The 134,296-nt window shown below is 44.5% G+C and overlaps 1 protein-coding gene and 4 long non-coding RNA genes across 10 annotated transcripts; 2 read left to right on the forward strand and 3 right to left on the reverse strand.

Annotated features, from left to right (window-relative positions):
- Nucleotides 1-12,647: 12,647 nt before the first annotated feature.
- LOC308482578 lies at nucleotides 12,648-27,397 on the reverse strand. 2 transcript variants are annotated; one of them, XR_013989331.1, is made up of 3 exons: nucleotides 27,250-27,397; nucleotides 25,915-26,170; nucleotides 12,648-12,919 (listed from the first exon to the last, which is right to left on the reverse strand). It is a non-coding gene; the product is annotated as an uncharacterized lncRNA (long non-coding RNA). The 2 variants fall into 2 exon arrangements; XR_013989332.1 differs by having other exon boundaries at nucleotides 12,670-12,919; nucleotides 26,027-26,170; nucleotides 27,250-27,358.
- Nucleotides 26,399-29,031, forward strand: LOC308482572. Of its 5 annotated transcripts, none has more exons than XR_013989317.1 (3): nucleotides 26,399-26,890; nucleotides 27,566-27,737; nucleotides 28,598-29,031. It is a non-coding gene; the product is annotated as an uncharacterized lncRNA (long non-coding RNA). The 5 variants fall into 5 exon arrangements; XR_013989318.1 differs by lacking the exon at nucleotides 26,399-26,890 and adding an exon at nucleotides 27,407-27,445 and having other exon boundaries at nucleotides 27,555-27,737; XR_013989319.1 differs by lacking the exon at nucleotides 26,399-26,890 and adding an exon at nucleotides 27,414-27,445.
- A 6,814-nt stretch (nucleotides 29,032-35,845) lies between these two features.
- LOC308482580 lies at nucleotides 35,846-60,949 on the reverse strand. The gene is made up of 3 exons (XR_013989334.1): nucleotides 60,765-60,949; nucleotides 60,347-60,411; nucleotides 35,846-36,703 (listed from the first exon to the last, which is right to left on the reverse strand). It is a non-coding gene; the product is annotated as an uncharacterized lncRNA (long non-coding RNA).
- A 150-nt stretch (nucleotides 60,950-61,099) lies between these two features.
- Nucleotides 61,100-76,966, forward strand: TENT5B (terminal nucleotidyltransferase 5B). Its single transcript, XM_081015778.1, has 2 exons — nucleotides 61,100-61,615; nucleotides 73,535-76,966. The coding sequence occupies exons 1-2, from the start codon at nucleotides 61,394-61,396 to the stop codon at nucleotides 74,552-74,554; spliced, it is 1,242 nt and encodes a 413-aa protein (XP_080871904.1). The 5' UTR covers nucleotides 61,100-61,393; the 3' UTR covers nucleotides 74,555-76,966.
- Nucleotides 76,257-83,741, reverse strand: LOC308482574. Its single transcript, XR_013989325.1, has 2 exons — nucleotides 77,246-83,741; nucleotides 76,257-77,211 (listed from the first exon to the last, which is right to left on the reverse strand). It is a non-coding gene; the product is annotated as an uncharacterized lncRNA (long non-coding RNA).
- Nucleotides 83,742-134,296: the final 50,555 nt, after the last annotated feature.

Genomic DNA, 134,296 nt, shown 5'->3' on the forward strand with positions numbered 1-134,296 from the left:
GTTGGCAGACCCCTGTTCCCCACACAGAACTATAATTCCCATAGCCCCCTAGAAAGAGGGATCGATTGTTAAACTTCATTGGGAATTGTCGCTCTGTGATAGGAACAGAGGTCTCCTAACAACTCTTGGGAAAGATTGAGGGCACAAGGAGAAGCGGACGACAGAGGACGAGATGGTTGGACAGTGTTCTCGAAGCTACCAGCACGAGTTTGACCAAACTGCGGGAGGCCGTGGAAGACAGGAGTGCCTGGCGTGCTCTGGTCCAGGGGGTCACGAAGAGGCGGACACGACTAAACAACAACAACTCTCAGCATGCTTAACAACTGATATCTCCCATGATTCTTTGGGGGAAAGCCATGGCTGTTTAAAGTAGCGTAATAGTGGAGGCAGAAACTCTCTCTTTACTCTGAAAAGGTCGATCCATGAAGGATAGGGTCACTTGTGCTGTTTGGCCACTGGGCACCAACCTTCGCATATTGTGACAAAGTGAGAATGGCCCCCTGGGAGCAGGGCTTGGCAGGAGCAGGGAGGCCCACTTGGGGTGATGAGAGCCTGGACAGGTTGAGGGATAATGAAGGGAGAGGCAAATTAGCAAGAGCAGTAGGGCTTGGGTGCTTCAAACAGCCACGTTGCTGTCCAAAGAAAAGGAAGGAAGGAATGGGAGAAGGGGGAGGAAGAGATGATGATGATGATGATGATGATGATGATGATAATAATAATAATAATAATAATAATAAATTTATTTATACCCCACCCTTCCTGGTTCAGAAAACCGGGCTCAGGGCGGCTAACAACAAATTTAAAACACTTAATTGTGATACAACAAAAAAACAGCATAAAATACAGTATAAAAGCGTGAACAACAAATTCAAAGTTCAAAAATCAATTTAGGGGGAAATCCATCCAATAAACATTAGATGATCACCAGGGCCAGCTGGCTAAATTAGTCCTATCTGGGCCAGCGAGGAGGCCAGGGGAGAATTAGCTGTGGGATCCCAGAGCAGGTAACCTTAATAAAAAGGGGAGGGGGAGGGAAGGAAGGGGAATAAAAGATCAGGCTAAATTCAAATTGAAAGCCAGGTGGAATAGATGATGACGGTGATGCAAGTGAAAGAGAAGTCCCACCTGCGTTGTCATGCCACCTCGATCAGCAATGGCTTCCCCTCACAAATCCTGAGAACTGTAGATTTGTTAACCATGTACAGTGGTACCTCGGGTTACATACGCTTCAGGTTACATACGCTTCAGGTTACAGACTCCGCTAACCCAGAAATAGTACCTCCGGCAGCAGGAGGCCCCATTAGCTAAAGTGGTGCTTCAGGTTAAGAACAGTTTCAGGTTAAGAACGGACATCTGGAATGAATTAAGTACTTAACCCGAGGTACCACTGTAGCTGCAACACGCTTAGGGAAAGTGCCACAAATCACTGGACCATTAGGTGGCAACCTTCCTCCTCCAAATGTTACCCCAGCAAGTGATATTTAAGAAGAGTGTTGCTTAATCAGACAAAAGGCCCAGCATCCTGTTTTCCACAGTGGCCAACCAGATACCTATGGGAAGCCCACAAGCAACAGCACCTTTCTCACTGCTGTTCCCCAGTAACTGGTAATTCTGAGGCATTTGACCCTGCAAGTTACATGTACTTGCCTTGCCTAGTCGTCATTGGTAGCCTTGTGCTCCATGATTTTGTCTAGTGGTAGTGTAGACAATCCATCATTAGCTCCTTGTTTCTGGTATATGAGATGACTGCAATTTCCATACATTCAGATTATAAGAAGTGATCAGCAAAGCTCCATTTCTTACTCAAGACATTAAGCTTTCCCAGGAAAATAAGCTGAACAGGTTGAGGCACTTCTGGATGAAATTAATGATCTGGATCCATTTCAGACTGGTTCCAGGCCAAGTTTCGGGACCAAGAATGCTTTGGTTGGCCCTGGCAAAGGAACTATGCCAGGGGAGGGGGCAAGCTGTGTTGGCACGCCCAACTCTCAATGCCTTTCGCTAGCATCAACTGTGGTATCCTTGTGGAGCATGACTCGGGGGATTAAAGGAACCAGACTATGGTGCCCCGGACTGCTTCTAACTTTGCCAGGTTATTCCATAAAAGGGTTCTGTGATATTAATCTTCTGTTTGGAAGTGTGTGTTTTGACGGGATAGCTCAGGAAGCAGAAGGTGGAAGGGAAGCAGTGGCTGAGACTGGAATTGCATAAGGCAATTCTCAAAATTGTTGGGAAATTCTGGGTTCTTTTTAAAATAGGAATTTATGCAGTGTATAGATATCTGAACAATGCATTGATGTTCGATCTAAAGTGGTGAAATGCCAGATTGTGTTGGCTCTGCCTTTGCTCTTCCTTCAGAGACAACAGCAAATTACTACAGAAAAACGATGGCTCCTGAACATTTCCCCCTACCTAATGCTCTAGATGTAGCATTTGCGGGTGCTGGTCACAATTTCCACAAACACACTCAGCACAATGTCCCCGTCCAACCTTCACTAACATGGTTGTGCAGCCCAGATATGGTTGGACTACAGCTTCCATCATCCTTAACCATTGGCTGTGCTGACTGGGGCTGATGGGATCAAGAGTCCAAAACATCTGGAGGACACCATGCTGGGAAAGGCATTGTGGGAGAAAAAAGAGCTCTGCTGATTTTTCTGTTGTCAGTATTACTGCTATTTTTATTATTACTTCAGCCTAAGATCACAGGAAGGGTCTGATGCTGAATTTTATATACCCCACTAAATCTCATATTTATTTGTGGTTTTCTTTTTTTTAAAAAAAAAACAATAATGGAAGATCCTCTGTAACACAATGTTACGTGTTCTAAGGGTAAAACAAAAATATGAGGTCCAGACAATCCATATTTGTGGCTGAGACAATGGAAATCTCCATCTCTCAGGCAGAAAAGTTTGCAAACCATAGAAATGACAAAATATTACAGAACAAAAAATCACACTTCAGTTCAATGAAAAGAAGCTGTTTTGAAAAAAATGTAGCTAGAAACAAAAAGAAAATTAATATTTAATGAAATGGGGAAGGAGGGAAAGTGAAATGAAAAGAAGTGGTCTATGGGCTCTTTCTGATCCTGTGTGAGAGAGCTTACAGGTCCTGTTCATGATTCCCATGTGCTCCCCATTCTGAGATCTGTTGTGACAAACTCTGAATCTGCCTTGTCCTCAAACCTGTGTTTAGGGCTGACTTTGCTGCTGTCAGCAGATGACTCACCAGTGCAGAGTGCTGTTCAGGCCTTTCCAGGTTGCTGTTCAAGGGCTAAAGAACAGCTACAGACAGCAGCACATGAAAGCCAATTCAAATATTAAGGAAAAACACACACCACAGTTGCCCTGGGACAGCACCACTTAGCAACGCCAGCTGGCAATTGTTTTGAATGCTTCTCTTATCTCGGAAGTGCCTTGCATGTGGAAAGCTAGCATGCCAAGGAGAAAGGTTGTGGGGAATCGAGATGTGCTAAGTTTCTACACGCAGGGAGTTTTTGGTGTAAGGGGCTATTAAAATTTGACATCCCTTGCTGCCAGGCCCAGCATTAGCATTATCCTAGGCTACAATGATGAGGCATTGATTATTTCTCAGCACAGTGCCCTCTGGTTAGACCCCTCAATAAACCTACCTAGTGGGAGCAGGAAACAGTATCTGTGTCTGGGGGCTGCCATCATTTATCGGGGAGTTGTGGGACTGGTGCAGGGCTGGTGCTACCATTAAACAGAAAGAGGCAGCTGCCTCAGGTGGTGGATGCTGAAGGATGTGGTACAGAGAGAGCTGTGTGTAGGGAGAGCTGTGTGAGAGATTCAATCCAGTTCACAATCCCTTTATGAAACAATGTGAAAACTAAAAGAGAGCCATCCTTTGATATTCACACTTCTCCAAATTTAGCAATGCAGTTCTGCAGCAAAGAAACATATACAAGAACGCACGCACCTGTTTAGAATGTGCATATATTGGTGAAAAGAACATGCAAAAATGCACTATACACATACAGTGGTACCTTGGTTCTTGAACTTAATCCATTCCAGGAGTCCGTTCAACTCCCGAAACCGTTCGAAAACCAAAGGGCGGCTTCTGATTGGCTGTAGGAGCTTCCTGCACTCAATCGGAAGCTGCATTGGATGTTTGGCTTCCAGAAAACGTTCACAAACCAGAACACTTCCGGGTTTGCAGTGTTCGGGAGCCGATTTGTTTGGAAGCCAAGCCATTCGTGTACCAAAGTACCACTGTATTGTGGAAGATGGCACACAAAAATGTGTACATGGGAAGAAATTTGCACTAAGATACTGATGAATTTTCCTTGAGGGCTTTATAGAAAACATGCACAAACTAACATGGAGAACTTAACTTATAACTGATATAAGTGAAATTGACAGATTAGCTCATCCTTAATGGTGGCATAAGCTTTCATATACTACAGTCTAAGTTGTTATGTGCATGATGTGTTATATAGATGTTGCCAGGGAGGGGAGGATTGTAAACAGTGAGGACAGAGGAAAATGAAATGCAGAGACCACAGACAGTGATAATCGCCTTACTAACAGCAGCCATTCATAAAACAGTTGCTGGAGACGATAGCAATGCAGAGACCACAGACAGTGATAATCGCCTTATTAACAGCAGCCATTCATAAAACAGTTGCTGGAGACGATAGCATAGACATCCTGGCTTCGCTCATTAACATCTATAGTGTGATAAACTCTTTACAGAAGTTAGAACTGCAGTGTGGTCTTCTTTGAGAGAAATTTGATTACCAGTTTCTCAAAGACTTGACTCTCCCCTCACCCCATTCAGGAGCTTTGTTAAGTATAAACCCCCAAATTTGGGATGTCCTCAACTGGTGCCAAATAATTTTACTCATTTTGTGCTGTTTTGTACAGAGAACTCTGTGTATTGTACCACCCCCCAACTGAGCAATTGTTTCTCAAACTGGGGTTCGTAGTTAACACCCCCAAATGCAGCATTGTCTGATTTACTCCAAACTGGTGCCAAACTTTTGCAATAGTTTTGTACTGCAAACCCCATGTTTTTTACCACTCCCCACTGAGTAACTGATACTCAGGCTAGGGGCCACAGGTATCCCTGCCAAACCCAGTATTGTCCAATTCACTCCAAACCGGTCCCAAACTTTTGCAAGAATTTCAAACCCTTCTGCACCACAAACCCCGCTCCAAAAATGAGGAAATTATACTAAAACCTGGGATCCTACTTAATGGCACTGTAGTTGGCAGCATCGATTGACTCCATTTGCACCATTTTGGAGCACAAACCCAATGTTTTGCCTTGCCCCGTAAAAATCACAATAAGTAACACGTCAAACCTGGTAAATACCCCTGTCCTTTCGAGAAACAGAACTTGCTAGTCTATAGTTTCAAATATGGAGTGTTTTTTTCTTTAAAGTACTTTGCATTGAGTTTTTTTTATAACAGATAAAAGTCTTCTAACTAACACAGGCGTTTAGGAGGGGCTTCGTAAATTTGCCTGAATGGCACAGTCTCCCAAATTTTGGGGTTTGTACTTAATGAAGCTCAATTGGCATGCAGTGCTAGCAAGCTTTTTTCGTTTTTAAGCAACCAGAGAGATGGGCACTGGCAAGAAGGAAATGGCATTCAGTTCACTATTCAACCTAAAAAGGTGGGCCATAAAGAGCTTTAGGGCTGCCAAGTTGGGGGCAGTTCCCATTTCACCTTGGGAGCAGAGACAGACCAGGCCACTCCTGCCTCTATGATATAGAGGAGGTGACAAGGACTATCAAAGGGGGGTGGCTTGGTTCTGGTCAGCCATAATCCCTTCAGCATACCAGCACATCCACAGGAGCCCTGCCCAGTTGCTATGTCAGCCCTGATAATCCCAGACAGAAGACAATCAAAATGACAAAGAACTTGCATATGTTAGTGGATTCAGCATGGACTGAAACAAAGCACAATGATCAGATCTTCCCTCTGGGGGCAGGAAACTGCAAACTCCCCTTTGTCTCCTGGAAGTGACTCATGGGCAGGGGGAAAGCCAGGTGACAGGACACTCAGGTTACCACCACAAGTCCTCCCTCAACCCCTCCTTTCTGTAATGTATGCATGATGTCAACCCCTCCTTTCTGTAATGTATGTATGATGTTTCTGGGGGTGGGCTTGAACTGGAGGAGGGGAATTTCAAAAGTTTTTATAAGGTCTTGCAGACCATCTTTCTGGGTCTTTCCTCTTTCCTCTCACCTGCAAGTGAGGGGAGCACCCTGTCGCGACAGTCTTTCTTCAATAAAGACCAAGCCTACAGGCTGCTGATTTGCTTCAATTTACTCTGGTTGGTGTCTTTACTTTTTGTCCAAGGGAGCCCTCAGATTTTTCCGTTAACAACTCTCAAGGTCCCCAACCTCGTTGGCCTTTGTTGGTGTTCAATCTTATTGGCTGTGGCAACCTCCTAGTTTTGCCAGCAGCATCCCATCTACAAAGCTACATCCAATACAGTGACGACGTGAGCACTTGCAAATATAATAGAACATATCATCGCTAGCCAACCAGGCTGAAGAGCAGGGCAGGCAAGTAAGTCCAAGAGCGTTAAGGGCAAAGAAGAGAAATCAAAATGGTGCTCAGAAGAAACCGTTGCCAGGGGGTCAAAGCAGTGCTGTGCATCACTGAAACAATGTGGATGATTGCCGAGGCCTCATTTCTAGACATTTGTTCAGCTGTGTGGAATGTGCTGATTTTGAGATTAATATCAAAATTGGAGGGCATTTCACACAACCCTTATTACTTCTGCACTGGATAGTAAATAATTTTCACAGACTTCAGCAGTGGGTATAATTGCAGTGCAATAAAGTAAATCACTGTGGAATTTAGTCGGGTGTTTGACAGCAAGTACCCTTCCAGTTCTTCTTCTTCTATTATTATTATTATTTTATTATTTCATTGAAGGATAAAAAGTACATAATTACCAGTGCACAGTAAGATAATATGCAAAGAAGAAAGAAGCAACACACATGTAAAAACAAAACAGAATGGGGGAGGCACCAAAAACTTGTATACCTTTCAAAAAATTGTCATTATATTTAACCAGACCTTAGCTTATTACTGTATTTATAAAAATGAATTCCAACTATCACTAAATTTGTCCATGGCAAGTCTACATTTGTATGCAACTTGTTCATGTGTAGTGAGTTTGTACATATCTTCCAACCAATCATGGAAGGAAGCTGCATTTAATTTTTCCAGTTCATGCACATTGTCCCTTTGTCAGACTCCAAGTGCCCTTCCAGTTCTTAATTCCTCTCCTTGCAATGTGTCCATTTCCTCCAGTTCATTTATATCCCCTTTGCAGGGGGTGTTCCCTGTTTTGTTTTGTTTTTGTAGTCCCCGTGCCTGCTGCTTCCCTTATCTCCCTTGCCCCGCCTTCCTTTTGAAGATGCCCTGACTCACTTGTTTTTCAGGTGGGGCCGAGGGAGAGGGAAGCCCTGGAATCTGCACAGAGTTGGGTCGCATTCAATGGTTGGCCTCCTAGATGGGTTGATGAATGGCAACTGGCTGGACCACATCTTGCTAGCAAAGCAGGAAGTCTGTTGGTGGTGTCAATATATATATATATATTGCGTAAGCCGGGTCCAGCAATTAGCTTCACAGCCAGCCAGCCAGTCCTGCCGCTGTGCCCTGCCCTGCACAAAGCAAGGCTTTCTGATTGATGCTGCAATTTTCTTGCTTTAGAAGCATTTAGTAATTAGGCTCACCAGCACCTCTTTGCGATGGCTTCCCTTTGCATCGCAACGAGGAAGCATGATAAGAGTCATTTGCACACTTTGGCTCAGATCAAAGCCAAGGGACTTCCAAAGATACAGTGGTACCTCAGGTTACAGATGCTTCAGGTTACAGAGTCCGCTAACCCAGAAATAGTGCTTCAGGTTTAGAACTTTGCTTCAGGATGAGAACAGCAGCAGCAGGAGGTCCCATTAGCTAAAGTGGTGCTTCAGGTTAAGAACAGTTTCAGGTTAAGAACGGACCTCCGGAACAAATTAAGTACTTAACCCGAGGTACCACTGTACAGGGAAATGCTATTGTATAAATGCACACAGTCCAGCACTCCCGGATTTGAAGCTCCATATTTCCGTGGAGGATAGGACGACACATGGGGACTGCTCTGCCTCCCTTTCACCTTGGTGTTTCTGAAGAGTTCTGGCCGATTTGCTTGGCACTCATTGCCCTGAACTAGGCCACACAAAACCAATAAGCACCCGGCCAGTTGTGTAGCGAGCTGTAACATAGAGGCAAGTAGTTCTGGTGCTTTTTTCCCACACCAGCAAGGATGCCTGTTATTGGAGCGAAGCTTACTAGAATTAGAAAACGGTGGGGTTGGAAAACAGGTTTGGCATGGCACATATAATCCCTTTGCTAGACAACGTAGAAAGCTCATTTGTATGGACTCTACTGCTCCCGGATGTGTCCAATCTCACTCCCTCTCGCCATGGTTTCCCCCCAAAATGGCTGCTGCCAAAACAAAGAACAAACAAACAAGGAAGTAAGTAAGGAAATGGGCTGTTTGGATGAGTGAATCCATGGTGCATATGGCAGGGTTGGGCATAAATCTTTGGGTGTGGATAAGTGAATTTTCCGATAGCAAGCAGGTGGATAGCAGTACCTGCAGGCACAATTTTTAAAATCCTGTACTCTGCCCTTGAAAATTTCACCATCTTTCCCTCTCAACTTCGATGATTATGAGTGCAATCCCCACCCCCCATCGATGGAGAATGGGTGGGTGAGGAAACGAACAAGAAGTTTTCAGCACAGCGCTAATACCCTTACACCGCCCTTTGACAGCTCACTGTTTTATTACCATTGGATGATCCTTATATATAAAGGATCAACACAGCTGCCTGCCTTTCTGGATGCTTCTTTAGGGTGTGATTATGGGCTGCCCTTATTATCCATAGTGACTGCAGCTTAAGGAATTAATGCAGAAAGCTGCATTGGAAGATCATCAGCTCAATTATCTGGGTTAACTGACTGATATATGATACCTTGGGCCTGCTTTGCAGAAGTGGGAGAAAATAAGTGCATACCCTCTAACATGCCACAGAGGAAAACTGGGATGCGCATCTTTCAGGGACGAGCTACCACAGGAGTCATGTGACTTGTGAGAGAGCATGGCCCTCCGAAACGGGTGTCTTTTGGGGCTACGCTCTTGCAGGAGCCAAAGCAATACATCCACTCAGAAGCCAAGATGGCGTCTATAATTCTAGGATGTCCTGCTTAAAGTGGGACAGTTGAGAGGTATGTGAGTGGGATATACGATTCTTGCCCCTCAGGTAATTTGTGTGTAAGGTCTGTATAGTGGACTTCAAAAGAGGCAATGGATCTAACAATTTTCTTTGTTTATTGTTCCAATGTAATTCTATCCCATGTTTCCGCACACAGCTCCTAAGGCAGGTAATAAATGGAAATAAATACAGTGGCACCTTGGTTTTAGAATGTCCTGGAAGTTGAATGTTTTGGTTTCCAAACGCCGAAAAACCGGAAGTAACTGCTTTAGTTTTCGAACGCTTTTTGGAAGTCGAACGTGCCACATGGCTTCCATATTGAGTTTTCCATAAGTAAATGCTTCAGTTTTTGAACGTTTCGGAAGTCGAACGGTCTTCTGGAATGGATTACGTTTGAAAACCGAGGCACCACTGTACAGTCCTATAAAAATAAAAACTATGATAGGAGAAGATAAAAAGAGCAGGAAAATCAACCAATAAACTACAGCCAGATAAAACCTTTCAAGAATGGGAAGCAAAGGCATGGAATTAGATCACAAGCCCAAGGTCTGTCTGAATAAAAAGCTCTTTCTCTATCTTTGGGTGGAAGGGCATCACAGAGAGAGAGAATGCTTTTCTTCTTTCTTAATCTTCTTAAGTATATTTTATATTTTTCCATAGAAGCTTGTAGCTCTCTGAAAACTTGACCCCCCCCCCCCCGGAGAATCATTTGGATGAAGCATGAATTGGACATAAACCAAACTAGCTTCTTCTTTTTTTTGTAAAGGAACCAATAGGAATGGGAATCAGTTCCGTATGGGTCGACTTGAAAGATAACTCTTTCGCTTTAAAATGAACTTTTCAAGCTGTGGATTAGGCTGTGCTGAAAAATTGACTCCCTGCAATCAGCAGTCTGAACTGGTAGAATCCAGACTCTATTCTGTACAACTGGTGGTTTGGTAAGTGGTTGGTGGGGTTGGGTGGGAGAGAGCCAAAATGAAGAGGAGAAAGATAAAGGCCTCCACCCAGACTCTGGGAAAATGGTCCTGAAAGAACTCTGCAACCTCAAATTCCAGCCCCTTAACAAGCTGCCCCAGGCAGCTCTCAGCTTCTTTGCTAAATTCACAGCACTGATGTGACTCCCTAATAGGACTCTGTAGTAATATTAGGGCTCAAAACAGCACTGGTTACTGAAAGAGCCAGGCAGGAGGTGCACAGGGAGTGGTATTAAGACACTGAACGAGGAGAGGACGTTACTTACATCATGTCCATGTCCCTTAATTAAAATAATTGTCTTTAATAGCCAAAGCAAGCAGCCTTGCTGCAGAGTCTCCCTTTGTAGGGCATTTTTTGCCCCCGGGGAGGTGGAGTGGCAGAGTTGGTTCTCTGGCTGTATGGCTTTAATGGGATCCTGTCCCTTGGCCCAGTTCCCAGGGCGATAGAGATCAGCAATCTGTGGTGGTGTTGAACTGGGGAAAACTGGCCTGGGATGGGGTGGGGGCAACCTAACTACTTGGATGTGCTTCTTCACTCAGTTGGCCTCCTCAAATATGACTCCACCTTCTCCAAAAACGAGCAACACAAACACATTCACTAAGGATGGGTGGAACTGTTCTTTTAAGTTTCTCTGTTTCTCGTTTTCCCCAATCCTAAATTCAATTCTCCAAAATTCCACATCAATTCACAGATTCTTTCTAAATCTTCACCAGCATTTTGGTGAGAATTTCTACTAATTTACACCTTTTTTTTTTTTTTTTTTACAACTTGGCCTAATATTCATGATTTTGCAAAACAATTTCCCCAGTATACTTATTTTTAATGTTATTTTCAATAAAATACATTTTTAATGCATTATTTACCATAGCACATGCATTTTTGCACACATTCCTTGGCTGGACAGCTGCATTGCAAAATTCAGAGAAGTGCAAATTTCCAAGAAGAAGAAGAAGACTACGACTGTGTTTTGGAATGTGTATTGTTTCAGAAAGTGAAAATTAGGTAGGTTCACCCTGTGGGGTGGGGCCAGTTAAGCCTATGTCCAGAAAACCAAAAAGATTCTCCACCCCTGAACCACACTGACTGGCAGCAGCTCTCCAGGGGTCTCCTAGCTAGAGCTGCCAAGAGTTGAACCCGGAACCTCCTGCATGCAGAACACATGCTCTAGTTCTGGCCTTTCTCCAAAAAGGTGTTTGCATGTGTTTTAAGACACACAGGTCTTTCAGGGGAATCTGCATATGACCAGAGGGCAATCTGATCATGGCTATCATAGTAAATCAACCCTTTCTCTTTTGGGGCGCATGTGTTGATCAGGGGTTCTGAATTTATTCTGTGTCTGCATCTAGGTGCCTGGCTAAAACATTCCTTTTAAACCAGGCCTTTGGTTGATCTAATTGACATCCTACACCCTCTTAAAATGTGGTTCTTTGGGAGGGGGATGTTATTGGGTTGTTGTTTTTATTTTGATTATATATATTTATTTTGTTGATCTTTTCTGCGAATCGCCCTGAGACCTCCGGGTATAGGGTGGTATATAAATTCAATAAATCACCATCATCATCATCTTACTTTCCTGTAGCTGCTCTTCAGTTGCCTTTTAGTCAGCTGAGAGACCACCATGCCCAGTTTGGGACCTTAGCTGAGAAGGAAAGTGTTTGGATAGAGAAGCTGTGGGGAGGTAGGGCAGGGCAGAGCAAGTCCCCTCACCCTTTGCTGTGAAAATCAGAGCCACTCTTTCCTCTGCTACTGCCATGTCACCTTTGGCCCTTTGCCACCTGCAATGGATGCACGGGTTGCGCCACCTGAAGTGGCAACCCCATCTCCATCCCTGTTAATGCTGCCTTTGAATTGCAGGCACCTTTTCTCTGCCGTGATGATCAGCAACCTCGTTAGCAAGCAGGGCTGTTCCTGTGCCAACTGCAGTAGGCGGAGTAATTTATTGAGTGCTGCGTGGGTGAATGAACTTGTGTAGCCTGGAAGAAACTTGCAGAGGAAAATGGGACAAGGACAACCTAACTATTTCTGGGTTAGTGGCATCTGTAAACTGAAGCGTATGTAACCCGAGGTACCACTGTATGTTTAAAAGCAAGCCCACTCCACGAAAGTTCTTGGATTTCATCCATGACTCCCCAGAATTGCAGCTATCACCTGCCCCCCTTCACTTTGATGGGAGAAAAATGGTTGCATGAAAGAGGAAATGGGCGCAGAGAGAGGTTCATCATCGCCTGAGTCTCTCCATAAAATATGAGAAAGAAAATGTGCATTTCATTTCTCTCTTTGATTTGTAAGAGGTGTAAGGGGCCTTAAACCCTTTTTGGCACTTTGGCACCGAAGTAGGAAAAGTAGGCTTGCCATATTTCAAAAAGTAAAATTTCTGACATCCCCAAATTTTTGAGCTTTTTTTTTTTTAAGGAAACCCACTAAAACAAAGAAAGAGGACACATCTTCAACTTCAACTTTATTTAGTTATTTTTCCTTCTCCCCCCCCTCCCAGGGCGAAGGGGATGGTGGCACAGCCTCCCCCCAAACAAACCTCAGCATCTCCAAGAGCTGGTTCTTCTTCTTCTTCTAGCGGGGAAGGGAAGGGAGATTCCTTTGGGAGGGTAGGACTGAGGAGGTAAGTTCCTTTTGATCTGTTCCCGAGTAGCCACAGATGCCCTGTTCCCTTTTAGCTGGGCTCCTCGCCTCCTGCTCTGCATCCTGGAAAGAGGAAAGATTGTCTTCCTTGAAGCAGCCGCTGCAGCAGCTTCGAAAAACTAACACAGCAGCTATCAAAAGGGGAGAAAAGCAGGGGCAGGATAACTGAGTTGTCTTTATTTTCCTCTCCGGACGGCTGGCGGGCACTTAGGGATGCTCTCACAAACTTTCCACTGTCCTCCACTCCCCCCTCTTCATTTGGGGCTGCTGCGCTTGGGGAGGCAGGGGGCATGAGCGCACTTGGGGTCTCCCACATAAGGGGGGGCATTCCTTCCGCGGCTCAGAGGGAGGAAAAAACCCAGAAAACTGAACAAAAAAATTGATTGCCATACGCACAGGAAATTCCGTACATCTCTTAAAATTCATTTTTCCCCCCAGGACGCCATTTTAGGTGTCCAATTTCCTGGCATGTCCGGAATTTTCCGGGCATATGGCAAGCCTAAGGAGAAGCAACAGCAGCTGAATGGCTTATCTGTGGGGATCTAATGTGCTACGTACCTTGTTGTTTCACCACACAAAAGAGGCAGGTACCAATTCCCCACTAAGAGAGCTCCCTGTCCTTTGCAATTCAGCTCTTTTATTTCCATCAAGCCCTGGTGTCCGAGCTCAAGGTGAGTTTGCTCTGTTTGTGGAACAAGCACCCCTCAAGGTTCCCACCTGCAAAAAGCTGCTGAGGCCACTGGAAAGCAATGCCCTCTTGCAGGTGTGCCACACTGTGGAAAGAAATGCCCCTGCTAGCCTTTGCCCTCGTTGTTTGCTCTCAGCCTGCCAAGGGGTAGTGCGTTTGCTTGCCTTTCGAATCACCCTGGCCGAAAAAGATCCATTCCATTCATCCCACATTATTAAAGAGCCAGCAGCATCCTAGCTCTGGCTCTGCTTCTGGTTACAGACACAGCAGTCAACAGTGAATTCGGTTGGGCTTCCTCAGATCCAAAACACACATCCTCCACCATCTGCTGTCAGTGCTTGTCAGATGAAACCAGGTGTGGTTGTTTTATATTATTTGGAGAAAATAATTCACGAGGCAGGCAGCAAAGACAAAGAAGTATGAGCCTAGAGCCAAGATTCTCAAACGATGTGCTTCTAGAGGTTTAAACAGATGCCTTGTAAAAGCCAGTATCTCAGAGACATCCATCATTCTGCAGGCCCTTCAGAGCGTGGAATCCTTTGCAGGACTGAGTGACCTCTCGCTCCTAAATTATAGGCATTAACAATATGCTGAGGCGATGGGGGAAGCTGCCAATGCCCACCATTAATGCCTGCCCACCCAGGTCCCTCCCCTACTTAAACATTTGTTTTGTTGGGGAGCTGGGTCTTGGAACCACCATTTTAATTTCCCACAAAGTGCTGATCTAATTTTTATTTCAGGGCACTTTTAGTAATTTAATAATGGCTCCCATAGTGTGGGCCTGGGAGCCACCATTTCAGGAACAGTCCAAGACATTTTGCTGCCTGGGGTGAAGGACAGGAAGGTGCCATTTCAACCTCATCCCTCATACAAACACCAAAAGTGAATCTTCAGCATTTGTGACAGGATTAGAGGATTACAGCTTCCATTGTACCTAAGGACAGGAGGCCAGTTTAGGGTGTGAGCCAAGTCACACACACAGCTAGCAATGGGTGAATGTTTTCGTTTTAGGTTCTCATAGGCCCCATCTGCACTATATATTTAAAGCAGTATCGTACCACTTTGAACAGTCATGGCTTGCCCAAAGAATCATGGGAACTGTGGTTTGCTAAGGGTGTTGTGAGTTGTCAGGAGACCCTGATTCCCCTCACAGAGCTGCAATTCTCAGCATTTCCTTTGAAGAGGGATTGACTGTTAAACCACACTGGGAATTGTAGGTCAGTGAGGGGAATAGGGGGCTCCTAGCAACTCTCACCTTTTACAGAATACAGTACCCAAGAGTTTTTGAGGAAAACCACGACTGTTTAAAGAGGTACGATACTGCTTTAAATGTATAGTGCAGATGGGACCTCTAGTTTTCATTTTCCTACTCTTAAGGTTAGTTCTCCACATCAATGAATGTGACTCTTATCTTTGTGTACTAGACTACATTCTAGGCTACACACCCTCCACCCAGGCAAGCAAGGGGCATTATATTCAAGGGTATATTTCAGCAACTCCAGGATGTGGAACAAGGCCAGTAAGTCATAGATCCTGGAGAGGGGCTGTCGCCTGGGGAGGGATTGTGGCCAGTACAGAGTCCCAAAACTAAGCTTACCAGATTTTTTTCAATGAATCTGGGGACACTTTTCAACTTCAATGGATTTTGTACGGAGGCTGATTTGTAAATCTGGGGACGTCTGGTAACCTTACCCAAAACAGCCCTGGAGAAATGCATCTGGCCCCGGCCCTCCTGAACACAAAAAGCATCAAGCTACATAAAATACGGGGGGGGGGGCGGGGAGGGAGAGAGATTCTCTTGGGCTGTGGAATCCACCATGAGGATATTGAAATGTGGGTGGGGTATATTGAAAACTCTTGCATCAAACAGGCGCAGACTTACCAAAGTATTCCCAGCCCACACATTCTGTGCAGGTTTGCCTTTCCTTCTGCTTTACCCGTCAACAGATTTGCGTACACAGAGAAAGTAATTTCCAATTCATGAAGGCTCCTTCCAGACAGTGTTGTGCCTTGTGGCTTATTGGAGCTGACTTGGTTCATCTGGAAGTGATTGCCATCTTGATGAGCAAGCAAGAAGCACTGAGCTCATGTGAGCACCCCATGCGCGTAAGCAATTCCCAAGTTAGTGCAAGGCAGTAGGTGTGGGATAGAACTAGAAACCGGGAAGTCCCTGCTTCCAATATCACCTCTGACATAAGAGCAGTTTTAGGTAAGCCACATTCTCTCAGCCTCAGTCCCCCATCTACAAAAAGGGGTCAATAATACTGACCTACCATAGAGGAGGGCTGTAAGAATTGCTTGGAATTTAGAAATACATGAAACTCCTGGACACTGGCGGAGGAAGAGGAGTGCTGGGGGAGCGCCCTGCCTCCGGCAGTGCGATCCCCAAGGTGCCATTGCGGCTGCCCCTGTTAAGTTGTGGGTGAACATATCAGACGACACAGCAATTCTTCAAACAGCTCTTGTTTATTCACAGGCCAGAACAGAACTGAACTGAAGGGTTCAGCCAGCCTGCTTATATAGAGCTCCACTACAATGCAACAGTAGCCACTTTCCGTAACTATCCAATCACTGAATGCCACTTTCAATCCCTTATTTGCATATGTGGACCTGAGTGAAAACTATCTACAGTATCCCCCTGCTGGTAGGGTGAGAACTTCAGTACAGAACAGCCCCCCCGTCTGCCCCCAGAACGTGTGCCAGCCCTGCCCCCGCCTGCTCTCTGCCCCCAGTGCCGGAGCATGAAGCGCTGCCACTGCTCCTGGAACACTGATCTATGATTGTTGTGCTTCCATGCAGCTATATTTCAAAACAAGTCCTTTGTTTATTTGAGTTCAGTCGCAGATTTTGAGCTTTAAAATTTCAGGAGCAGCCTGTGCAATGCCAAAATTTGCCCCCTGCTGCCTCTCGCCTCCCAATGTTTGTCATTATTGCAGTGCCCCCTGTGGCACCCTCTCGGCTTGGCGCCCAGTGCAGGCAAACAGGTTGCACTCCCCTAAATCTGCCTCTTTTTAGTGGCTTTCCAGATGATGTGATTTGAGTGAGAGTGATGTGTATGGGTAAATCTGGGTGTCTTTCAAATCACATTTCCACAGCAAGCTCACCCTCTGCGTGAGTGAGCGTGGCATTGAAACTCTGGGCATGATTGTTGCCAGCAACAATTGGCTAGTACTAGTGATGTCATGAATAATGAGCAGAAATACAAGATGTTGGCCTGTTAACACTTGATATTATCTAAACACTCTTATTACAGTGAAACAATTACTGTAGATCACTCACAATGCAGTGAATGAAATTGCCAGTCTATAGTTGTCATATTCTGCATATTAATGAAGCTAAGCGCTGGAATTTTAAATCAAGTTTGGCACTTTTAGTAATGTTAGGCTGATTTACTGCGTTAGGAGGTTTTTGGAACATTACTTTGGAGTTGTTTGATGTACCGTATGTAACAGCTGAAGGCCTGCTTACTAGGCAGTGAGCTCCATTGAACAGAAAGATGTTTATTCCTGAGTTAACATGAACATGATTGTTCTGACCGTTTATTAATTTCCTTGATGTACAGTGAATGATGTATATTAATACACTGTTTTGATTGTAGTAAAGGCATTTAGATAACATTAATTCTTATGAGCAAGTTCTTGATTTTCTGCTTCTATTTTGGCCTGTATTTAAGACTGCCTTTCCTGTGGCTTGCGGGGGGAGGGGGAGTTGATTTTTACTAATGACTAAATGTCCCTCCAGACATCCTTTCTTAACTGAGCATTCATCCTGAATTGTACTCATGATGGTATCTTGGCAGCTATATGTGATGGCACTTTCAGTACCAGTTGTTCTAATGCCACTTTGTTTTGTGGTTCTAATGCCACTTTGTTTACAATAGGTGCATGTCCCATAGTTTCCTGCTGAAATCCCATAACTTTTCATATTACAAATGTTCCAGATTTATTTATTTATTTTTGATCCCATTTTTACTTTGTGATAGTGCAATAGTTCTCCTTGGGGAAACAGTCTTAGTTGAGTTGGTTTTCTAAAAATATTTGCTTGTAATTAGTTTAAAAGAATAAAACAAGAATTCCCTGGATGTCTAGTTTCATACTTGAGGCAGATATTCTATTGGTGGGTGAGCACCAGCCACTGGCGGAGGAAGTGGAGCGCGGGGGGGGTGTCCCACCCCCGGCAGCGCAATCCCGGTGGGGTGCCATCACAGTTGCTCCCCGCCTGCGCTGGCCACCCCGCCCCCAGGATGCGCCCTGCCCCCGCCTGCTCTCTGCCCCCCGGTGCAGAGAGCAGGCTCCACCACTGGCTCCAGAAGAGATTTAAAATCAAAAAACATGCAGCAAAGTGAGGAAATGTAGGCTGTTGGGCCCTTACAATATCCCCATCTAAGTTTCTTTTCAAAGTTCTCTTTTCTTCCCCTTTAGCATAGAAACAGACCATACATTTGGTAAGTTAAAATGGTTTCCTTACAAACCCCTCAAAAGTCAGATTCATGGGCTTTTCCATACAGCAGCAAGAAAACACAGGCAGCAAAACTTAGTATCAAAGTCAATAAATGTTCTTAAATTAGTTGTACAGAAAAACAAAGATGACTTGCTAAAGCCACGTGGTCTGGGCGTCCTTTCTGTTTGGATTCACATGGTGGAAGAAAGTGAACAAAGGCTTTGATAACCCTTCATCCCAAGGTGAAGGGGCGTGACATAATTGAGTATGACAGTACAGCTAACTCTATGGTCTTAACCCCTTCATGCATTAACTAGAGCTAAGCATGCCGGTTATGTGTGGCTGGATTTATCCCACAAGTCCACCATGCTTTTCACTGCACCACTTGTTAAACGAATCGAGCCCTGTGCTACATATTTATATCTCATTTCAGCTATGGGTCATTGCTTGTAATAGAACATCATTCACATCTACGCTATGCTGTTTATGATTACTATCTTCCGGATTTTCCTTGTCCATTGTAATGAGAAGATGCTTAGGCAGGGGCAGACCAGCCTGCAGCATTAGCCTCATATTACAAATAGGATAACTGAGGCATAGAGAGGTAAGCTGAGGTGTCCAAAGACAGTTGCAAGACTGGAATTAGCAGATTTACCAGGGGAAGAGTACATCACTGCCAGCATCTTTCACTCAGTGTGCCTCCACAAGTGGTGTTATTGCAGCATGTGACTGGCTTATAAAATCATAGAGTTGGAAGGGGTCCCAAGGGTCATCAAGTCCAACCCACTGCAATGCAGGACTATCAACTAAAGGATCCATGACAGTTGGCCATCCAACCTCTGCTTAAAACCTGCAAGGAAGGAGAGGCCACCACCTCCGGAGGGAGTCCGTCCCACTGTCAAATGGCGCTTACCACCAGAAAGTTCTTCCTGCTCTTCAGTCTGAATCACCCCTTGCCCACCTCCATCCCTCCATGCCCACTCACCATCTGAATGAGGAGCAAGCGAGCACTAGCTGAGCAGCCATTCAGCGAGGGGGCAGAGGATGTGGTAGCAAGGCCAGGCTGGGCTCCAGGGCCCAGAGATCCCCAGTGGCAGACAGGGTGGGATGGAGATTCCTGTGTGGAGGCGCCTGGTTCATTGTGTGCCTGGGGTCACGGCCCCCACAGTCTCCCCCCCCCCCACTAAAAGGTAAATAAACCCTGACAATGAAGTCCATTCGCAGACGACTCTGGGGTTGCGGCGCTCATCTCGCTTTACAGGCTGAGGGAGCCGGTGTTTGTCTGCAGACAGTTTTTCCGGGTCATGTAGCCAGCACAACTAAGCTGCTTCTGGCGAAACCAGAGCAGCGCACGGAAACGCCATTTACCTTCCCGCCAGAGTGGTACCTATTTATCTACTTGCACTTTTTGGCGTGCTTTCAAACTGCCAGGTTGGCAGGAGCTGGGACAGAGCCCAGAGACCCCCAGTGGCAGACAGGGTGGGATGGGGATTCCTGCATGGAGGTGCCTGGTTCATTGTGTGCCTGGGGTCACGCACCCCCCCAGCCCCCCCCCACTACGCCCCTGCATTCATTATTCCTATATCCCTGTTTATAAAACCCAATAAAAAGTTATTAATGAACAGGGCACTCTTTTTTCTGCTCTATGCTGAGAAGCATAAAAAGAATGCTTTTAGAGGGTAATCCTCATTCATTTACCTGAGATTAGGGAAGGTGGAGAAAAGGTGGTTTCGTTTTGCACTACACGGTGAACCTACCTAATCCGCTCTTTCTGAAACAATACAGGAACCAAAACACAGCCCGCCTTCTTAGTTTTCAATTCTGTAACAAAAGTTCTTCAGCACACATATACTAGGGTAAAATATGTATTGAAAGGCATATTGTGAGATACATACACAACCTGAGCCAAAAGGATCTTGCTTCCTCTATAGCCACAGCTTTCAAACAGAAATCAATCATTTATCTGTCTCTCTGTCTTCTCCCTGCTTGGTGCTTTTCCTCTGGTCCACATCACTGACAGCTCTGCTCTCAACTCTGGCTTTTTCTGTTAAGGGAGGGGTCCCCACCCACCCATTTGCTGTCTCACACCAAGCCCCTTAAACCCGCATCATCAGGAAGCTGGTTTGGCTAGTCCAGGAATTAGAGGGCTTGATTGTCTTTTAACATTTGCTGGATCCAGGGATTAGAAGACTTGATTAGAGTTCAACACTTACTGGATCCAGGGACCCAAATATAAGCCACAGCTAAAAAATTGGAGAGGGGAAAAGAAAAAAAGAAAAAATACCCAAATATAAGCCACTTCCTTCCTCGCTGCTCCTGGCTGCATGCTGGAGGGCGGGGAGCCATGCTGCGCTGCTGGTGGCCTTTCCCCTTCCTCGCTCTCTCCCTTCCTGGCCTTGGGGGAGAGGATGGGGGACTACGCATGGGGCGGGTGACGCTTTGCCGCGCTCCTGGTGCTGTTTGCCCTGCGCTCCTGGCTGCATACCGTAAGGTCGTGAATATAAGCCACACTTTAACTTTTCACGGTCGGAAATTTGGGGGGGGGGGAGTGAGGCTTATATTCAGGCCAATACGGTATTAGTGCAAAAAGGCACCTCAAAATGCATTATAGAGTTGGCGGAAATTAGCACTAAAAAGCTGATGGATTTTCATGAGATCTTTACAAATAAGAAGAAGTATCAAAAACTGATGTGGAGAAGAACCAAATTTAAGAGTAGAAAAAAGAGAAACTGAAACTGGTACAGTGGTACCTCGGGTTAAGTACTTAATTCGTTCCGGAGGTCCGTTCTTAACCTGAAACTGTTCTTAACCTGAAGCACAACTTTAGCTAATGGGGCCTCCTGCTGCTGCCATGCCACTGGAGCACGATTTCTGTTCTCATCCTGAAGCAAAGTTCTTAATCTGAAGCACTATTTCTGGGTTAGCAGAGTCTGTAACCTGAAGCGTATGTAACCCGAGGTACCACTGTAGATATACCCATCCCTACCTGGGAGTAAGTCACATTTAATTCAATGGGGCTCACTTCTGAGAGCAGACATGTACAGTATAGGATTGCACTGTCAAGCGACCAAGGACTGAGCAACATACCATTTTCTCATTTTCATTCTTAATGTCAGTCACTTCCTCTTCCATAGCATTGCCTCTGCTCCAGGCAGCTGGTGCAGATTAAGGAGGCTCCTGATCATGCCCCCTGGAATGCTGACAACCTGCTAAGCTGCTTCTGCGCACCTCCTCCGAGTGCAAGCGTGCCTTCCAGGCCATTAGCATAGCTGAAGCGTAGAGTTTTGGCCACTGCCTGCACTACCTTTCTGAGACAGTCCGGATCGGCATGCTACTGTTGCCCATTTCCCCATTTATCTGTGATTTTCACTTTTTAAAAAAACCCATATAAAATTTGTATTTAAATATTCAGATACTTATTTTGTTGCAAAGTATGTATCTAGATACCTACAGTGGTACCTCGGGTTGAGAACTTAATACGTTCTGGAGGTTCGTTCTTAACCTGAAACCGTTTTTAACCTGAGGTACCACTTTAGCTAATGGGGCCTCCCGCTGCCACCGCACAATTTCTGTTCTCATCCTGAAGCAAAGTTCTTGACTCAAGGAACTATTTCTGGGTTAGTGGCATCTGTAACCTGAAGCGTCTGTAACCTGAGGTACCACTGTATTTTAGAAACATTTTTGAATGTATCGAGCGAAAGCCAACTAAGTTCTACTTAGTATGGACCCATTCGAATTAATGTTAATTAATTTCAGTGGGTCTGCTTTGAGCAGGACTAGCATTGGATACAAACTTATTTCATCCAAACTTATTTTATTATTTCTTTTAAGAAATGAATATGTTTTATCCTGATTTATATATTTGTGTGTGTGAGAGAGAGAGAGAGAGAGAGAGACAGAGAGAGGGGGGGAGATTGCAAAATTTAGAGAAATGTGGAATCCAAATAATAATTACATTCTGACCTATGTATTCATATGGGGAGGTCCAAATTTGGTTGGTTCACTTAAAATGTTGTCTGAACAAAATTCCCCTCAGTCCATAGTGTCAACCATATTCAGGCATACCATGAAAAGATGGGTGGTAGAAAGAGAAAGAGTTCTTCCTTTTGGGTGGAAATGGAATGTGTTTGCCTGTAATCTCCAGCCTTCACAAAAGGCTGTGTTCCCTTTCTGTGCTGCAAAGCTTTTTGGTGAAAGTACGAAGATGGACAAACAGCAAGTGTTGAGCAAGCTTTACCACTCCATTCTGTTCCTAAGGTTGAATAGCTCAGCCAAGAACCTTTCTAAACAAGCTGGTCCACCTGATCTCTTGCCTAAATGCCTCTAATTTTACCAAAGCTTTTGCCAGCTGGGTGGCGGTGGAGCTCTGACTTCCAGTTTTGCCTGGCTTTGCTAAGGATGGATGGGTGTTCCAAAAAAAAACATGTCCAAGTGCCAGACGCTCATATCTCTTGAACTCATTTCCACTCTCAACCTAAAAAGCCATTTGTTGGCTGTTTTGTTGACAAGCTCATCCTTTGCACTGGAGGAAAGCCAGAACTCACCCATGCTTACAAATAAATAATAGACAGTCATGGAATGGAAGCTGTCTCCATAGCTAGTTATAACTACTGTTGTCAAAGGAAGGCTTCACAAGTCCATTTCTTCTGGCAGAGCCTCAAACCTGAAACCCAACCAAGGCAGCCATTGTTGACTGTTTTTTGTCCATCCTGACTCTCTACACTGGATACTGTCCTGTCTCAATAGTCACTCATTCATGGCTTGCCCACTCAGGAGTCATGACAGAGGCTCTTTTAAAACTGATGTTGAGAAGAGAGCTCCCTCAGACCAGAATACCCAAAGGAGAGCCTTATCCTTTCTCTCTGTGCGTGTATGTGTGAGTGTCCACTCCTGCCCCAGCCTGGACAGACTTTGGAGTTTTACTCCAGGTTCCTTTGTTAAGTGTGAGACAATGAGTGACAAGGAGCAGACAGGGCTGGTTCAATACATTTTGCAGCCTGAGGCAAAGCATGGCTCCCCCTCTCATTCCAACTACAGAAACTGACTGGACTGGCAGCTGAACTTTACTCCAGTGCTGGCAAAGGGACAACATCTTTCACCATAACTAATGGCAGGAGGCTGGATAAGGGGAGGACAGGGCAGGCGGCACAGCACACATAATTCTGTCTACTAACACCTTGTTGCTGTTCCCCATCCCAGCTTCTGTTGCCCACAGCAGCTGCCTCGGTCTGCCTCATGATAGAGCTGGCACCAAAGAGCCAAGTCTTCTTCATTATGCCTCCCTCTCCCACTGAAACATTTTGATAGTTCTTTCAGGACTTTTTTTTTTAAGGCTGGCAAATGTTTCTTTATTTAGAAGTCTAAGCTGCCTTCCAGCATATACTGTTCTTACAGACATGGCAGCACACAACATACTATAACAAAAACATATTACTATATAAAACCATCCAATTAAAGCCTACATGATTAAAGCCGTCCAATAAAAAACAACGATTGTTGCCTTTAGGGTTGCCACTTACACATTGTCAAAACAGAGACAATGCATCACCAAGGCCTCGCCTGCATTATACATTTCAAGCATTACGGCTTCCACCAAAGAATCCTGGCAGCTGTAGTTTGTTAAAGGAGCCAAGAGTTGTTAGGAGACCCCTATCCTTCTCATAAAGCTACAACTGTCAGAGTGGCTTAACAATCAGTCCTGCTTCCCAGGGACTTCTGAGAACTGTATTTCTCTGAGTAGAATCAGGATCTCCTGACAACTCTTAGCACCCTTAACAAACTAGAGTTCCCAGGATTCTCTGGGGTGAAGCTATGACTATTTAGAGTGGTATGCTGCTGCTTTAGACATATAGTGCAGATGGGAACCAACAAAATAAAATAAAAATTGCCTTAAAATGTGCATATGCAGATTTTTATGGCTAGATGCAGATTTAGACATGATTACTGCAACTTCAGCAGAAATGCAGTGCATCTCTACATAACGAAGAAGATGACCAGGTGATTTCTGTGCATATTCAGTCTGTTATCCAGGTGCTAACTATTGCTGGGACAACCTCAGCTTTCCTCACTCTCCCGCCTTATTTATCTTTAATCCAGACAGCCCTTTAAAGAGAGAACTCCTTCAGAGGCTGGGCTCCAGCAGCTCTTCAAATAGAGGACCAGAGGCACCATGTTCTCTAGTTGATTGAGGGGGTCTGGTGTGACATCATGAGGAGCCAGGGGGTGGAGCCAAACACCCTGTGAACATTGAGGAAGTCCAGCCCCCTCAGAAAAAAATACTGGGGATCTGCAACTGCCGTAGCCCCTGGGAGCAGGCGCCTATGTAGAGGACTGACCTTTGTAAAATAGGAAACATGGCCAACGTAATTGCATTGTTCTTAGGCTGCTTGGAATATGATCTCTTTGGATATGCTTTTGATACCACTAGTGTATATTGTTGGCTGGTCTAGCATGAAACTCATATTAAATCGATAAAATAAATAGTAAACACATAAATCAATTTCTCTGGGCAGACACAAAAAGGCTGCTGGTCAATCACTTCAGCGGAGAATGAGAGACTCCAGCTGAGGCCAACAGCTCAAAACATGAAGTGCAAAAGAAGGGGGAAAAGCTTCCATTATTCATGACTGGTTCCACAGAAGTTTATTCCAAGTGAAAGGGTGCCTACTCCACAATGTTCGCGTTGAGAGCCCTAAAGAACTCCAAGCAAAGCTCAATTACTCATAAAGAGCAAGTAGGAAATAAATGGTCTACACAACAACTAGGTAACCCGAAAAGACACAAGCACAGCAGGAAATGACTGGGAAAACCAGAAGGCCAGCTTCACCGGAGGCAAACATCATATACTTAAACTTTTGGAAGTGCTCGGAAGAAGCTTGATCCTCCTCCCATCAGAATCAATTAGGACCACATCCCATAAACAAGTGCACACCCATTCCAAAGCTTGCTTAGAAGTCTAACCATTTCAGTCAGATGAAGAGTGAGGTTAATCATCCACGGGCATTGGGTTATCAGGAAAGCAAGCCCTGGGCAGTCCCTCCAAGCCAGGCTCAGCCTGGTGCTGACAATCTTGTTTTCCTCATCTAGGTTGAGGATGAGAGCAATAGGGGGAGCACCAGAGGCCACTTCTGAGCAGGCAGAGTCACAAATTGTAGGCACAAGAGCCCATTTGTTCAAGGGGTTGGAATCCTGGGGTCACTGGGATATTATATTGACTTTCCAAACACAAACTGGCTCATAAATGTGTAACTGGATGTGTACTGGGACCACTCAAGGCTAGTGCCTTTGATTGGCTGAGTGCCTCTTTCCAAAAATGTGATTGGCTCCCCAGACCTCACATATCACTGTGAGCGTCACTGCTGTGTGGTTGTAGTCATTCTGCCCTATTCTCCAGACCCTTACCAAAAAAATCTGACTAGCTACTCCAACCTTGTCCTCTGGGCTCTCCGCAGTCCATGACCTTGTCTGATCTCTAGACAGAAATCTATTAGACCTTTTTTCTGACTCCAGAACATCCCTTTCATCTTGGCACATGAACCAATGGTCCAATATGCCTAGGCTATAGCTTCTGGACACAGGAAAGCATGATCCTCTGCACTTCTGCCCAGGATACTGAATCAATAGTGAGAGGGGTATGAAATTTCCCAGATTCTGGTTTCATCCTGCCTACCCAAGCGAATCATTGGCACTGCCTGAGAGAGAAGTTTCCAGGTGAGACCAGGTGTATTCTTCCATTGTCACCTGAGACAGACAGATGCCAACTCACCAATTTGTGAAGAAGTACTTCATTTTTTCTGTCTTGAATCTCCCATCATTCAGATTCATTCAAGTGTCATAAGAGAGGAAGAAAAAAAACCCTTTCTCTGTCCACGTTTCTCTACACCATGCATCTCACACCTTACTTGACTTTTCTCTAGACCAAAAAAATTACCTTGGGTTGTGAAGGGGAAAGTGCACGAGGTCCATGAGAAAGGAAGTCAGATGTGAAGCCTCTGCAGACAGGCTAGGAATCCATCCTTTGTCCTCACCTGTCAAATTCTTACCTCTGCTGAATGCCAGAAAGCACCTCTTGAAGGTCTAGCCTTGGCACCATTCAGGGCAATTATAGACAAATTCTGAAGGAAGCACCTGTGCTAATTCCAGAAGACATGGATGGAGCAGTGTCTGGTGGCTCTGTTTACCTTTGACTGAAATGAACATTGGATGTGTTGGTGGATGAAACAACACACACAAAAACACAAACAAAACCAAGGAGTGCCTGGAAAATATGGGTCAATATTTGACCTGATGTTTAATTTAGACTCAGTTACAACATGTGCCTCTATATTTGAAAGGCAGGGTCAAACGAGCTAGCCAAGCACACTGGTTAACTCCGGGTGCATTTCAAAAAGCTGGTGCATCTCCTCTTGTTGGGTTTGCCTTCTCAAACAGCCACCCAGCACCTCTTCTAAGCTGTGCTCCTCAAACAGTGAACTCTGTGGTGCTGCTGAACACTTTCCCCAGACACTGAGGCCCAAGACCCCACCATATTGGCTTGATGAGCTCAGCACATGTGCTTAATGCTCCTAAAACACAACATGTGAAGACATAAATCTCAACGCCCACTCTGTCAGCACAAGTTGCAACCACGAGGCCTTGCTTCTAGGGGGGTTCCTCCCCCATCCAGAGAGCCACACGCAACCATATACTTATCTCTTCCCCTCAGGGCAGGCACAGAAAACATGAGTGGCTAAGCCACCCCCTCCCCGGTTGTTCAGACACACCCAGGGGTTGGGGCGATGCTATCTACCTCCTCATCTCCAGGCGGCTGGATCTGAAGAGATTTCTATCTCTGCCACTATACGTCTAAGCAGAAGCAATACACCCTGTGTGATTTGGCAACCATGATGTGGCTGCCACAGACAAAGGTAACGTGAAGCAAATGGCTGATCATTTTCGGGGTGGGGTGGGGTGGGGGCATTCCTCCATTTCACAGCCTTTGAAATGCTTGGCCATCTAATAATAACACCATGGAATGGAACGGATCGATTAGTTTAATTATCCTTCAGGAATCTGCTTGCTCGGCAGCTTGCTATCATTTTCTTAAGGTTGCTTTGCTATTCTGCATTAGATGCAGCCATTAATTTAAGCACGAGCCAAGTAGCCATAGGGGACAAGGAATCCAATGCAGGCTTGTGGGGGAGAGACAGAGGCTTCATCCCACCTTGCATTGGTTATGTTCCAGGAAGTGAAAGGTGGGTTAAGCCTTTTATCACTTAGCACTTACTCAAGAGAGCAGGGTTGAAAGTGTGCTATATTCTCAACAAACCAAGGTCAGACACAGGGAGGAGGAGTCAGGGCAACAGAGAGATTTCCCTTGCTCTGACAAGAGAATGGAGTAATAATGGGCCTTTCATGTCTATTTGTGACATAATAGCATAGTGGGGGGGGGCGTCACAGAACGAGGAAAAGAATCAAGCAGAGTAGGTACTTCTTTCTTTTTTCTTTTATGGGATCCCTACTTCATGCTTCCAGTTTAAATGGCAACACTTCCTGTTTAAATTGTTTACATTTCTAATTAAATGCTAAAAGTTGCATTGCAGCTGCATGAAGATCTGTTGTTGTTGTTGTTATAAGAAGAAGAAAAACACCTCAATGAGTTTTACACGTTGAACCATTGCAGTTAGAAAAGAAACACCATTCAGTTCAATGGCACTTACTTGAATACTTAGGACTACAGTCATGCCATATGGTTGGTCAGGGATGTGAACCCAGGTATGTCCAGCCAAATTCCAACATGCTGATTGTCACACCACATTCAGCCAGCTCACTTTTCCATTACTATTAGCTGTTCCTAATAAGCTGGGTATTATGGTATATATTGCTACTGTTAGTGGATATGTATCTTTGTATATAGCTATTTGTCTATCATGGCAACATAGATGCCTGCATTTTTGAATTATCCTTGGAGGTGTAGCTATGGAGGCTGTCATAATAAGGTCCTGAACTTCTAAATTTACCACTACAGTGCTGCGGAAGCGTGTGTTTGCCTCATTTCTGTGTAATCACAACCAGCACCTACACATCTGAGATTACATAATAGTTTTAATAATAATAATAATAATAATAATAATAATAAAGAACTGGGCTTTGGGAATAAGTCACCACTTGCTTACGCATTTTGAGCCTTTAGTGGAAACTGACTGCATATTCCCCACATTTTCCTCCTTGCCTCAGTGAGGGCTGGAAACTTTGCTTTCTTGTCATTTCCAAAAATGTGTTGACCCCAAGCAGTACAGTGGTACCTCTAGATGCGAACGGGATCTGTTCCGGAGCCCTGTTCGCATCTAGAAGCAAATGTAACCAGCGATGGCACGTCTGCGCACGCGCACGTCACTTTTCACCGCTTCTGCGCATGCGCATGATGTCATTTTGAGCGCCTGCGCATGCGCTAGTGGCGAAACCCAGAAGTAACGCACTCCATTACTTCCGGGTTGCCGCGGAGTGCAACTCGAACACGCTCATCCCAAAGCACATTCAACCCGAGGTATGACTGTACAAGGAAGCAAGACTGCATACACATATGTACACACAGAAGCCCTGAACTTTTGTATTCTTCATTTGATTTGTTCTAGGGTGGAGGCACATTGACAGTCCGGATTTCCAGCAGATGTCACTACCGTCATCCTTGCCTGTGGGGTTGTGTTGATTCCTAAACAGCTCACACAGAGGCATCAGCTGTTTGTTCACACAGACCTGCATCACTTGCCTCTCCTTCTGTAATGACAACCTGCCCAACTCCAGCTCCTTTCATCTCTGAATTTTAAAGTGTGTTTTAAGCCCTCATTAAATCTCACTACACCCAATGTGAAGGAGGTGTTAAGTGTTATTAACTGCATTGTACACAGAGGGAAACTGAGGCACAGAGCGGTCAGACAACTTGCCTGCAGTCACAGAGGAAGTATGTGACAAAGCCATTAATAGAACCTGCGACTGCTGGATCACCACCTCCCTTTTTAGCTTTGACCATTCCAATAAATACCAGAATGATGCACATCAAAGCAATAAACTGTGATGTCTCATGGTTTGCCCTAGCCTCGCCTCCTCATCTTTCTAATGCCATATAGGTGAATGGTACATTTGATGAACTTATCTTTCAGCGGGTGATGCTATCATTGTCTTGCTTGGGCAAAAATGTTTAGTTCGGGCATGGGGGACCTGTAGCCATCTGGAGGTTGCTAGACCACAGTTCCCTTTATCCCTGACTATTGGGCATGTTAGTTGGAGTCCAATAAGATCTGGGGCCTCACAGATTCCCCACACCTGCTTTATATTGCAGGGCATTTTGAACAAGAACGTCTGGAAATCATAGAATCATATAACTGCAGAGCTGGAAGAGACCATGAGGGTCATCTAGTCCAACTCCTTGCAATGCAGGAATCTTTTGCCCAACATGCGGCTTGAACCCACAACCCTGAGATTAAGTCACATGCTCTACTGAGAATATTGCAAATTTACAACCCACTCTATTTCAAGGGCTCAGGTCTGTGGCAGGCATTTTAGCAAAGAAAGGTTCAAGCAATATTATGCGTTTGTATCACGTTGATGGTAAATTATTATTATTAATTGAATTCATACCTTCCCTTCCTCTTCAAGGAGCCCAGGGTGCTTCTTGTTTATCATTACATGAATGAGCCTCATGAACATTTTTTCCTCTCTCTCCTTCTCCAGCACAGCTGTAAAAAGATTGGAACCTTTGACGTCTGTTGTTAGTTAACCGCAGTTTAGGGTTACATCTGAACCTGAAAAGGTGATTTATCTTAACTGTGGTTTACTGAAACAAGCCAACTTTATTAACCACACAGTGGTTTATGAATTCTCACACCCAGACAGAATGCTAACAGTGGTTAGTTTAAAAATGGAGTGAAATCTTCTAATATGCTAATGGCCACACCAGAGAAGCAGAAAAGAGGGAGGAAGTGGTAAGCCTAGGGCTTGTTCATGTAATGATAAACCATAGGAAACCAAATGCAGCCATTATCTTGAGGCAGACTCAGAATGCATATACCAGAGTATCTTCTTAGTTAGTCTGAGGTAACTATATTAGCCAAGCTGAATGGCTTAAAAGACACTTGAGAATACACTCGGTTCAGTGGGAGATTCTCTGATATCCACCCTTCTGCTGACATCATTTGGCATTATAAAACAGGTCACCAGTGCCAAATTGTAAATGCATGAGCCACATACGATTTATTTATAGAATTTACATCCCGCCTTTTGCTGCAAGCAGCTTTGAGGCAGATTTCATTTATCGTAGAATAATGAAATTAATTTTAAAAAACAAATACTAAACAGCAGTAAAACTACAAAGTAAAACCAACAGAGGCAGCAGCAGCTGAAAACCATTAAAAGGATCTCAAATTCCATTAAGTCCATATGAGAGAACGGAACTGGGATTTCAGCTGGTGCCTAAAAGATAACAAAGATGGCACCAGGTGAACCCATCTAGGAAAAGGGATCAAGAATTGGGGTGCCACCACAGAAAAGACACTTCTCTTTCGCTCCTTCTCAAAAACGAACAAATTAAACAAATTTAAATAAATAGTTATTTCCCCATGCAATTTTGCCTGTGTTTTTGGTAGGTAAATTTGTTTTAGAATTACTGGTTTCATTTAATAGTTTAAAATGCTTTTGTGACTTGTTTGCTTTTATTGGTATTCTGCAATGAATATTTTAGATTGCCTTTTGTGAACCACTTCCAGGTTTTTTGTTTGAGTAAGCGGTATATAAAATTTTGTTAAACTAGCACTTCTACCTTTTACTGGGGTGGTTTTTTTGGGGGGTGAGGGGGTAAACTTGTCTAGAAGCATTTGCTAAGGAGCAATATAGACACTATATGCACCCACCCACCCACACCTTAGCAAGTTATTCAAATCCAGTGCATTCCAACAACTGTGGAATATTCAACATGGTTCGCAAAGGATACAGGCTTCCTATGCACTATTTTAAAGCTCATGGAATCCTGTGAAGAGTAGTAAGTTCAGGATGCTGAGAACTAGAATTCTGTGAGGGGCAAACTACAGTTCCCAAGATTTGGAGGGGGAGGCATGTGCTTTAAATGTATGGTGTGTACACAGCCACATAAACCCCATTCATCTTAAGCACTAATGAAGAGCAAGTATCCTTCTCTTATCCCAGCTCAGCACGACATTTTAGGCATGAGCTTTGGCCTGCTTTGCAGAGGAGCTTGAAGCGAGATTCCTCAAGAGTTCAACACCCAAAAATAGAAGCAGAATTTCAAAAAGGGTTCTTAGAGGACAGCACAATCTGGGGCTGGGGCTGCAAGTCAGGCTTTTCCTGGCTTCCTGTCCCACCCCACCCCCCACCCCCTCCTGCTCCAACACTGTTTTTTTCTTGGCTTTCGCACTATGACTTCTCCCAGGTCTCCTGTCTGCATGGGTGTAGCCATGGGGGGTGGGGCAGCTGCCCCCCAAGATCAAGTAAAACAATAGAAATACTTAACTGACCAATCACATCGGTTCTGCCCCCCCCAATCCTGCCTACGCCCATACCAGTCTGTACTGTGACATAAATGCTGGTCTTTCTCACTGTGCTTGAAGTGGGTGTACAAACACAGCCGAAAGACATTGGGAAGTGCTAAAACTCTTATAGTGTTGTTCTTTAAATGTGACGTAAGAAACTAGCTGATTGGGCGACAAGGCTTCTAGTCCTTTTTGTTCCCTGCTGTACCAGTGTTGCCTGGGTTTATTTGGTTGTATTATTTTACCTGAAGTAGCTTTCATAGAATAGAATCATAGAATCATAGAATCATAGAGTTGGAAGAGACCACAAGGGCCATCGAGTCCAACCCCCTGCAAAGCAGGAAACACCATCAGAGCACTCCTGACATATGGTTGTCAAGCCTCTGCTTAAAGACCTCCAAAGAAGGAGACTCCACCACACTCCTTGGCAGCAAATTCCACTGTCGAACAGCTCTTACTGTCAGGAAGTTCTTCCTAATGTTTAGGTGGAATCTTCTTTCTTGTAGTTTGGATCCATTGCTCCGTGTCCGCTTCTCTGGAGCAGCAGAAAACAACCTTTCTCCCTCCTCTGTGTGACATCCTTTTATATATTTGAACATGGCTATCATATCACCCCTTAAAGGTTAGAAAGCTAACCTTTAGCTTTCTAAAGTAAATATTTTGGGGAGGGACTGTGGGTCAGGGGCAGAGCTCTGCATTGTCAGAAGAACAGAAGAAGAGCCTGTTGGATCAGATTTGCATTGTAAATCTGAAACCTGTCATCCAAGTCCTTTGAAGGAAGGTTGAAGGAGTTTGGTATGCTGGAGAAGAGATAATTAAGAGGCAATAGAAGATAAGGACATAAGGAGAGCCATAAGGATCAAGTCAAAGGCCCATCTAGTCCAGCATCTTGTGGTCACAGGAGCCAACAAAGGGGTTATGGGAAGCCCAAAAAGAGGACCTGTGCACACAATTGCTCTCCCCACTTGTGATTCCCCAGCAAATGGAATTCAGAGACATACTGCCTCCGACAGTGGTCTAGAGCAGTGGTTCCCAACCTTTTTTTGGCCATGCCCCACCTAAGCATCTCTAAAATCCTGATGCACTCCCCCGCCTTGACATATAATTCTTATTATTCAAAAAGTGAACTACTAACGTGGAGGAAGCCTAAAAGGCCATTCACTGCCAATAACTCATTCTCAAAGTGCCCCCCCTTAAAAATCAAATTGCTCCCCTGTGGGGCATGTGTCCCACGTTGGGAACCGTGGGTCTAGAGTAGCCATTAATAGCTTTATCTGATAGCCTTGCCCTCCATGTTTTTGTCTCATCCTCTTTTAAAGTCATCCCAACTGGGGGCTTTGGGTTGGGAGCAAATTCCATAGTTTTAACTCTGCGCTGTGTGAAGAAGTACTTCAAATCTTCCCATGTTCAGCTCCATTGGGTGCCCCCAACTTCTAGTGTCATAAGGAAGGGAGAGCAACAAAAGTCCTGTATAACTCGAGGAGAAATAAACAGAGGGGTTTTGTCCTTCTTGCATCATGTTCATAACAGGGAGACATACAACTAAACATACAAAACTCCCTTCAGGCCTACACAGGCATCTCAGTGTGGATCATGGAACTCCAACTGGTTGCTAGGCAACACCTCTACACACACACACACCCCCCTTGCCTGGCTGTCAACAGGGTTAACCCTTAAGTCACTGACGGAATGATCCCTGCTGTTGTACTTCCAACATCCGCCAGCCACCAGCTTTTGAGAGTTCGTTTCTCTGTCCCTTCTCCAGCACCATCCAACAAACAGTTAAAAAAAAGAAACGTTGAAATATATTCGGCACAGCTCTACTTCATTTGGCTGGATGTACACATAGATTTGCATTCCACTGACAACTTATTTCAAGATTTTATTTCCACTGAGAGAGATATCAAAGATCAAAGCGAACGAATCAACAGCAACTTGCCTCGGAGGCATTGCTGTTCCCAAGGGTAGAAAACATCTGCAGCAAAAGAGCCGCCACTTGTGGAAACATGCATGGCGGAAAGAGAGGAAGCTCTGAGCTCATAACACTTGCAAAGGTGGGAAGGTTGTTGTAGTGCAATTAAACCAATCACACATGTAAGGCTTCTAGAAGAAACTGGTCCGCTAGTGACCAGAATGTTGGGAAAGGACCTGGGAAGACCAGGGTTCAAATCTTCATTCAGCCTTGAAGCTTGGTGTGTGACCTTCAGCCAGTCACAGTACCTCACAGGATTGTTGTGAGGGTAAAATGAAGAGGTGGTTGGAGAGTCATGTTTGCCACCTTGAGCTCCATGGAGGAAAGTGGAATATAAATGTAATGATGATTAATAATAATAATTTGTCATAACTTCTGAATCCAACATTAATTTAGAAGCAGAGGCTGAAGAAGCACCAGATTTGGAGCTAGATTGAGTCCTAGTCATTCAGGTGAGCTTCACAGGCCCGGCCCTGCATCACCACCCCTAACCTCCACCTGAAGTTCAGTTAGATAGTCTCACATGAAAGGGCCTTTTCTGTGGTGGTTCCTTAGCTTGGCTATGGTCTCCCATGGAAGGCCCACCTGGCTCCATCCCATTCCCTGCTTGCTTTATGTCACCCTACTGAAAAGCCTGGCTATGCCAGAGAGCTCTGGGAGGAAGCTGAACTGAAACTGAAGCTGCTGCTGATTATTGATCGGACTGCTCTCTGTTGTCATTTTATGTCTTTAAAAGAAAATACTTTGATACCGCTTTTCCAATGCAATAAAACAAAAATTATCAGTAGAACATCCCAATATCAAGCAGGAGCAGGTTGTGGGGAGAGGAGACGCCATGCATCTTGCATCCTGGCTGTAGCATTGCTGCCACTTAGGGGGAGAAGCAAGGCAGTGTCAGGTAAATATTGTTCCAAACACACTGGCACAGCCAACATGGTGCTTCTTCCGGTGTGCCCGGATAGTGCCAACCTTCCCAGTGCCTTGTTCCTCTCCTTCCCAGTGAGCCTACCTAATTTCAGTGAGCAGAACATTCCACGTAGTGGGTGCCACGACAAAATATTTTTAATATTGCCTTACATTGTTTGATAGGGACGCAGGTGGCGCTGTGGGTTAAACCACAGAGCCTAGGACTTGCTGATCAGAAGGTCGGCGGTTCGAATCCCTGTGATGGGGTGAGATCCCGTTGTTTGGTCCCTGCTCCTGCCAACCTAGCAGTTCGAAAACACGTCAAAGTGCAAGTAGATAAATAGGTACCACTCCGGTGGGAAGGTAAATGTCGTTTCTGTGCACTGCTCTGATTCGCCAGAAGCAGCTTAGTCGTGCTGGCCACATGACCCAGAAGCTGTACGCTAGTTCCCTCTGCCAATAAAGCGAGATGAGTGCTGCAACCCCAGAGTCGGTCACGACTGGACCCCTTTACCTTTACATTGTTTGATATAACTGTCTTTAGGTCGCTTGCGGGGGAAAGGCTCTTATTTGATTGAAAGCTGAGATACAACTTGGGGTGTTTTGTATGTTGCTTTGAGGGTTTTTCTTTTTTAAATCTCTCTCTCATACACACAAGCAGTTCTGGACACATAAATTCAAGCACATCCATGTTCACGAAACGGTAAACTGGGGAAGGGTTATTTGTAGCACCAGTGAGCGTTGAGTGCCGATGCTCACTGGCCTATAGACACAATATCCATTCTAGTGGGATGCCTTGGAAGCATCTGCAGTGCATCTGGGAAAACATTTGAGCCAGCGTCCCAGAGAGTCGCAGCCCCTGTTTGGAATGAAGCTGGTGCAATGGAAATACATGATGTGGTTCTCAGGAATCTGCAAATGCAGTCTCAGTGAGATCAGTTTGTGAAGGGTGGCTTTTGGACGCAAGAGCGCCCCACCTCCTTGATCCACATTTGCTGGCCCGGAGGCAGCTGTATTTATGCTGCCTTGGCTGAGCACTCCTAGCTGAGCACATGGGGAGCACCTGTGGGTGCTGAAAAGGAGCGGCGAGCCATTATTTTCTTGACGTTCACAGAATGCCAGAAGGAGGATGCACAAAGCCAGAAGGAGCGGGAAAGCCAATGGAGCCATTCTTGCATTTGAGAGAGTTTTCTTTTAGTGCAGGGGTGAGGAACCTATGGCCCATGGGCCAAAACTGGCTCACCAGGTGATCAAATTTGGTCGGCAAGGCCATTTTACCCAAGCCACGCCCATCTGTGTGTGTGCCCCCCTAACATGCAAAATATTTTTAGTATTTTTTTGAAATGACACAAAACATGATTAAAATAGTGTCTTTCTAGATTTTCTGATTGTAAAATTCTGGATAAGTTCATCAAAGCTGACTCAATGAAGCTTGTTAGCAGGGTGCCCCTCAGTTTAAGGTGGGGATGAATAATAAAAAGAGAACAGAGAAATGGAGGAAGAGTGTGGAGTGCAGGGTAAGGAAGTCTCACAAAGTTCTGATTTTGCCCATGAAAAGTAGTCACTTGGATGCCTTTTTGAAACATCAAATTCTTTTTTTATACTGTGTGTGTGTGTGTGTTTTGAAAACAAACAAAAAAATACTGAAAGCAATGTACAAAAATAGTCAAAGCCGTTATTTAAAAACAGCTTAGATCATAAATACCGTGGGCTGGCCCAAGAACTGTTCCTTCAAAATGACACAAATATCTAGGGATAGAGGCAAACATGTCGATTTCTGTTTCTCATTTTTCCAACCTCAAATTTGGTGACTCATTTTTCCACATCAGTTTATGTTTTAGTTGTTGTTTTTTTATTAAAATATCCTTGTGAAAATTCACCAGCATTTTAGTGCAAATTTATTCTCATATGCACATTTTGTACGCAGTTTTGCTTCATATTCATATTTTTTTGCAAAGGGATTTCCTCTAAGACAATGTTCTAGTGTATGTTATTTTCACAGATATATGCACACCTTACCCCAGTTTACGCATTTTTGCACACATTTACAAAACTGTATTGCAAAATTAGGAGAAGTGTGCATATCAAAGGATGGTTGAGTTTGAGTTTGCATGTAGTTTCAGCTAAATGGTTATGCTTTTGGTACCAGGTCATCATCAATTATTTGTTTTTTGTTTGTTTGTTTGTTTGTTTGCTTGTTTGTTGCCATTCTGCTCTGTGCCTTTTCCATCCTTCTCCTTTGCCTTCACTGTCAGTGTCCTCATTTGCCCACGCTACAATTTAAGTGGCTTGTGCAATTTTGACAAGGATGTCGCAGATGCCTGTAAAGAAAATCATATGGGTGCCCACAGTCAATCTTGTTAAGTGGTGCAGTGGCCAAATGATGCCAAGGCAGGGAGGGCGAGGGAAATGATGTCAAGAAGATGCAGCGTTGAAACAATGGGAATGTTTGGTGTGGTGAGTATTTGGGACAGATAATTTGTTTGGCTACATTAAATATGCTAATTTTGAGCTGAACATCGACATTAGAGAATATTCAGCATTTCTCTCATTAAAATCAGTTTAGCCTCCCCCCCCCCCCCATTGGGCTTCTCAGTTCTAACATTTACAGCAGGGCATCAGTAAAAAAAAAAAACCACCACCATGGCCCCATTCACATTATACATTTAAAGCACTATTATGTCACTTTAAACAGCCATGGCTTTCCCCCAAAGAGTCCAGGGAACTATAGTTTGTTAAGGGTGCTGGGAATTGTTAAGAGACCCCTATTCCCCTCACAGAGCTGTAGTTTCCAGAATGGTTTGACAATCAACCCCTCTTCCCTGGGAACCCCGGGAACTGTAGTTCTGTGCAGGGAACAGCGGTTCCCTAACAACTCTCAGCACTCTTAACAAGGTATGACGATGCTTTTAATGTATGGTGAAGATGATCCCTGTGACAGGTTTTGAAACATTTTACTAGTGTAGCTCTTGGCTTGACTTATCCTGAGAGGGAATTCAGAGTGTATACTCATTTCTGCCGATGCATGTTTACTCAGAAGTAAGTACCAGGCTCAACTGGATTTACTTCCAAGTAAGTGTACATTAGAGGATGATTTCAGCCTTCGAATCAGGGTGTTAACTGAATCACAATGCAATTCCTATACGTGATCACTCAGAAGTAAATCCTGCTTCTTTCAGTGGAACCAACAGTGCAAGCCTAGACTTGTCTACTCAGAAGTAGGTCCCACTGAGTTCAAGGGGGCTTACGCCCAGATAAGTTGAGTATAGGATGGCAACCTTGAATAGATGTGCCTGTTGAAGGGGACCCTTAGTCTTTGAAAGTGAAGGCCATAATAAAATTGTTAGTGTCACACGAACCCATTTCGGCTTAAAAACTTGTGGATGGCTGTCCGTATGCTCGTTTTTCACAGTGGATACAACAAATCACAGGCCTTCACCATAGGCTGCGTACATAGTATGCATTTAAAGCACATTCAAAGTGCATTTCTTCCCTCAAAGAATTCTGGGCACAGTAGTTTGCCCCTTGCAGAATTACAATTCCTAGCCAACCTTAACAAACTACAGTGCCCAGAAATCTTTGAGGAGCAAGTGTGCTTTAAAGGTACAACGCGTATGCAGCCTAATTTGTTTGAGCCACGTAGCTATTGCCTCCTCAAGATTGCAATTAACTTGAGAGGGGAACTGAAAACTGATCTATTTCCTTGTCTCTTGATCTTCTTATCATTGGGTCTTAAATAATGACCTTTGATAAATATTAACCACGGAGTGGTTTTCCATAAGACAAGCCTGTTTACTTTGGCATTCAGAGCGCCTTGCCCTTCTCCAAAGCAGATTGCGACCTATATATCTTATGTAAGAAGCAGACAGGCACTGCCTTCCCCTCTGGGAATTTGCACCTCCCTGCTTTCCTCTCTGATCTGTTTTTCCCCCTCCCCTCCTTCTTGCTACCAGATGTCTGCTTCATTTTCCAAGAAATTGTCAGGGGGGAAAAATATCCAAAGTAAACTTCCAATGCCGACCTGTTCTTTCCTAGAGGGATGGAGAGTAATGGCCAATGGCTAGACCCGTGTCCACTGAAGTGGCTCTGGCTCATAGCATCTGTTTGGGCAATGGCGGAGCAAGCCAATAGGGCACCTGGGGCAGTGTGTGTGCCCTGAACCCAGGGGCGGGGCTAGCCGCCCGAGGGGCAGGGCGAGCTGGGGCAGGACGCTCTGTGGGCCTCCAAGGAGTCTGCCTGCCTCCTCCCTCTCAGTCGCCCTACAGCTGAGGGGAAGGCGGAGGGCGGACCATTTGGGGGGAGCTCGGAGGCTGCAAGTGTCCAAGCCGCTGCATCACTCCCAGGAGAGATGCATGGCTTGGGCGCGCTGCAGGCCTCACAGTGAGTACCGCTTGGCATTTTGTCACCCCCCTCAGTGGTGACACCCGGGGCGGCCCACCCCCACCGCACCCCCCTTCCTCCGCCCCTGCTGATGGGCTATGAGCTGAGATGGATGAGGTTAACATTCAGGCTATGGTTGTGTCACTGCTTACCACAAACACCATCCATAGTTGCTTAGGGGTAGAAACTAGAAATGTTGGAATCAGTTTTGAAGTCTTGTTTCTTCCATTTTAAATTCAATTCTCCAAGTCTCCTTCAAGCAGTTGCTTGAAAATTCAGCAGCATGTTACTGAAACCCTGTCCTAATATACATATCTTTGTATGCAATCTGGCCTATTGTACACATTTCTGTGAAACAAATTCCCCTGATGTCATGCCATTTTCGCCAGCATATGCATTTTTGTAAATATTACTTGGCTGAAGAACTGCATTGCAAAATTCAGAGAAGTGCAAAATCTGAACCATGACTGTATTTTGGTTCACATATTGTATTGGAAAGCATTGCTTAGGTTGTTTCGTCCTTAAATGCAAACTGAATCAAATTTCTCCCACAACTCAAATAGCAACTGCTTCTCCCACCCATTCCTACCACGGTCTTGACATTGGTTCCCCTCTCTTGCTTGTCATCTGGCACGTACCACTCACTATCTCTCAATTCAACCAACCTCACAGGTTGTTGTAAGAAATCATGTCATCAGTGTACAGGCAACACTACCCCCCCCCATTTACCCGGGGGTTATGTTCCGAGACATCATGTGTGTCAGTGAAATTGTGTGTATTTGAAACACCATTGAAAAAGCTTGCAAACGCCCCGTTCTAGCCCCACCTTGCCCCTGCCCCACCCTATTCTGCCCCTTTTTGTGATATTTTTGTGACATTTTCAGGTCACTTCTGGGTTTTTCGTGATGCATGTATGTGCGGTTGCACACATATTGAATGCGTGCAAATGGGGAGTTGTCTGTAAGTGCCACACTTAACTTCTGAGAATGGGCCTTTATTTTTTCATTTCAAATGCAGCAGTACAATTTAGAATTTATGGATTCCTTCACATTTCCAAGATTCCCTGTGTGACTTCTATGTATCTGTTTTTATTTGCAATGCAAAATGTCCATTTGCTGAAATGGATTCTATTTCCTATACCCAAAAGAAATCTTTATTTTTATGGCCAATGACCAGCACAAAACATAAGGAAACAAAATAGAAAACACATAAAGCAGAGTATCCAAATGTATAGAATAGAATAGAATAGAATAGAATAGAATAGAATAGAATAGAATAAATTCAGTGGGTTAAAAAAAACACAAAGTAAAATGAAAATGAGTATCAACAAGTTAAAAAAGACAGAGCGTCTAGGATCAGTCCCCAGCAGGTTTTGCTTGCCTCAGGACAATGCTTGACCATACTGTGAGTGACAGGTGCATATTAGAATGAAAGGAGTAGAAGGAAATAAAATGCATCTGATCATCCTGGCAGATTTGACCAGAAGGGACCCAAAGCTTAGTAGCAGAGCTTACAGCACAAGCCCAACCATGTCTATACAGAAGCACGGGCGTCGCCAGGGAGGGCAGCTGCCCACCTAAATCACTCAAAATCAATACAGATCAATGCAAACCTGAGTTTCTGGCTCCCCAACAAAGCCTGTCCCCTCCTAACAAAAATCTTGGCTATGCCCATGCTCAGAAGTAAGCCCTACTGAATTCAATGGGCCTTACTCCCAGGTAGGTGGATTTAGGATTGCAGCTTTAGGTACTGCATCTGGAAGGTCCCCGGTTTAATCCCTAGCAACACCAGCCATGGCCTGGCTTCCCATGGATCTACCTCAAAGGCAATTCCTGATTTCAGTTATGTGTGACCAAAAACAAAGGGGTGTGCAACGTTTTTCTGTTTGAGCACACGCTCGGTATAGTCAAAGCCTTGCACAGTTGCAGGCGATCAATTTGGAGAGTTTTATCTTTCAAATGAGTTCGCTTCGGCACACGCCACCCCCAACCAGTGGCGGCTGGTGACCATTGAGAGTGGAGGGACAAAAGGTAGGGAAGTCAACAGGAGGTGGAGCCGCAGCCCTTTGCCTTCCTGCATCCCCATCAACTGCCCTGGAAAAACTGGGATATCCTGCTTCTCCCTGTGAGAGTATGGCGGCTGTTTTGGGTGCCTTGCTCCCACGCAATTTCGGGCTCAGATCCTGCCCTGAAAAAAGCACTTTTTCGGGTCTGTGATCTCGTGCGGTGCCCCCAAACATGTGCTTTTTGGGTGCCGTGCCCCAAAATAGCACTTTTTCCATCAGATTTCTAAACGTATAATTTGGTATCGAAGCAGAGAGGTTCAATACAGGAAGTCCGCCTTCCCTTTTTGTAAATAGATTGAAGCAAAAAGGCTGTAAGCTGAAGCCTTGGAAAGCCCTTTGCAAAAGACTAAAATTTCAACGGTAAAGAACATTTAACCCCCCCTCGGGGGCAGGAGAAGAGGGGGGGAAGTTGTGGACTGAGTAGACCTGCAGGAGAGAGTGAAGAGAGTCAGAATACTGCCGCTCTGACCCTGGAAACGGGCTGCTAGTTGGATTGACGTCTTTTGGAATGTCCATTGACAGTGTATAGAACATTCACTGACAGCTAGCTAAGTAAGAGAAATACATTGTTTCTACAGTCTCTGGTTGTTTCTAAAAAGGAATAAATAGTAACAGAAAACTGAAACTAATTTTGGATGTTTGAACTGTGTTTAAAAGAGGACATTATTGATCAATACAAGTAACATAAATTGAAACTGTTTCCCCCTAGTGGAAGCTTTTGAAACTGGTTGTTTTACAAGAGTTCTACAAGAGTGGAGCTAGGGGAATTTCCAGCTGTAAGATAAGAAACTGTGAGACTCTGGGACTGATCTTGAATCTTTTAAGTGTTATGGCAAATGGAAAGGAAAAAATAGATTTGCCAACTGCTGAAAAAACATTAAGGTCTGGGAAGATTAGGCAGCAACCTAGGAGAAGTTCAATACCAGACCCTCTTCCTCCGGCTGCTGCTGTGTCTATATCAGCACAACCAAAATCAAAAGGAATGCTATCAGAAGAGGTATTAGCGGTTGCGTTAAGTAAGATAAATGACTCATTGGAACAGCTTAATAAGAAAGTGGATGCTGCAACTAATAAAATTGATTTAAACACGGAAAGCATAAACAATCTGGGACTAAAGGTGAATACCAATACAGAAACTATTCAGAAATTGATACAGGAATCCACTCTGATACGGCAGACTGCAGAGGAAGCTAGGGAAAAGGCTGCTGCTGCTGAATGTAAAGTAACACAATTGGAGAGAGAGAGAGAGTCCCAGCCCTACAGAGGCAACTTGATGAACATAAGTTGGCGCTTGCTATGATTGAACTTAAAGAAAAACAGACAAATTTGAGGATCAGAGGCCTACCTGAATTCGAGAAGGAAAGTTTGATAGACTTTCTTACGCAGGAATTTGCTGATTTTTGGGACTTGGACTTGGGACAAGAAGAGTTTAGAATTGTGAGGGCCTTCAGACTTGGAAGAGGAGGGAAAAAAGAGAAGAATATAATAAGAGACTGCTTGATTACCCTTCGAACTAAAGAAGAGAGAGACAGAATCTTGGGTTGGCACTACCAGAAGAACCTAGAAGTACAACAGTCAAGAGTGGTAATTTTTAAAGACGTCCCGAAATATCTTTTGGATCTTAGGCCTGACTACGGAGATATTGTTGCCCTGCTGAGAAAGAATAAAATTATTTTTAGGTGGGAGTTTCCCCAAGGCTTATCTTTCAGTTTCAAAGGTAGGAAAATAAAAATAAGATCAGTAGAGGATAAAGTGAAGTTTTTGTATAAATACGAGGAAGATCTGCAGAAGGGACCTGGAAAAGAGCCAAGAGCATCGGACAGAAGATCACCAAACAGGGGAATATTGGACATATCAACATTGTCTTTTGGATTGGACTCCTCAGTGAACGTGCTACCATTACTACCAACAGAAGAAGAGCAAGCATTGGGTGCAGTTGGAGGAACATCAGCGTAATTACATGATGGCGTTGCAGGTTTTGAGCTGGAATGTGAATGGACTAAATTCCCCTGAAAAGAGGCGGAGAGTCTTTCATTTATTGAAAAAAGAACATTTGGACTTAATTTGTTTACAAGAAACACATGTAATAAGGCTACACAGGAAGATATTGAGTAATAAAAGATTGGGCCAAGAATTCATTTCATCAGACAAAGTTAAAAAAAGAGGAGTGGTCCTCTATGCAAAAGAGAGCCTATCACCGAAATTCTTATTTAAAGACAACCAAGGAATATTTGTAGCAATTGAAATTCAATCACAAGGAGAGAAATTTTTGATTTTAGGTATCTATGCACCAAACGAAGGAAAATCGGAATTCTTTAAGAAGTTACACGAGACCCTGATGGATTATATGGACTATAATATGATTTTGATGGGAGATATGAATGGAGTGGTGTCTACAAATATGGATAAGGCACAGAGACAGGTAGTCACCAAAGATGGTAAACTACCAAAAACCTTTTTTGACATGACTGAAAATATGGATTTAGTTGATATTTGGAGAACGAAGAACCCTCTGGGAAGAGAGGGAACTTTCTTCTCTGAGGCTAAAATGACATGGACAAGAATTGACCAAATCTGGGTAACCAGGGGACTGGCTCCGAAGATCAGCAAAGTGGAGATCTGCCCCAAAACTTGTTCGGACCATAATGCGGTGAAGATAGAAATGAAATTGATGCCAAGTGGTTCCTTCAGATGGAGGATGAATGACACTTTGTTTAGGAATGAAGAGGTGACCAAGAAGGCCCCAAAAAACTCTAAGAGATTATTTTGAGATAAACATGAATACTACAGTGGAAAAAAGAGTAATTTGGGATGCAAGCAAAGCGGTTAGGAGAGGATTCCTAATACAACAGAATGCAATTAAGAAGAGACCTCAGAATGAAAAAAAGGATAAAATTCTGGAAAAGATAAAGGAAGGAGAGAAGAAACTGAGAGCAAAACCAAAGTCACAGGAGATTCTGAAAGAGATAAAGTTATATCAAGTACAATATGCAAAGCTGATGAATCAGGAAATAGAATGGAAGATTAAACAGATGAGGCAAAAGACATTTGAATCGGCAAATAAATGTGGAAAATTGTTGGCCTGGCAAATGAAAAAAAGACAAAAACTCAATACTATTACGAATTTGGAAGTGGAAGGAAAAAATATACAGAACCCAGTGGAGATTAGGAAGTGTTTCCAGAGGTATTTTAAACAACTTTATACACAGGAGAAGCAGAAAGAAATGGACATTGATCGATTTTTGAAAATAAATGGACTACACAAAATCTCTCAGGAAAAACAACTAATGTTGAACTACAAAATAACAGACCAGGAGGTGGAAGGGGCTATCCAGAACATGCAATTAGGTAAATCTCCAGGACCAGATGGTTTGACTTCAAGATATTACAGATCTTTGAAAGATTGGTTAATACAACCATTGAAGGAAGTCTGTAATGAAATATTGGAAGGAAGGAAGGCACCAGAGTCGTGGAAGGAAGCTTACATTACACTTATACCGAAAACAGAGACTGAAAAGACACAGCTCAAAAACTACCGCCCCATATTGTTGCTAAATGTGGATTATAAAATTTTTGCAGACATTTTGGCCAAAAGATTAAAAAAGGTGTTAGTAGAAGAAATTCATAAAGATCAAGCGGGCTTTCTCCCGGGCAGACATTTGTCTGACAATATGAGGAATATAATTAATATTTTAGAAAAACTTCAAGTGAATATTAATACTAAGGCTGTCTTGATATTTGTAGACGTGGAGAAAGCCTTTGACAACATTTCCTGGAGCTTTATGAAGAAGAATCTACAGGGGATGGGGGTAGGTCAAGGTTTTGGAAATGGTATAGGTACAATTTATTCAGAACAAAAGGCAAAATTAATTGTGAACAATGTAGTGACAGAAGAGTTTAAGATTGAGAAAGGGACACGACAAGGTTGCCCAATTTCTCCACTGCTTTTTATATCGGTCCTCGAGGTTTTGTTAAACATGATAAGAAAGGACCAAGAGGTCAAAGGTATACAAGTGGGAGTTAAACAATATAAACTGAAAGCATTCGCTGATGATTTAGTATTGACCCTACAGGAACCAGAATCTAGTACAAAAAGGGTATTGGAACTGATTCAAGAATTTGGGCAAGTAGCAGGTTTTAAGCTGAATAAGATGAAAACTAAGGTCAGAGAAAAATTTAACTGTAAATGAGAGAGAGAAATTTCAGGAAGAGACAGGACTAACATTGGTTAAGAAAGTGAAATATTTAGGGGTTAATATGACTGCTAAAAATGTAAATTTATTTAAGGATAATTATGAAAAATGTTGGATTGAAGTGAAAAAGGATTTAGAAATATGGTCAAATTTGAAGTTATCATTGTTAGGCCGAATTGCTGTGATAAAAATGAATGTGCTGACAAGGATGTTGTTCTTGTTTCAAACATTACAAATTTTGGATAAGATGGATTGTTTCAAGAAGTGGCAGAAAGATATTTCCAGATTTGTTTGGCAGGGCAAGAAGCCTCGAATAAAATTTAAGATATTAACTGATGCTAAAGAAAGAGGTGGATTTGCCCTGCCAGACCTAAAACTCTACTATGAATCAGCTGCTTTTTGTTGGCTGAGAGAATGGCTGCTACTTGAAAACACTGATGTGTTGGACCTAGAAGGTTTCAATAATGTATTTGGTTGGCATGCATATTTGTGGTACGATAAGGTAAAAGCACATAAAGCATTTAAAAATCATATTGTTAGAAAAGCATTGTTTAATGTATGGGTAAGATATAAAGATTTGTTAGAAAAGAAAACCCCAAGGTGGTTGTCACCAATGGAAGCGAAGGCACAGAAAAAACTCAATATGGAGGCCAAATGGCCGAAATATTGGGAAATTCTGGAACAAGAGGGAGACAGACTAAAACTGCAGAGCTTTGAAAAATTGAAAAATAAAGTGTGAGATTGGCTCCATTATTATCAAATAATGGAGGCATATAATTTGGACAAAAAAGTTGGTTTCCAGGTGGAAAAATCTAAATTGGAAACAGAATTGTTAGATTCCAAAATTAAGAATTTGTCAAAAATGTACAACTTGCTGTTGAAATGGAACACTCAGGATGAAACGGTGAAATCAGCTATGATTAAATGGGCACAAGATGTTGGACATAATATAATGATGGCTGACTGGGAACAGTTATGGACCACAGGTATGAAATTTACGGCATGTAATGCCCTAAGAGAAAATTTAATGAAAATGATTTATAGGTGGTACATGACACCAGTCAAGCTTGCAAAAATTTATCATTTGCCTGAAAATAAATGTTGGAAATGTAATGAGACTGAAGGCACATTCTTTCACCTTTGGTGGATGTGCCCAAGGATTAAGACATTCTGGGAGATGATTTATAATGAAATGAAAAAGGTATTTAAATATACCTTCTTGAAGAAACCAGAGGCCTTTCTCCTGGGCATGGTCAGCCAATTGGTGCCAAAGAAGGATAGAACTTTTTTAATGTATGCAACAACAGCAGCAAGAATACTTATCGCGAAGTATTGGAAGACACAAGATTTGCCCACCCGGGAAGAATGGCAGATAAAGTTGATGGACTACATGGAACTGGCGGAAATGACTGGCAGAATCCGAGACCAGGGAGAGGAGTTGGTGGAAGAAGATTGGAAAAAGTTTAAAGATTATCTACAGAAATATTGTAAAATTAATGAATGTTAGAAAAATGTTGAAATGAAATTATATGGCATTAGTAGAAATATTATAAGGAATTAAGTACAGATAGGTTAATAGAGCATTAAAGGAAAAAATAAGGTTAGAATGAGTTAAGATAATTATAGGATAGAAAACAGAGGAAGATGGAAAGGAATTGCTGAAATAATTAACAGAAGTGGAATACAAAAAGGGAGGTGTGAGGAGGTCGTGGAAATAAGTGAATGAAAGATGGGATAATGAAATTGTTTGATTTATTTTATTGTCTTTGTCTTGCTTTGTTAATTTGATGTGTTGTATTGTATTTTTTTTTCTTTTTAGTGTTTAAGTTTTTGGAAAAATAATAAATATTATTTATTTATTTTTTAAAAATAGCACTTTTTCTAGGTCAGCGATCTTGCACAGGTCATGTGATTTCAGACCTGGAAGATGGTGCTTTGGATTTGGGCCACGCCATGTTGGAGGGTAAGCTTCCTGCTAAGTTCTACAAGGGCAATACTGAGAGATGGCGAAGGAGAAGGGAGAGGTTGACAGGCTGGGTTGCCTCTTGGGCTGGTTGTCAGTAAGAAGGCAGGCTGGAGCTAGCAGTGGGCAGACTGAGGTTGGTGGGGCAGTGCCCCATTTGCCGTAATGGACTGCTCCCTACATACGTGGCTTAGCACTTGCTTACTTAGGTAGCACCTCAGAAGGAGAGTTGTGCCATGCAAGCAAGTTCCCTAATGTGGCCGAAATTGCAGCGTATGCAGAATGTGGGCTTTTGGGCTGTGTGTTCAGCAAGGCCTTGAACGTGCCTCCCTTTGTGTTGCCACACGCACCGGCTTTATTGCAGTAGGCAACGAGTAGCCGGGTATTGTTGTAGTCTGTTGTTAATGCATGGTGATTATATAAATGGCTTGCATTCCTTAATGCAGCTACTTAAGGGCCCCATCCAGCAGCAAGATCTATGATGCAAGTGCCACGCTGAAATAAAGGGAACCTGAATATCTTGTGCTCCTCCTCCTCTTCATGGCACTTATGCAGGAGGGCTCTTTGCTGAGTCGTGTCCTATAAAACACTAAATCCGGACAAGGGCTGCATCTGCACTGTGCATTTAAAGCACTATGATATCTCTTTAAATAAACATGGTGGCTCTCCCTCCAAAGAATCCTGGCAGCTGCAGTTTGTTTAGGGTACTGAGAGTTGTTAGGAGACCTCTTCTTCCCCACGCAGAGCAACTGTTCTCAGTGTGGTAGAACAATCAATCCCTTTTCTCAGCAAATTTGGTTATTGTAGATCTGTGAGTGGGATAGGGGTCTCCTAACAACTCTCAGCACCCTTGACAAATTACAGCTCCCAGGATTGTTTAACGCAAACCTTGGCTGTTAGAGTGATATCACAGTGTTTCAAATGTGGATGTTGATAAAGTTGGCAAGAAGGGATAGAAGAGAAATGAAATCCTATTGCCATGAATTGGAGCCGAGAGCCAGTGTGATGTAATGGTTGGCATGTCAGACTAGGGGTGTCTTCAGACTGTCAATGTTGTCTGGGAGGAATTAAGGTCTTATCCATACTTCCTCTTGTCCCGCTGCTTTCCTCCAGGGAAAGCTACTCTTTAGCATTCAGTCAGAGCAAATGGCAATCTGGGTTTTCTCTGGATTGACGTTTTCTCTGATTTAGCACTAAACAGGAGGCTTTCTCTGGGAAAATATCAGAGCAAGAGGTAAACCGCTCAGAACCCTGCTTTCTATGCATGAGACAAGCGTTGACGAGTCTTAAGTCTACACAATTATTGTTAAATCATTTTTATTAATTTTCCAATAAAAAGCATCCAATTAACATTTCAAATCATAATCCCATTAAAATAAAAAACTAAAATAAAAAGACCAAATTATCATCCAAATTATAATTATTAATTTTTTGGGGCTTCCCATAATCTGGACCTTGAAGCATATCCAAATCTCAGTCCTGCCTCTCCTCGTTGTTTCCATATTTTCCACATCTTGATTACACAATTAAAGTGGATTAAAACACACTGTCACCCCATTGCAACAAATCCACTTAAACAAACTCACTGACGTTTTGGAAAATGATAAGGAAATGCATTGAAAAGTGTGGGATGAATGCATGATTAATGGGAAGAAATGCAAACATCCTACAAACAAATCTGAATGAATGCAGAATGAAAGCTCATTGTCATATCACCTCCTTGTAAATAAATTGGAAGCAATGCTCAGTAAAGACTGTCCAAACAGTATCAGCATGAATGCTGAATAAATAGGCTCTCTGGAGGAACTCAGGGACTGAGGAGACATGGGATCAAATCCTCCACTCAACCATAAGAACATCAGAATAGTCTGATCGGAGCACTTTCCCTTCCTGTGGTTTCCAGCAACTGGACTATGGAGGCAGAGCATAACCACAGAGAGCTGTATCATCCATAAATTTGTCTTCATGAATTTGTCTTCATTGGCAAGAAGCTCACCAGGTGAGCTGTCTGGGGGGAAGGCAGGATATCATTGCACCAAATGAGTAAAATAATCTACAATAAATAATCATTTGGAGCATTTGGACAATTCTTGTATTGAATTCTTCTCTGTGCCTTTTATGGTTAGTTTGTTCTGAACTATGGTTTTCAAACTAGGCAAATAATTGATATATTGGACAATTCAAGAGCCCTGATACAAATTGTCCACCAGAGGATCATTGTTTAGAAAAGTAGGAATGTGAGGTTTCTCCAAAAATTGTATCACTTCTTAACCCCAATCCACATCTTCAAAATGAGGCTGCAGTTGACAATCCAGGAACATTTAAAATGCTACATTTGAAATTGCCATGTGAGGTGCTACCCCTCCTTGTGGGGGGAGAGCCGATCTCAGTCTCCATCTACTCAGCAGAGAGACTTAGGACCCATCTGCCCCCTCACAGAGATGGAATTCCCATAGCAGTTCAACAGTCAATCTCTCTTCCCAGGGAACTCTGAGAATTGTAGCTCTGTGTAAGGAATGGGGTTTCCAAACAATCCCCAGCACCCTTAACAAACTACAGTTTGCAGGATTCTCTGGAGAAGACATTACTATTTAAAACAGTATGATACTGCTTTAAATGCAGTGCAGATGGTGCCATAGAGTCATAAGGGTAGGAGGTGGTCTTGTAGGCCAACCCTCTGCTTGATGCAGGAAACTCAAAGAAGATCCCCTCCAACAAGTGGTTGTCCAGTCTCTGCTAGAAGACCTCCAGAGAGGAAGAGGCCATCACATTCAACCAGGATCTACCCTCCAGAGACTTAAACTCATTAGATCTAGTTCTGCTCTCTGGGGCAGCAAAGAAAAAAACAACAACATTTGCCCTCTTCTCTGTGACAGCCTTTCTGGTATTTGAAGAGAGTTGTCATGTCTTCTCCAACAAGCATGATGTGCAATATATTAAGACATTCTGTTGTGCAAGAAGCATCAATGTGGTGTAGTGCAGTGTGCTTCAACCTAGGATCCCAATACATTGTTGGACTGCAATTCCTATAATCCCCAGCCATCTTAGTCAAGGGTCAGGAAAGATGGGAGTTGTGGTCCAACAACATTTAGAGACCAGAGGTTGAAGAACAGTAGGGCAGTGGATAGTCCTGAACTTCAGCCAAGAAGTGCTGGATTCCAATCCTCTCTCAACCTTGCGGTACTGTGGGCTGTCACTTTCTTTCAGGCCAACTTGAATGGCTGAAATGGGGACAACTCATTCCTGAGCGGTTGTGGGTAACTAATCCATACGGCTGATCATCTCTGTAGCCCTTTCTGGAACCTGCTGCAATTTGTCTACATCCCTCTTGCTATAAATCTGTGATTCCCAAAGGCCATCTATCTAGTCCAGCATCTGGTTCTCACAGTGGTCCACCAGATGAGAAGACTGCAAGGAGGGTCTCAGTGTGGTGAGCAGCAACAACTCTTTCCCACTTGTGAATCCCAGCAACTGGTATTCAGAGGCATAAAGCCTCTGACAGTGGAAGGAGAAAGACAGAGGAAGTTGAGAAAGGCTGCCCTAGAGACTTGATCAAGGAAAAGTGGAGTAATGGCTTGATAGACCTGGATCCGGAATTTGCTGGCGACACAGAAATGGCCTACCTAGGCTTAATTTACATCCTTTTCCTCTGCGCTTCTCCACCTTTGCTGCTCCCTATCTTCCCTTTGTAGGAAAATTATAGAGTGTTGTCAGGGTATCTCTTAATTGGCTGCTGTCTGATAAGCCACATAGCTGGAATACTCTGTGCTGTCAGGTGTCACATGCAACCAACAGCTGGCGTGTTCAAGCCAGGCCTCCTTTGATGTCATCAGGGCTCCAGCATCTATGATTTAAACAACCACATACTTGTAAGCTGATAATGCATGTGTCATTCTCCCTCTCTTCCCTCCTCCTCCCTCCCCATGCTGCTGAGTTTGTGCTCACAGCTGCGCTTTCAAATTCCTTGATGCAGTGGCCAACTTGGGGACTGTCATATTCCAAGGGTAATGGTTGGGGATTGTGGGTCCTGGCATGATTTGCACATTCTCAAAGAGGCTGGCACTGCGCCCTACTTTGTAGAGGACAGTCCGCATATTGGAAGACTGCCTCCCCTCTTAAGAGCCCTCTTTCTGAAGCGCTGTCCAGTCCAAACCTGCTTTAAAGATTATGAACCATATGAAGAGAGATCAACTTTCCAACTATCTGAAGATAACAATCTGAAGATAAACAACTACCCGACTTTTAGAAGACATCTGAAGGCAGTCCTGTTTAGGAAAGTTTTTAATGTTTGAAGTTTTATTCTGTTTTTAATGTTCTGTTGAAAGCCACCCAGAGTGGCTGGGGAAACCCAGCCAGATGGGTGGGGTAGAGATAATAAATGTATTATTAATTATTATTATTATTATTAGGGACCCATCAACAGCACCCAAGGAGCAGGCTGAGCATGGACTCAGATCACCTGATTGTATTCATATTTAAATCATAGCAATTATTTCTAGCCAATGTGGTGTAGTGGTTAGCGTTCTGGACAAGAGCTTGGGAGACCAGAGTTGTTCAAATCCCCACTTGGCTTTTAACTGTAACTTGCCTGGTCATCCAAACCAGATAAGCTGTGGTTAATCTTAACTATGGTTTGTTGAAACAAATCATCTTCTAACCACAGTTGTGCAAGGTGACTTGTTTCAACAAACTATGTTTAGGTCAAAAACATTTTACAGTTCAGATGTAACACTAAACGTTGGTTAATTAATCTAGATTAGCCTCCCTGCAGCCAAAGGAGAAAAACGGATGATGAAAGGTGTGAATCCATCTTCATACAGCTAACCCATGGTGTAGCTGTTGACACACAGCTTGTTGTGATGTGTGAATTAGGACGCACGAAGACAGAACATTCTGGCTACAACAGTACTCAAAAAACAAGGTGCAAAGCTTAATTTAAAGAACAGAGTTGCAATTAACAGTATTGGATGATGGGGTTTTCCCTTCAGCAGAGCAGTATAGTCCTACATCCTAACATAGCAGCTTTTGTGATTGTCCCACATTAAGTCAAAACATGGAAATAGAGCTTAGTGACAGCACAATTCCACATATGTCTACTCAGAAGGAAGTCCAGTGAGAACTTATTTCCAGATAAGTCGTATTCTTCTTCTTCTTTGGCAATCACTTGTAGCCGAGTAGGATTGTCTTCCATAAACACGGTTTTAACAGTGAGTCCGTAAGTGACTGTGGAGGCCAATTCTGGATCCACATGTCCTTCCACAGTGGGGACATTGGTTTCCGGGCAGGAGTTGATCATGGTGAGGGTTTGCCAAGCGTGCCTTCCTCTCAGCACGTTTCTCCCTTTCGTCCTGTGTTCAAGTGTCTTCAAAGCCCATGACACCTATGGTAAAGGCTGTTCTCCAACTGGAGCACTTGCAGGCCAGTGCTTCCCAGTTGTCAGTGTTTATACTACATTTTTTAAGATTTGCCTTGAGACAGTCTTTAAACCTCTTTTGTTGACCACTAGCATTACACTTTCCATTTTTAAGTTTGGAATAGAGTAGTTGCTTTGGAAGACAAACATCAGGCATCCGCACAACATGACCAGATAAGTATTGTTATGCACACCCAAATCTCGGAGGGGTGAGAGATTTCAGAGGTTCCCAGCATGTACCTTAGAAGCAAGATCACTGGAGACTAAAGATGGTTCCTGTGATATAAAGATTTATTTACAGACACCAACACCCACACTTATTGAGCATAAGAAGGAAGCTATACAGCATCAACACTCCAACAGAACCTGCTCCATTAGTCTTCTAGAGGGCTCCCAATGCTATAGCTCTTGCAGAGGGTGAGTCATGCCTCTGTGTCTCTTTCGGCTCCAGCTTCAAGACTGCTGGTCTTTTGTTCTCTTTCAGAAATAGACACCTTGATGATATGCCACCAATTTGATTTTAATTAATTTTTATAATGAAATGTTTTTAGAACGTTGGATTATTTTGATTGTTGTTAGCCGCCTTGAGCCCAGCTTCGGCTGGGGAGGGCGGGATATAAATAAAATTTTTTATTTTATTATTATTATTATTATTATTATTATTATTATTATTATTATAATATAACCTCCAGCCAAGAAAGAAAGGCATGCCCCCTGCCATAAGTTTGTTTCTGTAGCAACCCATCACTTGCACTTGGCCTCTCTGTAGTTTTGCAAAAGCCCACCATTCTCCCAACAAAAGGGAACCTGCCAGGCTACACTTGTCCATCTGGCTTGACCTCATTAGCAGTCTCTTTTTACAGGGTTGGGTGGGGCTCCAAAACGCATTTAGTCAAACTCAAATCTCATTACCGTAAGCATAGTATCATTGTGGACTTTATTCCCACCCCAACAATAGTGGCAAACTTACTTATATGGGAGAGAGTAGAGAGGTGCACTGAGGATATCATGGGAGTGGAGGGCCATGCATGCTTTATATAACCAGCTATTATTGCCATGAAGAATCAAGCCTGCTTCTATGTGCATCACTGCATTGTGGATTCTGTTCCTTGGTCACACCAAAGGCTAGCGGAATGTCAAAAATGGGTTTGATGGTATGACGGTTGCTGGGGACGGGGACCATCCTATCTTAAGATGATCACTTGCTAATACTCAGAGTGATCAATTGAAGTTCCCTAAATGGGAGCGATTTCATTTATTTAATACAGACCAATTGGTTTGCATGGTGCTTTCTGAAGAACAGGTAGGACTGGTCCTTATTCCAAAAGAGAGGGAAGCAGAAGGGAGGAAGGAAATGGAGGCACAGGTAGCTAAGGAAAGAGAATTTCATTTACACATTCTTTAACTTGGTTACACTACAGGCTGGGTGGATAATCCAAAGGCTTTCTGGGAAAGGTAATTTTGATGAGCAATTAAAAGGAAATAAGGGAAATGATTGCACTGAGGCAATACAGCAAACAGTTCCAGGCTCAAGGGAGCAGTGGGGGGAAATGAAGAGTTGTTTCAGGGAGCAGGAGACTTTTAGCAACTTCTTCTACCTAGGGAAGTTTTTAATGTTTGGTGTTTCTTATGATGCTTTTACATTTGTTGGAAGCCACCCAGAGTGGCTGGTGTAACTCAGTCAGATGGGTGAGATACTATTATTATTACTACTACTACTACTACTACTACTACTACTACTACTATTACATCCTCAGTGAATTGTCCAGCAGAGCTGTTTAGAGTGGCATGGTAAAATCTAGTGGAAGGGGTTGTCTGGGTAGGTCCAGGGGGTGGTCAATGCCTCACTATGGAGGGAGCTATAGCAGCCACCTTGGAAGAGACAGAGGTGCAAAACCTCCTGAAGAGGTCCTTCCTGGATCCAGAGGTTTTAGAAAACTATCTTCCAATCTCTAACATCTCCTTTTGGGGCAAAGTGATCAAGGGGGTGGTGGCTACCCAGCTGCAGATATGCCTGGAGGAAGCAGATTATCTAGATCCATTCCTGTCTGATTTCAGGCCTGCTTTGGGCACTGGAAAAGCCTTGGTTGCCTTGATTGATGACCGCTATCTTTTTTTTTAAATTATACTTTTCAGGTTTATACATTTCACTAATTTTACAATCATTTTTGCACTTCAAAACTTGACTTCCTTCCCCCTCTTTCTGTGGTTCCTTAAATTTATTTTTAATATCTTCTGCATATCCAAATTAACTTAATTTGCTCATTTATTCATCTACTTTAAATATATACTGCATACATATATAAATATAAATGTAAAACTGCAGGTTATTACAATAATCCTGCCAATGTTCTTATCTGTTTACAATTTATCTGTAAATATTCAATAAACCATTTCCATTCTTTTAGAAAAAGTTTGTTATATTGATTTCTTATTCTTCCGGTAAGTTTTGCTATTTCTGCATATTCCATAATTTTTTGTATCCATTCTTCCTTTGTTGGGACTTCTGCTTCTTTCCATTTTGGGGTGAGTAACATTCTTGCCGCTGTAGTAGCATACATGAATAAGTTTCTTTACAGTTTAGGTAGTTCTGTCCCTATAATTCCCAAAAGAAAAGCTTCTGAGGTTGTTGTTTTTACAAACGTCATTTTAAACATCCTTTTCAATTCGTTATATATCATTTCTCCGTAAGCTTTAACCTTACTACAAGCAACCCTACATGTTCTCCTCGACCCCTCAGTGGCTTTTGACACTGATACAGAGGGGGGGGGGGCATGTCTTCTTCACCTTCTTCTTCGCTACAATATATCCATTTATTTCCAATTGTCAATGTCAAAAGGAACTAAAATCTATAAAATTCATAGAAAATCAACGTGCCAATTTGCTCAGTTTCTCTAGGACTCCATGACACCTCCCCTGTCCTCCATAATCCCTCAAGCAAGGTGTCAAGACCCTAATCCTGTCAAATCGCTCTGCCAAGCCTTTCCTCCGGGCAATGCCAGGTGGCAGACTATGCATACATGGACCATTGTCTTCCCATCACCGGTACTCAGGATGTGCTTATCTGCGCATATCTCCAGCTCTGCATATTCCCCTCTCCCTCCTCCATATGTTAATCCGGTGTAACCCAACCTCTTCTTAATGTATTCGTGATGTAATCTGTGTAACCCAACCTCTTCCTAATGTATTCGTGATGTAATCTGTGTAACCCAACCTCTTCTTAATGTATTCATGATGTAACTGGGATGTATTTTGCACTGTATTCTGGGACATGGAGGGAAGTTTCAAAAATTCATGTCACCCCTTTCTCGCTGTTCAATCTCGCCTTGAACCTGTTGCGCAATAAACTTGGATCTTCTGCAGTTTGCTCTTGTCTCCGGCTGAGCTCATTTTTCTTCCGCAGGGACCCGCGGACTTAGTCCGACGAGCTGGGTGGCAGAGTAGCCCCGCACCCAGATTTTACCGTAACAACACCATTGTCAGCGTTCTTCTGGAGTGACTCGAAAAAGGTAGGAGTTGAGAATTGGAAGTACTGTACTACTGTGTTGCTGCTCCTACCTGCAGGATCACTACCAGAAAGTAGCACTAGGAGATTATTGCTCAGGGCCAAGGCTTTGGGGTTGTGTGGCCCCACAAGCATCTTTTCTGGTTCCTATGATGCTGACCCATGACAGGGCTTTTCCAGCGGCGATTCCTCATTTATAGAACGCCCTCCCTAATGAGTTAGGTCTGTCTCCCTCATTATTGAATTTCAGAAGAAATTTTAGAAGATTCCTGTTTGCCCAGGCATTTGGTGGTTGAAAGACACTATTGATGACAACCTTCGGAATAGCTGGGGCAACCCAGTCAGATGGGTGGGGTATAATTATTTTTAAAATTATTATTATTTTTAAAATTATTATTATTATTATTATTATTATTATTATTACTTTTATTACTGGTTGTGAATGTTTCAAGTCTTTCTAGGATGTATTTAACAACTATTTTTAGAATTTTCTTTTTTAAAAAAAACAACTGGTGGTGGTAGTTGTTTTTAAAAATGTTTTACCATTGCCCCTGAGCTCCTTCAGGAGGAAGGATGGGATAGAAAAGAAATACATACATACATACATACCCAAGGATGGTAGAGCTGAATGAGTAAAGGTTACAGGAATGGGTCCTTCCTAATGGCTGGGAATCTCTCCTCCCTGCCTTTGGAAGGTGACCCCCTTCAGCAGTGTTGAGCAGCTTTTGACCAAAGAAGCTGAAAGAGATGCGAGCTGCCTAAAGGTGAGTTGCCTTGAGCTGCTCCAGTTGCTTCCCTTTGGAAACGTGATGCAGGATTAGCAGGTATGCTATCGACTGTTGGAGTCTTCTCCCCCAAAGCGGGCTATTTGTATCCCTTCCCCAACCTGGTGCCTTCCCAGAAGTTATTGGGCTCCAGCCCCCATAAATCCCAGCCATTTGGAGAGCACCAGGTTGGGGAAGGCTGAGTGAGCTGTAAAAGATGTACAGCAAAAACCTGTCCTACTGCCCCTTCCTCTTCCGCTCCGGGAAATGGAAGTGCATAGCACTCAGACAGACAGGTAAGCAGACAGGCGAGAGACACAATAACACGAAGGTTTTCTAAGTGATGCAAAGAGCAGTTGTGGTAAACAGAATGCCACAATGTATTTAGAACATTCCGCTCAAGCGCAAGGTATCATTATGACAATAATGGAAGCCATGGGTTAAAAAAAAGACACTTCCTGGACTGTTGGATGTTTACAGCCAAGGAGCAAACCAGCAAGGTTTCACCATGTTCCCTTGCAAATAAATCACCCTACTACAAAGACTTGCCTACGCAAGCTTTTCCTCAGAATTAGCAAGCCTCTGTGTACAGTATTCACACCCCTTAAATGCTAGTTAATTAACTACATGGCCACCTCTCTGTCCTTCTTCAACCTCATTTCTTTTCTCCATTCAAGGACTTCTCATATCTTGCCTCTCTTCCAGCGAAGAGATTCAGAAACAGCTAACAGGAAAAAAGTTAAACGGAAACCAAGGTCGGCTCAGTATTTTCCAATTGCTTATTGGAAATGTAAGTCATCCCCAAAAATCGATTTTTTAAAAAGCGAGCATTTTGCGGTTAGGAAAGTGATGGCGAAAACAATGGCTTAACAGGGAAATGAGGGGTAGATGGGGCTCAACTCTCATCAACCTGGGAAGGTAGCCCATCTAGAAGAAGGAAAACTCTAATCCTAAACTTCCGCTGCCTTGAAGCTACACTCATTCATGAGAAAGGCTTTGGGAGTAAACCCTGAGGAAAAATCCATACCCACTGCCTTGTGGGACATCTTTGGAAGAAGAAAACACTAAGGAGTAAACCCTACACAAATCTGGAGTGGAGTCCTTAAGATGGTTAGATGGCACCTTGTCCACCTCCTTGAGAACCACTGCCAGTCAATGTTAACAGCACTGGGCTAGAAAAACTAATGGCATGATTGTGGATAGGTCAGTTGGGTTCAAGCTCCACATTGGGCAAAAGATTCCTGCATTGCAGGGCATTGGACTAGATGACCCTGGTAGTCTCTTCCAACTCTAAGGCAGCCTCCTGTGTTTGGTGAGCACCTGTGGTATGAGATTGCTTCACGATGCTGATGGCGATGCTGGAGCTCACTTCTCAGATGGCTGCTTCATTGCCACAAACATTTTGCTGAATCAATTTACTGGCACAAGGGACTCATGACACCAGACGAGCCCTGCCCAACAAGATCTCTGAAGTTTACCTGGAGTTTGTGGGTCTTAAGACAAGTGGACCCTATTTCAAACATTCCTCTTACTATGAAGAATTGGAAGCATACGGTGCTGGCAAAATTAAACCAATGTGTGAATCAGGTCTGTTGGAATCGGCAGTGTTAACTTGTGTACAGTTTGTTAGAATCAAGGAGCAGGTATCCATTTGGAAACCGGTCCTGTAAGAATTAGTATAAAAAAATGAGATATAAATAGCCTGTCAAAGCACTGCATCAGCAGAAGCCCCTCAAGGAAAGGAAAGGCATAAATAAACACACACACACACACACACACACACACACACACACACACGTAGACAGTGGCTGACTTGCGCTCTGGGCATATTACATGTCACAACACAATAGAGTATGATGACACTACATCAAAGTCAATTAAGTCACAATTTTGAAAGATAAGGAGGAGACGGTACATTACAAGAGAACCAGCAATGGCTCTTTTCAAAGCTCCTGGTAATGTAAATGAGCAAGTGTTTTCTGATTAGGCACTTTTTAAAGCAGGGGTAGGCAACCTATGGCTGCATGCAGCCCTTAGCCTAATTTCCCACCTCCTTCCGAAAGCCTAGTTAGCACTTTCCCAGCATTAGGAAGGAGGTGGGAAGGCTCTAGGAGCCTGCCAGAGTCCTTGTACAGTGGTACCTCGGGTTACATACGCTTCAGGTTACAAACTCCGCTAACCCAGAAATAGTGCTTCAGGTTAAGAACTTTGCTTCAGGATGAGAACAGAAATCATGCTCTGGCAGCGCAGCGGCAGCTGGAGGCCCCATTAGCTAAAGTGGTGCTTCAGATTAAGAACAGTTTCTGGTTAAGTACGGACCTCCGGAACGAATTAAGTACTTAACCCAAGGTACCACTGTACTTCCTTCCCAAAGCCCGGCACCTCCATTTTCCAGTTTTGGGAAGGTGGTGCAAGGGCAGGGAGGGGTATCCGATTTTGGCTTCGCACAGGGCGCTATATTACCCTGGTGGGTAGTGAGGGAAGAGGCAGTGGACTAAAGTGGGTGGCAGAGACAAAGAGAGAAAGAAAAGGGAGTGACAGAAAGAGAGAAACAAGTCATGGAGAAAGAGGGAAGCGGGGTAGCCTGTCCATCTTTGGTTCCGAGTCCTGACAAATTACCCACACGTGAATGTGGCTTCAGCAGACCAAAGTTTGCTCTTCCTTCCTTTAAGGGGAGGATGGTTGGAGCAAAACACTTGTGATGTATTAGTTTGTGTGCTGAAGAAATATTGGGGAGACCAATGTTCGACTCCCCACTCAGCCACGACATTCCTGGGTGACTTTGGATCAGTCATTCCCTCTCAGCTTAAGCTTCCTCACAGAAAATAAAATGGGGCCATGAGTGTGTGTGAGAGAGAACCATGTATGTTCACATCCACACCATACATTTAGAGCCCATAGCATCTCCCAAAGAATCATAGGAACTGCACTTGGTCAATGGTGCTGGGAATTGTAGCTCTGTGGTGGCTAAACTACATTTCCCATGATTCGGGGACGACGACTATGTGCTTTAAATGTATGGTGTGGATGTGACCTATGCTGCCTTGGCTTCCATGGAGGAATATCAGGATATAAATGCAATAAATCAGGATATTCCATGGAGGAATATCAGGATATAAATGGAAAGTGCATGCTCCTTTCCATATGAAGACAGGAAAGACTGCTGCACAAATTTTATTTATGCTGCATTTTAATCCATCAAGTTGTCCCACCATCTCAGCCATCTCCCAAAATGATTTCCCAAAGCAATGCCCTTCACTTGTCCAAGCTTCTAGCTTTTCCATCACTTCAATGTCATCATAGCCAAGGAGGAGGGGGGCAGGGATGAGTGAGTCTGGTCACCTCCAAGATGCCCAAGGCCCCTAAGCTAAATTTACAGAGGGTTTTGTTTTGTTTTTTGAAAATGTCACATTCCTACTCTTTCAACATTTCAAGATACAGAGACAAAAGAAAAAACGTGCAAACAAGATTCCATCACTTGCGCACTACATCTGCCTACAGTGTTCTGGTCAACTGCTGTAATCCAACACAGTTTTAGGAAATCCTAAACCCATTGAAATCAGGGCTTTAACTCTGTGCTGGATTTTGTTCAGTCAGTTCAGACCCCAAAGGTAGGAAAAATGATTGATTAGCAGCTACCACTTATTTTATTAAGCACATTTAACAAATTACTTAACTTACAAAATTCCTGCAGCACCCAATCACTTCCCTTCTTCTACTGCATCCCAAATCCTCCTCCCTTCCATCTGAAAACAAAACAAAACTCTTTTAAATACATCTCTAGAAACTCCCCATACCTCACCATTCCATATATCTTCCCTCACACTTCTCACATCCAATCTTCATAAAGGCCAGTCAGTTTCAATATCCTGTCTTCTATTCCACACTATCTCCCCTTTCCAAGGTGAGACTTGGGTCAGGGCTGGATCGTGAGAAACATGAAGGCGAGAGTACTTCTAAGTATGTGCAAAGTACCGTCCCCCCTCTTCTCTCCACGACCTCTCTGAATAACCACCATCAACCAGGCTTATCTGCGCTTTTAAGACGATGGCCGTGAATTCCAGACCGGCTCCGCAGACTGCTCTAATTTCTATTTTACCTTTTAAGTCAGGTTGCTTTGAACAGCACTTCTGTCTCTTTAAACACAGCCTTCCGCGCTCTGACCAATCAGAGACAGGATTCCCTTCGACGTCCGAGCCGAGACTCAGCTGCCCTCTTCCAATACTTCATCACCGCCCCCTCTCCGCATATTTTCATTCGGATTGCTTAAAGGGGCAGGGCGCTATCGAAAGTGGGGTGGGGCTTGTTTCCAATTAGAACGTCCGGAGCTGCCAAAGTACGTCGAGGATTGGTTGGTCGAGCCGAGCCAATCGCAACGCGTCGCCGCAGGGATATATAAGACGGCTGCACACTTACAGGCATCCGCAGTGCTCGTGTTGCAGGCGCGGCTGGAAGGAGGGGACGGGTGGAAATAGGGACTTGGCAGTTGCACGCGGCGCGGTTACGCCTCCCTTTTCCCCGCCCCCTCCAGTCCCTTCAGATATAGACTTGCTTCTCTCCGCTCCGCAGTGTGGTAGTTGCTGTTGCTGCTGTTTTTCTGCCCGGTCTGGAATTTTCTTTCGGCTTTTTTAAAAAAAATTAAAAATCAATCCGGTTTGGTTTTCTCGGCGAGTCCGGCCCGTTTTAATTTTCTCCTCCAGCCTCAGCGTTTCTTCTCTTCTTCTCACCATGCGCGCGGCGGGGTCGGCGGCTGCGGTGACGGGCGCCGGGCCCTCGGGCGCTGCTGCGAGCTCGGAGAAGCAGCCGCCCAGCAGCGGCAGGGACGGGCGCTTCAGCGTCCTCGGCTGGGAGCAGGTGAAGCGGCTGGACCACATCCTCGAGGAGGCCGTCCCCATCCACGGCCGCGGCAACTTCCCCACCTTATCGGTGCGGCCGCGCAGGATCGTGCAGGTGAGTGGCAGGACCCGGTGGACCGGGGTGGCCGCGTACTTAATTTCCCCCCCCCCAAAAGTGGCATTATTAAGAATCGGCACGTTTACACGGGAGTAATCCCCGTTGCCTTCAGTGGACCTGCCTTCTAAGCTTCTGACTTTCAGGAGTGAAAACTCTGGAAACAGTCTTAAAGGCACATCTTTGGGCTCTTCTTATTTATTAGGCTATTTAACCTTGCCCCGTCTGCCAACAACAGCCGTAAGTTCCTAACAGCAAAGAGAATGCACTGCAATTTAACAATAAAACATGTCTTTTAAAAGAGCAGCGGTAAAGCATCGATTACTTTGCAGCAGGACATGCCCAAGATTGCACCCATTCGCCAGGCTTCTTATTGCATGTGATAAAAGTCCACGAGTTTCCCTCCTGACAAAGAACTCAAAGACAAATCTTGTCGCCTGATCTTAGTCATGTTTACTTGAATATAAAACTTGTTGAGTTCAGCGGGTCATACTCCCCAGGAAGTCTCCCTAGGGATGCAGCCTTAATAAGCAACATAGCTGTCAACTGTCATTAGGTCAGTGCAGCCTTCTCTATTATACAGTGTTCACTTATTTGACTCATTCTGAACTAGAATATCTGGTATAAAGCCTGTATGTGAGAGGCTGCATACATACCATACATTTAAAGCACATTCTCTCCCCACCCTGAATCCTGGGAACTGTAGTTTATCTCTAACAGAGCTACAATTCCAAGTACCCTTAACAAACTACAGTTCCTTGGATTCTTTGGGAGGGTGCTTAAAATGTACAGTGTGAACTCAGCCTGTCAATTAGGAGAGGAACTAGAAGAGCCTATCTTGGATAACATTATTTATATACTAAAGGGCTCTTCTATGTAGCCATCATTCTTGATTGGAATGAATAGGTGTTTGTATAGCATAATTTTGTAGCCAGTTTAGCTATTGTGGCTCCTGCTGGAAAAGCCAAGGAAGCATATTGGCTGTGAGTACTTAGCCTTATACAGTATATTCTGAGAATGTAAAGCTTTTTGAGTAATTGTGCTAATCCTTCTCATAATCCCCCGTTAAACTAAATGAGCATTAACTCCATACTGTGGAGAGTAGGCCAGGCTTATATCGAAGCCAAAATTTGGGTGCCTTAATTGACAGCTCAGGCCTTGGCTAGCTGTAGGTTTGACAAAAACCTATTTGGCAGAGAATAGTTCAGAGTATTGTATATGTGCAGTTAGTAATTGCAACAACCTTGATATTGATGCCCCCAATTACAGGTGGGAGCCAAGAATGGTAGATGCACCAGATCTGTAGTTCCTTTAATGAAATACAATTTCTAAGTTTTTAACTGAGTTGAGACTAATAGTCTAAGTGAAATCTTAGAATGAGGAATGTTAGCTGTGATTGGTAGGATACTAAAAAGTGCCCTGATGTAGTGGGTGGTGGTATTAAGAAATTTATACACTACCCTCTATCAAAAGGCCACAGGATCGTTTACTACATGATAACATAAACGTAATACAAAGACAAGTGTAGGCAGTCTTGTGTTTTAGGGTACCCTTCCCTTCGATCCTGTGGATTAGGAATAGGCTCTGTCCCTGAAGCAGAAGGGAATGGAAGACTTTTAAAAAACAACTCCCATGGGGTAACCATATCCGTCTGTTGCACCAAAAACAAGAGTGACACCTTAAGATTTGTTAGTCCACAGAAGTTTATAGAATATCCAAACTAGCTCTAATCCACGAAATTTTTTGTCATAGTAATCCAAGTCTTTAGGGTGCCATCGTTGTGGAGTAGGTGTTGCTGCCTGGGGATGACATTTGAGTTATCAGCTGTGAGGCAACACTCATTTTAACACAGGATTGTATGCTGACAACTGGTCATTGGCCTGTACTAGAGAAGATAGGTTGGTTCGCAGGTGGGAATTCTTGGATCACAGGGGCGGTAGGGCTGCAGCCCGTTAACAAAAGTGGCTAGAGAGGCAAGAAGGGCAAATACATCTTCTGGCTGTGAATCGGCTGTAAGGAGGGGAAAGAATGAATGGGGGGGGGCTGCCTGAAATGAAGGTACTTTCTATGCACAATTTATGTTGAGCTATTTGTGGGACCTAGAGGAAGAGAGGTGGGGAGTGCCACACAGTGCCACCCCCAGATCCTAATAGAAAGAAGTTGGCAAAATCCTTCCATATTGGAGCAGCTCTTGAGACCTTCCATAGTCTTGCTATGGAAGACTATAGAAGTCTACTATGGAAGACTATACCTTCCATAGTAGAAACCCACAATTGTATACTAGGTTCAGGTGCCCTATTTTGAAGGCAACCCTGTCCCAAGAAGAGCAGTAATTAGGTTAAATAGGGTTGGGAGTATAGGAAGGCGTCGGTCATGGGTGTGTGACTGCAGTGGGTTGTTGGAGAGGCAACCTCAGGCTGGTGAGCAAGAGAGTCGATAGGCTGAGCACAGAGAGCTGGGAGTTGGGCAGAAATAACCCCCTGCTCCTTTTCCCAATCCCTTCCATGTGTTTCCCTAGCACCATATTTCTGGCAATGGTCGATCCCTAGACTTGATTGGCGGGGGTGAGGGAAACTTGCTCAAGCGAAGCACGCTTAAGTCCATCCAGATAATTTTGCTGAAAAAGAAACGATTCCTTGAGCAGAGTTGGTTACAGCAAAATCCCATTCCATTAGAACATTCTGCTGTGGTCCGGGGCCACCTTCACACTATACATTTAAAGCACTGTGACACCACTTTGAACAGTCATGGCTTCCTCTGAATAATTCTGGGACCTGTAGTTAAGAGTGCTGAGTTGTTAGGCAGCCTCACAGAGCAGTTCTCAGAGTGGTTGAACAAACAATCCCCCTTCGCAGGGACCTCTTGGACCTCTTCAAAGATATGTTAGATAAAGATGTGGAAGGAATGGACAGGTTCTTCCCCTTCCCATAGGAACATATAGGAAGTTGCCTTATACTGAGTTAGGCCACTGGTCCATCTGGCTCCATACTGTTTGCACTGACTGGCAGCAGCTCTCCAGGATTCCAGACAGGGTTCTCTCCCAGCCCTACCTGAAGATGCCAGTGATCAAACCTGGAACTTTCTGTAGGTAAAGAAGGTGTTCTGTCACTCAGCTATGGGCCTTCCCAAAGGGTCTGAGGTTGTTTTGTTAAGGGAGTATTCTTTCTGCTGGTAAACAGCTGGCAATACTGCAAAAAGTGAGGGTTAGTGAAAGAACAGTACATTTGTCTAGGAAAGGGGGGGGGGTCACTGCTTCAGAGCTGAAGTTGGTATGTACAACGCCTGATCTTTCCATTATTTGCAAATTGATGTCTACTGCTGTTGCCAACTGGCAATTGAAACAGAACTAGTGTGTCTGAGGTCAATTCTAAATTGTATTAAATCCGGTATTGTGTTAAACGGAGGTGTTGTATATGACTCCCTGGGGTTCCTTTGGGAGAAAGGGTGTGTTTAGAATCCTCGAAACAGCGTTGCCTTGACAGACTGTTTGGTAAGGATGCTTGGCAGAATGGGTTTAAAAATCAGGCATCCGTATACAAAGTGTAAAACCACAAGATTTATAAGGAAACAGAACCGAAAGGCCACAATTGGCAGAGATGCTTCTTATGCCAAGCTGTGTTTGAACAGCTCTTACTCAATATCCTTTGGGGAGGGAAGAAACCAAGATGTTCAAGGCACTTAGTATCTGCCAAGGGTGGCTCCCTTTACTGGAGGAGGCTTTCATTTAGCTTTCTCATAAAGCACAGGAGGCTTATAGAAGCAATAGGAATTGTTGCCCCTGTGTATGGTTCGCTTGTGTAGCGTGGCATCAGCCTTTCAAAGGTTAGTGGCTGCCTTCCTCAGTGAAACGAGGGCCCCTTTCACACTAGGGCTTTAGCACACTTGATGCATTACTTCCTCACAACTGGCTGGAAATGAGTCTTCCAATGTGGTTCCATGCGGCATTGAATGGTGTGCTAGATTCCCCATTACAATTCTCCAGAATGTCCCTGCCCACAGTGCATTGTTGGAACGTAGCCTGAGAGCGGTTAAGAAACAGAATAAATAAAATTGCCGTGCAAGTCGGCTTATATTTTAGCGTATTAGTGCAGAAATGGAGGTAAATGCCAGCTTTTGAAGCTAATGGAGAATGGACTTGTACTCCTGCTATGATGAGTACAAACAGCTAGTGCAGGTTGAAATCCTACCAAGCAACTGCTTCCCAGCAAAGAGACTTGTAGCATCTTTGAAAACAGACTCACGGGAGCACAGTGGGGAAAGGCCAGCCATGTAGGAAGGTGGGTCTTCCCCAGGTGACTCGGTAGTACTTTGCAAATCCACATGTGTTGGCTGGTGGTGCAAATCAGAAATCTCAAGCCCTGTATAAGACAGAAGAAGAGGAAAAACTTTAGAATGTGACAGTTTGGCAAAATGATTATCTGGGTTCTTTGGGAAACGAGAGTACATGTCATTTTACCAGAACAGTTGTGTGTGTGTGTGTGTGTGTGTGCGCGCGCGCGCAAGCAAGCAAGCAAGCAATCGCCCAAGGTCACTCAGCATTAGATGTCACCATTGACTAGTCTGACTAAAGCAGTTCATGTCAAATGTTGGACCCTGCTCTGATGAGCTTGCATGCTGGCTGGCCCTTCATTTGGCACCCCTCTGTCAGCTTATATGGAGCTTGGAATCTGCTAGCAGAAAATAAATCTGCTGAGGTAGTGATATCTGGTCTCTTGGGCTTGGCTCTGTGCCATCAGGGCTTGGGAGTCTCTAGCTGTAGCGGGAATGGAAAAATCTGTGCAGGTTTCCTAGTCCCTATGGTTGGGAGATGTAGTGGGGCATCGGACTGCAGGAGTTGGGGCCGTTAAAATATTTTCAACTTCTTCCAATGGGTGTGAAGAACATTTTACTTTTGATGGTAAATATTGCAGTTGACCATTATCCAATAGGTCTGCATTTTAAGTAAACTGGACAGAAATGGGTTCTTGGGGTTAATAAAATAGTAAATAAGTTTAAGTAATGGCAGGCAGCACAGATGTGTGTACAAAGACAGGCTCTATAGAGCAACCTTTCTCAATCTTGGATCCTTAGATGTTGGACTGCAGCTCCCATCATTCTTAGCCAGCATGGTCAGTGGTCATGGATGAGGGAGTTGTAGTTCAAGAACATCTGGGGAACCCAAGGCTGAGAAAGGTTACTGCAGAGCAGTGACGGCCAAACTTGGCCCTCCAGCTGTTTTGGGACTACAACTCCCATCATCCCTAGCTAACAGGACCCCAGTGGTCAGGGGTGATGGGAACTGTAGTCCCAAAACAGCTGGAGGGCCAAGTTTGGCCACCACAGCTGTAGAGCATTTCCATGTGCTTCATCCAAGAAGTGTAGGTTTACACACAAGTGTATTGCACAGCCCTTGTGAGGTAGACTGAGATGAGATAATGGTGACTTGCCCAGTGCCACTTTGCTGAGCACCATGGGTTCAAATCTCTATTTGTTCTACCTGACCAGCTCAACCGAGAATTGCTGTAAAACTGACCTACAAGACAAAACCTGATGATAGGCTATCACATATGGGGGAGGTAGTAATGATGACAATGCTCGTGCCAGATAGACAGATTTTTTTTGCTATTTTATTGACAATAGATGGTTATTAATGGTCTTTAGTCTTGGATATTATCTTGATGGCAAAGGTTTAATAATATGGTAGACCAACATGTTCTAGATTCGTAGATACAAACCTGACTTATAGCAATTTAGCATCAGCTGATATCGCTGGGTTTTTTTTTATCTCCAGCACACTTTGACTTGCTTCTGTGCCTTCTGGGTTAATGACAGATTAACCCTACAGGTTTAACAGGCACAAAGCAACTTGTTGTGCCCAGCTTTACCTACTAGCTTGGACTTCCTGGAAAGGTAAAACTACAACTCCATGTCTAAATATCAAGGTGGATTTTTAACATTCTAACTGGAACACAGTGCCCTTAAAGTAGACATCTAAGTACAACACAGTAGCCTGAGCTATAGCTGAAATGGGGACAACCTGAGACAGGTAACTATGCAGTCGCCATTTAGCTGAACCTTAAACTCACTTCCAAAGCATGACTGTTTACAATTTTGGCACTTGGCTGCCAAACACTTCCAATCTGCAGAAAGTGAATCTTAGCACATTGTAACACTTCTGGGTGGAAATTGGACTTCGTTTGTACTTGGCAGTTTAACAGGAAGGTCTGATATGGAAGTACATTTCCTTTCTCTCCCTTATGGAGGGCAGTTTCTGCATGTCAAAGCAGAAGTCAGTTGCATGCACAGGGCTGGAGCTGCCGGAGAACTCAGCGCCCTGGTTAGTATGTACCGAAAGTGAATCAAACGGATATGTGCAATTTAACTACAGGCGGTTTTAGTTTGCTTTGATATTTTATAAATTATTATCCTCTTTATCCCAGCCATCCTTCAAGTAGCCAAAGGTTCTCCCTCCACCCCAATTTCATCCAAACTGTTTTGTGATGTAAGTTAGGCTGAGAGAAACTGACCAGCCCCAAGTCACCTCGGAAACAATTCCTAAGCTGGGCTTTGAACCCGGATCTCCCTGAACCACACTGGTTCTTTACATATTCATTTGGCGGGGAGGGGCATGTGTTGGTGCTAACATGTACATGGAAGCAAGGTGGTCTTGGTATACTTAAGTGAGCATCTGTGTAGAAAGTCGGTACACTGAAATCTCCAACAGTCACAAAACTGTCCAATGCTTGTTGACTCTTCCAATGAAGCTAGATAGCACTGAAGGTTGTTTCCAGTACAGTCCATTTGCCCTGAAATAGCCTGCTCTGCTGTGTGTCATAATTGCCACAAATTACTAGGGATTTGCTTGTCTGTGAAGTAGCAACAGTGTGCTTAGTAGGCATTAACGTTGCACCAATAAGCTGCTGCATATTCATTTTGTATGGGAGGTGGCTTCATTCCTCTGCAATGACTCACTAATGTAAAATAACTCACATTGGTTTCTGATTTTTTTAAAAAAGCATTGTTATAAAGCTGGCTGCCTTTCACAACATCAGTTATCAGGAGTTGAAGGTCTTTAAGAGGTGCATGCATGCACTCATTAAATGAATTATGTGCAAGTTCAAAATGCTGTTAAATTTTGTCAGCAATGTCATGATTTTCCTTAAAAATAGCTCAGAAATGCCTTTTCTTTTACTAAAAAAAAGCTAAACAACGTTTCTGTCTGTATTTTCACTGTTTGAAATAAATGGCAACCCTAAGCAGAATACTGCATTTCATTGAGCTTTTGAATTATGTACTTCTCATACCCTAAAACTTAAGGTAAAACTGCACTTGGGAAGAGAACATATTGTGAATAGCTTTTATGTGGACTAGGCCTGAGTTCCCATGGTGTGGTGCCCATGGACATGTACATGTCTATGCTGTTTCTAAATTGGCAACGCCAGTCAACAAGGAATGGTTGCACAGAGGCAAAGCAGCTGCAGTGTGGCACCTGCAAGGTTTTTCTTTGCGGGATGGCACAAATGATGTGACAGCTAGTGGAGAAGATTCTGCTGGCAAGGGATAAAGAAGTGCTAATCCAGCATGCTAAAGATTTGGAAGGCAAGCGCTGGCATGTAGGAAATGGGCTTGTTTGAGGAGTTCAGCTTTATTGGGTATGGGATAGCAGTTGGGAGATAGCAGTAATGCTGATGATGGGATTTTAGCAGACTAGATGTAGAAGGCTGGCATGCTAGAACTGGATGGAGACACCTGGGTTTAGAGCAGTAGTTCTAACTGGCCCCACTCCCTCACTGGAAACGAAAACAGCTTTTTTGAATAAAGGGATGGTATGGCCTCTGGGTAGGCAGTTTGCCTTTCTAATCCATTTTGGGTTTGATGCCTTGAGGGAGCATCAGGATTGGTATGTGAAATTGTAGCACAGGCAGTAAATGGTCCTGGCAGCAACTACCCATGCTCTGTATCTGCCTGGTTTCCTTATACAAGCACAAGAAGCAAGAACACAGCACACACTCTCCAGTTCTGTGGAATGATGAAACCTACACACAAGCAAATCCATTTTCTTTGCAGAATTCCAAGACGATACAGGGTAGTAGAGATTTGCCTCTTCGAAGTAACTTCCTCCTTTGCAGTAGTAACTTCCTACCTTGCTACTACTTTGTAGTAGTCAAAAGGGAGCCATTTGCCCTGGCTACGAAATGCTCAGAAATCCTGGGGCGTGGAACTGGTTGCAATTGGATGACATGCTAAACATACCATGTAACTGGTGGACGCATACCTATGAAATCTAAATAGAATGCTTGTTAGCAGAAATATGCCAGGCTGCAATGTGATTCAAAGTAGCTATCATTTGAGAGTGGGGAAGAAGACAAGTAGAAGTAGAGCACTGACCCAAATGCAACAGTTCAGTTTCTATTGAATGCAAATAGAGGCCGGTGATGGTGGTATCTGATTATGTATAATGCACTGCAATTTAAGTTAATCTATTGATTGGCTAGAAAGAAACTTCAAGCCTGAGTTGTTCAAGCTCTTATTTAGGCAGATGGGTTGGGGCAAAGCACCCTGTTTTAGGCAGGTCACAGCCAATTTTGTAAAAGCTTTTGCACATGCTTCCAATAAGTATATAACCTACTTAACCACTCCATAGAACTTGCATGGCATTTACATAGTTGACAAAGGATGTTGCCCAGGTCATTTGGAAGACACGTCACTAAACAACTGCATCCGTCCAGCACTTCCATTATCTAGCAGAAAGCGTAGCATAGCACTTTTCTGTGGCTGCATTTGCACACTGTGCTAAACCATTGGTCTACTCTGAAAGTGCAGGTGGTTCTTGCTCCGCTCCTTGAAAAGGCAACAAGCCACAATTCTGGCATCCAAACCCAGGAGTCATGATTTGTTTTGCTCTAAAGAAGCCACATTCTGAAGCCAAAGTTTGTTGGCTTTATCAATCATGGATGGCCTGAGCAACGCAAGAATCTTAGCCCCGGGACCTTGGTTTGATGCTCAGGCTAAGGGAAGACTGAAGCTAGAGCCATCTTTATGGTTTACTACGATGTACAAACAGGGCCAACTTGATCCAACTAGTTTCATTTAACTCTAGAAAGTGAACTTGTCAAAAGTGGCAGCACTGGGGGGTACCCTTTGGAGTAGACATACCTCTGTTTGGCTTCATCCCTTGTTAGATGTTAATTATAGCCTGCATTGCAGTGTGACAAATAGATCCAGAGGAGCCAACACGCCTCATAGATTCAACTGTGCCAAAGCACAGGTTTTAAGAAGGGCCTTTTGTTGCCCATCCATTTAAACAACCAGAGTGGTTGGGGCAACTCAGTCAGATGGGTGGGGTATAAGCAATAATAATAATGATGATAATAATAATAATAATAATAATAATAATAATAATTTTTATTATAGATGGCATGTGTCTGCCCACACATCTTTTTCTGTTTTAAGAAACATCACACCCATGTAGCTTTCAGCAATGCTACTTTAGCATTAAAGGGCTGATGTTTTTAAAGGGAAGCCAGCGCTTTTTAAAAACAAAACAAAAAGAACCCTAGCAGCACACTCAAACAGCTCCCGGCAGTTTTCTGTAAACAGAAAGGCGAATGACTCTGACCAGATAAACATTAGTCAGTCTCAGATGCAGAGCTTGCCAGTCTTGAGCAAGTAACCTAAAAAGGCAGTCAGTTTTGTGAATGCTTGATGTGTGTAGCCTTTAAACCAAAAGAGGTAAGGAACACTGGATGAAAAGGCAGCTGAATAAGCTGCTGTGTCTGGCGTACCAAGTGGGTAGGTGGCAACTCTATATACGGACCCGTGTTCCCAAAAAGAAGGCAAGCAGCCCTCTTCTGTTAGCTTCTGCCAACAAGCAGCCCAAATTGTTGCTAGATAAATGAGAGTTTGCCTGCCACACAGCTTTCTTTTTTTCATAATCCAAACTGAAGTGTGCCTGTTCATTTTTTTTCTTATTTTTTTGCTATTTTACAACCGCCGGGGGCGCATCACATTTGTCGGGGATAAAAGTAATAGTTACCAACTTAACATTAAAATTCACCAAATTCCTTCATAAGCTCCCCTCCTTATACACAATTAAGATAGCTTCTTTCCTAATATACCTGAAAGCAAAGTCTTCTCTTCCCTGCTGCATATTTGAAGGTTTGACCAAGCTGTACTCGTAGGCTAAATTCTGCTGCTAGGTTTTTGAATCCTGTGTTAGTGTTCTAGCTGGGGGTTTTTAAAAAAATATATATGCATAATTTCAACATATAAATGCCTCCAAGATGAATTATATTTGCCCCCCGTCTTTGTCCGGATGACGAAGGGTACACTTTGTATGGTTCAGCTACCCTTTCAATACTTGCAAATACCTGGTTGTACTTGGCCTGCATGTTTGGTGCTGGCATATTGAAGTTACGGTGACTTACTCTGGAAGATCCACTAACAGACTGGGGGTGTGGTTTATTTCCCCTTTGGTATATTTCAGGCACGTCCAACAGGTAGATTGTGATCTACCGGTAGATCACTGGATGTCTGCCCTGCACCCCAAAAATATGGGGCTTTCCTCCTCCCTAAGAAAAGCTCAACAACTTTGACCTGAATCCCCCAAAACAGGGCTTTCCCTTTGACCCCTGGTATATTTTAACCTACATTGATTCTCACTTAGCTTCACCCTTGCAGCTGCCCCTTGGATTGGCTTCATGTTGGCAAGTTAAATCTCTAAAATGGGAGTGGAGAACCTTTGGCTCTCCAGATGTTGCTGAACTACAGCTCCCATCATCCCTGACCACTCTTGCTGGCGCTGATGGGAGTTGTAGTTCAGCAGCCTCTGGAGAGGCCAAAGGTGCTCAAAAATTACACAGCCTGGAAACCCAAGACTCTGGTTAGGTTCATATGGCAGTTCTTTTGCTATAGAGCCCTGGTAAGAGCAGCTCCAGAAATGAACAAAAGCACCACCAATATTTTTAGGCACCTTGTGCCAGTTAGACGTGTTTGGTGCTGTAGACTCCTCCCTTGGCTCTTAATCTTGCCATTTTGCACGCCAGATGAAAGTGCTAGGATACTCTTGGCTTAAGAATAAAGGCTGTAGGAGGAGGCATGGTTTCCTGCATTGAACTTGTCCAGGCAGCTGCTGCTTTAGGGTGGGGATCAGCAACAGATCTCCAGCTCCCAACATGGAATGCCTGAACAGCAGTGCTCATGTAAGCCCATTTGTGCTCCAAAGCCTATTTGAGGTCAAACGAGATGCGATGTCAGCAGATAGGTGATCTTCCAGCTTTTTTGTTTTTTTGTTCAGTGGAATAGTCGCTTGGGTAGGTGTAAACCCTTCCCATGTCACTCCCTAGTTTGAAATTGCTCTGCCAAAGCAACTCGCCCCTGGAAACATACAGGTACCTATGGCCTGGGTTCCCCTCTGAGTCACAGAGCAGCTTTGTGGAGGTGCTGGCACATTGGAAAAGGCTGAATGGCTAGTAGAAGCAGCATGGTTACCACCAGACCTGTGGCCCCTGCTGCTGCTGAACTACTTTTAAAACCAAAAGATAAGATCGCTGATCTCCTGATCTAGTTGCATCCATGGAAACTAAAGGTTGTATCCTAAGAAGCATTAAGCAACTCATTTAATCAGTACATGGATTTCTCCTTGCACGATGCCTCCCCCCCCCAAGCGCCCCTTGAATGTGTTCTAAAACACCCTTTGGAGCAGATTTGGGGAGTGTGTTGGGCCATGTGCAGAGGGCTGAGATGAGGGAAGTTGCATTGCATGAGCGGAAATTTTTGTATTGATGGGGTGTGTTGGATATTCCCCAAGTCTTGCATTTAGCCCTTATGAGTGTGTTAACATACACAGGTCACCGATTTAAACACACCAGCTGATGTTTGCTTAGGCCATTTAAAGTTTCCTCCCATACTTACAGCAATGTGCTTTTCCCCGTGTTGTAGGTGGTCCGTAGCCGTCTGGAGAAGCAGGGAATTGCAGTCCACAACGTGAGGTTGAATGGCTCAGCCGCAAGCCACGTGCTCCATCAGGACAGCGGTCTGGGGTATAAAGATCTGGACCTCATTTTTGGTGTAGACTTGAAGAGTGAGGACGTCTTCCAGCTAGTGAAAGATGTAGTGATGGACTGTCTGTTGGACTTCCTCCCGGAAGGGGTAAACAAGGATAAGATCACTCCCATGACGCTAAAGGAGGCCTATGTGCAGAAGCTAGTGAAAGTGTGCAATGAAACAGACCGCTGGAGCCTTATTTCACTTTCAAACAACAGCGGGAAGAACGTGGAGCTCAAATTTGTAGACACTCTCCGGCGGCAGTTTGAGTTCAGCGTAGATTCCTTCCAGATAATATTGGACTCACTGTTGCTTTTTGGAGAGTGCTCAGAGAACCCGATGTCTGCAAACTTCCACCCAACAGTCACCGGGGAGAGCATGTACGGGGACTTTGAGGAGGCAATGGACCACCTGAGGAACCGGATCATTGCCACCAGGAATCCGGAGGAGATCAGAGGTGGTGGGCTTCTGAAGTACTGCAATCTCCTGGTGAGGGGATTTAAGCCCAAATCGGAAGTAGACATGAAGGCGCTACAGCGATACATGTGCTCCAGGTTTTTTATAGACTTTCCTGACATTGGGGAGCAGCAGCGGAAGCTGGAGTCTTACCTTCAGAGCCACTTTGTGGGGATGGAGAGCAAGCGGTACGATTGCCTGATGACCCTTCACAGGGTGGTGAATGAGAGTACGGTGTGCCTGATGGGACACGAGAGGAGGCAGACGCTGAACCTCATTGCCATGTTGGCTGTGAGGGTCCTGGCTGAGCAGAACATAATCCCGACTGTCACGAATGTGACCTGCTATTATCAGCCAGCCCCTTACGCCAGCGAAGTAAACGTAAACTACTATGTAACCCACATGCAGCCTCTGCTGCCTTGCAGTCACTCCTATCCAACTTGGCTTCCCTGCAACTAACCACTGACATTGCTCCAGTCCTTGTTCTCTGGGAAGCAGAGGCTGTACAATTCAGAAGAAAAATGGGTCTCTTGCTCAAAGTGTCTTCCTCCTACATAGGAACAAAGTCTATTGTGGGCAATTGTGCAGTGTTATGAGTAGTTACCAGAGATGTTTACAGTAAGAAAATGATTGAGTTTATGTATGAGGTGGATGGATAGGATTAGGTTAAGAAAGCAGAGCTGCACTACCTGAGATGCAAGCTGATTTTCTTTCTTTCTTTAGTACACGAAGCATTAAGGGCTGTGCAGACTCTGTTTCTGAAGATATGCCAGAGTGGCCGATTCCTTTTAGGGACCAAAGAAATCCTATTCAAGTGCCTGCAACCAAAAAAAAAAAAAAAAAAAAGAAAGAAAAAAGAAAGAAAAGAAAAAAAGAAAAAAAAGCACTGTACCTTAATTTTTTTTGTAGGGGGTAGAACTCCCTGTTGGTAGTTCAGTTTGGGATGTCTGCGATGAATATTGGGGGAGTTTGGAGGTCGCTTGATCATTTCTGTTGAGGGAACCGAAGTGGTCTGGGGGCTTGTAAAAGGAGCCAGTGTACCATGGCTTGCTGCCCTAATGGACCAGCTGTATTTATTATCAGTCAGAGGAGAGCTGTGGGGTGGGGGGGCAAGAGAATGGGGTTGGATTCACAGCAGATGTTTTGACAGATGATCATGAACACTAAAAGAATGGGAACCTGCCCCCAAAGTATTACTCAATGTGCCGTGCCAAAAAACCCCTAAGATGTGACTTTCTGAAGGAAAGGATCTAGATTAGTGTTTGCTGTATCAGTAACATCAGGGAAACAAGCAGGTATGGGAGTTCAGCGTGATATTAAAATGGCTGGTTAACTTTTATTAGGAGTTTAAATGAGCTGCACACAGTGCACCAACATGGGCAGAGAAGTCTGTTCATTTTAGTAGTTGCAGAGCTGAGGTTCAGTCTTGATCCAGATGCCCTGGTTCTCTTAAGGGCAGCAGCTGCCAACATCATCCATAGGCTCTGAAAGCTGCTCTTCTTTCTGGAGGCCTGTGTGCAGCTGCTTGGCTCCATGTGGAAGATTCCCAAGTTTTGGTACTTTGGTGTTAACAGTGGAAAGGCAGTGGGAGAGAGCTGTTGGTAGCCAAATTTCTGAACCCAAGAGGCTCTTGGTGTCTTGTTCAAATGCAGTAGGAAGAGTTAATACAGAGGCTGCCAGCTGTTGGACCACAACTCCCATTAGCTCCAGCTAGCATGGCTTATCGACTGAGTAGTGATGGGAGTTGGTCCAGAAACATCTAGAAAGCACCGTGTTGCCTACACCTGAAATACACAAGCTTTTGAAGTAGTTACTTGCACAGCACAATAGTTCTTTTTACTGACTTTTTGGATTGCCTGCCAGTTCCTTGTGCAATGTGTCAGTTCAGGTTGTTGTTTTTATGCTTTTTTAGGAAGCTGAGGCAAAGATTGCTAGCTTTTTGGGTACACCTGCTTTTTTTGAAAGGGCTACAAGAAGATGCTTCATGGTGTATCCTTGAAGGGTGACTGACTTACTAATCTGTTTCTTTGCAGTAAAGCTGTACCACATTTGGGCAGGCTGAAAAAAATTGAAATAAAATATCATACTTGGATTGTGTCTAGGTAAAATTCTGCCTCTTCCTGGGAAACATGAGCTAGTCTGGCAAGACCAAGCTGGGCTGTTTGTTTTAAAAGTCTGCTGCCATGTTGTTTGCTTCTGTCTTGTCACGACTCTGACTGGCTGAGAAGGCACAATTGCTCATCTTTTAAGAGGTCCAATACTATGTAAGTGAAGAGTTCCCCTGAAAAATAAACGGCTCTCAAAGACATTTCCTTTATGCACAGTAAATCCTTCCATGCTCCAAGATGTGTGTGGCTGCAGTGTCTAATGTAAGGGGCTTCACCAGGTTATTCCTCTTTCACTTGAGGAAAGGGCTTCTTCTCGATTATCTCCTTTTTGACAGCTTTCAGTACTTCACATTTAAAAGGGGAGAAGTGGTTTCGCACTAAAGGAGCACAGCTGATTAGCGGCACTTTTTGGCAGAATTGTGAATGAGAAGCCTAAGTGGTAGACCTGCCTCGTTTAAGCAAACAAACTTTTCCCCTCCAATCCAAGGGCTTGCTGGAGAAATTTAAAGAAAATTGCACTTTTTGTGGTGTGCGAATGCGTGGTGAAATTCTCACAAATGGCTGCATCAAACAAATGCTGTGATCCTGCTGTTTCTTTGTATGCATGGGGGTATCTGAAAGATTCAAAGAGTGTAACACTTTGGCACTTCCAGTCTTGCGTTTGAATGTGTTCTGCAGCTATCGAACCTGTCATGCAGTAGGCCTGACGTAACTTGCTAGATTCTTTAGAATCTGTCACCATAAATAAATACAATGTATTGAACTCTTTTGGGTTATTCTTCTTACTTGATTGCACGACGGTGCCATGACCACTTGCCCCCCTTCTGCCCTTTGAGAGGACTCGTCTGAAACAAGGCGGAATTGGGCAAAAAGAGGTCGTGAGCATTCCTGTCCCCTGAGTTGGCTTTCAAATTGCTACCCCATCTTCTGCCAAATACCTTCCCAGGCACTTCAAAAACAATGGCTGTACCTCACCAGTAGTATTACACCGGGACTGATGGCAGCCACCTTAACGAAGAAGGCAGAGAGTAATTACAAGCACTCAGTGCACATATAGGCCCCCCTTTTAACTAAAGTTGGTAGAATGAATGTTTCTACCTGTGCTCCATTAACTGCCAGGCATACTGCTTGTAATGAAGGCTTGTTGTAAGTCTGTTCCTGGAGTTGAGTGACTGGTCAGGGGTGGAAGCAGAGTTTAAAGGAGCTTTTCCCCCAGCCTGGGTCCCCATGAAGGCTGTCAGACTCCAACTCCCATCAGTGTCTGCATCATCTGCATCATCCCATCCCATCAGTTCTGCATCATCTGGAGGGCAACAAGCTGGAGAAAGCGGACTTAATTGTGGCGGGAGCAATTCATTGAGAAACCTTGATCCACGAGATGAAGGCCAAATGAGCTTGAGGCTAAGTGTTGCATAAGCAAGCCATTAAACTCAGCTGGATTTGGGAACCTTTGGCCCACCTAGTGGTGTTGAACTACAGCTCCCATCAGCCCCAGCAAGCATGGCTGATTGCCTGGGATTATGAGAGTTGTAGCTGAGCAATATCTGGTTCCCCACACCTGAGCTAGAAAACCCTCAACCTGGTGCCTGCTAGGTATTGTTTTATCTCCTGACTTCTATCAGCCCTAGATAGCATGGTCAGGAGTAGATGAGCATTGTCAAATACTGTAAGGAACCAGGTTAGGGAAAGCTGAGCTGGATTACAAGGGAAATAATGTTTCTTTGGCTGGAAATTGCAGTCTAATATCAGAATTAGAGTGGGGTGGATACATGGGCTCAGGCAACGTCAAATTTAGCAACCTTCATGTACTGCCCTAGTTCTGTAAGCAATCGATGTGCAGCTCACTGGGAGAATTCAAGGCAGAACGAAGACTTCCTTGTGTTAGGGCACATTACCCTTATGCATAGTATGCCTTCGGTTTCTCCCTACCAAGTTTTTCTCTTTTGCTATTCCAGTTGCATGATCTTTCCTGTCCATTATTTTCTGCAGTTGGCAGTTGTCTCTTTTAATCTGACTAGAGCAGCACAAAACACCTGACCTGGTTGGCTTTTTCCATTGTTTAGCCTGATCTGTTTGAACAAAAGGATGCTGGTAGAAAACACTAGGTTTGATCAGAAAAGAGGCTTTCAAAAAATTTTTAGTGTCTGATCTTTAAAAAAATTTGAAATAAAAATATATTTTTTCTCAGGTGGTCTGTCATTTCTTGGATAAGCAGAAATACAAAAATGCTAAAAGGCAATGGTTTATCAATGCCTATAAGCTCATTACTGGCCTGTCAGTTTGTCTTAACAATCAAAGCTGAGACACTTCACTAGATCCCCAGAAAATATAATGGCAACTTATTTCAGAGATGCAATGCTGTATTGTTTTTAACACTTGATTGGAAGCCGCCCAGAGTGGCTGGGGAAACTCAGCCAGATGGGCGGGGTATAAATAATAAATTGTTATTATTGAGTTGAAAGCACTGTTTTTAATACTTACTTGGGGAATGGGGAGTCAGATGAGATTTTTTTTAGACTTTCCGCTTTCAGTAGAGAGCCAGTGTAAGGTAGCACTTAGCTTTGGAGTAAGACCTGGAAGACCAGGGTTCGAATCCCCACTCGGCCATGGAGCTCTCTGGGAGACCTTCGGTCACTGCCTCAGCCTAACCTGCCTCATAGGGTTATTGTGGGGATTAAATGAGGAGGGGTGAACCATGTGTGCCACCTTAAGCTCCTTTGAGAGAAAAAGGTGGGATATAAATGCAATTTTGGGGTAAAGTGCATCTTAAATAGGACGTTTGGACAAACACAACTTTGGATTTATCCACTTACCTTTTGTCCTCTTTCCAGACTCAGGTCCACGTTTCAAACTGTCAGAACACCCTTTTTTGCCCTCATGAAAACCTGTTCTTTAGCTCTCAATCAGAGCAAACAGCAATTTGGGTTTTCTGTGGGTTGCCATTTGCTCCATCGCAACATTAAAGAGTGGGGTTTGTGGGGAAAGCTCTGGAGGGGGGAAACGGTGCTCATACGCAGAGCTTTAAAGCATGAACTCTGCATGGAAAGAGCAGAGGAAAAGTATGAATAATTTCCATATTTTACCCTTTGATATCTAGCAGCTCATTGCCTGCTGCTTTCCACTTGGAATTTCAGGACAGGGTTGGTATCACAATTGGCAATTCAGGGTTTCCCAGTATCTGCTTTCAGAAGTGGTTCATAAACAAATTTGTTGGGCCTGCCTGCTGTGAAGGCAACTGTGAAGGCATCCTGGCTTCATGTGAGCCAGGATGTGGACTTGGAGCAGGAATAGCTGTGTTTGAGCTGGTTTACTTCATTGAGGCTTACCTTTGGACTTCTCAGCTCAGCCTACCACACAGGGGTCTTGTGGGAGTAAGATGCAAGGGCAAACCTTCCTTGGAGACTGAATGGCCATCTGTCATGGATGCTTTAGCTGGGATTCTTGCGTTGCAAGGTGTTGGACTAGATGACCCTTGGGCCCCTTCCAGCTGTAAGATTCTATGATGTGTGTCATTCTGAGCTCCCTGGAAGAAAGGAGCATTGTCATGCATTAACGTGCAATTGAATAATGGCTCTCTCTCTCTCTCTCTCTCTCTCTCTCTCTCTCTCTCTCTCTCTCTCTCTGCATTTTGCACAAACATACCTATTTCCCCCCCTCTCAAAAGTCTCTGGGCTTGGCTGTTTGTTTTTCTAGGAATGTGGAATCTCTGCATCTTCAGATGTAGTTAGACTACAGCTCCCTTGGCTTGGCCATGCTGCCTGGAGCTACCAGGGGTTGGGAAACCACGAATATCTGGAAGACAAATGGACTGTCAGGAGAGAGATTAAACTACATTTATAATTTGTCTTTCTCATGAGGACTTCTGCTGATCTTACATGCCAAAATATAAAGCCCTGGGGATCTAAAGCTCCCTGGCTCTACCCTTTCTTGATGGGCACAGTAACAGCATAGCAGAAAATCCCTCCAGGGTGATATATTAGGCAGGGACACGGAGGACATGTTCATAGGGAGGTTGGTCTGGAGCACTATGACATAGACAGCGTGACTTGGCCTGTGGCAGCAAAAAAGGCTAGTTCTGCCCATACCTCTTGGCATTTTCGGATCACGAGTTCTGGCCTGGGAATGGCAGGTAGATTCCCAGTCTACCCCCACTACTCTGTAAGAACACTTAGCTCTTAATTGGAGGCTTGCTTTGACTCCATATAAATCTAGCTCAGTTTTATTTACACTGAGAATGGGGAACCTGTAGCCCATCAAATGCTCCTGGACTACAACTCACGCCATCTTTTACCAGTGGCCATGTTGGCTGAGGCTGATGGGAAATGGAGTCCAGCAACATCTAGAAGACCACAAGCTCCCCATCCCTGGTTTGCATTGTCTGGCTGTGGTCTCCAGCGTTTCAGGCAGGGGTGTCTGTCTTTCTCTGCCCTACCCCAGGCTGAACGCAGAACATTTCACAAGGAAAGCAGGTGTTCGGCCACTGAGCCACAGCCCTTCCCTCTGGGGCCCATGGGGACTGCATTTAGACTGAACAAGCTGGACCCATCCCATAGTCACCCCCATCCATCACTTTGTGTGCCAGTAGGGTGAGAGAAGCAGTGTGGACTGGGCTGCAAGGACCAGATACACTCCAAACTCCAAACAAGGGCTCTTGTAACATGCTCTCAAGTGCTAGACTAGGCCGCTGTAATGCACTCCCTTAAAGAGCTGAGGCGCTTCAGCCGGCACAGCATGTAGCTGGCAGGTTGCTCGAGGAGGCCTGGCATTCAGATCATGCTGCACCAGTTCTGTCCAGTGGTGTCGGTTGCCCAATCATTTTCAGGCTCGTTGCAAAGTGCAACTTAATAAAGTGAGCAAAGGTTTCGTACTGCGGTAGTTAACAACACAGTTTTGTAGGGACCTAGTGTCCACAGAAGAAAAATAAATCATCATGCTTGGCATAGAATCATAGAATTTTTGAGTTGGAAGGGACCCTGAGGATCATAGTCAAATAATTAGGGTTGCCATATGTCCTCCTTTTCTGGGACACGTTCTCTTTTTCATGCGTCCTAGCAATCCATAGTTAAAAGTAGAAGTCGGCAAATGCGTCCTCTTTTTTTGCTCTTCCAAATATGTCAACCCACAGATGACACATTTTCAGTTTTATTTTCCTCATCCATTTAAAAACAGCTATCCGTGTTTAATCAATACATGTCAAGACAGCTTGTGCTATAGCAATTTAAACAACAACATTGCCAAGGAATCCAACCCACAAAGCTGCAGCAAATATAGCAGGCCATTCTGTGCTCATTGCATTGCCAGCTTTGCACTCTCCGTTCCAATAGGGACCCCACAGTTCTGTGCCAGGGCTGGCCAACCTGTGGCTCTCCTGTTGATGCTGGACTCCCAACTCCCATCCACCCCAGCTAGCACAGCCAATGGACAGGATGATGTGGGGGCTGTAGTTCAATGCTACCTGGAGGGAAACACTGGCCTCTGTTGACACCGCTCCTTCTCACAATGCAATCACGGCTGCTGCTGTCATGACGGGCGGAGAGGGCGGGGCACACGGGTGATCAGACAAGACACATGTGATGCTCACTCGAAAGCCGTAGCTTGGGCCAGGTTTCCACTATTGATTCCAATGGGCCCCACATGGGCGGAACGGCGAGACAGATTGCAGCACCTCAAGCCGAGACCGGTGCAGTGTAGGTAGAGCTGGTGCTGACGCCGTTCCTTTGAACAATGCAACCCCTGCCACTGTTGCCATCGTGCCAGTCTGTTATGCAGACAGGAGTGGAGAGGGTGGGACGCAACAAATGGCAGTGAGACAAGTCACTGCCTCGTGGACCCACACCCAGTGAGCAACAGCCCCATTGTGCTTGCCTGGTGTGTCATCCAGCTGCAATGCTTTAAAAGGACTTGCTCTTAAAACATTCACAAGGTGATTTTCAAATGTCAGGGCATCAGTGAAACCTGAGAGATGCACTTTCCTTGTTAAATAGATAGGCTTGTCCCAGCCAAATAGCTCCAGTCATCAGTTAGATAAAATCTCATTATGTGTTTTCCTGCTTTGCTGAAATGTCTTTGTTATCTTATTAACGCTCATCATTTCTCTGCTTCCTTTGCAGAGTCTGGAACTTCTGAGGGCAAAACAATCCCATCTAAAATACCTTTTTGTGGGGGTGGGGGGGTGGGGTAGGGTGGATATTGAACCAATATTTTAATACCGCAATGACAAAAGCACGCAAACCCATGGGGAGGGGAGATCCATTTTTTAATTAAAAAAAAACCCCTTAATTATTTCCCTACAGATGGGAAATTACCTCCATCCACCCACAATTTTTGGAAAATCCAGTGCTTGGCAAGGGACACTAGGGTGGCTGTTTAAACATCACCCCAAAAAGGACAAAGTTACAGATTTGCATTAAGAATGCATGTGCAAATTTATACAGACAGGTACAAATTTGGGAAATAATTTTTATAATTTAAATTGAGATACAGTCCATGTCACAATAGCGAGGAAGACTGTCCCCAGGTGAGCTGCATGTGCCTGCTCTGTCTGCTGCCCAGGTGCTGTTAACTGTTGATTGGCAATTTTAAGATCCCTCCCGCTCTCCTCCTTGTCAATACTCTTTGCCTTCAAATCAGACTTGGACCAGACAGCCTTTCAAATAGTGAACTCTTTCAAACAGAGCATGGGTGGGAAAGCTTTTTGGCCTAGCAGGCCAGATCTTTACCTATCCCTTTGGTTCAACTTAGATGGGTGAGTGGGACAACCCACCTATCAACCATCTGGTATCATAGGGAGTTTAAGTGATTGGCAGGTCGATGGTACTGCCCACTTGTTGCAGCTGGCCAGTGAGGGTGAGGATAATGACTCCCCACCCAACAGCTGATGAGTGGGGAGTTCAATTCTGCTTGGGGACTCCCCAGCAGCCAATCCAGCTGCTTCTCTACCTGCCCAATACCTGACATCACATATGATGTAAGGTATGGAGCAGGTGGATGTGGTTTGGAGGAAATGGCATAGTGAGCCAAATGAGGAGGCCTCACAGGCCAAATTTTGCCTGGGGCCCAGAGGTTCCCTACCCTTGAAACAGAACTGTCCTTTGACAACCCTTCAAATGAAGGACTGTCCTCTTTTTAGTAGGAAATACAGCCATCTCAGGCTATGCAGATCTCTGGAGCAGTGCCAGATTTACGTATAAGCTAAACAAGCTATAGCTTAGGGCCCCACTCTCTTGGGGCCCCCCCAAAAAAAATTAAAGGAAAAAAACAACTGGATGTACATTTCCAAAATATAAGATAAAAAACAAATAAAATAAAACCTACATACAGCAACAGTGTTTTGTGTTGTGTAGGCTCGTATGATGTAAGTAATGGGCCCCGCCTGCTAGCCTGTTCCCTAAAATATCACTGGTTTGCTCATTTCTATATATAGGGTGCCTATATTCTGCTTGGACTGGTTGCATGGCAACATGGAGCATGCAGCTACAGACTGCAGCGCAGCACAGATGAATGTAGGTCAAGTGTTGTACCTGTTATCTAATATTAAAGAGTGCTTGTAGACTGATCAGGCAGCATAGACTAAGGGTATGAGTCTTATGCCTACTGATTGATTTCATTTAATACATTATTTATTTTGATCCCATTATGGCTATAGATACCTATTAGGTCCACAAATTACCATATAGCATATACGGTATTCAACACAAAAAAACAGTGACAATTTGTTGTTGACAAAGGACAGCTGGACGTATAAAGGGCCCTATTACCTTCAGTAGCTTAGGGCCTCATCAAACCTAAATCCGGCCTTGCGCTGAAGGGCTGAAAGCCATTATCCCCAAACTCTCTTTGTGCTGCAAACACATACCCAGACAGTTACACTGTTATTTGCCAGCTATATCCTATGTTAGGGGAATTTCACATCAATTTGCCAGGGATGTTCAGTTGGTGCCCTTTTATGGGGGCTGATTTTTTTAAATAAATATGGTTTCTAGATGCAGAGATCATCCATGGGAGCATATTCACCCAGTGCTTTTCAAGCTGCACTGGCTCCCGGGGGAGTACAGGATCAGATTTAAGGTGCTGCTTTTGACCTTTAAAGCCCTTCACGGCCTAGGACCCTCGTACCTACGGGACTGCCTCTCCCGGTATGCCCCACGGAGAGCCTCAAGGTCCATAAATAGCAACACCCTTGTGGTCCCGGGCCCTAAGGAAGTTAGATTGGCTTCAACCAAAGCCAGGGCCTTTTCAACTCTGGCTCCGGTCTGGTGGAACGCTCTGCCTCACGAGACCAGGGCCCTGCAGGATCTAATTTCTTTCCGCAGGGCCTGTAAGACAGAGTTGTTCCGCCCGGCCTTTGGCTTGGAGCCAATTTGATTCCCTCCCTCTCTTTCTTTTTTCTTTTCCTTCTCCTTCTGCGATGAGGCTACATTTTAATATTTTAATGTTTCAATATTTTAATGTTGTATTTTTTAATTTTGTTTTTAAGTTGTAATCATTTAACTTGTTTTTATTATTGCTTGTAAGCCGCTCTGAGCCCGGCCTTGGCTGGGGAGGGCGGGGTATAAATACAAATTATTATTATTATTATTATTATTATTATTATTATTATTATCCCTGGAATGAGAGAACCATTTGGGAAAGACCCCCATCCCCAAACTAAGGTTGGGCCTTTAAAGTCTGTGCATAAAAAAAGAAAATCAGAGGGGCATGTGAGGAGGTGTGAAGAGAGCTTGCTATGAACCCTGGAAGCTTTTTACTTATCTTTGAGGTTCTGATGTGGGTTAGTGAACTGCCGTCCGTAATGAGGGTGCTTGAGGCTCATCTCTACTATAATGTTCTACTTAGATTTTTATTTTATTTATTTTTTAAAAAAGAAGTTCCACCCTGTTCCAAAGGCTGAGGACAGTTTACACTTTGACAACAGTTCTCCCCCTTCCATCCTGCTGACATGAAGCATTTACCATGCTTCACAGTTTCACAAAGTGCAAATCAATAAGACCCACCCCCCCAAAAAAAACCAACCCTGTATAAACTACCCAAGATTAATCTTCCCTTCCAGTTAGAAGGGAACAGAAGAAGAGCTCTGCCAGATCAGGTCAAAGGCCCATCTAGTCCAGCACTCTTTTCTCAGCCAGACACCCATGGGAAGCCAGCAAGCAGTCTCGCCACCTGCAATTCCCAGAAAAGGCATGCTGACTCCAGCAGTGGAAGTAGACCGGAGCTATCTGTTCTGTTGGTTCTGTTCTACTTACTGCATTTTTATCCCACCTTCCTGCAAGGAGCTACGCATAGTTCTCTTCCTCTCCATTTTATCCTCACAACAACCCTGCAAGGTAGGTAGGCTGAGAGGTAGTGATTGGCCCAAAGTCACCCAGTAAGCTTAAAGATGGGGTATGGATTTGAACTTGGGTCTCCTAGGTCCTAGTCCAACACTCCACACCACACTGGCTATCACGGCTCGTCCCCTCACCTCACTCCCAAGGACATTACCTCCACATCCCTTTGTCTCTACACTGGGGCAGACCCTATCCAAGGCCCTCAATTCCTCTCTTTCACAGAGCTCACCTGTTTATTGAGCATTTATCCCTACTGGTTTGAGTAGAGGTCAGGCAACTTCCTTTGAATGGACCCCACACTTTCTAGTGGTTTTCCCTGTTACTATCCTTCCTGCATTTGCCAGTGTGCAGTGGAAGACCTACCACAAAATATTGACACCCTGGAAACGACCGGGATCTCCCTTTCTTCCATCTCTCCAGTGTCCCCAAAAGGAGCCACAGTCGTAATGAAACAACAGGACTTTTCTGACGTGCCACAGAGATTGATGGCTCGACTTTGACCTACCAAACTGGTGAAGGCTTTCTGTGCAGAGGTGAGGCGAGAGATGTGGCAGGTGAAAGTGGTGGTGTGTTTTCTGGGGAGAAAGGGAATGTCTTCTTCTACCTGCACAACACCTGCATGTCAGAGGATTGCATAACGTTTTGTTCCTAGACATTCCGCTTTGGAACATGAAATTACGGCTATATCCAGACCACAATGCTTAAAGCTCATTTAAAATGTGTGGCTTCCACCAAAGAGTCCTAGGAACTGTAGCTTGATGAGGGATAAACTACAGTTCCCAGGATTCTTTTGGGGAATCTGTGTGACTTAAAAGTATGCGGTGAGGGGGGCGTGTTGTGACCAAAGTCCTGGATTCTTTACAAAAGAGTATGTTATGTCCAGTCCAGCCTTTCCTTCTACCTCAAACGACAGCTGTTTAATCAATCCCTTTTCAAGCCACTGATAGGGAATTCACCTCTGTGATGTTCCTGGCAGGGTCCCTCTGACCCCAAATCAGACATTGATCCTTGCTTCCATGCTGCCACCATTGCATATTTACCCTCCTTATCTCTACCCACTATCAAAAGGCAGTTTCAGTGAGAACAGTGTCACCATGCCTTCAAAGCAAAGGCAAGCAACTTCAGTTCGTTCCGAGGGATGTTTATAGCTTGTCCTACATTTGGCTCCCAAATGCGAGGAGGAGTCAGCCGCCATAAGGACACACCCATCGCTCCTTCCTTTACACACAAATAAGGCGATGGAAGTTTGGAACATCTGATTACTTTAAAGCATCTCTCCCTGCTCAGTACACAATTAGAGGTTGTTTGAACTAGGTGCGCACTCTGCAAGGCTGTAGGGTGATTCATGTAACTCCTGCTCTGCTAATGAATGTGAACTAAATTCATTAGCAGCTGGACAGAATGCTAACATGCATTCAGCTCTCTACTCTCCCATCCTCCTCTTCAAATCTCTAGAGTACAAGCTGAGCCAGTTTTTCCATATCAACAGCAATCGATGGTTCATACAGCAAAAATTCCCATATACTACTAACCCAGAAATCGTAAACTGCGTTGCAAAGGGTATAATTAAGACTCAGCAAAGGAGTTTCCTCCTTACCAACTGCCAAGTGTCTTGTTCATCCTGCGGCGAATCAGAGTTTCCCCTGAGGTTCCTACAATGCCATAGGTTTATCATGGTTATTAATACTAGTAGTATTGGTTGGAAGTATTTTTACGCCACTCTTTAGCCCAAAACGCTTCCAGAGTGACTTGCAAAAGACCAAGAAAAACAAGACGTTCCCCAGTCAGCCATGATGTTCACTGGGTGATGTCATAAGAGAATCAGGGTCAGAGAGGGGAATAAAGGAAAAATGATCCTAATGATATCATCCTACCCAAAAGTCCCACAACAATAATAAACTGTGCCTTAAAGAACGCATTGTTGGGAATATGCCATCTTACTGTGTCTTTTCACGTATCATTGAATGTAATATAATGTGTGCCTTTTTAATGCATCATCTTAACGTAACGTGCCTGTTGCCATTCCTGTGTACCTCTTTCTCCATGAAGCTATCCTTTTAAAATGTATTCGTGGATGTATCTTTAATGAAATGCCATACTATGCTGTACTTTTCTGAATGTATCCAAAAGGCTGCCAAAACTCAATCCACCACACTGCCTCCTACTGGGTCTGCAAACCATACCATGAATACACACAGATATGAGCTCAAAATAAAGCAGTCTTATTTTCCAAAAAGTATGCAAACATCAGGCTATCACACCCGAATTGATAGCAATGCAGAATAGGATTTCACATTAACATTTAAGTCATTCCTGAACATCTTCTCAAACATCCAGCCTCACATCTGCATGCTGATTATCAGCAGTTGCTGAGGTTTTCCTGTAGATAAAGGAAAAGCCATTTTAAGCAGATCCAAAATTAAATAACGAAGATCGACACATACCACCTGGGCCCTTCAGCAAATTGACACCTCCAGAAAGTCTTTCAACATCCTGCTTACCTTATGTTAATCCACTCTTCACACCCCTCATATCGCTTCCCCCCACCTCCTTGCTATTGATCTAAATGAAAACCAAAAGGTATAAGAATCAAGGCAGTCCTTTTGTTCAGGGTCTCTCACTCCGTGTCATTGCGTGAGTGGGGACCCTGTTGCAACAGTTTTTTTGTGTAGTTTTTTTCTGTTCTTTCAATAAAGATCAGGCTTTGCTTTTTCCAAATCCTGGTGTGGTCTCTGTCTTTTCCCGACCGGTCCTGAACCTTCATTTGCGCTCCTTCCAAGGTCCTGGTCCTCCTTCTGAGGCAGGGGCCCTTTGGGGAGGCAATTAATTATTTATTTCAGTGACTAGTAATGGACTCATTAGCTAGGCCTACCTCACAGAGATGTAAGCACAAAATGCAAGGGCAGGAGGAGAGAGAAAACCATGTAGTTTACTGTTACATACTTGTAAGCTTTGTAAGGATTCATATCCCGAAATGCAGCATGCAAATCACTGTAATCAACCGATCAATAATAACAATGTTTGCTTTCTTGAATTCCTAGAAAGAAAAGTAAAAGAAAACAAAGGTAGTGAATAAATCAATTCTGAGTGTTGTATTTAAGAGGAAACCTCTTAAAATCAATGGGCCTGGTTAGCAAGTCCATTTGTTTCAATTGGTCAACAACCCAGTATTCATGACACCTGCTCCTGTGTGTACACTCCTTCTCAGTCTCATGATAATGTCATAGCAGTTTGTCACACACTGAGACATTTATAGATCCCAGATCTATAAATTTGTGTGTCCCGGACAAAAGAGCAGCAATTAGACATCTCTTTCTTTCTTTCTTTCTTTCTTTCTTTCTTTCTTTAAAGCCAACTATGGTGTAGTACATGTCACTATAGATTACCGCAAAAAGGAAATGTAGAACAGAATAATGAACAGTTTTTCAAGGAAAGCAAATGAAGGGCACCATGTACTACAAGAATCTACCCAAAATTCTGTACCAGAATGTCAATGACATTCTGTACTGAGGAAAGCTGGCATCTACCACCTGTGCACATTATGGGCTCCATTCACACCAGGCATCTAAAGCACTATGGTACTAGTTTAAATAATCATGGGTTCCCCCAGAAAATCATGGGAGCTGTTGTTTGTTAAGGGTGCTGGGAGTTGTAGGAAACCCCTATTTCCCTCCCAGAGCTACAATTCCAAGTGTTTTAATAATTAGTCCCTCTTCTCAGAGAAGAAGGAGAAATTTGAAGGTGCAGTTCACATTTAACGGAGAACCAACATAATTCACACTTTCAAAAAATATATAAATCTATGAACCAAAACACACCCATCCTTTGAAATTTGCGCTTCTTTAAATTTTGCATGGGTGTCTTCTCTCAAAGTAGCATGTTCAAAAATGAACATTTGGAGAAAGTGTGCATTAAAACATGTACATTAGTAGAGATAACAGCCCCGAATGCATTAAATATGGGGAAATTACTTTGCAAAAATATGTTTATTTGGCATTTTAGGAGAAATTTGCGCTACAATGCTGCTGAATTTTCACAAGAACTTGAAAAATATAGTGCAGACTGATGTAAAATTGTGGAGAACTAAACTTAAGAGTGGGAAAGTGAGGAACTGAAATGGACAGAGTTGCCCATTCCAGTTATGTGTGTGTCTTCAACACTTGAACCTGCCATCTTTGGCCCTCCAGTATCAATATTTCTGTGAGAACTGGGAGTTGTTTGCTTCTGCACAGGCTTTCAGCTTCAGTATTGCTGCTAAAGACACGAGGCATTTGATTGCTCTTCTCAGAAGAGTTCAGTCTCCAGATGAGAAATGTGCTTCCATTGCCACAGTGAAGGTATCTTTACTCATCCATACCTAAGGCAATGAGTAACTTTTTGGTTCACCCTGACTAAGGTTGTGAAAATCTGACTCCAAATCCTGTTCTAAACCCAAATCACAAAGAAGCTTAGCCCCTCCAAGTGTCTCAGGAAAGTGAGTCAATCCATCAAAATATGGGCCTAGAGTGGTAGTAGAAGGTAAGCCCCAAACCTGTTAGTGTTTTGAGACAGAAGTGTGGACAGGTTGACCTTCTAGGCTCTATAGTTGTATGTTATCCATTTCTGCCTGCATTAGTTTTTTGCTGGCACCTGTGGAAATGGCTCCATGACTGTTCTTCTAGGCCACCTGAAACAGTCATGGCTTCCCCCAAGGAATCCTGGGAAGTGTAATTTGTTTGGGGTGTTGAGAGTCCTTAGGAGACACCTATTCCCCTCACAGAGCTACAGTCCTCACTGGAATGGTTTAACAATCAATCTTTCCCAAGGAACTCTGGGAACTGCAGTTCTGTGAGGGGGATAGGGGCTCCCTAACAACTCTCAGCTGTAGTATCCTATGGATTTGGGAAGAGTACTTACTATGTGAGGAAACCTTTCATAATACCAGGAAGCAGAGTAGCTTTAATTGTTGTATTTATTAATGAACACAGGTCAACAACTTGGCATAGCAGCTAAGACTTGCTACACAGGCAAGACAAAGGTTCCAACTAGTTTCCAACCACCTGTAGAGGGAACCTCACCTAGGGAAGGGAGTTTCACTTACAGATCTCACACACTGCGTGGGTACCCTTAACAAACTACAGTTCCCTGGATTCTATAGGGGAATAATATGGTTTTAACTGTCTAGTGTAGATGGGGGCCCCAGTCTCCCTGAAAATCCCAGCACATGGTCTCAGGACACATGAAGTCACCACCTTGCTGAAGCTAAGCAGGTCTTGGTCTGGTCAGAGCCTGGATAGGAACCCACCTGAAAATACCATGTATGTCACTTTGAGGTCTATGTGGAAGAAGCCAGGATATAAATATAGTAAATAAAAATAACTCAAAACCTGGGGTTCCATTGTTGTTACTCATGTGCAACAGGATCCTCTAAGGGAGTGTTCATCCCCAAAGACTGGCTTAGACTTTTAACTAGGGTTGCCAAGCAATTAAAAATGTCCAGGTTTTCACTAATAAATTTGTTAAACATATAGGTGCTTTTTGTTTGCAGGATGATGAAAAAATGAGAAAAGTTCAAGTGTCTTCTCAGTGAACTAATATGCACATAAAGTTACAATTAAATTTGAATACATTAAAGGAAGAAAATGAAAGCTTGCAGCCTCCCCCCTGCCTCCCGAAATCTACTCCATCCCCAAAGGCTTGGGGCCTTGACAGTCACAGGTAACAATAGTAATTAGCATTTATACAGCATTGCAGATCTTTGGAAGAACATTTCATACATCATTTCAGCAGTTTGTGCAACAATCCTATCAATTTGGTCAGTGTAAGTAATCCCATTTGCAGACTTTGAACCAGGGCTGAGAAAATAGTGCCTTACCTAAGAGAATCCAGCTCATACACTTAGAACATTTTCATACATGTGGCTTAGGCATTCTTGCTTCAGTGGGGTTTTTAATGTGATCAGAAAACTTACCTAGTAAAACTTAAACTTACAGAGTAAACGTGGCCGGCCAGACCTCCCCATTTGGCCTGTAAAGCCATTTCCCAAAGCTACATCTACATGTCCCACACATTATGTAGTATGTGAAGTCAGGTGTTGGTCAAAGTAGAGCTGCAGCTACCAAATGCAGGACCGAGTTCCCTGCAGATCTGCTAATAATCCACAAGGCACGTCAGAGTGTTCTTGTTGGGAGCTGACTGGCATGCTCAGAAAACAAGACTGAAACACGCACACATAGATCGGCTAGTGTGTGGAGAGTTCAATCCTGCTTAAGCAGTATCTCCCTACCCACAATGGCCGGGTTTGGTAGGTGGGTGAGACAATCCACCCACCAATCAATCAATCAGTCAATCACATGACATCATTGTGACATCAAGGCTGGCCTGCTGGTGTGGGGAAAATATGGTTCTGGCCCGCCAGGCAAAAAATGTTCCCTGTCCCTACAGTAAATAGTGCTCACTCACATTACAAATGCTTTGCTTCTGCACAAACAAAACCAGAAGTTAACATAAACAGTACAAGAGAGGCTTGAAGGCAATTTAAACCTCAGTTTAAAACACATAATTTGTTGGGTTCATTGCTACACAATCTGAAATGATGGCCACCGGCATAGTTGGCTAAAATGGGCTTAGGCCAAAGGTAGGCAATGTGGTTCTCTACATATGTTTTTGGACTACAACTCCCATCATTTCTGGCCATCACAGTCCTGTTAGATAGGGATTAGACCAGGCATGTCCAAAGTCCGGCCCGGGGGCCAAATCCGGCTCCCTGGTCGATTTAATCTGCCCCCCCCCAGCAATTCTGAGAAATGAATCTGCTGCGGCCTCCAAGCGTCTGCTGCTTGGCTTGTTCTGCCCAGGAGCCAATGCATCGACGAAGAGCTGCAACTCTGCAGCATCGACACTTGGAACTGCCCACCTACCAGCTCACACATGCACCCTGTTCTGCTTTCCAGCTGCTGGCTGGCTCATGCAGGCACCCTGTGTGTGGCTCCCTATCATGGCCACCCTGCTCCCAATGTGTGCCCTCACTCTCCCATTTATCTTTCTCTCCCGGCCACCTGCACTTAAGCCTAGAAGAAGCTCAATAACTTCAATCCTAAAAAAAACTCAACAACTTTGGCCGGCCGTCATGCATGTTCACTTCATCAAATTTGGCCTGGCCCTCTTTGAAAAAAGTAGTTTGAACACCACTGGATTAGACGACAAATGTATGGAGGACAGGCCCATCAACAGGCATTAAAACCCATGATAGCTAAATATAAACTCCTGTAAACAACAATAGGAGAGGGCTGTTGCCTTTGTGCCCTGCCTGTGGCCTTCCTAAAGGCATCTGGTAGAGTACTCTAGGGAAAAGGATGCTGGACCACTGATGACCCACTGATCTGCTCCAGCTGATTTATGTTGGCAAAATCATCCAGTTTTTAAAGGTGTCCCTGATTTCAAGGTGCTATAATAGATGCTGTAGTAGAGTACATTTAAAAGTGAAGGTTTTGTTTTTTTAAAGGTTAGTAAAAGGACATAAAAACCTACATTGGTTAGAATGATTATTCCCATCACAAATGCCTGGCTCCCATAGAAGTAAATCATTCATTCCTTATCGTACTGTCTTGCACATAATGGTTTCTTGTTTCAAAACTAGGAAATGCTCTGCGACTGCTTCTCTGCTTGGTTGAGTCCAGGTCAAAAAAGATTCCCCACCATTCATTCAAGCTTAGTGTCCACCATGACCTTTAAGCCAGCTGTCTGACCAACCCTCCTGTCATCTATACAGCCTTTCAGCCTTTCTGTGACTGCTGTGAGCAGATGCCCAGCTACAGATGAGGGGGAAATTGGATTCAATTCTCATTTAAAGGCAAATTGATCCCATCCACACTTTCTGAAACAATATGCAAACCAAAACTGCAGCTATCCTTTGAATTTCACACTTAACCTAATTTTGCAATGCCGTTCTCCAACCAATGTTTACAAAAATGTATATATTGGAGGGAAAGTGTGCATAAAAATCAATGTATCAGTGAGATTAACATACAAAAACGCATCCTGTTAGGAGAAATTGCTTGCAAAAAATGTGTACATTAATCAAAAGTGCATGAAAAAATGTGTTCTGTTAGGGGAAATTTGCACTAAACTGCTGATGAATTCCCATGAGGATTAAAAAAATAATAATAGCCACAAATTGCTGAAGAAATGTGGGGAACTGAATTTAAGGCTGGACTGGAGAGATCCTTCCATCCCTATGCTCAGTTAACCAGTCTCAGCAGGGCCTGAAGCCCCAGCAGCAGGAAACTGGATCCCTCCAGCCCTACAAAGTGCTGCTAAGCCCTTTGACAAATGATCCATGACAAGAGACGTCATCGTCCCACACAGCTGGGATTTGGAGCTGGGGTTCTGCCCATCGCCAGCAGCCAGCATAGCGGCGGCACCAGAATGAGCCATGAAGGGTCAGCAAAGAAAGCAGGAGCTGTGTTTGCAGGCGCTGCTGGTTTTGCCTAGGACTACCGCCTCCTATGACTCCCCTGGGCAGCTCCTTCCTCATGTATTGCCAGTAATGAGAAATGGAGAGAGGCCAACTCTCAAGTTTGCACGGCCAAGAATGAGACAAAAGCAGAGGCCATCAGGTGACAGTTCCAGCACCCTCATTTGCAGAATTAGAAAGTAAAGGGGCATTTCATAATCTTTGAAAAGGACTGGTGTGGGTTTTGGTGTGGGTTTCTTCACCACCTCCATCAAATTAATCCCACTCCTATGCACACAATTAGATAAAACAAGAGACAGGCCACAATTAACTGGGACGAAGCAGAGGACTCTATTAAAAAGCCGCACTGTTTCCTCCTCCCTCTTTGCTTCCTTCCACAATGGATTGATTATCATATTAGTCCTTGCAGGGGGGTGCATTCCCTTCTGGGGGCCACATGCCAATGCTGAGTGGAGCGAGAGAATATCTCTTTGTACGGTAGGCTAGATTTTCACACCCCTCTCTATTCTCCATCCGAGTAAGCAAGTCATTACAGAAGTTTAGGAAACCTTCCAGCCAGGCAAAAGTTCTGGAGGAGAGTATGGGGCAGGGCCAGTGAGGGGTGCAGCCTGGGGAGGGGAATGGCCTTGGGAGAATCTCAAGGGCCAATGTGAGATGGTTGGAGAGCAGCATTGGCCCCTGGGCCTTATGTTCCCCACCCATGAGTACATGGTTCTGTTGTTAGGTTGTGTATTTTTAAGCTTTTTACTTTCTTTTAAACTTTGGTCAAACTTTGCAAACTCGGGGAGGGGGGGGTCCATGGGTAGAGAAGGGGTCTAGAACTGGGATGTCCAACCAGTAGATTTGTAATGTACCAGTAGATCCCCAGCTGATCCTGGTAGATCATGGGATCCTTACCGTGTACAAAAAGTTATGGGGGGAAAGCTAAAAAAACTCTGTGCAATCCTCCCCACTGCCAGTTTTTTTTATACTGGGAGTAGATCAGTCTCTTGGGAGTTGGATATGCCTGGTCTAGAAGTATTAATATAAAGAAAATAGTTTTTAATACTTTTAATAATTGAGATGAACAACTGAATCCCAAGCCATGCTGATCCCAAGATTCAAAAATCTAAATATCTGCGACAGACACACTCCCAAAAGGTGCCACATTTTGACTGGGCAAGGAGCCCTGCACTCTCCCTGGGCCAATGATAGCCCCACTCAGAGTAGATCCATTGAAATCCATGGACCTAAGTTAGTCGTGCCCATTATTTCAGTGGATAAACTCTAAATAGGACTTACTTTGGAGACAACCCTCTGAAATGAATGACTCCCTTGGGTTCATTCATTTCAGTGGGTCTGAGTAGAACTTAGGGCTGGACAGCCTTTATTACTGTGCATTCAATATTATTTATGCTCATGATGTTATCTGGGCAGTTACATATTCTGTTTGGCTCTCGTTGGCTACTAGTCGCGATGGCTATGCTCTGCCTCCACAGATGGAGGCAGTAAGGTTGCTAAACACCAGTTGATGGAAAGCACAAGAGGGGAAAAGGGCTCTCATGCTTGGCTCCTGCTTATGGGCTTCCCACGGGCATCTGGTCGGCCACTGTGAGAACAGGAAGCTGGGCTCTACGTGGGCCATTGGCCTGATCCAGCAGGCTCTTGCTTTCAATGCTGTTTGCCCCTGTGAAAATTTCAGGCCAGACACCCTGTTTCATCTCTGATCTGTGCACCTCCTATAACCTCCTGCCTTAACCCAGGACTTCTAGTGAATCTCAGGAAGTTCTGAATGCAGAGACCAAAACAATCACGGTTTGGTTTGCCTCGGCGAACACAAACCAGAAGAGGTGACCTGGTAATTTCTCCTTGTTCTTCTTTTGACAGGAACACTGGGGCACTGGTCGCTGCAGGCCTTGGGGGGAGAGCATCTGGGGTCATCCACAGTAGGCAAAGGGAGCAGGGGATAACATGGCACTAGGCAGCTGCTCTCGGCTCTGTGTGATCCCCTTGTTTACTTTTGGAGAGAAGTGCCAACTTGTCAGGTTTAATGTTTGACTATTGAAGCTGTCATTAACCAGCCAGCTACTCTTCCCTCATATGATAAATTCCTAGGGCTTGAAGGAAGATCTCCTTGTCCCTAGTTAGGGATGGGGGATAAATTTGATTCAGGTTCACATTTAAAGGCGAACCTATCTAATTCAGACTTTGTGAACCAAGATGCAGCCAGCCTTCAAAATCTGTGGATTTCACAGTGCAGTTCTCCCGTCAAGTAATGCATTCAAAAATGTATACACTCACTGGGTCTCATTGGGTGAACCATGATGACAAGATCTTCGCAATGGCTCTTTGGGGCACATGACTGGTGGCAGCGACCCACCTTGGATCAAGACGCAACCCAGGAGTGGGTCTTGACCCACCAGCTTAAAAACAATAGACCACATTGTCTCAGGTTCCAAATTAGAAGATATGCTTCTTTCTTTGATCATCCTTTCTTTATAAACTTTCATTTTTTAATTATTGGATCCCACCATCCTTTGGCCCCTAGAAAGGCTCCCCCAAAGCCATAGGATCAAGCACAGGGCTATTTTTCTACAAAAAGAAGTGCCGGAACACACCAGGAGCACCTCCCTAGTTCTCTTAGAATGGCAATGGTGCCCACCTGAGAGGTGCCGGAACTGAGTTCCGGTGTGTTCCAGCTGGGGGGGAAAGCCCTGATCAAGTGAATCTTCTTATTTGAAGGAAGCGAAAGAGAGACCTGACCTTGCCATAGGCCCCTGTATTGCCACTGCAGAAATCTCTGCAGCCTTGGCCTCACCAATGTCTGAGCTTCAACACTGACAGACAACAAAGGAGGCAGATCAGTGAAGACATCTGTGCAAAAGAGCCTGCTCACTGTGGTAGTTCACTCACCATTAGTTCTTCCTCCACACCCTGCTTTTAGGATTGCAGCCTAAATTATTTCATTGTTAGAAGACAAGATAATTGTAGTTAATTTAAAGCAAGGGTTGTAAATGAATATATATGATTCAGACATTTGGATTGTAATTGAGTAATTTTGCCACTGATGATTGTATATGCAAATTTATATATGTGTGAAAACACACACACACACACACACCCTTCTATACACTATTTGAAAAAAAAGGATGGATGAATGTATAAATATCTGGTGAAGAATGAAAAGTATGTTCCTTAGGCCATCTCTTTGGGGCTGTGGTTGTCCAGGCAGAGCTGGCCCAATCATACACAGATGGTGTAAGGCCTCTGCCTAGAGCAGCAAAACATAAAACTGGGGTACACACTTTGTCATAAGCAGCATCAAAATCTAATCCTTCATGCTGCTGTCGGTATGGCCGGCTACTTCCATGAATGAAGAACAATCAACAGTTCCTCTGCCTACAATTTCACAGGAGAGTCGGGGTGGCACATTCCATCTGTGTAGGAACTAGCCACACAGGAAGTCCCAAGGAAGACCCGGCCCACATCAGGTGTGGGGCTGGTGGGTGTGATTTGGGGGAAACTCCACACCCCAGATGTATACGACGCTCTGCAAATAATATCCTTCACAGGCGTACAACCTAAAATTTGACACGTGAAAATGACAAAGGAAAAGGAAATAGAGAAGGGGTAGATAATGTGGGGAGTTGAATTACAATGATTAATTTGGTTACAATATGGCTATCTGGAGTTAGGGGGTGTCCTGAAGCCTTACAAGAAAGGGTGGATTTAGAAGGGGGTATTGAAGGAAAGAAAGGAGGTGGTGGTGGCAGTGGCACAGAGGCATTCTGGGAGGCAGCTCCAGTCATAGGGGGCAACAAGGGAGAAAGGGGCAGAGTAAGGAAGAGGGCTTTGGGTGACTGGATCTCTTTTACTTCTTATTCTTCTCAGCTGAGGCTTTTCATGGCCGGTGCAGATGTTTGGGGTGGAAAACAAGCAAATGTGTGACAGGAAGCGTTTCCAGAAGGTGGGAAGAAGAGCTCTGGTATTTTCATCATAGGTGTTGTTGGGGGGGGGGTTGCCCCGCTATATTCATCCAGGCTGGTCTGAAATGTGTCATAATTGGGTAATTTGTTCAGACCCAAGGGCCACAGGGAAGCAAAGCAACCCCTCTTACGAGCCACTTGTCATTTCCACAGTCTCCCGTGATCACCACTCTTTGCATAAAACGTGCCCAAACGTAGCAGAGACTGACTCCTAGCTGGGAAATGCGTCACAGACCTTTAGTAATTCTGCTCGTGCTGCTCACAATGGGAGACCTAAAACAGACATCCAAGGCAATGGGATGCTTCAGCAGATGATCACCATTTAATTGAGATCTCTGTTTAGAGTTAATTGCTTTTGGCTTTGCAAGTGTTGACTCATAAACACAAATGCTCCGACACAGAGAAATATGCTGAGGGCTGATCACTCCCATCTTCCTCGGGCCCTAGCACATCTCTCAAGGAACGTGCTCAAGATGCCACCATCTGAATGAACATTAAAAGAAGAAGTGATCAGTGGGGCCTGCGAAGCCCGCACTCTCCAAGTGTTTTCTAGGGACAGTCCTGGATTTACAGAAGCCGTCCCAGTTTTTTATTTGACCCCAGAATGCCCTGCTTTTCCTTAGGTAAAGGTAAAGGGACCCCTGAGCATTAGGTCCAGTCGTGACCGACTCTGGGGTTGCGGTGCTCATCTCGCTTTATTGGCCGAGGGAGCCGGCGTACAGCTTCCGGGTCATGTGGCCAGCATGACTAAGCCGCTTCTGGCGAATCAGAGCAGCACACGGAAAGGTCGTTTACCTTCCCGCCGGAGCGGTACCTATTTATCTACTTGTACTTTGACGTGCTTTCAAACTGCTAGGTTGGCAGGAGCAGGGACTGAGCAAAAGGAAGCTCACCCCGTCGCAGGGATTCGAACCGCCGACCTTCTGATTGGCAAGCCCTAGGCTCAGTGATTTAACCCACAGCGCCACCCGCGTCCCAGCGCTTTTCCTTAGGTTGCCCCTATTTTCATTGGAGAAATGTTAGAGGGTATGGAGTTATCTGATACCCCCCGAGCCATCTGAAGTCAGGTTTTTTTTTAATGTTTAATGTTTTATAATGTTTTTATACTCGTTAGAAGCTGCCCAGTGTGGCTGGGGCAACCCAGTCAGATGGGCAGGGTATTATTATTGTTGTTGTTGTTGTTGTTGTTAATGTCCCTATTTTCATCAGAGAAATGTTGGAGGATATGGAAACCTGGGGGAAGGCATCAGCCGCAGGGTTCTAAATTTGGAGCCTGGGGTTTTCCGAGATTCCAATGCAGTTTCTAATTCCTGCTTCTGGGCCTGGGTGCTTCACCTACCTTGGTGCTACAGCATTCCTTTTGTGATGAGACAGTGCACAGGTAGGTACACTGGTGAAGTCAGAGAGTGTGTAATTGTCCAAAGGGTGTGTGTCGCGTCTGCACAAATGATAATAACAGCAATAGCCTAAGAGGGAATCCTCAGAGTGACATTCCAGTGCAGGCAACAAGCAAACGGAGAGTTGTGTACACGTGGGTGTCTTCTTCCTCTACCAAGAGACTTCTCTTGCAGGCCCTGTGGGGTTGCTGGCAGCGTAGTTTGGTCAGCGGCAAGTCATCAAGTGCTAAATTATGACCCTCCGAGTGCCATTGGTTGATGGCAACTGGGGTCCACATCTCTGTTTTATTCAACGATTAATGGCAGTCAACCACACTGCTTTTTGGGGGTAAGAATTCTGTATTAGGGGTCCCTAGCCTGCTCACCTCCTTGCAGAACTATATTTGCCAGGATACCAGGGTGGAGAGGGACTGACCCTTTAAGAAACCATTTAAATCCAGTGACATAGCTCTTTCTGTACTGCTTGGAAGTTCAATAGCGTTCAGTTGAAATTTTCCATCCATATCAGGGGTGGGGAAACTTGTGACCCTCCAAACGGCTTTGAACTACCACTTTTACAGGTGCCCCATGATGCCCACACCACATCTGTAAGAACCCAATTGTTTGGTGTGGCGGCACAGACACGTTGGAACTGCCTGCCTATTTATATCAGGCAGGCAGGTACCTCCACTGCATTTTTTCTGTCCCTGCTGCAGACATTATTATTTAGACAAACCTACCCAGATGTTTGGAAAGTTTATATGAGTTTTATTTTCTTTTAGCCAGGGTTGCCATACATACGTCCAGGAAACCCTGGACATGTCCTCTTGGGGGAGGTACATGCCCATCTGGAGGGATTTTTAACACAAATTTTAAGCTCAACTTTTTTTGTCTGTATTTTTACCTCTGAAAATATGGCAGTCCTGGTCTACTGTATTATGGTTTTAATTCTCCATATGTTTTAAATTGTGGTTGTAAATATTTAGTGATAATCTTATTGTTTTACCTTTTTGTAAACCACTTTCAGTTGTTCCCCCCCCCCCCCCACAATCAAGCGGTATATAAATTTTATGAATTAAAAATAAACAAATTCCCATGGTCCCTGACAATTTGCCCATGCTGGCTGGGGCTGATGGGAATTGGAGTTTAACGACACCTGGAGGGCCACAGGCTCCCCACTCCTGTTCTATGTGAAATACAATGGAAGAGCATGCCCCCACCAGCTGATTGGCAATGCCCCTTTGCTGTCCATTTGATCCCAACGGTGGTGCCCAATTGCTTCATATCAGCCAAAGGCAAAGGCATGTAAAGTGCAAGCCCAAAGTATTTCTCCTATTGCTCATATGTCTTGGGCTGGATCAATCAAGGAATGGAATGCGCTGGGAAAGAATTTTCTCCCAAGGCAACCTTAGCAGGAACTTCTCTGGGGAGGCGCCAGGCAATTGCCTTCCTGAGGAGGAGCAGCATTAGATAGAAGCAGGGAAGCGGGAGTGACCTCAATTTCCTGCAGGTCTAGCAAGAGGAAATACAGTGGTACCTCGGGTTACATACGCTTCAGGTTACATACACTTCAGGTTACAGACTCCGCTAACCCAGAAATAGTGCTTCAGGTTAAGAACTTTGCTTCAGGATAAGAACAGAAATCATGTTGTGGCGGCGCGGCGGCAGCAGGAGGCCCCATTAGCTAAAGTGGTGCTTCAGGTTAAGAACAGTTTCAGGTTAAGAACAGACCTCCGGAACGAATTAAGTAGTTAACCCGAGGTACCACTGTGGCGCTGTCGGTTAAACCACAGAGCCTAGGATTTGCTGATCAGAAGGTCGCGGTTCGAATCCCCGCGACGGGGTGAGCTTCCGTTGCTCGGTCCCTGCTCCTGCCCACCTAGCAGTTCGAAAGCACGTCAAAGTGCAAGTAGATAAATACCTTCTGGCGGGAAGGTAAAAGGCGTTTTCGTGTGCTGCTCTGGTTCGCCAGAAGCGGCTTAGTCATGCTGGCCACATGACCCGGAAGCTGTACACCGACTCCCTCGGCCAATAAAGCGAGATGAGCGCCGCAACCCCAGAGCCGGCCACGATTGGACCTAATGGTCAGGGGTCCCTTTACCTTTACCTTTACCTACCACTGTAGAAGCAAAACCATAAAGCCCAGGATGAAAAGCCCTCTTCAGCAACTTCATGGATAGTTCCAAAATCCACATTTAGAACAATATTAGGCCACCAAAATGTCACCAAATACTGGGCAAGCTTTCAAGTTCTCTGAAATACTTTAGTTGCATTCAGATGGTGCCCCTTCTCTCTGTTCTTGCTCAAGCACATTGTTAAAACTACTCATGGACCAATACAAATTCCAATGAACACGCAAAGACTGAATTGAACTGGGACTGGGGTCAGGATGAGGCATTTACTGTGGTTTGTAAATGACGCTAATTCATGAATACCATTAACTATAATTGAAGCTGACCATAGTTAATAAACCATAGCTAAAGATGAGGCATCTAGAGGTGATCACTTAAACCAGTGGTGCCCAAACTTTTTTCAAGGAGGGCCAGATTTGATGAAGTGAAGGGCCGTGAGGGCCAACCAAAGTTGTTGCGCTTTTTTTAGGATTGAAATTGTTGACCTTTTTTTTTTTTTAGGGTTGAAGTTGTTGAGGGAGGGTTTTTTTGAGGGTTTTACCCCATAAACTGCCGAAGGGGCCGGATTAGGCCCCTGACACGGACTTTGGACATGTCTGTGGTAGAGCCTTTGGCCAACAAGGGAATCAAAGGTGTGCTAAAGGTGGGAAAGGAGATTGCAGAGGAGCTGAACGGATTATTTGCATCTGTCTTCAGAGCAGAAGACTCGCGAGTAACATAAAAGTAATAAGGTGAAACAAGAGAGATGCGAGCCGGGAAGGGCGACGGAAGGGCCCGGCCAGGCAGCGACTCACCTCGCAGGCGGTGCGCCATCCCTTTGGCCCTGGCGAGGCGGCGGCGGCGGCTGCTCGCAACCTCCTCGCCCGTCTCCTCGTGAGGGAAATGTGGCGTCGGGGCACCTCTGGTGGAGCAAGGCCGCTGGCCTTCGCCTTCCCCTCCGCCTTCCTCCTTTTCGCCGCGCCGCCTGCGCCTCCGCTGCCTCCCGCTGTCGGCGGGCCCTCCCAGGCGTCAGGCGTCGGGCTCTGAGGGCGAAGGCGCCCCTCCTCGGCCCCACTCCACCACGCCCATCTGCAGCATGGGCCCCGACGCCGCGCTCCCGCCAGCCGCCCTGGCCGCTTCGCCCGCCTTCTCCTCAGGCTCGAAACCCGGGTTGTCCCGGCTCCAGGCCTGCCTAGAGCAAGACGAGAGCAGCAGCGAGCAAGACGAAGGAGGAGGAGAAGGAGAAGAAGTGCCGACGACGACTCCGCTGCCGCCGCTGCTGCCCGGCGGGTCCCGCAGCCGCCCCAGCTCCAGATGCTCCAGGCCGCCGGGAGGGCAAAGTCCCGCCATGGCCCCCCGACCCTGGACGAAGGCCGCCGCCACCTCAGAAATTTTCTCTCAGGCCGGCCGAGTAACGGCGTGGGAAGGGAGCGCCTTCGCTTTCTCCACCGCCTGCCTTCCAGCCCCCCAGCCCAGCCCACAGCGCGCCACCTCGCAGGGGGAAGCGGGCAGGCCGGGCTGCGTGTGTCTCTTGGCCAGGAAGCTGTGGGGAGGGGAAGAGCGACGCTCCCCACACAGCCAGGAGCTCCTGCGGCTCCTTCTGAATCTAATAGGGTTTTGTTTTGTTTTGGTCTCTCTTTTTGCAGCTTCAGCTGCCGACACAACTGTCCTAGGCTTCGATTAGGATGGTAGACTTGGAAAGGGATCCCCCGGGGTTCCTCTAGTCCAGGGGTGTCAAACTCAAATTCATCGGGGGCCGCGGCGCCGCTAGAGGGCAGATGTTCTCTGGCTTGTAGGCTGCCGCGCATGTGCTGAAGAGGCGGCTTTTTTGTGTCAAAAAAAAAAGTGAGAATAAAAAGTGAAGGCTGGCGGCCGGCGGCGGCTACACGGGCCATATGACGAGGTCTGGCGGGCCGGATTCGGCCCGCGGGCCTTGTGTTTGACACCCGTGACTTAAACCTTGGTTTATGGTGTCACAGAATAGTCACAAGCACCATCAAGAGCAGTCTTGAGAGCAGTTTGAATTTCTTGCTGCTCTTTACTCACAGCTCAGTTAACAGGCAACTTTTAACCATGGTAATAAACCATAGTTAAGCTGCTGGGTTGGGTTCACACATAAAGCTAAGCCACGTTATCTGTGAACCAGCCCAATAACATTCCAGCCTTACTTCCTGAGTGGTGTTTAAGCCTCCCATAACATGGAATAGATCAGTGGCGGAGTCCTGTTAATGGCGAGGGAGCCCTTTTCAGAGATGATAGAAAGAAAGTCTGTGCAGCAGTTCTCCAATCTGTGCAGCAAAAGGGACTCAATGTGCTCTCCAACAAGCACTAAACATTTACCCCAAAGATGCCCATCCCCAGGGTGTACCTCCTGACCAACCAAATATGTCCTCAACAGAGGAAATACTCTTAGTCCCTAAAATAGCTCTGACTGTTCTGAATATCTCAATGGAATAGCTATCTATCTATTTCAGCAGTCATCAGAATGCAAGCATATGGCAGTTGGATTTTATAAACAATTTTTTAAAAATGACTCTACCATTAAGCTATTTAACACGCTTTGTGACTCTGAGGTCCACGTGCTGCTCCATTGCCTTCTTTAGCATCACTCAGAGCCACCGTGGAAGAACCCTGTTCTTCCCGTATTTCAAGATTGTGGTCCTCCTTTGTGCAAGCTCCATGCATAGGCTTGAGAAAGGGCTGTGTGTAGGCTTCGTTTATGTACATAGCTGGGAAGGTTATCAGCATTAGGTGATAGCCATTTTAAAAGCCCTGAGTTGATTCAGGGCAATTATGGCGCCAGATGAATGGGCCCGACAGCCCAAAGTTGTCAGGTGTGCAAACAACCGGTCCCATTCCAAAGCCTCAACCAGAGCAAACAACTTGGTATAAATGGCAAATCAGTGGTTATCGCAACCAAATGGCCCTGCGATTCCTGGCTTTTGATTGGCTGGGGAGAAGGGAGGCATCTTTTCCCCTTCTGAGTGAGCTTTGTTTGGTTTTGTTTCCCTGGTCCAGGGTCTTCGATTTCTGCGTGTTTGTAAACCGACATGGATGAAGGGTGGTACAGAAATTTAATTAATAAACAAAAATAAACAGTTGGATTTCCTACTGAAGAGACACAGATGTCTTCAGCAATGAAATCAACGTTGGGGTCATAAATGTTGAACCATTTTTTTTTTTTTAAGGATCCCATGGTAATTAAGTAATTGTTGATCCATTCTGTCTCTTGATCACATAGCTTCCAGCTCTGTGTTGCAACGAGTAGTTACCGAAGATAAATGCTCTTGCGTCTTGTTGTAATTAAGAGCTAGATATATAATGATTTCTTGCAGCGTAGAGGTCTTTCAACAGTGACTAGCTATAATGAATAATGGAATTTCCATGTGCAGAGGGAGTAGGCTGCTGGACCTTAGAGTTAGAGCAGTTTCTTTGCCTGTAGAAGGTCCCAGGTTCTGTCTCCAGGTAGGGCTGAGGAAGACTCCTGGCTGAAATGCTGGCAAGCAGCTGCAGGTCAGTGTATGTAGATCAGGGGTGGGGGGGCACCTTTCAGGGCCTGCATCGTCACAGGGGACAGAAGCAGACACAAGAGTAGGTGGAGCTGGGCCCAAATGTGGGTGGAACTGGGGACAAAATGGGGAGAGCCAGCTGCAAGATGGGTGGAGTTTCTGAAGTGGTCAGACTTTTGAAACTAGGCCAAGGGCTGCACGAGATGAGGCCGAGGGCCACAGGCAGCCCTTGGGACTGCGGGTTTCCCAACCCTGATATGGAGCCAATGCTTAGCTAGAGGAACCAACGTCAAGTGTCTTCCTGCCACCTCCTCCACTCAAGCATCTAGGGCAGGAGTAACCAGCATGCTGCCCTCCAGATGTTGTGAACCACAACTCTCATCAGCCCCAGCACCATAGTCAATGGTCATGGCCAATTGGCAGCGCAGCCTGTTGGCACCAGTGGTCTGATTCAACAGGGCTCTGAAGTTCTTAAACAATCAGGTCCAAAGTCTCTGAGCATCCTTCTTAGGGTCAAACAAGATGGAATACTGAATGTATTGTTGTGAGTTTGGGGGCAGGATTAGGCTGTGTGCCTGAGTCCCTTCTAATTCCTGGATCCAGCAAGAGCTAAAATCTAATGGGGGATTCAATAGTTGAAGCAGCTAGGCCAGCTTCATGGTCATGGCCCCCTAACTATGGGTTGTTAAGGAAGTGGCTCTGCACCAGGGGGGCAAATGGGTGTGAGCTCCTTCCTCAACTGTCTGGTAGTTAGAAAGACTAAGGCAGAGTGGAGGTGTGGGGGGAACCACAAAAAGTGCTCCATGAGAAGATCTCAGTGATCAAGGTGGAACATAAAGAATCAGGTGGTCTTTAAGGTACTTTGGGCTCCAGTTGTTAGCCTTCATTTGCCCTCTTCCAGTCTAGCATTCAAGGAGGCCTTAAGGCCTTATCTTTTTACTACTCCATTTCCTAAAGAAAATGCTGGTGATCCAGTTCAGTGTCTCTCATGTGTCAATTTATCTATAATCACGCTAGCTGAGTTTCTGTTGTTTTATTTCTCTCTGCACATCATTTTGAAAGGAATTGCCCCCCCCCCCCCCAAAGCAGCTCCTAAATGAATAACCTGTCTGTTTAACGAAAAGGAAATAAATATTTTCCTTCCAGATCTGTTTTCTCCCTATAAACCAAAAGGATTGTTCCAATAAAGACCTGTTAAATATTGACATTTTGGAGTTTGTGCTATTATTTTCTCAAGGCTGTGCACACTTAAGGGAAATGTTTGCTCCCTAGCACACTGGTGTGCGAGGTTATAGGTTAATGCATTGCTATACATACTTATTAGTGTGCGGAATGCCGTCAGATTAGGCTGCAAACTTATTCCAAACATTGCAGGGAGGAGGGGAGAATTAAAGCCTTTGTCCAGGCAGACGGTGTTGTCAGTTATATAAGGCAATGCGAATATCATTAAATCAACACGAATTTTCTTTGGCTTTTTTGCTTCTTGGCATGGAATTTTAGGTTGCAGTCTAAGCACACTTGCAAGGGAATAAGCGGCACTGAACACGATGGGACAAGCGTAGGATTGGACGACATGAAATCCAGATGAACTGGGCATAAGAAGAGTCCCACTGGATCAGGTCGAAGGTGTACCGAGTCCAATATTGTGTTTCCAATGGTAGGGAACCAGATCAAACTTTGGACAGTTTGCAAGCAGGATATGAGCTCCAACAGACCTCTCTTGCAGTTCTTCCCCAGGAACTGGCATCCAGAGGGATGTGGCCTCTGATCCTAGAGGCAACATATAAACATACTGTAGGGATGAGAACCTGTGGCCCTCCAGGTGTTGTTGGACTACAACTCCCATCATCCCTGAACACTGGCTATACTAGCTGGCTCTGCCATAATGACTTGTAGTCATTTATCCCAAGAACAATAGAAGAGTTTGCTTGCTCAAGCCAGTGGCCCATCTGGTTCAGCATCCTGTTCTCACAGTGGCCAACCAGATGCTCATGGTAAGCCCGCAAGCAGCACCTGAGCACAACAGTCCTCTCTCCACCTGTGACTCTCAGCAGCTGGTGTTCAGGGGCATATTGCCTCTGACAGTGAAGGTAGAACATAGCCATCCTAGGTAGTAGCCATCAATATTAGCCTTGTCTTTTCTGAACTTGTCCAGTGCTTTTAAAGCCGTCTAAGTTGGTGGCCACTTGTGGGAGCGAGCTCCTATGTGCTGTATGAAGAGGTTCTTTTTTTAAAATCTGCACTGAATCTCCAAACATTCAGCATCAGCCGATGTCCACGAGGTCAAGTGTTGGGGGGGCGGGGACTTTTCTCCATCCACTTTCTCCATTCCATGTATCATTTTACAAACTCTTACTCGCCTTTTCTGCAAACTGAAGAGCCCCATATGCTGCAACCTTTCCTCAAAGGGGAGTCAACTCCATTCCCTTGATCATTTTGGTTGCTCTTTTCCAACTCTACATATCCTTTGTGAGGCGACCAGAACTGTACAGCACATTCCCAAGGTGCTTGCGCCATAAATTTGTACAGTATAATGGCATTGTGAAATCAGCAAGTTTGTTTTCAATTCCTTTCCTAATGACCCCTAGCATTGAATGTGCCCTTTTTCACAGCTGCCACGCACTGGGGCAACATCTTCACTGAGCTATCCGTTACAACCTTAAGGTCATATCCTCCTGGAATATAATGTAACTAAAAAACAAGCAAAACAGGTACATGACCTTCCTTAACAGCAAAGCCTATCGAAATGTTGGTGCAAATGCCGTAGCACCAGGCATGTGCAAGAAAGGGAAAGCAGGCCAGGGAGCTTGTGCTATCAGCTCCTGAGGCTGACCTGATAATATTTTTCTGACATTTATTGTTGCTAAGATTTTAAATTGTGAAATAATTTGGAGCTCTTAACACAGTCAGTCTCATTTGAAGGATGGAAAGGAAGGAAGGGTAAACTATTTTAATAACAAATAAGCAAGCAACAGCAGCTTTGAGAAGTAGTTTTTTGATCAGGGAAGCAGTGCTGAGAGAATTATTTATTATTACTGTATTTCTTAAACTTGCTAGTCACCTGTTACACAAAAGGGTATCCACGCCACTTACAACATATTTAAAACATAAACACAGGGGGAAAATACATTACAATATAAGCATGTGAACACAAAAAGACAGGCAGGTCATTAAAAAATTAACCTCACCCACAGCTGGCATCAGCAGGAAGCTGTGATGATGCCCTAACAGCAGACAAGGACATCATAGCCCATCAAATGTATTGGGGCAGTGGCGGGAAGGGGGGAATGTTTTTACCTGATGCTGAGAAAGTGCCAGGAAGAAATCACCAGGGAGGGCATTCCACAAACGGGGAGACAAAAAATGCCTTCTCCCTTATCACCCTCCTTCAAGCCTCCCTCAAAGAAGGGGAAACAGTCTCAGAAAGTGTGGATTTTTATGGGGAACTTTGTAACACTCCATGCTTGTGTGTGTGGTATTATTTGCTTTTCTGGACATCATCTGAAGACATTCTGCTAAATCCTGCCATGCTCCTCTGCCTGATTTCTCCCCTCTGGCTCTGGCCTGTGCATGATCCATTGTACTTACCTGTCACAATGTGGAAGAATCAGTTTTTGTTGCTGCTTTTTATTTTTGCTTGCTGGGTGGGTGGGAAGTAAGAAGAGCCCCTCCTGCTGGGAACAAAAGCTCCCCCTGACCCACTTCCATGGCATGTGCTTTAAGGTTGGGGTGGGAGAGGAGGGGAAATCACATCCAGCCATAAATCTCCATTTGTGTGGGCCCTCCTCTCAGACACGAAGCTGACCAAGCAGACTTTGATCGATGCCGCTCACTCTCAGCCACAAGTGACCACACAAAGTGCTTGGGAAGATATGTTATTGAAGGAGGTATCAAAGCTTGCCCTGCACCCTTCAGAGATAATGCTAAATACAATGTCGCTCCTCCTGGGTCAAGCTGCACGTTGGACTGGAGTCATGTAATGTAGCTTTTTAGTCACAAATTGACTCATTGACTAATAGCCTTTAATCACAAGAGCATAAGAACAGCCTTGCTGGTTCAGGCCAATGGCCTATCAAGCCCAGCATCCTGTTCTCACAGTGGCCAACCAGATGCCTATGGGAAGCCCATGGTATTTCTTTTCTTATGTAGGATTTAACATCACCTTGCAATCATCAGATGAAGTGGGGGGATCCATAAACAAAAATGGCAACAGTCATGATAATACCCCAGCTGCCCTTTTTCTTTGCTTAGTGTGGTGCTAGAGGGAAGTTCTTTGTAGCTGAGAAGTAGCAGAGGAGAGGGGAACTGAGGGTGCTTCTACACAAGGTATTTACTGTAGAATTGAGCCTGATGCCTCCATGCAAACCAGATGCCCTACCACTGAGGTATGGACTAGTGGAGGGCACTACCCCATCACTAGTGCTTCAGTAAGATTCAGTAGCCACACCAGGCATCTTCTGTATGTGGAATGGCGATGGGAGGAGGCATCTTATCTTTTACCTCAGGCAGCAAAATATCTTGGCCCAGACCTGGAAAAGCAACAAGGTGAGAGCTCTTGTTTAACACAACAGCACACCTGAGTTTATCAGCAAAGTGGGAAGGAACTTCCATCCCGGATATTAATAGGCCAGATTGGTCAGATTTCCTTGCTCTGGCTGGCCGCTTGTGGGGTGTTTTTTTTCCATTTGGTACCAAAGAACTCACTGTGCCAGTATCAAGAGGGACAACAGATCGCTTGGGAGAATTTCCATTTGTTTTTCTTATCAAGAGATAAAGGCCAAATCCAGATGGTGGAAGAATGAGAGTAAAAGTGCAGGGTTGTTATATAAAGATCTGGCAGCTGGCTTCCTACGAGGTCAACATACCCTACAGCCTTGCAGTGGCCACTGAGAGAAAGAACCAGCAGTTCCAAAAAGAAAAAAGAAAGAAAGAAAGAAAGAAAGAAAGAAAGAAAGAAAGAAAGAAAGAAAAGCAGGCCTACTGTGAGGACATGTGCCCTCATACAAGAAGATACAAAAAGCCCTGCTGAATATTTCCAAAGCCTCATCCACTCCGGCATCCTGTTCTCAGAGTGGCCTATCAGATGCCTCTGGGAAGCCCACCAGAAGGACTTCAGTTTCAGTATGGCCTGAAGGTACATGTGGTTACCACTGCGCTGAAGCTAAGCAGGTCTGGGCCTGGTTCATACCTGGATGGGCAACCACCTGAGAGCCACTTGGATGCCACCTTGGAGCCCATGTAAGGTGGGATATACATGTGTAAGGAAATAAAATGGCAATTTGTATAGAGCAGGATTCAACTAAGTTGTTGCATATGCAGTAGAGACTCCCCCCCCTTTCTACCTTGCACCCCCTAAATTTGCTCTGGAGGGTTGAGGAACTCACAAAATGGGTTTAGGAGGTGCACAGGAAAAGAAGAGGAGGGAAGTCCTGTTGCATGAGTAGATAGGCCTCATCCCCCCCCCCCCATTTAGCTCTGTGTTGGATTCCAGTTGTGCAAGCCGTGTCCATTTCCCTTTGTTGACCAACCTTTCCGTTATACTGTCTGATGCTACCCCAGAGCCACTGCCACAACCCCCCGCCAATTTGTACAACAATGTTGTGCAAAGCACCCAGTCTGATGGTCTTACCGGTCTGAGCCCGGCTTCGGCTGGGGAGGGCAGGATATAAATAAAATTTATTATTATATTATTATTATTATTATTATTATTATTATTATTATTATTACCCTAATCATCATTCTAATGGCAGGGAGGGGGAGAGATTTCAAATGATGGGACTTTTCAAATGGTTACAGCACTGTGTCATGGCAAATTACCACCCACCTCCCGCCAGAGGTGAGAAAAACAAAATCCCCCCTCGTTTGCCTAGAGTTATTAAAAGTACAGGAAGCCGATCCACCTTTGCATTTGGGCTGCATATACACCATACATTTAAAGTGCATCAAAAGCAAATTATTATCCCCCAAAGAAATCTGGGAACTGTAGTTTACCCACCACATTGCTACAAATCCCAGCGTCCTTAACAAACTACAGTTCCCAGGATTCTTGGGAACTTTTAATGTGGTTTACAAGTATGGTGTGTATCCAGTCATGATCACCTTCTCCCTTATTCAGTTGATTGAGTGTCCAGTTTAAAGTTCTGAAGTTGTAGGCCTAGGAAAGAAACTCTGCCTGATACATTTTGGAGAGTCGCTCTCAGCTAGCTCAAATAGCAGTGAGCTAGAGGGACTGCGGATCTGACGAAGACATTTATTTTTATCCTAATACTGTTAGGCACCAGACATATTTTGCATAGGAAACTCAACTGGCTGGCGCCCAGGCAAAGAGTTTCTCTATCCCCTCTCCAGATCCTGTTGGTGATTCTAGCTTGCCCCAAGGACGCTGTGTTAGCATTGTTTAAATGTTTGGAGCATTCCCACTCAGGCAAATGAGTTGCATGCATTCAGTATTATTACAAAAACAGCAGCTACACTCTGTAATTCACGACAGGAAGCCAACAGTGCATTTGCCAGTCAAATTGGCAACATAATACATAGAAAAGAGTGTGGGAAGGGATATGGATGCTGCAAGCGGTGGAATTTAACCAAGGACTGGTCTACTGGGGGTAGGAATGGGGAGAAATTGGGTTCAATTCACAACTGAAAGCAAGTCTATCTAATTTGCACTTTTTGAAACCAGTCACGTTTCACATTCTGCACTTCTCTGAATTTTGCAATGCAGTTCTCTGACCAAGTAATGTGTACAAAAATGCATATATTCGGGCAAAGAGTGCATTAAAATGCATATAACATGCAAAAACTCAGTATATTAGGGGAAATTGCTTTGCCAAAAAAAGTGTATATTAGGAGAACTTTTCACCAAAAATGAATGAATTTTCATGATGACTTTTTTTAAAAAAATTCACAAGCCGATATGGAAATGTGCAGAACTGAATTTAACATTGGGAAAATGCGAAATGGAGAGAAACAGAAATTGACAGATTCACCCATCCCTAACTGGGAGTTAGGGTTGCTATCTTTTAAATGAACACTGCTCCTGTGCTTGGAGCAGCAGCCCAGCACACAGGAAGTTAGCAGGTGAGGAACTGAGCGGCTCTTATCTCCATGACACAGCCCAGTTGCGGAGAATGTGGTTCATTCTCCAGCTGAAAAGGATCTCAGGAGCAGGACTTGGAAAAAGCTGGCCTTGGAGATCTGGTGCCGATTAGAGTAAGCAATACTGGCTAGAAAGAAAGGTTGAACTATGTAGTCAAGATATTTCATTTTGTGGACCCACCTTTTTTGCTGAATTTAGATAGTTCAGTTCCATTTGTAAGAGTTTTATAGATAGATAGTAGGGTGACCTTTTATGGATCACCAAAGATGAGCAAATGTATTGCATACATTGCACACACAAAGGATGAAAGAGGACATGGGTTTGCATTCAATTGGCATATGCTAATTTACATGTAGAAATAATGAATATGATTTAAATGGAAATCAAATCCATCTCACCATAGCAGAGAGGTTTGTGACCAGGTGAGCTGTGTGTACCTGCTCAGTCCATTATCCAGATGCTCTCTGTTGATGGGGAAACCTCAAGGCCCCTGCTGCTCCCCCATCTTACGATCCCTTAGCAGACTTGGAGGACTGAAAGATCACATAGTTAAAATACACAATAAACCAATCCCATCAAAAACAATATAGACATATACAATTCTCCCTTTTAGCACAACATAGCAGGCAAGAGCCCTCCTTCCACTCTGCACTTTTGGTGGTCCAGGGACAAATGGGTTAATTGTTTCCAGAATTCCCATGGTGGTGGAATTTAGGAGGCTGGTTTTGTCCTAATACGATTTTTTCAGAAGGAAATCTTCACTAGCTTCTCTGATCACGCCAGAGTCCTCCCCTACCTCTGGCCCCCAGACAGGCTGCCAGCTGGGACTTGGAACAGGCAACCAACGTCTGGACTTTGTTTCTATGAAGAAAGTTAGAACCGTTAACTCAGTACGTTGCTATTCCAAGAATTCCAGCCTCCGCTTTCATTCCATGTCGGGGATGCATTCCCGACCTTCTGTCCTTGTCTGTGTCAAGGAAAAATGCTGGAAGTCATCAGAGAAAGTGCTAAAGAGTATTTGGAGGTAATATTTTTTTTTAAAAAAAAGCAATTGCAAATTTAAAGGAAAACTGTTAAAAGGGGGCGGGACCTAAAATAATGGATGGCTCTGATGTCTATACTAATAGCAACCTCAGTTGTCCGACTGCCTGTCCTTATATAGCCAAAATGGCACAATCCAATTCCACATGCAAGAGGCAGATACCAGAAGCCTGGGGGGGGGGGAGGGGAATCCCAAGCTTTGCAGAACTAAGAACAAAACAAAAAAACTTTAGGGAAAAAAGACATTGGGAATAGTATACTAAGGAATGAGTGTGCTGACTTTGGAGGAGTGGAACAGAAAACCAGGTGGGATAGGCAAGGGAATGGAGTGGTTTTGGCTGGCTGCCTGCCTGAGACCAGAAGTAGGAAAGCTCCACACTGCAACATTTATCTATTTATTTTGCAGTTATTTTGCAGTTCTTACCTCTCATGACTAATGGCTATTGACAGACTCTTAAAAGCCATTTCAATGATGAAATCTACACATCAGTGAGTGTGTGTTGTGTGTGTGTGTGTGTGTGTGTGTGTGTGTGTGTGTGATATTTTTGTTCTGAACCCACTGCCAACAGGCTGCCTTATACTGTCTGACCCATTGGCCCATCTAGCTCAGTGTTGTCTACCACATTAAGCAGTCATGGCTTCCCCCAAAGAATCCTGGGAATTGTAGTTTGTTAAGGGTACTGAGTGTTGTTAGGAGGTCCCCTATTCCTCACAGAGTTACAGTTCTCAAAGTGGTCTAATCTCTCTTTTCAGGGAACTGTAGCTCTGTGAAGGGAACAGAGGTCCCCTAACAATGCTCAGCACCATGGACAAGTGACAATTCCCAGGATTCCTTGGGGGAAGCAATGACTATTTAAAGTTGTATGATGGGGCTTCACTCAGAACAGCATAGCTAAGGGTTAGGGAGTCTTCTTCAAGGGCCACATTCTCTCCTGGCCAACCATTTGAGGGCCACATGCCACTGGTGGATGAGATGAGATACAAAAGGTGGGTGTGACCAGAGGATGAAGTGGGCGGGGTAACATATGTGATAGAAGTCACTAATGCAAAAGTCAGAGGTACACATACACCCTCCCTCCATCTTTCAACCAGGCAAGCAACATGCATTATTACTGTTCAAGAATGCATTACAACCAGTGAAATCACTCAAAGAGGGGTATGACCTGAGGAGAGGCCCAACGACTTCTACCTCCAATTCTGGAGGCGATATGCCTCCAAATGCCAGTTGTTGGGCATCACAAGAGGGGAGAGAGCTGCTGTGCTTGGGTCCTGCTTGCAGACTTCCTGTCAGGTGTGTGTGCAGCAGCCAGGCCCTGTGACCAATAGGACTTTGCAGGACTGGGGCCTTCCTAAGTTTGTTCTGAAGAGGCAAAGCACGGCCTCATAGGTGAGGCCGATTGGTAACTCACAGCACCTGGTGGCAAGAGCCGGGAAGGGATATAAGGTCAGCATTTTCCCTTTGGCTCTTTGCCACAGCAACATGCTCCCTGCCTTGCTGCATTTGGTTTCTTGTTTCCTGATCCTTGAACCTCGGCTTCTTGACTCCCTGCTTCTTGATCCTCGGACCCCTGACTTCGTGCCTCCTTGCTTCCTGACCCTCGGACCCTTGGCTTCTTGACTTCTGGCTTCTGGGCCCCCATTCCTGCTCCCACCCCGCCATCTTGTCCCCGGTCCTGATGTCCCCTGCTGGGACTTTGATTGCCTGTGAACTAGACTGTGACACTTCCCTTTGAGACCTCTGGTTGGCCACTGTGAGAACAGGATGCTGGACTAGATGGGGCATTGGCCTGATCCAGCAGGCTTTTCTGATGTTACTTTACCTGCTGATTCCTGCAGCAGAAGCCTCTGTCAAAGAAAGAGGAGCTGGCCTGGCGGTGTTGCTTTTCTGGCCACTTAGCAACCTGGATTATCATCTTGGCTGCTATCTAGTTATGGGCTGCTACCTAGGACTCTGTTCTCAGGGATAAATTGCTACACTGAGCCTTATCGTCCACTGAATTGGGCGTTCTGCTGGCTCATACAAAGCCAGGACACAAATAAATAATGAACTTTGAGTGGCAGGGAAGGTGAATAGAATAAAACACATTCTTCATAACTACTTTATAATCAGGAGGAAAAGCTGAGGTTTAAACACTTGGACTGAGATTCAACTCTAGTTGAAGAGACAGAATTAGCCATGCACATTAGTGTCCCTGATTGGATATCATCCATCCAGTTGGGTGAGGCCCAGCTGAACATCATAAGGTGGATGGTGACACAACAATTTCACACTCCAAGGCTGTGTATACATTACCACTTACTCCACTGTGCTCCCAACACTGGTGTTACACATGAGTATACATGACATTAACCACAATCCATCAGTACCCTGTAGTTTCTCGAGAAATACTCCCGTTTGATGTGCTTTCTCTTGAGCCGCATCCATCCGATTAGAAAACAAAATCCGCAGTTAAGCTGAGGTGTGTACATTTCAGGCAGCCATTGCATATGCACAGATGACAGCTTCAGTGAATTTGCAGTTCAGCACAGGGAAACAAATCAGATAATGGGCACCAGGTGAAGACATGCCCGTCTCCTCTCTGGTGCGTATAGTGACGTAAGAAAGCGACTTGAAAAGCAGTGGTGGGAGGAAAGATCTCACTGTGTTTCAGTTTGTGAAAGCCCAAATTCTACTTCCACAAGCAGAGATATCTCAGTGAGTTGGAGTGTCATGCCTTCAGGGAAGTAGATCATGTAGTTTGTTAGAACTTGCCATAGATTTTTCTGATAAGCAAGACAGCAGCTGCTACTGAAATGAAACGTTCCAAACTGGGTGGCCAAAAGCTGTTACCATCACAGAAAACAGAGGAACGGACTTTGAAAAAAGAAACAGATTTAAGTAGATTGCAAATGTGTCCTGCTCTACAGTGGACAGTCCTCAGTTTGAATGTATTCAAAGCAGATTCAGCATAAACACAGACATTGATGGATGTAGGTCCCTGTGCCATTCACTCATAGATTCATAGGCTATAGGTGAACTGGGTATTTATGTGTGTGCATATATCACTGAGCTCTTCAGGGGGACTCACTGTGAGCAGTCCCCCGTGGTTTGGATGTGCCGCTCATATTATTTATTTATTTATTTACATGTGCATGCCACTTTTTTCCTACAAGGAGCTTAAGGTGGTGTACATGGTTTCCCCCTCCCCATTTTATCTTCACAACAACCCTGTGAGGTAGGCTTAGGCTGAGAGGTGGTGATTCCATCAGGAGCTGTGCTTTCAGTATTGTAGGCAGACAAGCACTCCCTCTGTTAAACATCTAGTACCTACTGATTATTTTTCTTTCAATGGGCATTTAAATCCACTTCTTATTTTATAGTTAGCTTTTAATGGATTTTCATCTCTACTGCATTTGTTGAGCTCGCTTGTGCTTACAGACAGTTGTAATCGAAGCAGTGTATAAATTGGCAAAATAAATACTGTTACATGCCACCCCAATCTCTGAGCAGTGTGAGCTTCCAGGGGCACTAGGTGCTTACTCAGTTGGTGTTTTCTTTTGGAAATGAGACACAGTGGAGACTGTGGTGTCTTTATGTTATATAGTTTATTTACCCATATATACAACCTGTGACTGAGGGGCTAACAGCATTAGCACTCCAAGAGTGTTTCTGCCATAGCCACAGCCTTGTAGGCCAGCAGAAACCAGCCATGGCTCTCTGACTCTTTGCTCCAGCTTGCTGACTTTTAACACCCTCCCACTTTTTCCTCTCTGAGCTCCCATCCCAGCCAACTGCAATCCTAAACCCCTGCTCTTCTCCCAACTCTGGCCTTTGTCCTGCTAATTAACTCAGAGCTGGAGGAGGGGCCCCTCCCAAGGGCCGCCTGGCTCAGACTTTGCCTTCTTAATGGCTTTCTTAATGGGTCATTACCTTCCCTTTGTTCTTTGGTTCATGGGTGATCTCCCAGGCGATTTCCTGAACATGGCAAGCTGGTTTGACCTGTATTTTAACATGCAAAATCCAGTGTCTGGCACCACGAATCAAAAGAAAGGGTCCAGGAATCAGAAGAGGGGTCCAGGCACCCCACAAACCCATAACAATACATTCACATCCATACCTACAATTCTTTCAATCTTCCAGCCAAAAAAAACCCAAAAAGTGGGTGGGGATGGTAGGATCAAGGGAGGCCCATTCAGCTCCCTGTTGGCCTGCTTTTAAATGGAGTGGCCATGTGTCCTACTTTACAGAACAGTCCTTCACTCTTTGAAGTGTTATCTGGTCTAAACCCGGCCCAAGTCCACTTTAAACATAAAGAGCCCTGAAAAGGGAGAGCAAGAGGGGCCTGGAAGTTGCCCATCAACAATTAGCACCAGGACAGCAGACTGAGCTGGTACATAGATCACCCACTCAAATCATTATCCACTATAGTGAGATGTATTAAATTAAATGTTCATACACGCAGACACACCAGGGTAAACAAATTTTATGCAAATCTGTATCTTTTGCTTCTTTAGGGTGAGGGATGTCTTCAGGTTTGGCAATGTGTATATGGCACCCAAAATTTAAATAGGCAGGTACCTGTTGTAAGGTAGCACGTATATGGAGAAACCGAAACAAGGATTCTTTCCCTTCATATCTCTCTGCGCAATCAGGTGCTGATATATAGGAAGAACAAGGAGGCAGAGGAGGGAGGCTCAAAAGTCCCTGGATGAGCCAGGTTCCACCCACAGGCCACACATGACTGCTTGGGGTGCCAGAGAAATTTGATTCAACTTGCTTTCAAGGCAAACCTCCAAATTCACATTCTCCGAAACAATATGCAAACTGAAACACAAACCGTCCTTCAAAACGTGCACTTCTCTAAATTTTGCGGTGCAGTTCTCCAGCTAAGTAACATATAAAAAGATGTATATATGAGGGTAAAGCATGCCAAAAAAAGAGAGAGCATATATTAGTGAAAACAGCATACAAAAAATGTGTTATACAGTGGTACCTCAGGTTACATACCCTTCAGGTTACATACACTTCAGGTTACAGACTCCGCTAACCCAGAAATAGTACCTCGGGTTAAGAACTTTGCTTCAGGATGAGAACAGAAATCGCGCGGCAGCGGCAGCAGGAGGCCCCATTAGCTAAAGTGGTGCTTCAGGTTAAGAACAGTTTCAGGTTAAGAACAGACCTCCAGAACGAATTAAGTTCTTAACCCGAGGTACCACTGTATTAGGGAGAATAGCTTTGCAAAAATGTGTGTCTTAGGCAAATCGTCATAGAGAAATGTGTTTATTTGGAGAAAACCATACAAAAATGGTAGTGAATTTTCTTGAGGGTTTAAAAAATAATAATAATCCAAAATTGCTGCAAAAATGTGGAGAATTAAATTTAAGATTGGGAAAATGAGAAACTGTCATTAGGCAGAGTGAAGCAGCTGATTTGGTGTGTCATGGAAAGGCAGCAAAGGGTTACTTACTTATTTAAATGTATTCTTGTACTTTGTTCTAACATTCAGCCTTTGCATTTTTACTGCCAGGGAGGAAAAGAACCACCTGTAGGATTTTCTGCCTCAGGTGCCAAAATACCTTGGCTGGCCTTGGATACTCTGCACCTCAACTGAGGGTGGGAAGGGGGCTATTTGCCACTCCAGTTCAAGGAACAAAAATGTCTTGGGCTGCCCTGGAAATAGCTGTGCTCTCCATCCCCTACTATCCCATTTCAGAGTCCAAACTGCAGACTAAAGCACAAATGTTTGGCCATATCCATACCAGACATTTGAAGCACTGCTATACCGCTTTAAGGGTAGATCTACACCATACACCTAAAACACATCAAACACACATTTAAAGCCCATGACCTCCTCCATGGGGAATGGAATGGAGGTGCCCAGAGGAGGGAATGGCTGGCTGGCTGGCAGATTGGAACCCTGGAGAGGAGCAAGGCTGCTCCAGGATGTTTTACCGCTTGAGACAAAACAGAAAGTGCTGGCCCACTACTTCCTCCTCCTCCTCTTCTGCCTCTTCCTCCTCCTCCGCAGCTTCATGCCGAAGGCGACAGGGGAGTAAAAGGAGGCCGGAGGGAAGCAGGAGGCAGGCTGTGGTGGGTGGCCCTGGGCAGCCCCAGAAAAGAAGGTGGCAGTCAGGCAGTCAGGCAGTGTGCTCCTCAGAGGCCAGATCTGCCACCTGAGGCAACTGTCTCACCTTGCCCCACAGGTGGGCTGGTCCCGAAGAGGAGCACACCGCATTGCAACATTTCATTTTAGGCTTCTCAATGCAATGCAAACACAAATCTCCTCTTCTCTTCCCCGCAGCCCCATCTCTGGTGCTATCTCAGCTATGTCCTCGGAAAGAACTGTCTTGAGTAACTTTTTCCACTCCAGAAAGGCCCAGGGATCCAGCAGCGAGGTTTGTCCTTTGCCATCTGCCCAGGGACACTGCTGCCGGGCTGGGCGGAGGGATTCCTCTTAGTATCTGCTGGCTGTCTCTCTCTCTCTTTGATGGGGAAGCCTGGCCACAGGAATGGGTAAGAGATTAGTCAGAGAACACACACAGGGGACGGGAGACCTCAGGCAGGCCTGGAGAGAAGATCTGGTAACCAACACATACATGCTCACAGCATGGCGGAATTCACTGAATTATTTTGCTTCCTTCAGACTGATGAATTTATCCAAAGCTAAATACACACCTTTCTGCCCTGGCATGAATGAGATGTCTAGAAAAACACGGGTGCGGCTGTGCAAACAGCAGACAGGGTTTTTCTTTTAGCCTGGACTTTTAACTCCAAGGTTCAGCCCTGGAACATTGGAAAGCCATCATAGCAATGCTGGTGTCTCTGAACATGTGCAGAATCCCTTTTCCTTGTAATTGAATAGATACAGTCAACACCCTTGCACGTTGATGGGTGTGGCTTGCAGAGGCCACCTTAGCAACCAATCCCTCCCTTTTCTGGGGGAAAAGGGCACAGGCAGAGAAGAATCTAGCTTTCTGCTGCAGAACTGCCAGCATTTGAAAGTCCTGCAGCAGGACTGGGTAAAAGTTGGAAGATGTGTCGGCATACTAGCTAAAATTCAATACACATCAGCAACCACAGTGGTGGCTGGTGTCCATTGGGACTGGTGGGGCGAGAGGCAGGGAGGCTAACAGTAGGTGGAGCTAGAGGCAATGATGGGCAGAGACACAGCCAACAACAGGCAGAGACGATTTTGCCCCATTGTCAGCCCTGATGAGTTTTACAAGGGTTGGGCTACCTCTGGAGAATTCGTAGGTAAGGTAGGTAGGCAGCTGGGGAGCTAGCCTAGGGAAGACTGAGCTTGGTAGGGTATTGACCCATTCGCCCAAATGGACCAGGCTCCCCTGGTCAACCAGAGCCCAGATTGTATGTAAATGTGCTGTGATTCTGCAAAAACACAGAAAAAGTATAGGATGGTGTTGGCCAAAGATAGGGTTGTCATATTTCGAGAAGTAAAAATCTGGACACCCTCAAAGTTTCTGAGCTTTTTTGGTTGACTTGCTGAAGATCCAGGACAAACCAGAAATTCACCAGATGCATGGCAGCCCTAGCAAAGAATTCTGCTTCCTGACAATCTCAGCTTTCATTTAATAAAAAGAAACAAGAAAATGTAATGTCCTAGTCCTTATGGTTACAATGGTTTGTCCTTATGGTTTGTTGCAACTCACTTTACATGCTTTGGGAGGTGTAGAGGTTTTGCATCGTGCTACATTCTGTCCACGCTAGGCATGAGATTGGGGGAGCAGCAATGCATGTAAGCACACCATTTTAGCAGCATATTTATTTTAAATTTAAAATCCACTTTTTAAATTGTGATAGAACTTTTGTCATTGTTAAAGCAGTACTGTGCAAATGCTTGACTCTTTTTTGAATGACCACGGGCAAGTGAGTTTTAAAGCACAATTTTAAACAAAAAACCAAACAGCTAAAAACATTGCTGCTGAAATGGCCACTGCCAAAAAGGAAAGAGTGAAATGGGTCTAAAGTGAAGAGGCATCATGGAGGAGAGATGATCTACCCTTGTGGAGATTAAACTTATCTGTTCCTTCCTTAAAAGGTCAGATGTCCTGAGCTCCTAGAAGAAATAGGAGAAAGCACAGGAGAATCATGATGTATTGATGAGGTCGTATAAATGCCCTATAGAAAACGAACACCTAAATGTATTTATTTATCAATCACATTCATATCCTGAGTCTCTGTAATAAATTGTAGCCAGCTGCTGCCAGGCTGAAGCAAGTAAGGTGCACATATAGTCTTTTTTTGTTGTTGTTTTAAAACAGTGGTTGTATGAATTCTAAATGGAATCCCAGCTTAGAAAATCCAGAACATTTTAATATGGTGTGGTGGGATCTTTATCTTTTATACCAATACAACTAAACCCCAGGACTCCCTGGCGCTTCTGATGCGGGAAATATGTTTCTCCTAATAGGTATCTCCTCTCCTCTTCCGATTTTGTTGACAAATCGGATATCCTACCTGTACTGTTTGAGTTTAAATCTAATATAATAATAAAATAATTTATTATTTGTACCCTGCCCATCTGGCTGGGTTTCCCCAGCCACTCTGGGCGGCTTCCAACAAAGATGAAAAAATACATTAAAATAATATATGATGGAATAACATTTAATTTAAAATCTATCTATCTATCTATGGAACCGCAACCAGCAATCTGGCTGCTGCACTGAAGTATCTTCAAGGGCAGCCCCACACAGATCATGCTGCAGTCATCCAGCTTGGAAGTTACCAAAGCATGGAGCACAGTGGCCAGAGATGATAGATGTGCCACTGTGCCTAGCACCCACGGATGCACCACTGCAAGAATCCAAGATTCCCAGTTTGCCCCCTGCCTTTGTGGAGCTCCTGGTATTTTCCATTGCTCAGTAGCTGGTCCCCAGCCATTACTAACAGCTGCTTCTGGCCAAGTCAGGCCATTACTCCCTCCCTCCCCCTCCTTTTTTTTACACTCCAGCCAAATGTCCTGAGTCACAAGCCAAGAGAAACAGCTCCAACTTAGCAGTTGTGAAGCAGCCGGGAAAGGAGAGGCTGTGAAGGGACAGAAACTTCAGATGACCCAGATCGGTGGGGTGCACATAACACACTCCAGTATTGCGACTCCTGCAACAGACGTTCCTGTCTGTCTCAGGGTGTTCTCAAAGGACAATAAACATTACTACTTACTTCAGAGTGAATGCAAAAACAGCTGTTGGTAGATGGGATGAAAATTCGAACTGGTTTGGGGAGGTAGGACATTGCCAGCAGCCCCTACCTCAGAGTACCTTGACGCAAATAATTACTGCAGTGTTTTTTAAAAAAACATGGCTCCTTGAAGACTAGCAGGCGTACTCCACGCTGCAAGATTTTGTTGCAAGTCCCAGTCCCACTTATAAGTTAAACTGAGGCATCAGCTTGACATTTCTTGGGTGATTTCAGAAACAGCCTTGAGTGAAATGGGTGTAATACAACATTCAGGTACTTTGGGCTGTGAATTCCAAAACCTTTTAGATTATTTACAAATGCACCCCGATGACTTCATCCTAGAATACTCATGTGCATCAGCCACCTCTCTTCTATTTCTACTCTGTATTCTTCCGCCATTCCCTTCTTTGCCACTGCAAAGCAATGCAGTCTTTTATTATTTCTTAGGGCCCTTCCACACTGGTGCAGATGTATTCTGCCATGTATTCTTGACACAATAATAGTGTGTGTTTTTGTTGTTGTTTTAAAAATTTGTATACTGCCCTTCATCTGAAAATCCCAAGGCAGTTGACAACAGAAAAATACAAGAACGAGAATACAAAATACATAATAAAATAAAAGCAGAAACAAAAACAAACCAATAACCCCCCCCCCAAATAAAATTGATTAAGGCACCAGGCACTTCTCCCTAGCAAAAACATTCCACAAATGGGATATATTCCATTGTGCGTTTATTCTGCTTTATTTGTTGTTCTGTGACGAAGCATTTGTGGTATGAAAAGTTACAGGATTTCAGCAGGAAGTTACAGGATATGTACTGAATGGAAAAGCACATGTTAGTGACAACAAAACACAAAAATGCATTATATTATGGGAAGCTGATTTGCAAAAATGTGTTTGTTAGGGGAAATTGCACAAAAAACTGTGTATCATGAATTAGGAGAAATTTGCACTACAAGGCTGGTGAAATAAATTACAAACTGATGTGGAAATGTAGAGAAGTGGAAGAAACAATAAAACGAGAGAAGTGGAAATGGAGAGATTCACCCATTCCTGATAGTGGCGTGGAAAAGCCCTCAGGCAGAGGCTGCTCCAAGTTTGCACTGGGTGAAAAAAGTAACATGGAGACAAGTTCTAACTTCCTCTCTAGAAAGTGAATAATCACTTTCCCAAGTTACAGCTATAATGAGAAAGAGAACAAGGAGTCCTGTGAGATCTGAGTCATGGGCTTTAGCCCATGAAAGCTGATGCCATCATGAATATATCCTTCCCTTCTTTAACAAGAGCTGAAAACCATGTACACCCTTGGCCAACTCTCCAGGGTAGTGGGTGTGGCCACACTATGCTCTCTTATGCACACACTCACAAGGCGTGCACACACACACACACACACACACACACACAGTGTCTCCCTTCATCTGATCTATGGAGGCATCACCCACCTCCAACTTGACCAAATTACTGAACGACTGTGAAAGGAGTGATTTGTATATCCATCAGGGGTGGGCTGTGCACTTAAATATACATAGTTTTGCCACTGCCTTAAAAATCAGTGGGCTTTTGGGGGGGTGGCAGAAAAAAAATGCCCCTGAATGAGGGTTTAATCACTTCTGATCTTCAAGGTGACAGAAACCTTAACAAGGGCCAACAAAATTGAGATAGAACATCTGCAAAGTTGCAGTTGATAGTGACAGTAGTTCACCAGCAGAGTTTATGATGATGGACACAACCATGTATAATGACAAAGACCTGGTGCTCTCAAAACAGCAATTGGGCAGGACAACCCAAATCAGAGAAGGGCAGAGGCAGGGAATGATGGAGCTGTAGAGGCCTGGAGCTGGTACAGCAACTAAGTCTGGATCAGGCCTAGTGCCAGCAAGCAATGGCTATGGGGACAGTTCAGGATCTAGCAGAACTTAGGCCAGCTCAACCCCTCGCCAACCCCAGAACACCCCAGGGGGTCCCACTGGTGATTCTTCTGCCCACGCATTTGAGGGGTGGAATGCGATATTCATCCAGGTGGAGTGGCATTGGCATCATGGGTGGAGGCTGGCAGAGCTGTGGGGGGCAGGGCCACCCAATCCAAGCCCCCTTCCACCAGCCCAACACAAAGGTGGTTTGGATTGTGTCTTGAAGTAATACTTATTATTTCTATTATAAATCCTTTATCACTACAGAATATCCTTTAGTAGTTGATCAGGTCTCTCTCCTATTTTCTGCAATAGACCAATACAGTTACCCCTCTGGAAACTACCTTGCTGTAGCTGAACATAATCCTCACTTCAGGGAATTTATAAAGTTTCTGGCTGTGCTTAAGACGCGCATGGGCTGCACGGAAGTACGGGCGTACCTGCAACACAGATTTAAAACAATTCATGATTCCTTCTTTTGGGAAGACTACAGTCCAACAAGAGAAGTGAGGTATCAGAGACAGATGGGCTACTTGGCACCCATAAGAATGTAATAAGGCGAGCCTGCTGGATTGTGCCAGTGGCCCATTTAGTCCAGCGTCCAGTTCGTACAGTGGACAGAGACCCTGCAAGCAGGGTGTGAGCACAGAAGCACCTCGCCCACCTGAGATTCACAGCGAAAGCACAATGCCTCTGGTAGTGGAAGCAGAACAGAGGCATCATGACTAGTAGCCACAGATGGCCTTCTTCTTGGTGAATTTGCATGGATGTCCATGAGAGAAGAAGGAAAACTTTTCTCTATCCCACTTTCTCTACACCATGCGTAAGTTTATACACTTCTGCCATGTTGTCCCTTACTCATCTTTCCTTTGAACTAAAGTCCCAAACAGTGTAGCCTTTCCTCCCTCCATCCCTTTGATCATTTGTGTTGCCTCTTTCTGAAACTTTTCCAACTGTACAATATCATTTTTGAGGTGATCCATTGGGGAGGGGTAGGAGAGGGGGGAAATCCTTTCCCTGGTTAAGCCATATTCTCCAGATTGTTTTGTTCTGTTTTGTTTTGAAAGTGCCTAACCCAAGATTTGAGGCAAAACATGCAGGCGCTGTTTGTTTCAAGTGAAACTAGCCTCCTCCTGCCTTTCGGTATTTTTACCCAAAGCATGAAGAAGCCATGGCAATAATGACAGTTAGACAAAGAGAAAAGCCAGAGGGACACACCCGCTGTATGGTAAAGGAACGTCTTTCTTCGTTTTAAAGCCTTTAATTGTTCTTTGGTGGTGAAGCGATTGTCGCTCCTAAGAAAACATTTCCATGTACCTGTAATTGTAGCACGGGTACCCAAAAACAAAAGGTAGTAGCAAAGACAGGAGTTTGTGATCTTTCTAACTCAGGCTTATTGCAGAATAAGTGTATTTAGTTTGGACCCATTAAAAAAAAATCATGGGAGATCAAGCCCATATTGCAGAGGCAGGATTGGGGAGTTAGAGTAATAGCAAATGACAACTGAAGTTTAGTTATCCTGGTGCCAATGTTTTCTGTTCTGTTTTAGAGAAATTTGCTGTATGGGATATGGAGTACAAAACTGTCAAAAGAAGACAGAGGGTACAAAAAAAGGGGGGACAGCACCCGAAACCTTAGATGAACTTTCTCCAAGGGACAAGTTTAGGGTAAATTAATTTATTCCTGTCATGAATGTTCTCAAAACTAACCTAGATAAGAAGAGCAACAGTGTAGGAGTGTAGCTGGCAATTTTTCATTATTGTATGAACCTGTGAGCATCCAAGGAACAAATTCACAATGGCATTAAGGTGTTGATGCAGAAGTATCTAAAGGATGTTGACCTTAGTCTAGTTGATGAATTTTTGCTCTTCCACCTGTACGTCAAAGAATCTCACCCTGAAAAAGAAAATGCCAAACACCAAGGTATGAATCAAATAATATTCCAGGAGAAAATTCGGACAGCTTTTCCAAACGTGGAAACAATGTTCAGGATGTTCCTGTGTTTAATGATTACACACTGTTCTGACGAAAATCATTTTCTAGACTAAAAAGGATAAAGAATGATCTACAGTCAACAATGTCCCAAGATCGGTTGTCTGATCTAAGCATTCTCTGCATAGAAAATGATAAGCTGTGATTTACTGATTTTAATTACACAATTGCTGGGGAGCTGCATGTGTGTCCGGGGGGGTGCTGGCAGGGCGTGAAGGGTGAAGGAGCCCGCTGCAACACCTCAGCCCTCACTGCTGATGTGACACTGCTTCACCCAGAAGTCAAGCAGGGTCGCACTGCGTCCTCTGCCCACCTGATGCAACTCTTGGCAGGCACAAACCAGGCGCCCCCATGCCGGCCCGGCCCAGTGCTCCTCTTTGTGAACATTGGTTCTTCAAACCTGGGAGAGGAGCACCAGGCTGGGCTGCCCCGGGGTTGCCTGTGTGGAGGCACCTACCTCGCACCCCCTCAAAAATCTGTACCTGGGGCCATGCTTATGAGTAAATGCCTTGTACTCTGTCAGATTGATTTAGGATCACACTGCCAGGCCAATAAGTAGTCATCTGCAATACTTTGGATATTATAAAGCAATTTTACTGATTCATGAGGAGATACCACCCCCCACTCTAGCAGAATGATATTTGCCTCCTCTCTCTTTTTTGTTTTTTTACCCTTTTGGAATAAAGAACGCCCATAAATCTGTCAGCCCTCCATCTGGTCTGGACTTTTTACATTCCTGTGGTATAAGAGATTAGCACATTGGCCTTATGTGTCACTCCTTGGCCTGTCCAATGTGGGATTCATGACCCCATTAAATTCCCTATACAACTACAGTTCTCTTCCTGGAAGACTGACCACCATTTTTACAAACAAATGGTAGCGAAGTCCAAAACTAGTTCCATAAACTTTTTAACACCAATAATACTATAAGCAATCCTGTATACCTTTGTCACGCTCTGTGGGGTTGTTAATAAGAAAGCTTACCACATGGCTTATTAATATTATAACATTAATATTATTAAACAGCCAGTGTGGAGTAGTGGTTTGAGTGCTGGACTAGGACCTGAGAGATCAAGGTTCAAATCTCCACTCAGGCATGAAGCCCACTGGGTGACTTTGGGCCAGTCACTGTCTCTCATCCTAACCTACCTCACAGCGTTGCTGTGAGGATACAACAGAGAGGGGGAGAAGTTTGTATCCCATCTTTCTCTTTGGGGGAAATTTGGGATATAAATGTAATGGTAAATAAATATATAATGCCACAACTGAGGTATTAAGAACAGTAGACCTGTCGAATAAGGACTGACAAATCCCGGAACCAGGAGGAAGGGATGTTGGATAAAGATTGGACTTGTCTATATCTTTTTTTCCCTTTTTTTTATTATTAGAATGTTTTATAAAGTTGATGAATGATAGAAAAATGTTGGAAGAAATTACCTGGCTTTAGTAAAGATGCATAAAGAATTATGAAAGAATATTATGATTATAAGAAGCTGGTAAGGTTAAGACTTAAGTTTTAAACTTTAAGATAGGATTAAATTAGTCGAGGGTAATGTAATGATAGAATTTTATGAAACATGGAAAGGAAAGGATTTGCTGAGATAACTAATAACTAGAATACAAAGGAAGGGAGGAGGAGGAGGTCTACGAAAGAAGGCAATGACAGTTAAGGGTCTGAAAATAATGAACTTGTTTTGTTTTTGTTTTTTATTCTTTTTTCTGTATTTTCTATTTTCTTGTATTTTTACTTTTTGTACTTTTTGTTTTTGTGTAATTTTTGTATCCTTTGAAATTTTAATAAATATCATTTTCACAAAAAAAAAGAAAAAGAAAAAGAACAGTAGACCTGTCCTAGAATTGTACCACTACTGACTGTAAACAGGAGACCACTTCTCAGGACTGAATGCTTCTACTTGTTAACAAAAATAAAATCCCTGCACACAGAAAGCTAATTATGAAAGAATGTAATTTATATTTCCCTTTGGCAGGCTACAGGAAGTTGTTTTTGTTTTGAATAAAGCATTCCATATGAAATGGTACAGCCCACAGCTTATGACCTTGGTGAAGAACTAGGCCTTAGTTTTTATTATGTCACATGCTGCAAATCTTTGTCCTTTAGGAGTCCACACCACAAAAGAATGCATAATGTGGGGTTGATCTGGCAGAGGCTCAATGCATGCTCCTTCATTGCCAGACCTTCAAGATAGAAGGGATAAGCGAACATCCCAAACCACCAGCAGTTGTACATTACAGAATGCTTACTGAAAAGTTAGTTACACAACCAAAACATATGTAACTATTGCACGAACCTGTCAAAATAACATCTGGCCCATAGATTTTCATGATGAGGAAATGGCAGGGTTCCATTTGGCAGTTCCCTACTCCATACAGCAGTTAAAATGAAGAAATCTAGGCAAAGGGGGAACATATGTGTGTGTTCCTCAGCACTCTTTGGGTGCTGTACCTTAAAAACAAGGGGGGAGCCCATTTCCTTGCCCCACCCTCATGATCACAAGTTGCAGTGCAGTTGACAGATGTGTTTTTGCTTACAATTTGACTACTGATTTAATTGCATGATCAATTTCCCCTCCACAGTTGAAAAACTGCACCAGAGATGGAGGAGGCACCTGACTGGCTCCAACACTGGTAGGCCCTCTGGTGGCTCTTCCAAGTGGGCACCTCCCATGACAGTGAATGGCCCCTTCTCCTCCTTACTCCCACTGGATGCAGAAACAAATGGGTGGGCAAGGAGGAGGAGGATATCAGAGAAGCGGTGTGGGGGAAAGTGAGATGAAAAGAAGGAGCAGGTGGTCACAAAGCCAGCTTGGAGTTTGCAAACTGTGGTTTTAACAAGAGCTAGCATTATATCTGCAAAAGGCTACTAGGGCACTTTGATCCCTTGAAATGAATCATAGGAATGTTAGGAGAGACTAAGAGTCAGAGCTTGGAAAGTTCATTTTTAAAAGGAACTAATTAAAATTCAACATGTCCCCCAAAGCAATTTATTCCAGATCCTTTTTGTCCCTTTACAAAACGAACTGATTTGTTTCACGTTCAGTTCACAGTTTGATTGATCCAAACGATCCTTGGCAAAAAAAGAAGAAACAACAACAACTTTCAGCATGTGGAACGTTGCAAGCTGCAGTGCTGAAGCATAAAATATACAGACTAGGAAAACACAAAAACACAGAGATACAGAGGAATGTGAATTGTTTGATTTATTTCCCCCAAGAAATATGATATTTAAGCTTAAAGGCCCCCAAAGTTTTAACATATTGAACTTGAAGATGTTGAATTTTGAATATTCTATTAAGTGTTCTAGATTGCTCAAAGTACTGCCCCTAAAAGTTCAGGTCACTCAGGAATTATGGGAACTACTTTCAGGTGTAGTTCAGTTTTGAACTAGGCTGCATGACACTTAAAACCCTATTATACTATTTTAAAAGGCTGTGGCTTCCCTCAAGGAATCCTGGGAACTATAGGTCTGAAAGTTGCTAGGACACAGAGCTACAATTCTCAGAGTGGCTTAGCAGTCAATAGCTCATTTCAGGGAGCTCTCAGAATTGCGGTTCTGTGAGGAGAATAAGGTTCTCCTAACAACTCCTGGCACCCTTAGCAAACTGCAGTTCCCAGGATTCTTTGAGGGAAGCCATGACTGTGGTACAACAGTGCTTTAAATGTATAATGCAGATGGGCCCCTGAAATTTGTTAACTCAAACTAGTTCATTGCAAGCACTGCTAATACTATCAGGATGCCTCTGCCTGGATGTGAGAAAGCAGAGCTCGTCACCGAGGGCAGAAGGCCAACCAGCCTAGTGACCTCATCACTGAAGAGCGGAAATTAAATTGGGGAAGCCCCAGTGCAATCTCATTAAACATCCAGACATTTCTTGCACACTTATAAATCACCAACACCGCCCATCTTGCTTGGCACATAGAATGCCTCCTAATCACAGCCATATTGTTTAATAGACAAAGCATTGCCATAACAACCATTCCTTGAACTGCCTAATTGATGGTTAGCGTTCACTGGCACAAGAACGCCCAGGCCTACGAGATGTGGCGTGTGCTTCTGTGCAGAGAGCTCCTCTCGCTGCCCTCTGCCGGTTTCCCATGAACAGGGAGGTTCACAAGGCCATCCAATGACCCATTCTCCCATTTCCAGCCATGCACATACAGAGAAGGAAGGAAGGAAGGAAGGAAGGATGGAAGGAAGGAAGGAAGGAAGGAAGGAAGGAAGATCTTCTCAGCCAATGTCCAGAATTGGAGGGTGGAAAATCAAGGCGGGAGGACCAAATCCAGTCCAGTTGTTCGTGTTGTCAATGTGCATATGTTTGAATACTGTTGCATTGCACACGCGTGTGCTATGTTAGGATGGGACAATCTGTCACTTTCCGTTTCTCCTTGTCCCAGTCATCAGTTCTCCACATCTCCATGTGTTTGTGATTTGTTAATTTTTTCAAAGCCTTTCTGAAAATTCATTTTTGTGCAAATTTCTCCTAATACACACAGGTCCCGGTTTCTGCCTGCTCGCTATGCAAATATTCACTTTTCCGAATGTAAATAATTACTGTATGTCCAAACTTCACTATACCCTCCGCAAATTCAGATATCTGAATTTGCCCACTTCCTTAATCCCTCATTTATTTGTGCTTTGCTGGCCAATAGCAGCCATTTTGGAGCAGAAATCATGCAGGGAACGGACAAGCGAATGAGGCAACCTAAGACCCGTGAACCGGATGCGGCCCAATCACCTTCTTAATCCGGCCAGCGGACAGTCTGGGAATCAGCTTGTTTTTACATGAGTAGAATGTGTCCTTTTATTTAAAATGCATCTCTGAGTTATTTGTGGGGCATAGGAATTCATTCATCCCCCCCCCAAAAAAAAATAGTCCGGCCCACCACATGATCTGAGGGACAGTGGACCAGCTCACAGCTAAAAAAGGTTGCTGACCCCTGAACTAATCAGATAGAAGGATCAGTTTTCCTTTTTATCTCTCTTTTGCTGGTTGGCTGCTACACAGAGGGGCAAGAGAGATCAGACAAATGTTCTCAAAGGAATCAATAGAAATTGTGGACTCGTTATGTGAGTGTTCACCTAATGACCAATATCTAGAGAATGCATTATGTTTGGTAAGTGGGGACTGCATGTATACACATCTTTGTATGTTGTTTTGCCTAGTTTTCCAAAGCAAAGTTTTACCAAAGCAATTTCCCCATATGTAATGATACACCTTTGGCATTATTAGAATTTGAATATACAATATTGCCCCTTTTTATGTTATTTTCACTAAGTGCATTTTTAGGTAGCCTTTATCCCATTATATGCATTTTCTACACATTACTTTACTGGAGAACTACATTGCAACATTTAGATGATTTTGAATTCTGAAGGACAGCTGTGTTTCACTTTGTGTATTGTTTTGGAAAGTGTGAATTAGGAAGGTTGGCCTTGAAATTAAAACCGAATCACATTTCTAACTCATCGTTAGTGCTAAGACCCTAGCACTTTATGGTGTCAATCTAATTGTGCCTAGGAAACTAGATAGGGATGTAATTGGATGTAGTCCAAGAAGACTGCAAAGAAAGAGAAGAAAGGTAGACCAATTCCTTCCTCTTCACATTTAGTGACCTGAGATATGAGCCTGCAGTGCCCATACACTTTCAGCAATAAGGATTATAAACTCTCGTGTGTGTGTGTGTGTGTGTGAGAGAGAGAGAGAGAGAGAGAGAGAGAGAGAGAGAGAGAGAGATTCTGACTCCTGAGATGTCAGTAAGCATTGGCTAGATACTGAACAAAAAAGGACTAGAGACAATTGCTGTGTGTTTTGTCCATATGTCTGTACACACACACACACTGATTTTCCACGATGGGAGAGAAATTTGATTCCTGAAGCAACATGTACACCAAAACACAGACAGCCTTCAAAATTTGAAAGTCTTTGAATTTTGCAATGCAGTTCTTGAGGAAGTAATGCATTTCTTTTGTAAAATGAAAAGCAAAACATATGTGAAGGTAAAGTGTGTGCAAAAATGCATACATTTGTGAAACATGCAAAAATGTGCATATTCAACAAATTGCATACAAATGTGTTCTCAGGGAGAAATCAACACTAGTGTGATGTGCTGGACTAGGACTTGGAAAATCAAGGCTCAACTCTCCACTCACTGAGTGACCTTGGGCCAGCCATTCACTCTTGACCTAACCTACCTCACAGGGTTGTTGTGAGGATAAAATGGTAAGCAGGAGATGTGTGTACACCACCTCGAGCTCCTTGAAGAAAACGTGGAGTATAAATATAATGTAATAATAATAAAATGCTGGTGAATTTAAATGATGGCTTTCCCCCCTTTTTTAAAAAAAGCAAACTGATGTGAAACTTAAGGCTGGAAAAAATGAGAAACTGAGATAAACCAAAATTGACAGGTTTGCCCATCTGTTCCCTTTACGTGAACAGAATTCACACAGCCTTATCTTTTCTGAGAGTTCCTCTACCGGTTGGACGGCCCTTAACCCTGCCATCTTCCTGCGATCTGTAGCTTTACCAGCGTCTCTTCTGTGTCCTGATCTGAAGAAGCCCCCCTACTGTTATGTACAATCCAAAATCACAGTTGTTGGAGCCTGAGCTATACGGGCCTCCTCATAGACAAAGCCAGATAAACAGGATCTGGAACATTCCATCTTGAAAGCTGGGCACGTTGGATGCGAACGTCCTCCTTTGCAGCAGCCCTTTCATTTTCTTTTCCCCTGATGGAATTGTGGCCTCCACAACTGTCAGTTGAGTTATGTTTTCAAGCAGGTGGAAGAGAAATCCAAATCCAACTGGCATGAATTGCTCCTGGTCAGGAACACTGTTCAGTGACTCAGAGAATGAAGGGAACGGAAGAAAGGGAACACGGAAAAAGAAGGAAGGCAAAGAAGAGGGAGGGAAACGGGAGGCCACCTCTCCCGTCTCAGTCATGTGCAGGTTATGGACAGGAAATCAGGCCTTGCTCTGATCACATCTAGGGTTGCCAGGTCAGGAGCATCCCAGACCCTGAGGGGGGCTGTCTAACTGTAGCTGGGAGAGTTCCATAAAATTGGGGCCATCCAATAGCCACAGTGGTATGTGCCTCAGGGGGTTAAGAGACCTCCCCAAGGCACAAGCTTGGGCAGTGTATATGGGGGTCCTGGGCTGCCCAGATGATAAGACCCCTCTCTCAGCCTCACTGATGTGGCCCAAGGGAAAGCAGTCAATATGTTTGGCACCAGCTTGGCTACAGGAGGTGTCGGAAGGAGGCGTTCAAGATATACAAGTATAAGGTAAAGGTAAAGGGACCCCTGAGCATTAGGTCCAGTCACGGACGACTCTGGGGTTGCGGCGCTCATCTCGCTTTATTGGCCGAGGGAGCTGGCATACAGCTTCCAGGTCATGTGGCCAGCATGACTAAGCCTCTTCTGGCGAACCAGAGCAGCGCACGGAAACGCCGTTTACCTTCCCGCCGGAGCGGTACCTATTTATCTACTTGCACTTTGATGTGCTTACGAACTGCTAGGTTGGCAGGAGCTGGGACTGAGCAACGGGAGCTCACCCTGTCACAGGGATTCGAACCGCCGACCTTCTGATCGGCAAGTCCTAGGCTCTGTGGTTTAACCCACAGCACCACCCACATCCCACAAGTATAAGATAAAAGCACCATAAACTAAGCAGGCATGCGTTGAAAGGGTGCAACATTCTTTTTACCCTTTAACCACTCTGCTTGCATGCTGCACAAAAATGGCATTAATTAAGGGGTAGCTAATCCACCCACATTAAACCATCTTAAACATGCATTCCAATGTGGTGGCAGGGGGATATATCATGTTGCCTCTGGTTCGGATAGCGAAGCATCTCTTTTACACCCCTATATAACCATACAAAGTTGGAGTGCAACTTCCTCTGGAATCTGCAAGGCAGGGATGGGAGATTGTCCTGCATTGACGTCCATGCAGTGGCATCGCTATTCCACTTTGCTAGTATTCCAGCCTGTGTTAAGCTGTGGAGAGACCTGGAGAATCTCTTACGCCTTGCTGCTGACACGGAGGGCTTCCCCCATTGCCTTTCCATAAGAGGAGCTGTTCAGGCTGTGGGTGCAAAGGCCCCAGGCTTTCCCCCCT

The sequence above is a fragment of the Podarcis pityusensis genome (assembly GCF_964106645.2).
Source record: "Podarcis pityusensis genome assembly, chromosome: 8".
Taxonomy (NCBI): Eukaryota; Metazoa; Chordata; class Lepidosauria; order Squamata; family Lacertidae; genus Podarcis; species Podarcis pityusensis.

What these genes read in the sequence shown, in the direction of transcription:
- TENT5B (XM_081015778.1), top strand. Translation starts at nt 61,394, where the DNA reads ATGCGCGCGGCGGGGTCGGCGGCTGCGGTGACGGGCGCCGGGCCCTCG. An exon ending in GGCCGCGCAGGATCGTGCAG is followed by an intron (nt 61,616 to 73,534) that starts GTGAGTGGCAGG and finishes CCCGTGTTGTAG; the next exon opens with GTGGTCCGTAGCCGTCTGGA.